The 112,101-nt window shown below is 36.5% G+C and overlaps 5 protein-coding genes and 1 pseudogene across 13 annotated transcripts; 2 read left to right on the plus strand and 4 right to left on the minus strand.

The window, feature by feature from the left end:
- Window positions 1-4,285: 4,285 nt before the first annotated feature.
- LOC140886996 (trifunctional UDP-glucose 4,6-dehydratase/UDP-4-keto-6-deoxy-D-glucose 3,5-epimerase/UDP-4-keto-L-rhamnose-reductase RHM1-like) lies at window positions 4,286-7,782 on the plus strand. 3 transcript variants are annotated; one of them, XM_073293972.1, is made up of 3 exons: window positions 4,286-4,506; window positions 5,298-6,885; window positions 7,028-7,782. In XM_073293972.1, exons 1-3 carry the CDS (start codon window positions 4,301-4,303, stop codon window positions 7,478-7,480), a joined length of 2,247 nt encoding a protein of 748 aa, XP_073150073.1. In that variant the 5' UTR covers window positions 4,286-4,300; the 3' UTR covers window positions 7,481-7,782. The 3 variants fall into 3 exon arrangements, with proteins under 3 accessions (XP_073150073.1, XP_073150075.1, XP_073150076.1); XM_073293974.1 differs by having other exon boundaries at window positions 4,368-4,506; window positions 5,279-6,885; window positions 7,028-7,780; XM_073293975.1 differs by lacking the exon at window positions 4,286-4,506 and adding an exon at window positions 4,654-4,999 and having other exon boundaries at window positions 5,279-6,885; window positions 7,028-7,780.
- Window positions 7,783-8,202: 420 nt separating this feature from the next.
- On the minus strand, window positions 8,203-12,034 carry LOC140892744 (E3 ubiquitin-protein ligase CCNB1IP1 homolog). 5 transcript variants are annotated; one of them, XM_073301719.1, is made up of 9 exons: window positions 11,800-12,034; window positions 10,797-10,923; window positions 10,621-10,693; window positions 10,321-10,366; window positions 10,147-10,177; window positions 9,737-9,992; window positions 9,502-9,665; window positions 8,888-9,134; window positions 8,203-8,410 (listed from the first exon to the last, which is right to left on the minus strand). In XM_073301719.1, exons 2-9 carry the CDS (start codon window positions 10,891-10,893, stop codon window positions 8,404-8,406), a joined length of 921 nt encoding a protein of 306 aa, XP_073157820.1. In that variant the 5' UTR covers window positions 10,894-10,923; window positions 11,800-12,034; the 3' UTR covers window positions 8,203-8,403. The 5 variants fall into 5 exon arrangements, with proteins under 5 accessions (XP_073157820.1, XP_073157816.1, XP_073157817.1 ...); XM_073301715.1 differs by having other exon boundaries at window positions 8,888-9,164; XM_073301716.1 differs by lacking the exon at window positions 11,800-12,034 and adding an exon at window positions 11,500-11,579 and having other exon boundaries at window positions 8,888-9,164.
- Window positions 12,035-25,817: 13,783 nt separating this feature from the next.
- On the plus strand, window positions 25,818-29,085 carry LOC140892624 (B-box zinc finger protein 22-like). Of its 2 annotated transcripts, none has more exons than XM_073301568.1 (4): window positions 25,818-25,956; window positions 26,040-26,334; window positions 27,264-27,653; window positions 28,535-29,085. In XM_073301568.1, exons 2-4 carry the CDS (start codon window positions 26,152-26,154, stop codon window positions 28,811-28,813), a joined length of 852 nt encoding a protein of 283 aa, XP_073157669.1. In that variant the 5' UTR covers window positions 25,818-25,956; window positions 26,040-26,151; the 3' UTR covers window positions 28,814-29,085. The 2 variants fall into 2 exon arrangements, with proteins under 2 accessions (XP_073157669.1, XP_073157670.1); XM_073301569.1 differs by having other exon boundaries at window positions 25,836-25,956; window positions 26,044-26,334.
- A 3,453-nt stretch (window positions 29,086-32,538) lies between these two features.
- On the minus strand, window positions 32,539-41,181 carry LOC140891234 (probable leucine-rich repeat receptor-like serine/threonine-protein kinase At3g14840). The gene is made up of 24 exons (XM_073299617.1): window positions 40,764-41,181; window positions 40,408-40,582; window positions 39,950-40,021; window positions 39,793-39,861; window positions 39,593-39,664; window positions 39,411-39,482; window positions 39,194-39,265; window positions 39,035-39,106; window positions 38,885-38,956; window positions 38,722-38,793; window positions 38,571-38,642; window positions 38,380-38,448; window positions 37,944-38,009; window positions 37,415-37,480; window positions 37,303-37,335; window positions 36,745-36,785; window positions 36,288-36,664; window positions 36,010-36,205; window positions 34,911-35,057; window positions 34,639-34,757; window positions 34,336-34,546; window positions 33,998-34,235; window positions 33,719-33,869; window positions 32,539-33,234 (listed from the first exon to the last, which is right to left on the minus strand). The coding sequence occupies exons 1-24, from the start codon at window positions 40,843-40,845 to the stop codon at window positions 32,851-32,853; spliced, it is 3,000 nt and encodes a 999-aa protein (XP_073155718.1). The 5' UTR covers window positions 40,846-41,181; the 3' UTR covers window positions 32,539-32,850.
- A 7,844-nt stretch (window positions 41,182-49,025) lies between these two features.
- Window positions 49,026-107,194, minus strand: LOC140890018 (probable leucine-rich repeat receptor-like serine/threonine-protein kinase At3g14840; annotated as a pseudogene).
- Window positions 96,051-100,399, minus strand: LOC140890461 (phytyl ester synthase 1, chloroplastic-like). Of its 2 annotated transcripts, none has more exons than XM_073298257.1 (7): window positions 99,980-100,399; window positions 99,169-99,327; window positions 98,983-99,087; window positions 98,851-98,910; window positions 97,749-97,929; window positions 96,568-97,658; window positions 96,051-96,261 (listed from the first exon to the last, which is right to left on the minus strand). In XM_073298257.1, the coding sequence occupies exons 1-4, from the start codon at window positions 99,999-100,001 to the stop codon at window positions 98,882-98,884; spliced, it is 315 nt and encodes a 104-aa protein (XP_073154358.1). In that variant the 5' UTR covers window positions 100,002-100,399; the 3' UTR covers window positions 96,051-96,261; window positions 96,568-97,658; window positions 97,749-97,929; window positions 98,851-98,881. The 2 variants fall into 2 exon arrangements, with proteins under 2 accessions (XP_073154358.1, XP_073154357.1); XM_073298256.1 differs by having other exon boundaries at window positions 97,749-97,995.
- Window positions 107,195-112,101: the final 4,907 nt, after the last annotated feature.

Raw genomic sequence — 112,101 nt, forward strand, 5'->3', positions numbered from 1 at the left:
CCGATAGGGATGTTGTATGAACAATATAAGGCTGAATACTTTGCAGCTTATATTGATTCGGGAGCAGGAATTTGTACAGCAAAAAGAGGGGTCTTCCCTGAAAAATGTGAAGAAGATTTGCCAAAAATTGCTGGACGAGATTTCTCTCGAAGAATTTTAATTCTTTGCAAAGGAATAAAACAAGCAGAGATCCTTATAGGAGGAGCAGGTTAGACACCTTGGTACAAGGTAAAGACACCACCAATCTATTTCCATGATACAGGAGCTGATACCTGTTAGGAAATAACTTCTTACAAATATTTAAGAAGTACACACAAGACAATGAGTCAAGAAGACTTATGTTCACTACAATTTGTGATCATAAAATTATCGTTCAAAGACTCAAAGTTGCTTTTTATCGACAATTGCCGATAATATTTCGCAGCCAGCGTGGTAATAAGGGACAACTTTTTCACCCAAAAATGAAAGATCCAAGAAGGTTTGGAGAAACCATGTTGAAAATAACAACAGAACAAGAACTCCAAACAGAGGATATGGAGCTTCTCAAGGTAACTCTAAATCATAGAGATATAGAGTTAGAAAATAAGATATCCCTTGAAGATGTCAAAAAGAGGCTCAAAGAAAGTTATAATGAGCATCCTTTGGCATAGTGGGATAGAAATCAACTCAAAACCAGTCTTACTCTAAAGGAAGGCAAAGAGTATGAATTCGTCAGATATAAGCCTATCCCGATGAACATAACAGATCAAAGGGATATGAGAATGATTATCAAGGAACATTTGGACCTTGGTCTAATCAAAGAAGGAGTTTCACCATATAGTAGCCCAGGTTTTCTGGTCAGAAATCATGGTGAAATAAAAAGAGGGAAACCCAGGTTAGTTATTAACTACCAAGGTATTAATAAAATCCTGGAGTTTGACGGGTACTTCATACCTAGTAGAGAACATCTAATTAGTTGTGTACGAAATGCTAGAGTGTTCTCAAAATTTGATTGTAAATCTGGATTCTACCAGATAAGAATGGAAGAAGGCAGTAAAAAATTCACAGCCTTCTCTACTCCACAAGGACACTATATTTGGGAAGTTATGCCTATGGGATTGGCTAATGCACCCCAGATATTTCAAAGAAAGATGGATAACCTTTTTAAAGATTATTTCAACTTTATGTTTGTTTATATTGATGATATTTTTATAGCATCAAAAAATATAGACGAACACGTTAAACACTTAGAGATTTTCTCTAAAATTTGTAAACAAGAAGGACTTGTGTTATCTGAAAAGAAAGCAGTCATAGCAACAAGGAAAATTGAATTTCTCGGTATTGAGATTGATGAAACTGGAATAATTCTACAACCCCATATTGTGGAAAAGGTAAAGAATTTTCCAGATAAACTCAAAGATGTAAAACAACTCCAGAGTTTTCTTGGAGTAGTTAATTTTGCAGTGATGTTCATTAACAATCTAGCAATGTACAGAAAGGTGTTCAGTCCTTTGTTAAAAAAGGATGCTAGGTTTATATGGACCGATGACCATACTAAAAGGGTAAACCAATTAAAAGAGATATGTAAGAATCTCCCAAAAATGGCTATACTCGTAGATGAAGATGATCTGGTATTATTTACGGATGCCAGCGACGATTGGTGGGCGGCAGTCCTTACCAAAATCACTCCAGATGGGGAAATACCATGCAGTTACTGTAGCGGTCTTTTTTCAGAATCTGAGGCCATTAGATGACATATCAACGAGAAGGAATTTTATGCGGTTAAAAGGGCTTTTGAAAAATGGCCATTATTTTTACTTGCTAAAAAATTCACTCTGAAGGTTGATAACACTCAAGTAAAAGCTTTCCTAAAGAATAAGATTGAATCTAAACCTGAGAAAGCTAGGTTATTAAGATGGCAAGCATTATGTCAAAATTATATTTTTGATATTGTTATTATTAAATCTCATGAAAATATTCTTGCAGATTTTTTAACAAGAGATGGAAGGCAGTGACGTGGATTCCATCCTGAAAATGCAGAGGTATCTCAGGGAACACCTTGGGTTGCTTCAAAACGAGTTCAACCAGTTAGCCATTAATGCTGAAATGGCCGGCAGGTTACAACAAGCTGATCGGATCAAAGTTTCTAATCGAATTACAGGATGTATGCAAGCTCAAACACAACTATGGGCTGCTATTCAAGGGCCAATTGTGAAGGCTATAGAGAAATCATTGGTTTCTCATAAACAAGATATACTAAAACCATTGGTTTTACAAGAACAAGAAATACAACCACCTGTTGTGAAACAAGATGTTGAGGAATCTAAAACTCATGAAACAAGAGCTAATCTATCATCAGCCTTTGATGATCTGGATGAAGCAACAATTGATGAGGATAACTCATCAAGTCAACCCTCCGCCTCTGGGGTAAAAGAGGAAGAGATCAATCTTAGGCCCAACACTGACAAGGGCAAATCTAAGATTGATACTAATCCATCTATTATTTCTCCATTCCAGGTTTATCAACAGAAGTGGGAGAAATTGAATACAAGGAATGAAATCAACCCGAACACTTGCAGGGTTGATGTTGCAGGAATATATCCAAGGGTTTGGCTAAAAAACAATGTCAATCCTAAAGATGTAAAACTCTGGTATGAATTTGGGGCTTTGGCCTCAGTTTATACAACGTCACCAAGCTTTCTGGAGATATCACAGTTACCAAAATGGATTCAGGAAGCAGTCCAAGAAACATGGGCAAATAATGATCATTTGACCAGAGGAGATGTGCTTGAGTTATATTTTTTCAGTGCAGCTCCAGAACCAACAGTGAAAGGATCACACGAACCCTTTCATTTTATCAAGCTGAGGAGACCTGATATAAACAGTCATAAATTTATCAAGGATCCTAAAATTGAAGAAATACCCTTGGTGTTCACTTTCGGGGAAAATGAGATCTCAACCAGAAGGGCATGAGGTATTTGGGTCTGTCTTACTGAGATGGACAAAGTCAAGTTTCCATTCAAATTTTATCAGAATTCTGTGAACGGATCGTTCCTGTTGAACACAATGACAGGAAAAACTACAGCATTTGCGGAAGAACTCTTCGAAAAGAAGAGAAATCTTTTGTGGAACAACAAGCTGCCTGGGAATAAAGAAACGCGACGAAAATTTTGTAACATGGCTCATATTGGACGATGGTCAGAGAATATCTGCCCAGAATGCCCAAATCAGAAGGAGCCAGAATTTGGAAAAACCTTTAGACCCCGAACGGATCGAAAGGATTTTTTCGAGACAAGCAAAGGTGGACAAGGACCACCAAAAATGCGTTTTCACAGGGGTCTACTTCAAAAGCAAAAGATGCCCCGACAACAATAAAGCAGGCATGTGAGAAGAATAAAGTTAAAAGAAAGTGGCAGCCATGTGATTCCTCCACTAGTAAAAGATGCCATCAATAATGGCATAAAAAATTCAAGACAACTGCCTCCTCCACTAGTAAAAGATGTCATCAATAATGGCATAAAGAAATACAAGACAACTGTAAGATTCCCTGAAATTTCTCGGTGAAACGAGTGGAACTACAGCTATAAATACAGGTATTTGAGGAAGCTGAAGACATCGATCATTCCCTTCAGTTTTCTTACGAATAAAATTGTTGTAATATTTCTCTTTCTATTGTAATAAGTTTTCGTTTATGTATTTCAAGAACGAGGCTACTATGAGTAGCTAAACAAGTTGTCTTCTCCTCTTCAAAGGAGTTGATTTATGTAATAATATTATGTCTGAATAATTTTTCTAAAGTCTCTTGTTCTTTCATGTTCATATTTTATAATTAAATTTATATACCATACGCCTTAAGGTAGAAAACGAATTAAGGCTGTGCTGGGTGTCGTTGAAGGAGCTTGTGCAGAAACCATCTATTGCGACTGCGTGGTTGGAGTGTGAGGAGCACTTCGTAAAACTCGGCAGGTATGACCCGACGACATTATGGTCAAAGAGGTATTTAAATTTGATTTACTTTACGGAAGCATGTTGGACCCTAATCTAAAGTATATAGACTGGAAACCTTGCGCAACCAATAGTTCTTCACGACATGAACTGGTTCGATAGGTAAAACAATGCCAAAGTACAAAAGATTAGTTAAATACTTGTTTAATCAAAATTGGGGACCACTAGGGAGTGCAAACTAAAAAATTTGAATGTAGGGAGTTAGGAGAAATTTATGTTTTGGTTTAGGGATTTTAAAATAATTACCACTTACAAAAATGTCAAAAAAAAAAAAGAAAAAAAGAAAAAATTGTACTAAAATTTTCATTTAAATGAAATGGAGGACATGTGTGTGTGCAGTATAAATAGAGAAGCGCGATGCATAGTCGCCTCACTCACCTCTCTTTCTCTCTTGTTTCATCACAATTATCCGCCCTCTCTCCAGATTCCTTCCTCTTCTTGCATCCAATTATTCTCGATTTTCATCAACATATTTGGAGCTGCATTGGTGGATCCTGATCCTGATAATCGAGGGAAAAAAATGTGAGTTAATTCGAGGATCTCGTTGTATTTATGCTAGATCTGTGTGATTTTTTTTTTTGATATGTGATTACTGATGGTAAAATGTCACTGCTGCGGTCCATCGAGATCTGTATGTGCGCGTACATGTGTGTGTGACAACTGTGTGAATCTCTGTCACTTTTTGCCGCTTGGTTTGTGTACGCGCGACGTAGTGTTTGTAAGTGTAGGTTCGTGGAAGCAGAATAATGGGATCGATGGCAAAGTTTTGAATTGGTTTTTGGCTTGTTAGATTTTTTTGCTGGACCTATGCCGATCCATGAAAAAGTTGCCCATTTGATGCATGATTGTTTTTCTCTTTGTTTCACCCCTAATAATGCGGATTGGCCTAAAGACTAAATTCCGGGTCCAGCCTTTTTTTTTATTTATTTACTGGAAATGATTTCCTTGCTTGGTGTACATGTTTAATCATGATTCTTTTTGTTTGATAATTTGAATCTGGAGATTCTGGACCAAGGTATTAGCTTTATACTACAGTTACCGTCTGATTTGGGATTATCAGGAGCTGATATTATTAAAATAAATTTGAAGGGAGCGATGTTGTTTAAGTACTGAAGTACTGGTTCTTTCTTAAATTCTTACCGTCCTTATTTAGGATGTAGTATATATTGATTCACTGGTAAAATCAACCATAAAAAAGGAAAAGACTTTTGCTGTATTTCACTGTTTCTTTACTTGTGTTGTGGAAATTAAGCTGAAACTTTCGCTTTTTGGTTGATTATTGTTTCTTAAACAGAGCATCTGCTTCCTAGCAGATATCAAGTTACAATGTCGAATTTCACACCCAAGAACATCCTAATTACTGGGGCCGCAGGATTCATTGCATCTCATGTCGCCAATAGGCTCATCCGAAACTACCCCGACTACAAGATCGTTGTCCTCGACAAACTTGACTACTGTTCCAATCTCAAAAATCTTCTTCCTTCCAAATCATCTCCCAACTTCAAGTTTGTCAAGGGTGACATTGGGAGTGCCGACCTTGTTAACTACCTTCTCGTTGCCGAAAACATTGATACTATAATGCACTTTGCAGCCCAGACCCATGTTGATAATTCTTTCGGCAACAGTTTCGAGTTCACCAAAAACAACATTTATGGTACACATGTTCTATTGGAGGCATGCAAAGTTACTAAACAGATCAGGAGGTTTATCCATGTTAGCACAGATGAGGTGTATGGGGAAACTGATGAAGATGCCGTTGTTGGAAATCACGAGGCCTCACAACTCCTGCCGACAAACCCATACTCAGCAACAAAAGCTGGGGCTGAAATGCTTGTTATGGCTTACGGTAGGTCTTACGGCTTGCCCGTGATTACCACTCGCGGGAACAACGTTTATGGTCCGAATCAGTTTCCTGAAAAGTTGATCCCCAAGTTTATACTTCTAGCCATGAAGGGTAAAACTCTCCCAATTCATGGTGATGGTTCGAATGTGCGAAGCTATCTTTACTGTGAGGATGTTGCTGAGGCATTTGAAGTCATTCTTCACAAGGGTGAAGTCGGTCATGTTTACAACATAGGAACTAAAAAGGAGAGAAGAGTCATTGATGTTGCCAGAGATGTATGCAATCTATTCAACATGGATCCGGACAAGAGTATTCAGTTTGTGGAAAACAGGCCATTTAACGACCAGAGATACTTCCTTGATGACCAGAAGCTGAAGAATTTGGGTTGGTTTGAAAGGACCACGTGGGAAGATGGTTTAAAAAAGACCATGGAGTGGTACACGAGCAATCCTGATTGGTGGGGTGATGTGTCTGGTGCCCTCCTTCCTCATCCTAGAATGCTGATGATGACCGGTGGAATAGACAGGAATTTCAGCGAAGCTGAGAATTACGAATCTGGAAAATCCGAGTTTGCTGAAAATTCTAGCCAGGCGAAAATGGTGGTTCCAGCTTCCAAAAGCAGCCCTTCACCACAAAAACCATCCCTCAAATTTTTGATCTATGGTAGGACTGGGTGGATTGGTGGGTTGCTTGGAAAACTCTGTGAAAAACAGAGTATTCCATATGAATATGGGAAGGGACGTCTGCAGGATCGAGCACAGGTTTTGGCTGACATCCTTGCTGTGAAGCCAACACACGTGTTTAATGCTGCGGGCGTAACTGGACGACCCAATGTCGATTGGTGTGAAACTCACAAGACCGAAACAATCCGTACCAATGTTGCTGGTACTCTGAACTTGGCAGATTTATGCAGAGAGCATTGTCTACTGATGATGAATTTTGCCACAGGGTGTATATTTGAATACAATGATTCACACCCTGAAGGTTCTGGCATTGGGTTTAAGGAGGAAGACACACCCAACTTCATCGGTTCTTTCTATTCAAAGACCAAGGCCATGGTACTTTTCTCCCTTGTCCCTTCAAATATCTTGATCGAATTATGATGTGCATGTATTTTATTAGATAAAAATTTCCGAAAAAGCAAGCAACATGCATCAGTATGTATGGCTACTAATCTTTTTCCCTATGTATGCTAATCAGGTGGAGGAGCTCTTGAAAGAATACGACAATGTCTGCACGCTCAGAGTTCGGATGCCAATATCTTCAGACCTGAACAACCCACGCAATTTCATTACTAAGATTTCCCGCTACAATAAGGTCGTCAACATTCCTAACAGCATGACAATCTTGGATGAGCTTCTTCCGATTTCAATCGAAATGGCAAAACGAAATCTTAGAGGCATATGGAACTTCACAAATCCTGGCGTGGTCAGCCACAATGAGATTTTGGAGATGTACAAGAAATACATGGATCCCGAATTTAAGTGGACCAACTTCACACTAGAAGAGCAAGCCAAGGTCATAGTTGCTCCTAGAAGTAACAACGAGATGGATGCCTCCAAGTTGAAGAAAGAGTTTCCCGAGTTGTTGTCGATTAAGGAGTCGCTCATCAAGAACGTTTTTGAGCCCAACAGGAAAACTCCAGCTCAGTGAGTTAATCTGTTAACCCCCGTGGTCTGTTCTGCTATTTCGATGTGTTGATGAGGCTGATTATTTCTGTATTAGTCAAGTTTCCAGCTTCAGCTTACTTCTTGGGCCTTTTTTAAACTTCTTAGAATCTGTAATGGTGAGGGAATCAGCCTCATGCATTAAATTTACTGTCATCAGACGTTAGTTTTTAAGGACGCGTGCCATTGTATTACTTTCTGTTTCTATAGTATATTGAATTATCTCAAGTTCAATTTAAGGATACGTTACCTATGACATTAAACGTAATCTTGGGGGCAATTGATCACTAGCTTGGTTGTAACTTTTAGATATTGTGAAATAAATATATTTTAACGTACTTCCGTGTATATATCGCAATTTTGGTCAATTTCACGGAGTGGCTATCTAACTTCTTTTCGACGGGTTAAAATTTGCATTTTCTAGGTATACATAAAAAATGAGAAACGTAATCTTGGGGTCAAATTCAATTGATCACTTGCTAAATCCTCCCCAAGCATGTGCCTAGGAGACCTAATTTTTTAAGCCTCATATACGTGACGTATATTTTATACAAGGAACCGTGGAATGTAAATCGCGAATTGATTAGTTGTTCTCAACAAAGTTTTAATGGTTATGATTTTGGTTGTCGCTGCCCAATAAAGCATAAAGCAGGCAATCGAGTCAAAAATAAACTTCGCACGATATACAAGTATGCATCATTCCTCATGTCTAGTTTACACAGCCTTCATTAAAATTATTCACACGTACAAGTCAAAGTTAACAGTAGCAGTAAGAAAGTAAAAAAGAAGAGAAAAACTTCTTTTCCACGACCAGAAAATTTTATGTGCGTTTTTCTCCGACAAGTTAAACGTAGAAGAGTATAAGGTGGGATCTTACTACCTGGGGCTGGATCGTCAGAGCTCTCCAATCTACAGCCTGGAAAACAGGGAATTTTCTGATAATCTAAGATAAAAAATCATGATACAACAAGGGTAACTATTTTCATTTTAGTTATTTGCAAGTTTTGTCCATTTTGGAATATTTTCAACTGAGAAAATTAACTCCGAATCCACAATGTGACACATTCAAATGGATTGAAACCAGTTATATCCGAATTAGACTTTCAATTTACCAATTTAAACTCTAATACTTTAGCAAAATTCCTCGGGTTACATGTGAGTAAAAATCTTTATGATGATCTAAAAAATATAAACAGATTTGGACAAAAACAACAATCAGAGAAAGAATACTTGATTGAACAATTGAGAGAAATCAGAAACCATGTACTCATTTCTCATTTCAAGTATCAAATCCAGAAGTAAAAATAGATCAAATAATGAACCAAAATGCGAGATTCCAAGCCCGCAAAATGCAATTTTGCCTTTAAAGATTAAACAATGTAGTAGGTCTTACGTGAATAATTGAGGTCGGCTGCGAGAGAGCTGTGGCCGTTTTAGTGGTGAAAGTACAAGGTTTCTTAGAGTCATCGAGGGATTGCTGGCTCCAGTTCCACTCCCAATGCCAAAAGAAGGGTGAGCACTGGACATTCTGTTTCCTGTATCGATGGGAACCCCTGTCTGTTTTGCAGGTGAGCCACCGGAGATGTCAAATGTAGAACTAGAACTGTTCTGTCTCCCTGCCCACATGTCCTCCCTTGGCCCTGGAGTGTCAGGAGTGAAAACCGACCAGTCTGCAGTAGATAAGTCAACTAGTATATTTTGAAAGAATATGACTTTCATCTATGTAGCTGTCACACCATCACCTACATGAGCTACCATCATTGTAGTGCAGTTAAAAAATTTACTTTAAAAAAACATGTGATTATATATAAACCTTTATGGATGATAAGCAACACAGGGATTGAGAAGTGAAAAGCCAATCGTCAAATTCAACTTTATTGAAACTTTAATGACGTCAAATTCAACTTATTTAGTTTCGACAAAATGCACTTCGTGAAATACAGTAATTGACAAGCTCAACTGCCTTACTTGCCAGAAATTGAGGATGATTTAAAATTAACATATCACCTTTCATGATGGGATCTCTGTTGTCCATTCTGGCAGGCGGATTTGAGAATAAATCAGGCCCTGGTCTAGAGAAGTAATGGTTTGCAGGCTGAATTGCTGATCTCTTCATGGACTCGATTTCACTTCTTGCTTGATCATACATTTCATCGAGTTTTCGCTTCTGCCTGGCAGTGTTCAAGTCAGCACAACAATGTACAGCATGAGAGAACGGAGAGAAATCAAGATAGGATTCAACCTGCATTTCTCAGAAAATTTTTCTTGAAGCTCCTGCTTATCTTTGGACAAGTTCTCTGTCTCTTGCTCCATCATTTGGCACCTTTTGGTCATTTTTTGGTATGCATTGTGTATCTGTTCCAGTTTCTCTGTGAACTTCTCTTGCATTGTCTCACATTTCTGGCGGCATTGGGCGACTACTCTGTTCATCTTAAATTGCATCTCCAAGTCCCTTTGTCCGATATAAAACATTACACTTCTATATGCACTCTTCATTACTGGGAGAGTTTAGGAAAATAATAGGAACAATATGTAGTTTGGAGAAATTAAGAATATAATGAAGGCTATTGCGTAATTTTCACATGGTGTGGAAAATAGCCAAGAAGTTATAAATTTTAAAGTTGTTTACACGAATCACATTGTTGAGGATACATATTTGAGGGGATATTCCAGCCATGACCATCTGCAGGAGAAAGAAGAATATCATTTAAAAGGATAACGATGAAACTTTAGATGTTATCGAATCTGAGAGGAGAAGCTGAGTTGAGAGGCGTGGAGAGTAAGTTACGAAGAAGATAATGAAGTTGTTTGAGAGCCATTTCTTACGTTTACCCATTCATCATTAGGATTGATATCCACAGGCTTCATAAGACTGACAAGCAAAATGAGATGTCAAAAGCATGTTAGATCTTAAATGTGAATCATACAACTACTATTTATTCTCGAGATAAATCAGTCATGTAAGACAAAGAAAACACTTGCGATTTGTCCTAGGACAACTGCAGTGTAAGCAGTTTCCTAAACAAATTGGCGTTTCAAACTTTCTTATGATTCATGAAGCCTATCTCAGCAGTTCTTTGATAATTAACGAGCAGGTGATAAACCATATAAGAATTTCCAACACACCTTTTGGAGAGCACTTGATCACATATGGGGCAGGCACCATCACTGCTGAGAATCTTATTGGCATCTTCAGGGCCTTTTGAGGTTATTAAGGAAATCTTATAAATTCACCAGTCATCAAGATTTTCCAGAAATTATATAGCAATTGATACGGAATATTTTTCAAGAATTTTGGATACATAAAAGATGACCACAGGTTGTGGTGATTGCTCGTCCTTCCAATTCCCTCCAGCAAGAATTGCACCTCATTTCAGCCTCAAGTGACAATATTAACATTCACTTGGCATTGCATTGAAATTTTGTGGTCTGACAAAAAAAAATGAAAATTTTGAATTGTCCTTGAGATGCTACCATATCATGCTTAACCTTCTTCTGCAACCAAATATCCAAAAATGCACATATGCCCCGAAAAAAGGGAAAATTTTAAAAAATAACCTTGATTAAACCAAGTTTTTGAAAAATAATACTCCCTAGGTGTACTCAAGTGTAAGAGGGTTAGTTTCTTGAAAAAAGTTTGACCAAAGTTATTTCAAACTATGCCCTAGAAAAGCAGAGTATTAATATGAACCCACAAAATCCATCCCAATGAATCACTGAGTAACTGCATTTTACAGCTCTAAGTGGCGCACACCATATAGAATGAGTAAAAAAATTAGACTGGTGATATTAAATCATCAATTCTACAGTTAGATGAAGGAACAACGTATCATCAGTAGTGCTACAATCAAACTACTTATACAGACCATATTTGCAACGAGCGCACGACAATTGAATTTTTCATTTCAGTTTTCAAACAACGATATTGAACTAAGCTTCCAGACCGCATATTCCCAATCATCGAGATCTAATTAACATATTCAGAAATCAGAGTTTAAAAAATACAAAATCAAGAGATTAAGTGGAATTGAGCTCAGTTAGGTCAAATTTCAGTCGTTCTCTTCAGACGATACAAAGCTACGGATAATCTAGCAGCTGAATAACTCTTCTTATCTTAAATTCTTAAATAATAATACGAAAATCACAACTCCAGTTACAAAATTTGTGACGCGAAGTGTTCAGCCAAAACTATAATTTCTTTTTCAAAATAAAAGGATAGAAAACAGCCGGCGACGAACTAATTCAATGATATTTCCAAAATTCCAGAAAAATCAATGATAGTAGAGTCAAAAATAAGTTTCGTACCTGAAAATCTCTTTCTATCCAGAAGAAATGAATTCCAAGCGCATCACTTGAATGATTGGAATACGAAGAACGAGTTGAAATCTAAATTTTCCAATAGATTCGGAATTTCACTCGAAATTTAGCATTGAACAATGAACGCTGTCGATTTGATTAGTTCTTCGCAAGTTAGCATCGACCGTTGAGCTTTGGGTTTTTGTAGTATATTGGCGGGAAAGTAGGAGTTCGGTTTGATAGACCCGACAGCCGGAATCTCGGAGCTCCGGCTGTCTATAAAACTCAGTCAAAATATGGTATTTTTTAAAATAAAAATAAAAAATAAAGTGTTTGCAATCAATTTTTCTGAATACAAATAAAAATAAAATTTATTGTTAAAATAAATATTCTAATATTTTATCATCTTCAGATATAAATTAGGGGCTAATTGCATCCACGCCCCCTGTGAAAAGTCTAAAAGGCATAAAATCCCCTGTGTAAAATTAATAGCATGTTAGACCCTATGTTTTAAAAAAATTAGCATAAAAACCCCTATGAGAGGGTATAAATGTGCCCGAGTTTGAATAACATAGGGGTGAAATGTGCTACATTTTAAAAAACTGAGGGATGCATTAGCCTATTAATATTTCTTAAGGGGTTTTATGTCTTTTAGACTTTTCACAGGGGGTGTGGATGTAATTAGCCCTATAAATTAGCTTTAATTAAATTTCCATCGTTTCTGAATAAAATTTATTACTATATTATGTCTTAATTCAAAAGATGCAATTTTCAAGTAGTTTTACTGAACACATGAACTCTTGTCAAACTGTCTCACGAGTTATTCTTGTGAGACCGTCTTACACTCATCTTCCTTAATCAATGACCATAATATAAATACTTAACTTTTGCACACGTTTTATATGTTGAAATTGAAATAATAGACACAAAACTTATATATATATATATATTCTAACCCGTTTTCCACTTATTATGATCTAAACTAAATTTAAAAAATTACTAAAAAAATGTATAATTTAAAAAAAATTAGTTCTAAAAATATATAATTATAATTTACTAAAAACTATTGATAAATGACATGATTTATTTTAAATAAGTTTTAGAATAATTATGAAAATTTATGTTATATTCATTTATGCTTATCGGTTTATGTCGTTAAATTTTGTAGAAATCGTTCCTAAAATAGTAGAGCTCTTGTAAGATTTTTATCCGTGAGACATTAAATTATGTATATATCTACAATAAAAATAATAATATTTTTTTGACACAAATAAAAGATACATCTCACAAAATTGACGTCCGAAAATCAATTTTATATCAATAGTGTAACCAAAATCAGGAAGATTTAAGATAGTTTTTTCAACTCTACAAATAAATGATTATGTATTTTTTCTTCCCAAACACTTAAGTGCTTGGGCTTGGTCAAATTTTGTTTTGCAAATGAAATACACTTTTTGACCGGACCCATTTAACTAAAATGGCTCACCAGAATCGTGGGACACTCATATACGCATCGTAGACACGTTAAATAGACAAGATCACAAGAAGTTACCTGAAAAAGTGAGCAGGGAAAAAAAAACTCAAATCACGAGTCATTTTCCATTAATAATAACTAGCGATCGCGCACACACGATGCGTGTGTACCAAAAAAATTGATATAAAAGAAAAAAATTTATATATATAATTTAATACATGATCTTACAAATAAAAAAAAATAGGTATGTATTAATTTTTAAAAAAAATGAATTAAAGTTGATGGTGAAATAAATTGAAGAAAAACCACAACCACATACATAATTTCTTCCACAACCATGTACAGAAAAAGAAAATCATTTTTCTCTCTCTCGCAGTTAGTGACATAGTGAAAATTAATTGGAGGGTAAAACGAAAAAAAAAGTTGGTGTCCTCACATCAAATCAAAAAAAATAGTTTTTACAGGGGTCTCAACTATTATAAAATAGTAGAGATAATAAATATCTATTACTATTAATAAAGCAAGAGCAAGATAGAATCAGTGTTTTCGGAATCGGACCGGACCGGCCGGTTCGACCAGGAACCGGTAGCCGGACCGGTTCGGTCCGACCCCAAAAACCGGAAAATCGGTCCAACCGGTCAGAACCGGTCAAAACCGGTCAAGAACCGGTTGGACCGGCCAAGAATCGGAAAACCGGTTCAACCGGTTTTTCAATTTTTTTTTTATTTTGAAAATTTATTTATTTTTATTTTTAAACCTTAGATTTAATATTTTTATATATAAATACATTATTATTTGAAATTTCTACTTCATTAAATTTTTTTTATAATTATTGGTTTTTTAAAAAATAAATAATTTATTATTTAAATAATTTATAATTATAATTGATATTTTAAATATATTTAAATATTTATTTAGCTTTTAAACTATGTTAAATATATATTTTATGTCTATTTATATAATTTTTGAGTTTTTTAAAATTTAAAAATATATTATTTATTATATTAAATTATATAAACGGTTTTTCGGTTCGACCGTCCGGTTAAAACGGTCCGACCGATTGGACCATTTTTTAAAGTAAATCGGTTCGATCACCGGTCCGGTTATGAAAATACTGGATAGAATAACTAACTTTTGGTATTTTCAAGTGAACTTTTAAAAATAACCCTATCCAATAAATAAATATATTATTTAACAATTTCAATTTATTTGGTACAAATTTCTCACCATTTCATACTTCACGTATGACATATTTTAATTTCAAAATTCAAAAATTAACTCTCACATATATTCACATATATTAAGAGAAAATTGAAAGGGCCCGTGTCCTGATTTAATATTTAATGATAAAAAAATCAGGATTAATTAATGTAAACAGCGAAAATAAGTTAAAAATTTGCGTTTTGGGCCTACAGAAAATTCGGCATTACCTATTCGTAAATAGGACATCCCAAAAAAAACTGTACAACACAACCAGCAATATATACTCGAAAATAAAGACACAACCCCAATTTACAAACCTATAGCCGCACTGGCCAGGACTAAACACATGCAGAGCCGGCAAGGCTCGATCACACAAATAACAATCCAAAACAAAGTCCAAAACCATCGATACAGATACACAGGGCATCACCCCGACAAATATAAAACTCGCCAAACTGATATATACATATATCTGGGAACTTGACTCCACGCTTGACTCACTGGGTACCACTAGATGACGCTCCACCAGATGCGTCAAATCCCCCTGGATAACCTGCTATGGAATCACAAACAACCACAGCATAAAAAAAAAACAGGGGTCGGACCCCAGTACGACGAACTAGAAAAATTACGACAAATATAACCGACATGAATAAAATCAAGTACAATGCAATGTAATGCGTGACAGGTATCAATGAAATAAGGGATACCAAATGGAGTCCAAATAATCGTATCACAATAATCTCAGTGGCCACCCGTGCTAGGAACGCAGCAGACCTCGAATTATCACTGCTAATCCATACACGTAGCATCGGAGGGTGACAGGAGCGACCCGTCCAGCCTCATGCTGTCATCAGGAGTGTCGTACGTAGCATCGGAGGGCGACAAGAGCTACCTGTCCGTGCCTCATGCTATCTCAGGAGTGCACTAAACAATGTCACTCGCTCCATGATGACTCAATACATCTCACGAGATCAATATCAATAGCAATCAAATGAGTCAAGGCTCAACGTGCTATGAAAAATTGTAAATGAGTGAATGCAATCATATAAGTCAGATAAGCACATAAAGCACGTTAACACTCATTACAAAATATTCAATATCATTACATGTCATTATAGGCGTCGTAATATAAACAGCTCATACGTACCTTAACCAACACTTAATTTACCACAGAAATATCTCAAGTAATTCCCGAATAGTCCAATCCTGTGGAAAACCATTTATTTCATATCAAAGCATCCTATCAATGTTCAAATATCGAATACACGACTCTTAAACGTCGAAATACCGAAATTATAACAATCTGAATTTTTTCGAAAATTCCTACAATTTTCGAAAATTCGCATTTATATTTTCTAGAGCATCTAAACACTCCATTAATGAATAATCAACACTAAAATTCGAAAATCCCCAATATTAAAAATCTGGAAATTCGAAATTAATCCCAAATAAATTCTGAAAAATATTCAATACCTTCAATCAACTCCGATATAATACCTACAACCAATAATAAATCAAATATCAATTATCGGATGTCAATTGAATCGAAATACCCAAAATTCGAAACCCTAGCTACTGAAAATACCTCCAAACTTCGAATTAAAGGTCCAAACAACTCAAACAATATTCCTTCTATCCTAGGCGGCGAACGGCGGCAGTAGGGGCGGCGAACGGCGGCGAAACGACGCGGCTGGTCGGAAATGCATTCGATGGAACGTGCACGAAGCTTTGAAAAATTGGTATCAAAAGAAAGCTTACGTCGTGAGGATTCCGAAACTATATTTACTTTTGAAAATCGATCACCGACGACAAAGATACGACAATTTGAAGCAACGAGAAAAGTTTGAAATGAAAAGAAGAAGACGCAGGCGTGGAAGGTGATGAATACGAGGAGAGAGGTTATCTATATATCATATATATATTTATGGATATGTATTAGTTTAATGCGTGTCTCATTTTATTCATTCGGGGTTAAATTTTGACCCGGTTCGAGTTATTTTAACTTTTGTGTGCTCGATAAATAAAATATGCATTTTAATATTGAAAAATACATACACACAAATTAATTAACATCTTAAAATCGGGTCCTTACATTTTTTCCCCTCTAAAAAGAAGATTTCGTCCTCAAAATCAAACACACATCAAACTTATATATATAGTGGTCAAGCATCTACCACTGATAGTACATTCATAATTCATCACATTGTCAAACAAATGAGGCCATTCTTGACGCATTCTAGACTCCGATTTCCACGTAGCTTCTTCTCTCCCATGTCTACTCCATTCCACCATAACTAAAGGAATCGTCTTATTCCTAAGTTACTTTTCTTTACGATCAAGAATCTGCACTGGATATTCAATATAGCTAAGAGAACTATCCAACTCCACGTCACCAGCCCTCAAGATATGAGAAGGATCTGGTTCATACTTCCGCAGCATAGATACGTGAAATACATCATGTATCGCAGAAAAACTCTGCGGCAAGTTCAAACGATACGCCAAAATACCAATCTTCTCAACAATCTCATACGGACAGGGATGGCAATTTTCCCCGCGGGGAAAATCCGAAACGGGGCGGGTTTTTTGGGGGAGTATTTTCGGGTATGGGTTCAGGTTCGAGGATTTTTAAAAATTTTCGAAATATATTGGGGCGGGTATGGGGATTTTATCCCCATCCCCGAACCCGCCCCGATAATAATAATAATAATAATAATAATAATAATAATAATAATAATAATAATAATAATAATAATAATAATAATAATATTTTAATTATAAAATTTTTTAAATCTAAAATATTATTAAAAAATTAAAATTAAAGTATTATTATTATTTCGTTAATATATTTTTTTATACATTATATATAATACATTCTTTATGATAGCTTAGTTTTTTATAACATAAAAATATTATTTGAATCTCATTCATTTTACATACACATTTAAAGTATTTATATTAGTCTAAATATATATTATTTATTTTGATAAATTTAAAAACAATATATAATCTTAATAAATTTTTGATACATAGTATTTTTCTTTAAAATATTAATTTTTATTTCTAAAAATATTTTGTATTTAAAATATTTTTATTAATTTTAAAAGTTAGTTTTATAATAAAAAATTTGACCCAAAATATTTTAGGTATTTTATTATAAAATTGTATAATAATTTTTATATTTTTATATAATAAAATTTACTAATTCATATATATATATAAATAAATAAAATTTATTTATAATATAGATAAATATATATATTTTCGGGTATGGATATGAGGATGGGGATTTGATCCCTGCGGGGATGGGTATGGGGAATCCCCGATAAGAATTAATGGGGATTGAGGCGGGTGTGGGGATCGAATTTGAATTCGGGGATGGGGATGGGGATGGGGAAGGCATCCCCGTCCCCGAACCGCCCCATTGCCATCCCTACGTACGGACCGATATAACGAGGAGCTAATTTCCATTTACGCCCAAATCTCATAGTACCACGAAATGGTGATACTTTCAAGAAAACAAAATCGCCAACCTGAAATTCTAAAGGTCTACGCCTGTTATTAGCATAGCTGGCTTGACGATCCTGGGCTGCTTTCATTCTTTTCCTGATCAGTTCAACTTTTTCTTTCATCTATTGAATAAACTCAGGTCCTGACAACTGTCGTTCTCCTACTTCTTCCCAACATATCGGAGATCTACATTTTCTGCCATACAAGGCTTCAAATGGTGTCATCCCGATAGATACTTGATAACTATTATTGTAAGAGAATTCCACCAAAGCTAATGATTCTTGCCAACCACCACTGAAATCCATCACAACAGCTCGTAATAAATCTTCCAATGTCTGAATAGTTCTTTCAGATTGACCATCTGTCTGTGGATGATAGGCAGTACTCATGGCCAATTTAGAACCCAAAGCTGATTGCAAACTAGACCAAAACTTAGAAGTAAATCTGGGATCATGGTCTGATACTATAGTAACTGGCACACCATGCAATCGCACTATCTGATCAATGTATATTTTCGCAATTTTCGTATATGTCCAAGTACGATCATATGGAATAAAATGTGCAGATTTAGACAATCTATCCACAATAACCCAAATGGCATCACAACCACGATTAGATCGAGGTAGGTGTGTCACGAAATCCATAGTAATGTGTTCCCAATTCCACTGTGGTACTTCAAGACTAAGTAACATACCACCTGGTCTCATTCTTTCAGCCTTCACTTGTTGACACGTCAGGCACTTAGCCACAAAGTCAGAAATATCTTTCTTCATACCTTCCCACCAGTAATGGGATTTCAAAATATGATACATCTTTCTAATTCCAGGATGTACACTATGTCGACTACAATGAGCTTCACGTAGTATCTCTTTTTTCAAATCGATCAAATTCGGAACCACAAGTCTACCATTATAACGCAAACATCCATCAGAAGCAACAAGGAATTTCCCTGACTGACCAGCTGGAGTTAATTCTTTCAAGTGATGAATGTATGGATCAGTCTTTTGTGCTGCTTTGATTTTTGAAATTGTTCGTGGTTCAACTTGAATAGATGAAACTATGAAATAATTACCTTTAGCTCGATAAGTCCATCCTGAAGTTCCCAAATGCTCATGAACTTTAGAAATAGTTAAAAATGCCAACATCTTAGTATGAACTTTTCTACTCAAAGCATCTGCAACTTGATTCACATTTCCTGGCTGGTATTGAATATCACAGTCAAAATCCTTAAACAGTTCCAACCATCGACGTTGTCTCATATTCAAATCAGACTGTGTGAATAAATATTTCAGACTCTTATGATCGGAATAAATCATAAACTGTTCACCGTACAGATAATTACGCCATATTTTCAATGCATGCACAATGGCAGCCAATTCTAAATCATGAACTGGATAACGAGTCTCATGTGGTTTCAATTGACGAGATGCATACGCAATCACGCGTCCATTTTGCATCAAAACACAACCCAGTCCATTCAAAGAAGCATCTGTACATACAACAAATCCACCTGAGCCTGATGGTAATGCTAGTACTGGAGCCGTAGTCAATTTTTCTTTCAATGTCTGAAAACTAGCTTCACATTCCTCAGTCCACACAAAACGTCGATCTTTTTGAGTCAATATAGTCATAGGTCTTGCTATGCCAGAAAATCCCTTAATAAAACGCCTGTAATATCCAGCCAGACCCAAAAAGCTACGAATCTCAGAGACATTGGTTGGTCTAGACCAATTAAGAACAACTTCAACTTTACTAGAATCGACAGATACCCCTTGTGCTGATATCACATGTCCTAGAAATAATACTCTATCCAACCAAAACTCACACTTAGAAAACTTAGCATATAATTGTGATGTTCTGAGTTTCTGAAGTACTAATGTCAAATGTTCTTTATGCTCCTTCCTTGACCTAGAATAAATCAAAATGTCATCAATAAACACGATAACAAATCGATCTATAAACTCCCGAAACACGCGATTCATTAAATCCATGAAAACCGCTGGAGCATTAGTCAAACCCGAAAGACACAACTAAAAATTCATAATGTCCGTAACGCGTTCGAAATGCTGTCTTGGGAACATCTTCCTCTCGAACTCTAAGTTGATGATATCCGGAACGAAGATCAATTTTTGAATACACAGATGTACCCTGCAACTGATCAAACAAGTCATCAATTCGTGGCAAAGGATACTTATTCTTCACAGTAGCCTGATTCAATTGCCGATAATCGATGCACATTCTCATTGTTCCGTCTTTATTTTTCACAAACAAAACTGGAGCACCCCAAGGCGACACACTTGGTCTAATATAACCTTTTTCCAGCAAATCTTGCAATTGTGTCTTGAGTTCTTTCAATTCTGCTGGAGCTAATCGATATGGAGCTCGAAAAATAGGACTTGTCCCTGGCATCAACTCAATACTAAGATCTATTTCCCTCTGAGGCGGAAAACCCGGAATCTTATCAGGAAATACATCAGGAAAATCCTTGACGACAGGAATATCTGAAACTTTCAATTTCTCCTCATTCGTCACATCAAGAGCATAAATCATAAATCTTTCATTTCCTATCGACAATAATCTAAAAATTTCCATTGCCGATACTAATGGAATGCGAGATTGTGAATCAGTACCGTAAAAATTCCACTTATTGCCATAATACGGTCTAAATCTCACAATTCCATGAAAACAATCAACAGTAGCTCTATAATTCATCAGCGTATCCATACCCAGAATACAATCAAAATCAGACATAGCTAGTTTGATTAGATTGGTTATCATGATCTTATCCTCAAATCTAATCACACAATTCAGAACTATCTCATTAGACATCAAGAAAACACCAGCAGGAGTAGCTACAGACACAGTATCCAATAACGGAGTAAAAGCAATCTCATGCTCATCAGCAAATGTAACAGATAAAAATGAATGAGATGCTCCTGTGTCTATCAAGATACGTGCAGGATACTCAAAAATATAACAAATACCTGCAATAACTCCCCCAGGTGCATCTTGTGCTTGATCCTGAGTCATAGCATGCACTTGAGCCTGCTGTGGACCTGAAAAACGCTGCTGACTCTGAGAAAATGGATACCTAGGCTGATGCGTTGGCTGTACCGGAACATAAGGCTGTGTAGGAGCAAATTGCGGTACAGGAGCATATGGTCTGAACGATGGTCTTCCAGGAAACTGGCCAAACTGTTGTGGTTGCACTTGCTGTCTTCCAGCATTTGGACATACTCTAGACGAATGTCCAGCTTGCCCACAAGTATAACAAGTCCAAGGAAATCCTATACATTGTGCACTCACATGATTACCACCATATCTATCACAGTACACCCTACCCGAAGATCCAGCTGAACTTCCACCACGACTACCACTGGAACTGGAGGAACTAGACTGTGGCTTCTTTTTAAATGGTTTCCCCCTAGCTTTAAACCAAGGCCTTTTCGCTTGCTGAGAAGATTGCGTAGGCTGATATGGAGGTAAACCCACCGGTGTTTGCGAAGTGCTTCCAGCTCCTTGAGGAACAGATGCTGGGATTGGTTGTGGTTCACCCCTGAGTAAACTCGCTTCAATCTTCTTTGCCTTTTCTACTACTTTCATATAAGTCGATGGAGTTCCAGTAGTCACTAAAGTATGGATCGTTCGTGTAAGCCCCTTCAGAAAATGTGAAAGCTTTGACCGATCATTCTTTGCAACATGTGGGACATAAGGCAAAAGAGCAGAAAATTGAGAAGCATATTCAGCAACAGATTTATTGTCTTGCACCAACAGATTAAATTCATCTTCTTTAGCAGAATAATAGGAACGTGGTGCATATTCTTGTGCAAAATGATTACGAAATACTTCCCATGTGATTTTTTCACCAGAAGCAGAAAGTGTTTTTGTCGTCGTTTTCCACCAAAGTTGCGCTCGGTCTTTAAGTTGAAAAGGAACTAACTTCAATCGAATTTCATCAGGATACTCTAGTCCATTAAACATATTGTTGAGACTTTTCAACCAACTAGCAGCTTTCTCACTTCCTTCATTGCCAAAGAACTTTTGAGGACGCAACTCCTGAAATTGAGAAATTATTAATCGTATTCCTCCCATTTTCTCAGTCAATTGGGCTACTGGATCAGCCTAAGCCTGAATCGATTTTCCTTTGTCAGGATTTACCCGTGGCTGTTGTTCCACCTCTAATTCCACATCTCTCGGAGGCTGAACAGCTGGTAGACCACGTCTTCCCCTGACAATATCATCAAGATTTTGAATATTCTCTGCAGCAGACTCTTCTACAGCTTTCTTTTATTTTCTACCTCTTCCTCCTGGTGCCATTCTACAAGACACAAGGATTTAAATACAGGCAGAAAGAATGTAACAAACAGAAAACTATGATAGGAACTCAAAGTTCTAAAGAGAATTCATAAACTAAGTTCTAAAGCCAAGAACTACTGGTTCTATCAGATAAGTTCAAATAATCAACACAATAAGTAAGTCACGTAAGAACAAGTAGTCACACACATACGCAACCATATTGTTAGTGTCTAAACTCGAGAGTCCTAAACTCTACTCTAATTCGAGCATATCCCAGTTTATGCTCTGATACCAAATGAAAGGGCCCGTGTCCTGATTTAATATTTAATGATAAAAAAATCAGGATTAATTAATGTAAACAGCGAAAATAAGTTAAAAATTTGCGTTTTGGGCCTACAGAAAATTCGGCATTACCTATTCGTAAATAGGACATCCCAAAAAAAACTGTACAACACAACCAGCAATATATACTCGAAAATAAAGACACAACCCCAATTTACAAACCTATAGCCGCACTGGCCAGGACTAAACACATGCAGAGCCGGCAAGGCTCGATCACACAAATAACAATCCAAAACAAAGTCCAAAACCATCGATACAGATACACAGGGCATCACCCCGACAAATATAAAACTCGCCAAACTGATATATACATATATCTGGGAACTTGACTCCACGCTTGACTCACTGGGTACCACTAGATGACGCTCCACCAGATGCGTCAAATCCCCCTGGATAACCTGCTATGGAATCACAAACAACCACAGCATAAAAAAAAAACAGGGGTCGGACCCCAGTACGACGAACTAGAAAAATTACGACAAATATAACCGACATGAATAAAATCAAGTACAATGCAATGAAATGCAATGTAATGCGTGACAGGTATCAATGAAATAAGGGATACCAAATGGAGTCCAAATAATCGTATCACAATAATCTCAGTGGCCACCCGTGCTAGGAACGCAGCAGACCTCGAATTATCACTGCTAATCCATACACGTAGCATCGGAGGGTGACAGGAGCGACCCGTCCAGCCTCATGCTGTCATCAGGAGTGTCGTACGTAGCATCGGAGGGCGACAAGAGCTACCTGTCCGTGCCTCATGCTATCTCAGGAGTGCACTAAACAATGTCACTCGCTCCATGATGACTCAATACATCTCACGAGATCAATATCAATAGCAATCAAAGGAGTCAAGGCTCAACGTGCTATGAAAAATTGTAAATGAGTGAATGCAATCATATAAGTCAGATAAGCACATAAAACACGTTAACACTCATTACAAAATATTCAATATCATTACATGTCATTATAGACGTCGTAATATAAACAGCTCATACGTACCTTAACCAACACTTAATTTACCACAGAAATATCTCAAGTAATTCCCGAATAGTCCAATCCTGTGGAAAACCATTTATTTCATATCAAAGCATCCTATCAATGTCCAAATATCGAATACACGACTCTTAAACGTCGAAATACCGAAATTATAACAATCTGAATTTTTCCGAAAATTCCTACAATTTTCGAAAATTCGCATTTATATTTTCTAGAGCATCTAAACACTCCATTAATGAATAATCAACACTAAAATTCAAAAATTCCCAATATTAAAAATCTGGAAATTCAAAATTAATCCCAAATAAATTCTGAAAAATAGTCAATACCTTCAATCGACTCCGATATAATACCTATAACCAATAATAAATCAAATATCAATTATCGGATGTCAATTGAATCAAAATACCCAAAATTCAAAACCCTAGCTACTGAAAATACCTCCAAGCTTCGAATTAAAGGTCCAAACAACTCAAACAATGTTCCTTCTATCCTAGGCGGCGAACGACGGCAGCAGGGGCGGCGAACGGCGGCGGAACGACGCGGCTGGTCGAAAACGCGTTCGACGGAACGTGCACGAAGCTTTGAAAAATTGATATCAAAAGAAAGCTTACGTCGCGAAGATTCCGAAACTATATTTACTTTTGAAAATCGATCACCGACGACAAAGATACGACAATTTGAAGCAACGAGAAAAGTTTGAAATGAAAAGAAAGAAGAAGACGCAGGCGTGGAAGGTGATGAATACGAGGAGAGAGGTTATCTATATATCATATATATATTTATGGATATGTATTAGTTTAATGTGTGTCTCATTTTATTCATTTGCGGTTAAATTTTGACCCGGTTCGAGTTATTTTAACTTTTGTGTGCTCGATAAATAAAATATGCATTTTAATATCGTCTGTAACCCGATATTTAAAAATACATACACACAAATTAATTAACATCTTAAAATCGGGTCCTTACAAAAATAGCACCAAATACCCCCGTGTACTTATTGAAGAGCTAATAACCCCCTGTGTAATGGATTGAGCAAATAAACCCCTCTATTATATATTTTTTAGCTCACTCTCCCCAAAATATATTTTTTTGTCAAAAATATATATTAAATGACAAAAAATACGTTCATTTAAAAATAATACTCTATCATTTTGTCAATTGATATATTATATATTTCAATCCATCAAATTTGTTTTGCAAATATTTATTTATTTGTTTTTTATCACTTAAAATCTTACAAATCTCAACTTATTGAATTGAATTTTTATGTTATGATTATATTATATTATCTTATATTCACTACATGAAAAAAATGTGATTAATTTTTTTTTAAAAAAAAACTAAAATGAAATATATAAAAAATTTCACATAAAAAATAATTTTGTCGAAACATAATTTTTAGAGAATTTAAAAATAATAACACAAAAAATAGATGTTTGATAATAAAATATATTTTTCACTAAAAATATATTAAATCTATTTTACCTATAAAAATGAATACAAAGATAAAGTTTTTCATTGTAAATTTTTTATCTTGCTCTCAAATTATTTGTTAAGATTAACTGCATAACATTTAAATTTGATGAAAATTGGTGCCAAAAATTAGGGAAAGCTGTATGGACTGCAATTAATCTTAACAAATAATTTGAGGATATGACAAAAAATTCACAATGAAAATTTTATATTTTTAGGTATTTTTATAGGGAAAATAGATTAAATATATTTTTAGTGAAAATGATAGAGTATTATTTAATGAAAGTATTTTTTCTTTTAATATATATTTTAGACAAAAAATATATTTTGGGGAAAGTGAACTAAAAAATATATAACATAGGGGTTCATTTGCTCAAATACAATACACAGGGGGTTATTGGCTTTTCAATAATTTCACGGGGGTATTTCGTGCTATTTTCTCATACGGATAGGGACTTTCATGCTAAAAAAATTATAACATAAGGACTTATATGTTCAAACTCGTCACACGGGTAGGTATTAGCTCATACATATACTTTCACAAGGGTTGTTGAAGCAATTTTCTCCATATATTAACTACATGACATAATTAATTTCTATTTTTTTTTAAAAAAATACAAATTTTATCCTAAATTATTTTTTAATATGATAATTTAATAAAAACTCAAATTGCAAAGCGGTGGTATAAATAGAGCGCAAGTTCAGTTCTTCATGGTGAAGATATCCAAAGCCAGGCTCAGGCGTTACCACCACCTACTCTGGACGGCTCGTTTCCCTCCACCGCCGCGTAACCGCCTTTAGAATGGCGATATTAACTATAAAATAAGACTCCCGCATTACTCAGCTGCGGCGCATTCTTTAAGGTAAACTCTCCTTGGAATTTTTCCGTCTTTCGTTACATTGCTCGTACAAGTACAACCTCCTCTGAATAGAGTTGTTCACATAGGCAGTCGGATTCTTTTCGTTCGGTGGGATTTCTTCAAGATTCGGAGTTGTGTTTGCGGGTAGGAGTGATTTTTGAGGGGGTGGCATTGGTTAAGTGAGCCGATTGAGGTAGGATGAAGATACAGTGCAGCGTGTGCGAGGCGGCGGAAGCCAACGTTCTCTGCTGCGCAGATGACGCGGCGCTGTGTTGGGCTTGCGATGAGAAAGTTCACTCAGCGAACAGGCTCGTTAGTAAGCACCAGAGGGTTCTGCTTTCTAGCTCACAAACCCAGATGCCCAAGTGCGATATTTGCCAGGTTTGTTCATGCTCAGTACTGTTTAGTCTTCAGACCAGTAGGCTGTGTAAATTAATGGTTTGTTCAAGTTCACACTCATATTTATTCCTATTCTTGTGGTCATGGATTCACTCTGTAATTCAAAGAAATTAGAAAAAGCATTTCTTCAATCTGGTTTGTTGGGTAAAACATGAAAGATTTCTTGAATTTCATGTCTGTTGAAAAATATGAATATGGTTGAGGTTTTACGTTGTGCAATTTGGTTAACTTCTTAAAAAATGGTTCGACCTTTGAAGCTGTTAGAAATATTATCCATGTAATGCTATCTTAAAAATATTATGCATGTTATGCGTGTGATGTTGGGTCATTATTTATCCCAGTTTCCCGGCCACTTGGTTTGGAAGCAATGCCTTGAGCCCAAATATCAAGGTTTAGTAAGAGTAACGAACCTCAAAATTCCAAGAGCAGTTTGCACTTTCAAGAAAATATTTATTTCCTCGAATATTTTATGATTGCATACAGGATATTGATGTATAGGTATACTCCATATAGGGTGTTGGAATGCTTGATTTGGTATTAAAAGATGAGCAGATAGGTGTTTGATTCATTTACCTTAAAGTGTTTTTATGTGATCAATATTGTTCTCTACATTACATCATGATATACTCCATATCCTGGATTTAGGATACACAAGTAAGGTTAATATATGGATTTACACTCACTCCAACAGTTTTATTTTCCCATTCATGTTATATTTTGCAACATTTGAGGAAGTTAATTTTTTTATTCCCGTCTCAAGAGTTCAAACTTAATAGTGATTTTTGACAGCATGAGAATCTGCTTTAGATTTTAGACGAAAGCTGTGTGGCTAAGTTTGAGCTCTACATATGTTAGATTTTAATTTTCGTGTATGAGTAGGTTTTGATGCCCTTGTCTTTTATATTTTGCAGGAAACAATTGGCTACTTCTTCTGCCTAGAGGACCGTGCTTTATTTTGCAGAAAATGTGATCTTGCCATACACACAGTGAATTCCTTCGTATCAAAACATCAGAGGTTTTTACTTACTGGAGTTAAAGTAGGCATTGAAGCTATTGAACATGGTCCATTGCCGTCTTTTGTCAAGACTAAATCCCAGGAGAAAGTATCGGAACCAGAATTTTCTCTTCCCAAGCGGACCATGCCGATCCAAGTTAGTGCTGGTGAGGATGCTTCATCTTCGAAGCCTCCTATTCCTGGAGGTTCTGCAACTGAAGGCATTTCACCTTGGCACTTGGATGATTTTGTTGGACTTGGTGATTTCAGTCAGATTCATAATTTCATGGACAGTGGCTCATCTAAGGTATGATTTTGAGCCATACGAACCCCTACTGGAGTGTGAAGAAGGGCCATTCCCCCTCCTTAAAAAAATGATATTCAAGATTATGCTTATGGTTTAAAAAAAAGAAGTTTATTTTCTGTTTTGTACTCCATCCTTGGTTGCCCACCGCCTTGATTTGAAACTTCTGGGAGTTATATTAATTGGCCGTCTAACCGCCGTCTCGACGCCTCAAAATCCGCCCAAGCGACCGTTTAGATTAACATGTAATATTTTTTATTTACTATTTATTTTGTTTTTGTTTTTTAAAAAAGTTGTCCATCAATTTGTATCGTATGTGATGAGAAATATGTCATGTATTTCGAGATTGAATTCGATAAAGAGGAATTATTGGAGAAATATTGAGATGATTCGGACTAGAATAATTGGATATTTAGAGTAAAAGAAAAAAAACCTATTAGGTGGTCTTAGGCGTCTAGGCGGTGGGTGACCGCTTGCCTACCACTTTTAGAACATTGGCAAATATCGTTATATAGTGAAATCAGTGATAAATTTTAATGGAGTATAGGTGTACACTGAATTATATTAGATCAGAAGCTCAATCTGTCAATCAGCTAAAAATAAATATGAAGACTTTTGCTGATACGGCCTCCGTCGAAGTTTAGAAGTTGGAAGGAATTTCACTTGTGTTTAGTTCAATATAATTTTTTGCCCTGTGGTTGATTTCTTGCCTGGCTTGTATATTGCATATGACGAGTAGTTTGAAGTATTACTCATTTGAAGATGATCTTTATTTCCATCTTCTTCGTTACACAGCTGATCAATTTCCGTGACCTTATGAAGCTAATTGATACCGTATGATTTTGCTGTGGGCTTGATCTTTCTTTTATGGAACTTTCTGTCAGGTAGATAATGGGAGACTTGGAGATTCAGATAGTTCTCCAAACTTAAAAGTTGCTGATGGAGAATTCGAGGACGACGAGTACATGAGACAAGTGCCAGAGACATTTTGGGCTGTACCCCAGATTCCTTCCCCGCCAACAGCTTCTGGACTACTGTGTCCTAAGACGTGCCAGGATCCGTCCGACTGGTCTGTCTTTGTACCTGACATTAGCTTGGAGAATAGCTACCATCATCATCATAAGTCGCGTGTTGCTAGGCCAAAGCGGAGGCGCCATCTCTGACATACAATCAGATCCATCTAATGATCTTTTTCAATAGTTGCACGCTAGCTTATAGGAATATGGACATAAAGATGGTGCTTGATGTTGAAGAAGCCTCTTGTTGTCCTTGAGCTTCCCCGCGAATGGTTTGTTTTGGTTTTGTGCTTTTGTTTGCACGGACGTTTCTTTTGCTGTTGTGTCCACAGTTTTGCAACTCGATATGATCGATAGTATGAAGGTATAATTCTTGAGTTTGTGTGAAAACCATGTAGCCCAGCATTGCCAATTTGATAGTTGTCCCATCTACAAATGTTCCACAAGAATAAAGGAACAAATTGTAAAATACAGAAAGAGCGATTATGGTTTTTCTTGCTCAAGTGAAGGGTCAAATATCTAGCTCTCCACAGAGAAATAGCAGCCGTTCAAAGGTCATTTTTTCCCCTTGCTTTTTGGAAAAAAAGTTTGGTCGCTGCCTTTTAGTGGAACAGTGCTCCACACTTGGGAGTACTTTTCTTGTGTCATATTAGTTATTCAATTTAATAAAATAGGATGTTTATGTTTAAGATTTTGAAATTGAACAATGACAAGATAAATATAGCTAATCATATCCATGAATACATTATTACAAAATCATTTTTTTAATTTTTTTTTATGAATAATGAATTACATTTTTTTTTTATTTTTCTTATTGTTATTTGTCTATTTTTCTAGGTGTTGCTGCTATTGCTAGCATATCTATATTTTTATTATCTGCAATCTCGGCATCTATGATTTGTTAATTATCAATGATCTATCCATTTATCTTATTTTTCTCGATTCTTCTATTTCATTAATTGACCTATTCATATCACTAATTCTTTGTGTTCTCTCAATGTACAATTACTTTTAAATAGTAATCTATGTTCTTTGTATGTTGTAAAATGTGGTATGAAAAGAACTCTTTCTGATTGGATTAACACTATGTATTGTATTTAAAAAATAATATGGTCAATGAACCTGTTTCTGCTGGGAAAAGAGGAAATAGGATGAAAAATAAACCTTGCGAAGGATCATCCAATTGCAACGATTTAGTGTACTAACAAAATATTGAGATTGATTTTCGACTACCACTATAAAAAATGATAGCATTATTAAAAATACAAACGCCATAAAAAGAAATAATATGAGCCATTATACAAATAAACCTATCGAAAATTGAAAAAAATCAAAGTAATGAGTAAGAGGAAAATACTTGTAAACCAAAAAGATGTTGCCCCTGCCTTTCCACCCCGCATTTCCACTACCCCAAAAGCAACATACAAAGCTAAGAAACTCCAAAGCCCAAAGGGAAATAGATGATGGAGAAATACGTTTGAAGATAAAACAAATATGAATATGTACTTTCTTTTTGTTATATTATTATTATTATTATTATTATTATTATTATTATTTATTACAATAAACACCTATTATCTATTGCGATCAATGATAGAAGGAAGAGAAGAAACCAGTAAGAGCAAGATGCATGCACCAATCAAGATCGAAACGAGTGGGTCTTTTGTGAGACAGTTTCATGAATTTTATTTTTAGACAAATTAAACACACTCATATTTACAATAAATAATTATACTTTTGACATAAAAAATAATACAATAGGAGATCTGTCTCACAAAATTACTCATCAGACCGTTTCACAAGAGTTTTTATGTTGGAATATAATTAATATTAAACATTACACCGAGATTCATGTCCTCGTTAAATAACTTATCAATTACTTCAAAATTAATAATATAATAAAGTGATGAAAGTTTGGAATGCAATTCATTAGCAGTAAAGAACACCAAAGGTAAACAAAATAAAAATAATTATTAATGACACAAAATCAACAGCAAAATTGAAAACTAAGCAATATTAAAGGTAAAAAGTAAAAAGTAAATACATAATTGAGATCATTTTTCATGTTTTTATATAGAAAATATTAGATTTTCAAATTTGACTGAATTAGTCAATGAATTCATTAAGTTAGTGTTTGAGATTGTTTTTAGAAAGCGTTTTTGAGTTTTTCCTTCACAAAATTTAACGTTTCTTAGAAACAATCTCAAACACTACTTAAATTTTTCACGAATTTCATGGTAACAAATATTTGCTCGTGTTGAATTCAAATCATGGGCTACCCTCAAGAAAGAAAAAAAAAACTCATATGAAATCGTCTCATCGATCAATTTTATGAGATGGATTCTGGGAGAATTTTGGAAAATAACCTCAGTCAAATATTTTTTTTTTAAAAAATGACCTCTCCAAACATATTTGAAATACACTACATAATGTCATTTTTTTTTTGAAAATGGTTGATTGAGGTTAAAAAAAAAATTACCCCGGATTTTAGATCTAATCTACTCATGAAAAAAATATATCTTTTATTGTAAAAATATTGTTTTCATTTTAAATATGATTCAAATTAATCTATCTCATGAATATAAATATTTGAGATTGGGAGACAAGAAATTCACTCGAAAAGAAAAGGCTGGATTGTACTCCTTTAGTCCATGTTTTGATTTCAATTTTTTAAATACATGGGCAAAGTTTATATTTAAATTTTAACAATACTTTTTCTTATTAATATATATTCATATTAACTAACAAAAGTTTTTTTTGTGAGACCACCTGATTAATTTTGTAAGACAAATGTTCTACTCATTTTGGCCATTAAAAAATATTATTTATATCAAAAATATTACTTTTTATTTTATATATGTATTGAGTCGACTTGTCTCACGGATAAATATTTTATTATTTATTAAGGGTGGACATATTAGAATAACTAATTGGTGTCTTGGTCTGTTTTTAAAAATATCTAAACTATCATCACCCCACTTCTCCACATTTTTACGTTCTTTATTTCGCACTCAAATCTCGAACACATTCATTCATCTTTCTTTTATATCACACACATTGTGTGTGTTTATTTGCTAATATTCATGATATACTGTCACAAAAGACATACCATTAACTAAAATACTGGAAAACGTGCCACAATTTATTTTACTTTTAATAAATTAAATATGAATAAAATAAAAAATCTGTGTAAACTTCGTTTTCCAAAAGTTTTCTTAATTGTAAAAACAAACCTGCCTACATATTTGAAACACTGTCATTGTAAAAACAAACCTGCCTACATATTTGAAACACTGTCAAACTAAATTATTTAATATATATATATATATATATATATATATATATATATATATATATAAATCTTTTCTACAATCAAAAACTTCCAATTGTACCAAAAAAAAAATTTATTAAGAAGTTCAAAGGTCGAATTCTATTGCTTATGGAATATTTTGAATTATTGTGATGCAGTCCAATGCTTTTAAAAAATTAACGAAGTATTCGCAAATACTTTTGCCAAAAACGAACAAATTGATAGGGGCTAAAAAATTTTCCCAAGTCAAACTTTCTTGACCAAGCCGATTTGATTTAAATGGCTCTTTTATTCTTTAACAAAACAATTAAATGACCCGTAAAAAAACGATTAAATGACGATTCAAAACAAATAATAACAACAATAGTAACAAAAGCTTCAGAACAATAGTAATAATTATAATTATTTATATTTTAATTTAAATACATAATAACAAAATGTCTGGTATTGATAATGTTTCATGAAATTAATTTAAATATTTACATGTAATTGTCTAAACTATTAGTTTGACCAAAGAAAAAAAAATTTTAAAATTCAAATATTTCATAAAATAAATATTGGATGAAAAACTTATGATATCATAACATAATTAAAATGTCTTCAACCACCACACCATCAAGATGTGAAAACTCATTACAGAAAAGAGCTGGGGACTAATTTTTTTTTCAGGTCCAACTCGATTTTACCCTAATCCTAAAACCCACAACCTTAACCCGATTTTTTTTTCTCGTGTGAAGTTGACGTGTCGGGTTCACTTTTTACACCCCTACGAATTGAGGCTTCAGCCAAGCAAAATTAATTCAATGTCAATCTTTTCACACTGTTTTCATACAATCTGGCATCTGCAAAGAATAAACACAAACCTGAAAATTTATTATCTGCTTTCCCAGTGATCAGTGTCCAAAGTGAGAGGATACAGATCAGAAGTAGATGTTGAGGAGTTAGTCCAGGGCACGTCCATCGATATACTCTGGCTATGCTCAACCTTCGTCTTTGGTACATCATCTTGCCCATTCGCTTCCCTACGACTCGCCCTGTTCATCGAGAATGTACTCGAATCCGAAACAAACTCCTGGACACCAGTTCTTCCCTCCAGTATGCTTACCACTGCTGACATGTTTGGTCTTTCTGCAGCCACTGCATTTGTGCAGTGGAAAGCTACTTTGATTGCTGTGGCAACTTCTTTTTTGTTGAAGTTCGACTCTAATCTCGGGTCAAATAGTTCCATAACATCTCCATTTTCCCTCAGGTAATGAGCCTAACAAAGAATAGGGAAGAGGAAATTCTAAGAATTATGTTAAAGAGTGTAGCATGCAGTGTTTCTTCAGCTATATTTATATATTTTTTGAGAGTGACTTGTATATGCAGCGTTGCGACAAAAAGTCGCGTGACTTATAAGACAGCATAATGCATTTTAGGGGAGTGGCCGGTTTTTGCTTTCACGTAAGTTTTAACCCACACCTCTCCAGCTCTCCTTAGTGGAAGAGGTTTTATCTCAGAAGCGGTGTGGTTCTTGTGTTAAGGTACGGAACCAAAAAATTGTAGGAAGTGTATTTGAAAAAAAGGAGGCAGGTAAACTCGTATGCTTCAGAATATTCACTTGAAATTTGATCCTACATTTAAAGAAGAGGCGATAAAGTGACGATACTATATGAACAAATAAAGATGCGCCATATCGAATTAGATATACCCAGTCAAGAAGATAGAACAAATAAAGATGCGCTATATCGAATTAGATATACCCAGTCAAGAAGATAGAAGGACTCCTCCTTTGGCCTGAGGCTGGTGTTGCTCCTTCCACTGATAATTTCTAAAAGAACGATTCCGAAGCTGTATACGTCTGCTTTGTCAGTCAAATAGCCTCGCATAGCATATTCAGGAGCCATATATCCACTGAATATTGAATCATAAAATGTGAGGAATGGTAATCTTACTACTTTTTCCCATATATTTGTAGTACAGAGAGGAGCCAAACATTACTTTCCCAAACACAAAAAACAGCAGAGTTTTACTATACTTACAAAGTTCCAGCAATGCGGGTGCTTATATGCGTGTTATCCTCTTCATCAAGCTTGGCAAGACCAAAATCAGATATTTTTGGGTTCAGATTTTTATCAAGAAGCACATTGGTAGCCTTTATGTCACGATGGACGATCTTCAGTCTCGACTCTTCATGGAGATAAGCCAAACCTCGTGCTATACCAATGCAGATCTTGTGCCTTGTTGGCCAATCTAAGTGCAGCTGATGTTCTGCTCGACCTATAAACATCATGCTCAGTATATGGATACACATTCAAGAATTTTGACACAGGTTAGGAAAAATAAAAGAAATAAAGTCAAGGAACCAATAAAAACATACCGAATAATGCACGAGCAAGACTGTTATTTTCCAAGAATTCATACACAAGCAACAATTGGTTGCCTTCGATACAACATCCATATAGCTTTACCAGATGAGGATGTTGTAGAGCAGAAATCATGCCTATTTCGTTCACAAACTCGCGATTTCCTTGCTTCGACTTGGAAGAAAGTTGCTTCACAGCTATGATAGTACCATCTGAGAGAGAACCCTTCGAAGAAACAGATACCAAACTGAAAATAAGAAGGTAATAATGGCAATTTAAGGAGAACACGCTCCGAAAAGTAATCGAATTTAAACTACCTTATATACAGGACCAAAACCACCTTCTCCAATCTTATTAGCAGGGTCAAAATTATTCGTGGCAGCTCTAATTTGCCGTAGGGTAAATGACCCAGTGTTAAGGTCTACACCCCTTAGTTCTACAAAAGAAGTTTGGAAGACACAAAAATAAATTTAGACGACTATTAGTCTGTAACACATGCATGAAATCATGCATTTGCCGTTATAGACTCGAAAACCAAAACTTAGAAAATTCGAGAAAGAAGGCAGGTATGTAACAGTAATTTCAATACCATATTCCAAAGTGTCTTTCCGCTCAAAGCAGCCCTTGCACCAAAGAATTCCAAAAATTAGCAAGGCTATAAACAGAGCTGCGATGACTATCCCAACTATAGCCCCTGCAGAGATGCTATTTCCATTTGATGATGGTGGCTCAAAATCTGAAAATATGGAGAAAGTTAACTTATATTTTAAAATATTAAAGGTGATAAAAATTCAAAATAAAACAAGAAATTGTGTACAGAAAATCGAGGGTATTTTTTTTGAACCTCGGTCGACTGTTTTTTTTTTTTAAAAAAATTACCTCCTGTACTGAAATAAACTACAGTCTACAGGAGGGAGGTTATTTCCCCAATCCCCAATTTCCCCCAGAAAACTATACTATAGATGGTTGTCATTGTGCAACTATTTAAAAAAATGGGAATCATTTAACTAAATGACCTTTGTTTGACCATAAATTTGAAATCTAACATTTTCAATTTTTACCTAGTGTTTAACCTTCGTATTTTCTACATGTTTGAAGGTCATTCAGTAAAATTTTTTGAAGAAAGGTCATAAATATGAAATGATAACATGTTAAATACGTAAAAGCTATTAGTTACAAAGAGGCGGACAAGTGATCCACGTACCACAAAAATAAAGGTAAAATCTCTAATTATATCATCTGTAAACAAAAGCCCAATCTCTTCATAAATATGAGATCGAGAGACACCCTTAAAGTCTACAGCAACCCAATCCAAACATGATGAAAAAGAACAATAATTACTCCTCGACATAGTTCTCCGCTTCTCATATCCAATAAGGAGTGATTTATCTGGAAGTGGAGGATAGTGTTTGGGATTGCTTCTAGAAGCACTTTTAAACTTTTCCTCCCCAAAAATCTAGGAATCATTTTTTAGCTTTTCCGTCAAAAAAACACAAAAGTGTTTCCTCAAAGCAATATCAAATACTATCATAGTAGTTAGTACTATGAAGTTAGAGTTACAATTATTATTGAATTTTGATTTCCACTATACAAAGTAGTCTCCATGATTTGGAAGTCATATTGACAAAGAAAACAAAGTATGTCATTTGTCCAATTTACGAGAATCCGAGAAAGAATATGCAACTAACCAGGATTAACAGAAATTGCTGAAATGAGAGGACCGTATACTCCTCTAACAGGAAGAGCAGTTGTCCCTTTTCCAGCCCAACGGAATTGGATGTCCAACGTGTTATCCGTTACGATTGCAGTGAAGCTTTTCTTGATTCCCTTGTTAGCTCCTCCTGCTGCATCTTCAATGTTGAAATCTGTGAGCACCCTATTTCCCTGAAATAATCTGACCAAAATAAGAGCCTAGCAAATAAAAGCAGTTTCAGAATATGCGAATTTGACTATATGTACTCAGTACCTGAATATAAACATCAAATATACGCCTTCCCAGGCTACTGTATGTTCTGTCATCGGTAATCCTGATTTCTGCAAAGTGAAGGTCTACTGTGTAGTTTCCATTTATCAGACAAAATCCATAATAAGTCAATGACAGGGGGGAAATTCGTGCGTCCATATACAGCTGTGAGTCCGTCCCAGAAATGCTCGAGGAATTTTGTTCGGTGTATGAGTCGGAAGAGATGCCATCATTCAAGAAATGGCCAGTCCTGCTACTTGCCCAGTTTGTGATTTGATACAAATTCGAAGGTCCACCAACACTGGGGCCATCGTCTTCGTAGGTAACACCATTAACATCTACTCGTTTTCCGCCACAGTTAATGTGCAGAGAGTGATAATCTGAGAGATAAAAACTTAAATAGTATAAAATGGATACTCACATGTTGGTAATATTAAAATAATGTTGAATTACAACTTACTTGGCTCACATTTGACGCTTCCTAAACAGAAAACAAGACCACTGGAAAGACAATGTGATGCACACCTCAATTAGGCATTATGATACAGAGAAAAATGATTCGTATAATACAGGATAAGAATATTTGTAGTTCCTGCTGGTTTTCACTGAAACAGTAATAATCCCTCATATTCGACTTTGACTCATCAAACTCGAACATCTCTTGTCCTTGCAATCACAAGCACTAAATAAACCAATGGAAAACCTAATATGTGCTTACGTGTCCACCCTACTGTCCTAAATTGAGTGTTTTATACTCAGCTCCAGACACCCTAATTCAAAATTTTGTACAAAAAGCATCCTCAACCTGGAATGGAATAGGAACTAAAATGGATTAATTTTAAGACAGAAAGGTGGACAAGTGTGTCAAGTGCTGAATTTTCGATTAGTTTTGTGTGATGGTAGGGCAGAAAGAGGTTTGATTTTGACTGGTTAAAAAACCACGCCACAGCTGGTCGGACGATCCATTTGAGTAATAAAGAATAAGGTGCAAGAATTTAACTATCCCCAGAAAACTCACGAGGTATTCCCCTTCGAGCTTGCAAACAAATTCCTGTAAATTTGGTGAAATGTCAATAAAATGTGGGAATTCAAAGATAGTGCTATGATAAGGCGAGTGATCAGAATCTCACAGGGCACCGCGTGGCTGACAATTTGAAGTTGAGCGATCAGATGTTAGATTGTTGTAAGATAGATCACTGCGTACAAATTGAACAAATGCTCAACTACCATGTTTTCATGACTTTGAGAATTCAGACAGGTTTTTTATCCCACTAAACCTACCTTTCAAAAAAGGAGGATGGGACCAATAACGAACTTGAAAATATAAAAACTCGTAGCTTTACCAAATTTAACTCAGCTAAAGTGCATGGCTGTCTAAACTAAAAAGATCACACTACTAGCGTATGTTGCTATGTCCATTGACAAAGATAATAGCAATAAGGGACAAGGATACAACATAATACATAAAAAATGGCAAGCTAACAACAGGGAAGACTAATAATTTGGGGAAGGAAGATGAGACCAGATGAAGGAGGGTGGTTCAATCAATTTAGGAGGGACCTAGCTTTCTGAAAATATAAACAAGAAAACTTAAAATTTTTCATTTAGGGGGCGAGGTCAGTCTACCCTGGTTAACAAGGAAACAAAAACAAAACTTACATGCTATCCCCACGACTCAGCATCCAAGGCGGCAATGGCCCATTTAAAGAATTCCCAGTAAGATAGCTGGCAAAACAAAAATATAAGCAAATCTCAAGATATACATGAAACACTTCAGCAACTTTTTCATGGTTAAAGTAGGATTATTTGTCATCTCATTTCCTCAAAAAAGAATTGTGAAATATGTAAGAAGTTGTGCTCTAATTTGAAATAGTGATATCACACCAATAAACCTCGTGAGGCTAAGAGAGGAACTAAGAAGAAAACTAAGCTAAGTGAAGATCCCTGGAATACTTTATAACTATCGACTCTAACACTGAAACAACAATGCAAGCCGTCTCAAAGTCAGCTATGGGAGTTAACTCTATCAACAGCAGACAACAGTTCTTTTATAAATACATTACAGAAAAGAAATTTTGGCACTAGAAACTCTTACACATAATCGGTTTTTGTCAGATCAAAGCTATCAGGAATTGGTCCACTTAATTTGTTGAAACTCAGGTCTCTGCATAAGAAGGGTAAAATGTGAAATTCAAGATGGCATGCTACAAGTTACAACTACAACGAATTTAAGAAAAGAAATCAAGCAAACAGAAACATCAAAAAGAAAGAAAGGATTCTACTGACAAAACTTTCAGCGTTTTCAATTCCCCTAGAAAATTCGGCAATTCCCCCACAATGTTGCAACTCCTCAAAATCCTGCATTATGAGAATCAATGAGTTGCACACAAGAAATTATGATATTGGCTGGAGAGAAAAGTATAAGAATCACACTAACAGCGTGTCGAGCACTATTGAGTTATTAAGAAGTGGAAAAATTGACTCATCCCCATTCAAATCGCTAATTCTCCTGCATATTCAGGACACAAAGAATCGAAGTTACTGCAATTTCACCATACTACATGCACAGGAACAATAACATGATCATATGTTATACTCACAAGTCAATTAACTTGGTAAGCGAAGAAATATTGGAAGGTATCGGTCCAGATAGACCACTAGCCTGTATCTCTCTGGCATTATCAAATTTAAAGCTAATTATTAATTTACACACAGGAAGAACACATAAACAAGAGCCAATCAAGCCTTACAATCGATCAATGTTAATCCATTTTTCTATGAAATTGGGTATGCTTCCTCTGAAGTTGTTATCATTAATACGGCTGCATTAATATGAAGTTCGGAATTGGTATCAAGGAGGAGAACACAACAAAGTGAAATTAAATAAAACAGGGAAAAAAAAAACTTACAAATCTGTCAATGTGGTCAACTTTGCCAGAGTATTTGGTAATTCACCGGTTAAATTGTTAGATGAAAGTAGCCTTCACAAAATAATAATAATAACAGCAGATTATCAAAGTAATCCAAAAAGGAGAGATAAAACATATAGTCCACGACCTGAACTGTTAAAGAATGTGAAGTGAAGAAAAATTAATAATAATAATTTTACTGATCTAAAGGTCTTACAATCTGTCTATCACACTAAGATTCCCAAACTGCGGGGGTATAGTTCCAGAAAGCTGATTGCCTTCCAAAACTCTGCAGAGATGTTCAACATAAAAAATTTAAGCAGCAGATATTTCAATCAAGAAATGACTTAGAAACTAGAAAAGCGATAAAATTCAAGAGTGGTAACAAAACAAGTTTACAAATCCGTAAGTGTGCTGATGTTGGCCAGTTCTTTTGGTATCGGACCCGTTAAACGGTTTCCAAGGAGAGAACTGCAGTAAATCAACATTCTTTGCTTAGTACAAAGAGGGCAACCTATAACTATTGTTTTTAAATTCACACGAGGCCAAAACAAAAAAATGGAAAGAAAGAAGCAGAGTTGATATAATGATACACGTACATGTGTACGAGTTTCGTGGAACCCCATTCTGGAGGAATACTGCCATTGAGGTAGTTACGACTCAGGTCACTGCAAATAACGCAATTGGAAACTTCTAAGGCATTGACGGTTAAATTATTAGTTGGGAAGTGTGCCTGAAAATGTGCTTCAAACTTACATTTCTTGGAGGAAAGGGAGTCTCACAAGCTCTGGAGGAAGCATTCCATCAAGATTTTGGGATTTCAAAACACTGCGTTTGCAAAGAGAATCCATTACATTAAAACAGGAGGAATCGATCAAACCATCTGATACACACATGCTTTTATGTACTCGTAAACATCTCCTTTCTTGTGATTAAATTCCCATATCCCTTTACATATACCATTATTCAGGTAAAAGTTATGCTTTCAAACCAGCAATTATTCAATCAACAAAGTTTCTGATGGTGATTCTTTCAGGGAAGTGCTTTTTATCCAAATTTTTAAGCCAAGGGCTTCAAAATTCCAACTCCATCAATCCCAAAACACCTTAAACCCGTTTTACATAGAATCTTCCCAGCTAAAATCGAGATATTTATATTACATATACATATATATATATGTGTCATGTGTGTGTGTGTTACAGAAGTATACTGACATGCTAACAACATGGCAAACGGTGTTATTCTCATAGGTGCAGGTGCAGTTAAGTGCATTCTCCGCCCCTCTACTCGGATTTGGAGTCCTCCACCCCGATTCACCACTGCATGGATCCACCCCAAAGTTCCAATCTGTCTTCCCCAAAGTCCCCCCTATAAGTCTCAGAGACTCCACTGCAAAAACAAACGCATACCCACCGAATATCGACAATCAAAACAAGAAAGACCCAACATAGAAAAATTTTCAAAGCTCGGATTTTCAATTTTCTTCTTTTTTTTTCTGCATAAATAATAAGCTCCTCCCAAGTTTCTAAACCCCTCCGCAGATTAAACCCATAAATTATAAAGTAAGAACCTTCATCAGTTGGCAAAACGGCAGCTGCTTCCGAGGCTAGAACAAATATACCAATGAATGCAAGAAACCGTAGAATGAGCATGCTTGATGCGAAACTAATAATAATTGACCCGAAGCTGTATCACACTGTAAACACAACAATCCAAACTCTAAAACCAAGAAAGATTGGATTATGAACCCATATATTTGTGAGATGAAAATGCAGCAAACTGAAAATGTTTTGTGTAGATTTGGTACAATCAAAGACTGTCGGTAAAGTGAAAAAAAAGCTGCACTTTGGCTTAGTATAAGCAAGCCAAGCCAACCCAGATCATTTTCATTCACCACTCGTTCAACTCGCATTGCACAGTAATCGGGATATAGTTTTTTAATATAATTTTTAAACTTCAAGCATTTGCAAGTACTAGCTTGTTTCCGATAAGTTGATATAATCAAACATATAGCTTCCTTGATTTATGAAATTTATTTAAAATATGAAACTCTTTTTTCTTTTTCATTTATTTATATATATATATATGTACGTAACATTTAACACTTGCGGCTTTTCAAATTTCAACTGGAAATGTTCATAGCAACCAAAATGGACTTTTAGAGTGGTTGGGGATGTGAAGGGAGTGGATGGAAATTAATTGCGTGCATATTTTACAATTTTCTTTATATTTTTAATTAATTAATATCAACACTCAGATGTTAAATATTAAAAATAAATACACATTAATACCACTAATTCTTGACAGACTAAACTTTATGCATTTTACATTTCGACTTGAACTTTAAAAACAACAAAATTGAGGATATAATCATATAAGCAGCCATTTGATTCTCTTACGTTAATAATTGATGTGCGTTACTTTCTTACCAAAAATAACAATTATTATTATTATTATTATTATTATTATTATTATTATTATTATTATTATTATTATTATTATTATTATTATTATTATTATTATTATTATCTCTTCCTATATATAAAAAATCTCCCCCTTAGACACCATCTTTTAAATTGCCAAAATTTCCCTTATGTAATATAAATATTACAATTTTATTTTTATTTGTTTTTGAAATTTTGATATTTCAAATTTTCATATTTTTCTCAACTAAACATTGTAGATAAGATAAATTGATAAAAAAATTTTAAATTTATTTTTATATTATTTTATAAATGTTAAAAAATAAATTTAAATATTATTGAAAAAATAATATTTATATATAACATACAACATTAAATATATTGTATGATTTTATACACACGCAACGCGTGTGCGATTATGCTAGTTTTAAATAAAGTGAGAATTTGGAGTCGCGGTTTCATGCAAATTGGTTAAAAGTTATTACCTTTTTTTTTTTTTTTTTTACCAATGCATAAAGTTCCGACATCAACAATCTTAACACAAGAATCTCGAGTACTTAATCCATTTATTTTCAAAATATTTGGGAACATATTTCTCCAATAAATAATTAAACTAATAGTATGATAATTAATATAATAATGAACAAGTCAAATGAATAATTTATGAATCCTTCTAAATTAAGGCATAATTCCCAATATGCACTATTTAATCATGAGAATAATGAGATTATAGTGTGGGCCTACTATTATCTTTCTTTAAATAAGAACAAAGAAAATATATATATATATATCCATGTTAAAACAAGTTAGCTATTTGACTTAGCTTTTACCTATCTCGATCGCCGCCATATCCATTCTAACGTCAATGTTCAATTCACAATAAAAAGGCGATCTCTCTATGATTGTACAATTATTACATCGTGCTACTTTTGTGTCATGACTCATGACGGTTGCGTTCAAACCTGAAAGAAATATTAATCTTTTATCGATCTTTTCCTAAGTTTTGCCTGCTTAAATTAGAGTTGTGTTTTTTTAGAATTTGATCTTTTTTAAGTTTAATATTTCAATAATAATTCTCGACATTAAATATTTATCTAGATTTGTTAATATCTTGATATAGACTTATAGTAGTTATTCCTATCAATATTATTTTCATTCTAGGTGTTGTCAATATCGTACACAACACGAACTCTACACGAATTTAAAATAGACTACAATTATTCCTTACAAAACTAGCGTGTCTTCGAACACGATTCAAAACTACATCGTTTGGTTTGTAGATACGATGATGCATGATATACACAGAAAAAAAAATTAATATATTTTTTATTTAATCATGTGTATATTTTCACACAAATTGGAGAAAATGTTTGATTAAGTAAAAATAATTCTCCATAATTATGTTCTTGTTTAATGAAGATTTTAATAGGACAAATAATTGTATAAGTAATTGATAATATTAATTTAATAATGATACATTTGTAAAAGAGTAGAGAAAATAATACTTCATATGAAAACCAAACTATATATTTGAGACGGATTGAAAAAATGAAATTCAATCTAAATAAGTGATATATATATTGATGGAGTTCTTGAATAAAATAATTGTGCATGACACTAATCTATATTTGTATTATCTATACTATTATAGAATAATTTCACCTCTATTATTAACCGTTTTTGTGTGTTAAATAACACCAAAATTTCTTCTCATTTTACCCCTTATATATATTTAACACACACATCTTTTTTAAGTTATATCTCAAATGAGCAAGTGCTGAGTGATCCCAATTTTTCAATGACATCCTTATTGTCTTTTCTCTTTATCTTTTTTTTTCTTAAATTTCATCATTTATAAATTTTTTAAATTATCCAAATAAATTTTTACAATTTCTATCTACTTTTTTAAAAAATCACATATGTTTTCTCTTTAAAACTTTATATATATATATATATATATTTCAAATAATTGAATTATCAAGCACATAAAAATTATGTGCTACAATTACTAGTTATATATATTAGTTGAGTTGTATATTTCATAAATCAAATAAAAATTATAAAAAAGATAAATAAATTTTAAATTTATTTATATATTAATTTAGAAGTAAAACAAGCATAATTAAACTAATTAATGAAAAATAAAAATATATTACTTATATATAACATATAACGATAAATATATTATATTATTTTATACGCACACATCGTGTGTGACTATGTCAATATTCTATAGAATTTGAGTCAAGTATTGAACAAAATAAAGATGATTGATCAATCAATGATTTATTATCTACACCAAGTGAATGCCTAAGAGTATTACACCTATGTCAGTATGAACTCAATTGTGCTAGAGATATACACCATTGGATATCGATTATAATAATACTATCTAAAGGTACTGATAAAAGAAATCAATATTTCAGAAAAATGGGTTAAATCTTATTCAGAATGATCTTGGGTAAATATATACAAGGTGCATATGTAGCTTTACATTGAAAGAAACAAAACTTAATGAGAAGAATAGGAAAGATTGAATCCGAGAATCTCTTCTGTTTAGTGAGAAATTCAGTAAATTAATCCAGAAATTATGTTTTCATAGTGCTCCCCCTTAAGTTGGAGCGTGAATGTCAAACATGCTCAACTTGCCAAGGAGACGATTGCTCATGAGCCAAGGGTTTGGTGAAAACATCTGCAATTTTTGTGTGGTTGAAACAAGCAATGTTTGAATCAGACTTTGTTGAATTTTCTCACGTATAAAAATACAATCTTTCTCGATGTGTTTCGTCCGCTCATGAAAAAAATGATTTGAGGCAATGTGAAGCGCTACTTGATTGTCACAATATAAGATCGTTGGCGTATCAACGTTGAGTCCAAAATCTGCGAGTAAGATATCAACCACTGAAGTTCACAAGTAGGTTGAGCCATTGATCTGTACTCCGCTTCAGCGGAGGGATGAGAAACCATACTTTGTTTCTTGGTTCTCCAAGTAATAGGACTAGAGCCAAGGAAAGTACAAAAACCGCTTGTAAAACGACGAGTATCAGAACAGTCTGCTCAATCCGAGTTGGCATAGGCAAGTCACAGTGGACTTGAATTTTTTAATAAAATTCGTTTGCCAAGGACTAGTGGACTACTCTTCAAATATCGCAAAACGCGCAAAGATGCTTCAAAATGTAGTTGTTGTGGTGTTTGCATAAATTAGTTGAGTATGTTCACAGCAAAAAGAATATCCGGTCATCTGATAGTCAAATAAATCAACCGGCCTACGAGACAATGATAAATGGACGAATTAATGTTCTTTTTCTTCGGCACTAAACTTGAAATTCTGCTCCATTGGTGTTTTGGAAGTACGACATCCCAACATTCTCATATTATGCAAAATACCAAGGCAACATTTCCTTTGATAAAGAAAAATTTTCTAGGTTTAACTAGCCACCTCAATGCCAAAGAAATATTTTGGTGAACCGATATTTTTAATACTGAATTTATTATGAAGTATTTCTTTCAAAACTTGAATTTCTGTAGTGTTATCACCTCCCACGAGTATGTCATCAACATATATCAAGACAAAAGTTGAGCTAATTGTGCTTCGTTTAGAGAAGAGGGTGCATTATATCTTTGATTGAGTATAGTCTTCACATATATATCAATAAATGTCTAAGTTTAGCAAACCAATTACGACTTGCTTGCTTCAGCTCATATATGGATTTGTTTAGCCGACACATATAGTTTTTGTCATCCATTTGGCGAGAATAACTTGGTGGCATTTTCATATAAACCTCTTCGGTAAGATCTCCATGAAGGAAGACATTATTGACATCTAGTTGATGCAAAGTCCTCCCTTTGAGAGCAACAATGACAAAAAAACATCGGACAATTACCATCTTAATTAGTAACAAGGGCAAATGTCTCATTGTAATCAATTCCTTCGATTTGTGTGAATCTCTTGGCAGCTAAATGTGCTTTATAGAACTCAACAGTTCCATCAGAACGGTACTTGATTTTATAGAGCTTTTTGTCAGGTGGTAAGCTAGTGATAGTCCAAGTATTATTACACTCAAGATCCTTTATTTCAGCAGCCATAGCTTCTCGCCATTCTAAGGCTTTAACAACTTGAGAAAAAATGGAGGGTTCAACATTCGAGTCAAGAGATTTCTAATGAGATAAATGACTATAGGAAAGAAATTTTGTCATAGGATGATGTGTACCTATACCAGACGAGGTTGTTGGAGGTGGGTCATGTGTTGTGGTGGTTCTATTACATATGTAGTCGTTCAAGTATCTTGGTAGACGTCTGCAGCGAGCCGAATGTCTTTGGGAGTTGGAAATCTTTGTGCTAGAATTACGTGGAGATAAATTAACAAAGGGTAATGCATCAATATCATTAAGAATATCTTGAATTGGTTGGGGTAAAACTGTATGTGAGGGTGGATGATCATGATAATTATGATAGGGAAAAAATGTTCGTAAAAAGAAACATCCCCGGAGGTGTAAATTGTTCCTGTATCGAAGTCATAAATTTTATAACCTTTTTGCCCAAAAAGCTACATTATGAATATTCTGGGCTTGGAGCGAGAATCAAATTTATGCCTTTGAGGAGACATATTATGAGCATAATAGAGGGATATATCCAAAAACCTTAAGGTGAGAATAATTAGGTGAAGTATCTAGCAGCATTTCATGAGGAGTTTTGCCATTTAGGATAGGTGATGAGATTTTGTTGATCAAGTAATAAGCAGTAAGGACGCATTCCCCGCAAAAGTTCAGTGGAAGGTTTCTTTGAAATCTTAAAGTTCGAGCAACATCAAGCAAATGTTGGTGTTTACGCTCCACTACATCGTTTTGTTGTGGAGTATAAACACATTTTCGTTGATGAATGACCCCATGGATTTGGAAGAAATCTTGTATTTTGAAATCAGCGGAGGTTACTTTAAAACTCTATGTTTTAAAAATCATAAACATTTTCATATTCACAAGGGGGTTCTACAATTGATTTTTAAAAATGCGGAGTTTTGAAATTTTAATTATTTCGAATAAATACGTTGATTTTTTGGGGTTTTTTTTTATTGGAATACTAATGATATTTACCCCAATTATTACATGTTGAGACGATTTCTCTTCATATATTATGAAAAAAATATTATTTTATCATCTTGATTCAATCGTTAAATAGGATCGACTTATTGCATATATTGCAGCAGATTTTAAACTTTTATTTAGGTAAATGTGAATCTTTTAAATTTATTAATACGAATACAATTTATTTATTTTAAAAATGGGGAACATAATATTTTTTACTTTAAAATTATTTTTCTAAAATAATTATCCTCGTACAGTTTTAATTATAAAACCATTGTTATTTGTCTAAAAAAATATTTTATAAAAATGTTTTTAAACAAATATTTTAAAACAACTTCAAAAAATTTTATAAAAATATTTGTATAATACACATCCAAACGGAGGCATATAATTCATGGCATTTACCTTCACTAGCTATTAAATTGTTTTACCCTATTTCAAAAAAAAATTGTTTTACCCTCTATAAAGCAATGAATTTGCTTTTAGTCTTGCATGTATAATTGTATGCTTACCCAAGCAGGCAAAAAAAGAAAGGATATATTTTAAAATATTCAACTCATTTTTGTAAATATCGCGTTAAATTTTAAATTTTTGTTAAAATTTTTTTAAGGAAAAACTGCAATTTTGATCATTTATGTTTGTCACTTTGCGATTTTGGTCCTCTATGTTTTCATATTTCAGTTTTAACCTTGTATGTTTCGTTTTTTGGCAATTTCAGTTCTTTTTATTCGAAAATTCTTATGTGGCACTATACAAATCAGCTCCACATCAGCATTACATTGGTACCACATAAAAAAGGACTAAAATTACCAAAAAAATAAAGACAGCGGACTAAAACTGAAATATGAAAATATATAGGACCAAAATCGCAAAGTGACAAACATCCATGACTAAAAAAATCAATTTTCCCAATTTTTAATGTGAATGTGTCGGTGAAATGACTCTATCGTGAATTTGGACAAAAAAAATGTTGACCCCCTGAATAAAAATTATATACAAATAACCAACTTTGCAATATAATTCTAAATTCAAGAAATAAATACAGTTAAATTATTTCATCGATTCAACTAATAATTGGTTTTTTAAAAAAAGGCGGAAACATATTCTATTTATTCATGGCATTTATCGTCATCAACTATTAAAATTTGTTTTCAGCTTCTCTAAGGCAATTAGTTAGTTAGTTTGGTTTTTCGTTTTCGTTTTTAACGACAATAAAACTCACATTTTTTTTGGGTGCGTACCAAGTAAAATTCCAACATTCGTGTAATACTTCGATAAACTCCAATTAGTTTGTTTTTACCTATATAGAGATATGTTTGTTAGAAGGATGTATTCCGAATTCTGAAGAACTTGAATGTCAACAACAATAACAGCAGTAAAAATGATAAACAAAGTCGAGGCGAGAGAATCTTTCTATCCGCAAGATGAAATTGCCCGTTAACAGTGCTCAACGTTGGCGGCAATCGTCCGTAAGATACAACGACTAACGATCGTGATATAACAGCACTACAAATATCACGAACTTCAGCAAACGAAAATAAGTTTCAACTTTTCTTTTGAGAAAGTGAGGGAGAGATTTTGCAGAAATCTGTATACGTTATCAGATGTTTTTCTATCGTACCTCTACGTTATAACAATCATATATATATACATATATATATATATATATGACTCCAAAAAACACATTTTATGGCGTAAGGATGCAACCCATGACAGAAAAAACCCATCGAGCGCCCTACTTTTTCTTTAACCAAATTTTATCCAAAAGAATAATTGATCATAAGACCTCGCCTCGCTGAGCCGAGTCGGCCGCGCGCGCGTGTTTGTTGCATCGATTAGCGTCTTGCCCCTTTTAAAAATATCCGGTGCCCTAAGGGCCCAATCTCATAATCCAAAGTTGGATTATATAAGGTGAACAATACATTGAACATGTTTCAATGTGGGACAACTTTCCCTCCAATTTATTTCACCAAATTCAAAATTTTTCATCAATTGGTACAAGCTTTTTGGACAAGTATGCAAGCCTTTTGGACAAGTAATTCAAGCCCATTCAAGCCCATTTCATGCCATTTTACTCCAAAAATTCATTCAACATTTTTTTCCAACAATGTTTACACAACAAAGCAAAGACATTTATCTGTTTACCAATCAAAACTTATATACTTGTTTATCAAATCAAATTACGAAAGAAAAAAGAATTCAAGCAAAAACAATTCGCTCACATTATATTATGCAGGTACTGCTCAACGAAGTTTCAAAAGTTTAAAGTTCTGCTACTGCAACAAAGCCTGAGATTACTTTACTTCAAAAAAGAACACCTGAAAAACTTACGATTTTTTCTCCCAGTAGCTGGAATCCAAAGTGAGTGGATACAAATCGGTAGCAGACGACGAAGAACTTGTCCACGGGACATCCATTGATACACTTTTTCCCCGACCACCATTGTTAAGAATTACTTGCTCTTCCCCATCCATTTGAAAGAGTGGGTGCCCGGTTAGCCAACTTGTGGCTAAGGGCTTTTATGACTCTATGTAAAACAATCTTTTGTTTAATATAATTTACACTTTTATAATGGCATTGACTTTATCTTTCTTCATATTGTTATATTATGATATACTATTGTTGTTTTGATAAAGACCTTGAATATACTATAGTGTATGTGAGATGTGGTAGCACATGGGGATGGCTATCATGAAACACATCTTATAGTCACTGTATATTCTAAACTGTTCCTAGTCAATTGAGCCGTCCGCAAATAAGGATAAGGATCGCTCGAGATTGAGACTAGCATTTGCGATGCCGAGTACCACGTTTCATTGGTATGAAACATAGAGATGTTCAAAGCATGCAAATGGATATTCATATGATGAATGATCAAACTACCCTATTCGGACTTTCCAAGTAGTTATCACTTATCGAGTGGATAAAGTCCGCGGTTTTGGTTGTACACCATTAGTCCTTATTACTTGAAACATCATTGAGACTCTATATTCTAGTACTGTACTTTGACTCGTTTACCGACTCTATTGGGGTCATCAGGTGTCGGGATTGGGTACAGTTACGACACATATAGGATTCGATGCTTTGTTGTCAAGGATTCACCTCATACTTGCGAGTGTGGATATCCTATGCGATCTGAGGAGATATTAATGTGACGAATCTCTGGCCAGAGTACATGATGTGTTTTAGGTTACTTGGTGTTCCTAGTAACACATGCGATGTCACTAATAGATCTCCAAGATGTTATGCATAGTTATCGAATCTCGAACGACTCTCGATATACCAATGGTTGTTGATTCGATCGGGATATATGGATGAAGGGACCGTACTGTACGCTAACAAAAATCTACTGGTTCTTTCAGGCACTATCAGTAATACCTAGGGAATCATGGGGCGATGTTGCTAGGCGCTCTTACCATGATTCGATGGGTAAGTCGGAAATTGTTGTTCCGAGTCACAAGGAGTTGTGAGCCCACGGCTAGCTGTATTCCTGAACCATTGAGGGTTACACAAGTAATGGATTACTAAAACCCCGTAGAGATAGTTAAATTTAAAGAGTTAAATTTAATGAAAGAGAAGTTGGACTTCTTAACTAAAGGGAGTGGGATTTCCTAAAATGACATAGGGATGAACATTTTTAGAAATCACTGAATTCGGATTCAGAAAAATTATCTTGACTCTAAAAGATGCAGAAATGGTTTCTGTGCACATTGGTGAAATCAGTTTATCAATCGGAGTCACGATGAATTTTATATTAATTTCTATAACAACAGGCTTGGCTTGTTGGGCTTAAGTTATGGATTGTGGGCTTTAAGGAGTTAGAGTCCTGATACAATTATAACTAGAAATTATCTATAAATAGAGGTGTTGGGTTCGAAAATTAGACACATTGTATATTGCAATTTTCGAAAATACACTCTAGAATTTTCAAGGGGATTTTCGAAATCCTCTATCCCTTTTGGAGAAAATTCGACTTGTGATTTTTGTGAAAAATTACAAATCGAATTAACAGATCATATCTGTTTATTCTCTACGTAAAACTTCTGATTGATTTCTAGTGCAGTCAATCAAAGGGTTTCTGTTTTTCATTCGTGGACCTAATTCCGGAGTTAGATCGTGACTGTCATCGGTTCCCGGGATTTACAAGAAGAGCAGATTAAATTCTGTTGGAGTCCACGATCAAGCCTTTGCTTGACGAGGTAAAAATTTAACTGTGTTTTATTTTTACTTGAACAAATTTAATCATAAAAGTTTTGATACCCATATATGGAATCGTTCCATATAATAAAATAAAATTTTTAAACTTTCGCTGCACCGGGTATCAATTCTTAATTGATCTGAACACGTTTTCCAACAGTGGTATCAGAGTCAGGTTGCTCAGATCAAACGATTAAATTAATCGATTGTACAAAATTTTTAAGCCTCGGTTTTTGAAACAAAACGAAAATTTAAAATTGAATTTTAATGGGCAAATCGGGCAGCGATCGTCGCTGCCCGGGGCAGCGAGCGTCGCTGCCCAAGGGCAACGATTGGATCGCTGCCCATGGGCAGCGAACGTCGCTGCCCAGGGCAGTGCTGGGCGCTGTCCAAGGGCAGCGAGTCCATCGCTGCCCAAGGGGCAGCGACGGGCTGCCCAGCCCGGGATTGTCCCGGGCAGCCCGGAAAAATTATTTTTAATTTTTAATTAAAATTTTAATTTTTTGAAATTTTAGTTTTTGATCCGATCAAAAATTGTTTTTGATTGGTTCACGAGGCATCGGATCGAATTGTTCGAGTCCGAAAATTTTAAAATTGATTTTTGGATAAATTTGAATTTTTGGAAAATTTATAAATTTTATCCGTTAAATTAAATTTTATAAAATTAATTATTTTGGTACAATTCATGATAAGATATGATCTTATGGATGGATAAGATAAAATATGATTTTATCTTTTAAATTATGATGTCTTTGCATGTTTATCCAATTATTTAATTATTGAATTAATTAATGGATAAAGGATGATCGATTGTCATGACCAATGTTTTAGGTGTATGTTAGGTGATTTACATTTGTCTTATTGTTGTTGGTGTTTATTAATGGGCTTGGTTTATAGCCCAATATGATTGTCATATGTAATAAAAGTGGGCCTGGTTTATGGCCCGTTTCCACCCCTAAAAATGTATCCCATATTTGTCATCGAAATTTATTGTAAATTTATTAGACTTAGTGGGAGACAAAGATTTGAAGAAATGGTGGGCCCAGCAGACAATGAAGACCGAAGAAATGTAAATTGGAAGCTCAATGTAATAGGATTGCATTGCATACTTGCATATTACCTAGGATTGGACTTAGACTCGTGATTGGCAACCACGGGTCGATTAGTTAATGGGATCGATCATCCTTAAATAATATATGATATTATTGATGTATGCATGTTTAGACTAAATTGTATGAATCCCGCAAGCATACATAAATTGTATGATGAGACAAATTTTCAAAATTAAAAATCCCTCATTTTAAATATGATTTAAAATTGATATCAAGATTAATAAAAAGGGAATTTAAATATTGTTTAAATATTCCTACCTTCCATCAACGATCAATGTATGAGATGCTACCCGCGGATACGGTTCGGCTCATATTATTGGGGGGGCCCGTTCGTCGAAAAGCTGTACATTGGATCGACACATGTTGTAAGTTGGGTGGAACTCCCATGAGATTGGCTCATATTATTGGGGATCCACATGGCGACCGTTCATCACAACTTAATATTGATAGGTTATCTTGACATGTCACAATAAACGACGTCATATTATTGGGCCCTTATTGGACATGAGGTAAAAACATGGGGGTTACTTTGGAAGTAATTGGGCTCTACCTTTTGAAAATTATGGTTGGCTGATATTATTCGGGATCATTATTTGTCAATTGGACTCCATGTTCTCACTAAGGAAAATAGTTTCCCGTTTTCACTAGAGGGTAGTGAAATCGTTAAAATAGTGGGAGTGTAATTCATAAAATTAAAATTCGCCATATTTTATTTCTTAGTAAATTAATTAAACAATCATTGATTATTGTCTGTTTCCTTTTCAGTATACTATTACAATGACTTCTCGCAATCCATTGTTTTCAATTCTCGAACAAAACAAATTGACTGGCGCAAACTATACGGAATGGTTCCGTAAGTTGAAAATTATTCTTACTTCGAAAAAATCTTTCTACGTGTTAGAGAATCCGCCTCCGAAGGAAGCCCCGGCTAATACAAGTCCGGAAGAGTTGACCAAACTTGATTTATGGTGGGACCATGATATCAAGGCCAAATGCTACATGCAGGCTTCGATGTCTGATGAGCTTCAAAGGAGATTCGAGGATACCGTGAATGCTGCTGACATTCACAAGAACCTCAAAGAACTCTTTGGAGCTCAGTCAAAGTCGGAGAGGTATGCCACCGTCAGAGAGCTCATGACGAGCCGCATGCGAGATGGGACTTCGGTCCGTGAGCATGGGGTGCACATGATTGGGCTCATTGAAAAGTTGGTAACACTCGACTTGACTTTGGAGCATGAACTTAGCGCGGACTTGTTGCTTCTATCACTTCCTTCATCGTTTGACGGTTTTGTGATGAACTTCAATATGAACAAGATAGAGGCCACCCTTGAAGAGATGGTCAATATGCTTGTCACATATGAAGCCACACTAAAGAAGGATAAACCGGTACTCTTGGTTGACTCCTCTTCTAACTCTAAGAAAGTACCAAGTGGAAAGGGTAAGAAACGTTCTGCCCCGCCCAAGAAGATTGTACCAAATAAGAAGGGAAAGGCCAATGCTTCAATTGGGATAAAAGATGAAAACGTTTGCCATTACTGCAAGAAACCCGGTCATTGGAAACGTAACTGCAAGGAATACCTCGAACAGTTGCGAACTGCAAAGGGTATGTTTTACATTGAAATAAATGTTTCGCTTAATACTTCTTCTTGGGTATTGGATACCGGATGTGGATCTCACATTTGTAATAATTTGCAGGTGATGACAAGAAGCCATAAGCTAAGGATGGGTGAGACCCAGCTAAGGCTCGGGAATGGTTCTAGAGTCGAAGCCAAAGCTATAGGAGACATTTATTTAGTTTTGCAGAACAATTTTAAGTTATTTTTGAGAGATGTTTTATATGTTCCGGATTTGGTCAAAAACATTATATCTATTTCTATGCTTGATAGAGATGGTTTTTCTTGCAATTTTGTGAATGAGATTTGCAATATTTACAAGAATGAATGTTTGATTGGAAATGGACAACTTGAAAACGATCTATATAGCTTAAAATTAAAAGACGTTCCAATTAATTATGTTGATAAACCGGTAACAACAATTAAAAGGAAGGACGATAGTCAAAACCCGGAAAACCTTTGGCATGCTAGGCTAGGTCATATTTCCTCAAGGAGGATGAACAAGCTAGTGGGAGAGGGCATGTTTGATATGTCTGATATTAACTCTCTACCTACTTGTGAGTCCTGCCTAAAGGGAAAAATGACTAAATCTCCTTTCAAAGGGAAACCTGAGCGTAGTCAAAATCTGTTGGATTTGATCCATACAGATGTTTGCGGTCCATTTAGGATTGATACTAAATGTGGCAACACCTACTTCATTACCTTTACCGATGATCATTCTAGGTATGGGTATTTATATTTAATGAAATATAAGTCTGAAGCATTTGAAAGGTTCAAAGAATTCAAGGCTGAAGTAGAAAACAAACTAGGTAAAAGTATTAAGGCACTTCGATCGGATCGAGGTGGAGAATACTTAAGTACCGAGTTTTTGGACTATCTAAAAGAGAATGAGATTCTCTCTCAGTGGACTCCTCCTATGACACCTCAGCTTAATGGTGTTTCGGAGCGTCGCAATCGAACTTTTTTGGACATGGTTCGATCCATGATGAGCTTCACTGAGCTCCCACCTTTGTTTTAGGGCTACGCGCTTGAAACGGCGGTATTGTTGTTAAACAACGTTCACACTAAAGCAGTAAATAAAACACCATACGAGTTATGGAATGGCAAAACTCCTAAGTATTCGTACTTGAGGATTTGGGGATGTCCTGCTTACGTGAAGCAGACAGTGGGAGATAAGTTGGATAATCGATCCACCTTATGTTATTTTGTAGGGTATCCAAAGAATTCAATCGGATATTATTTCTATCATCCTGCTAAAACAAAAGTGTTTGTTTCAAGGAATGTCACCTTCTTGGAGAAGGAGTTCTTATTGGATAAGAAAGGCAAGATGATGGAACTCGAAGAAATTCGAGAAGAACCCGAGATACAAAATAGCGATCCTACACCTCAAGAATCATCACAAGACACGCCTATTACTAGGAGATCCGAGAGGACTTCTAGGCCTCCTATTAGATATGGTCTTCTTCTTGAAGGGGATCAAAGTGAACCCGACATTGGATGTGATCCAAGAAACTTCAAGGAAGCAATTTCTGATGCGGATTCGAATTTATGGCTTGAAGCTATGCAATCGGAAATAGACTCGATGCATTCTAACCAAGTTTGGTCTTTAGTAGATCCTCCCGATGGAATTGTTCCAATTGGGTGCAAATGGATCTACAAGAGAAAGCTTGGGCCTGATGGAAATGTATTGACCTACAAGGCACGATTGGTGGCAAAAGGTTATACTCAAAGACAAGGAGTTGACTATGATGAAACCTTTTCACCAGCCGCAATGTTCAAGTCCATAAGAATCCTTATTGCCATAGCAGCATGGTATGACTATGAGATATGACAAATGGATGTAAAGACTGCATTTCTTAATGGAAACATTAAGGAATAGATCTATATGATGCAGCCTGAGGGATACACATCCATGGGAATTGAGCATAAGGTATGCAAGCTTCAGAGATCAATTTATGGTCTCAAACAAGCATCAAGAAGTTGGAACCAGAAATTTGATGAAACGATAAAGGATTTTGGTTTTATCAAGAACCCGGAGGAACCATGCGTGTACAAGAAAGTAGTTAAGAATGCGGTAACATTCTTAGTACTTTATGTTGATGACATCCTACTCATGGGGAATGATGTAGGGATGTTGCAGTCAACAAAGATATGGTTATCAGGTAGATTCTCGATGAAGGATTTAGGTGAGGCATCCTATATTCTAGGAATTCAGATCTATAGAGATAGATCTAAAAGAATGATAGGACTCACTCAATTAACCTATATCGACACCATATTGAAAAGGTTTTCAATAGATGGGTCCAAAAGAGGACATCTACCTATGTGTTATGGAGTTTCTCTATCCAAGTCTATGTGTCCCAAGACTGACGAAGAGATAGAGAAGATGACACACGTGCCATATGCGTCAGCCATAGGTAGTATCATGTATGGGATGATATCTACCAGACCGGATGTGGCCTATGCTCTGAGCGTCACGAGCAGATACCAAGCCAATCCCGGTCAAATGCATTGGAAAGCCGTGAAGTGTTGGAAAACTGGCGAGTTCCCAGACCAATTACGATTGATACCCGGTGCAGCGGAAGTTTAAAAATTTTTTCATGGAACGTTTCCATGGTATGGGTATCAACCGTTCATCGATTGAATTACGTGTGTGTAAAATTTAAATAACAATTAAATAAATTTTACCTCAAATCTCGCAACGAGATTAATGGACACCAACAGAACAATTCTGCTCTTGTTGTCTCTCCCTGGAACCGATGAACGCCTTCAATCAGGTCCACGAACAGAGGTTTAATCCCTCTGATAGATTGCACTAGAAAATCTATCAGAAGTTTTCTGCGAAGAGAATACACGAATTTGATTCGTTATTCCTTACTGCGATTCAAAATCACAGACCGAAATTTCTCTGACAGAGTGGGAGGGTGATCGGCCGAATTGAGAGAGAATAGGGGCTAGGGTTTTCGAAATTATTGCTCTCAAAATAATGACCTGTTGTGTGTAATTTCTGTACTGAAATAACTTATTTATAATGCAGGCCACTAACACCTTAGGGCCCATTAGTCATAAGCTGGGGCCCGACAAGCAAAGCCCGCTCGTTCAGAAATTAATATAAAATTCATCGTGACTCCGATTGATGAAACGATTTCACCAATGTGCACAGAAACCATTTCTGCACGTTTTAAAGTCAAAATAAATTTTCCTGAATCCGAATTCAGTGGTTTCCAAAAATGTCCATCCCTATGTCATTTTAGGAAATCCTACTCCCTTACTCTTATTTAAGAAGTCCAACTCCTTAGTTCATTAAATTTAACTCTTTAAATTTAACTATCTCAACGGGGATTAAAACTCCATTACACTGTGTGACCCTCAATGGTTCAGGGATACAGCTAGCCGTGGGCTCACAACTCCTTGTGACTCGGAACAACACTTTCCGACTTGCCCAACGAATCATGGTAAAGCGCCTAGCAACATCGCCCCATGATTCCCTAGGTATCACTGATAGTGCCTACAAGAACCAGTAGATTTTGGTTAACGTACAGTACGGTCCCTTCATCCATATATCCCGATCGAATCAACAACCATTGGTATATCGAGAGTCGCTCAAGATTCGATAACTATGCAATACATCTTGAAGATCAAATTAGTGACATCGCATGTGCTACTAAGAAACCATTTCTTAAATCACATCAAGTACTCTGGCCAGAGATTTGTCACACTAATATCTCCTCAGATCGCATAGGATATCCACACTCGCAAGTATGTGGTGAATCCTTGACAACAATGCATTGACTCCTATATGTGTCGTAACTGTACCCAATCTCGACACCTGATGACCCCCTCAGAGTCGGTAAACGAGTCAAAGCACAGTACTAGCATATAGAGTCTCCATGATGTTTCAAGTCGTAAGGACTAATGGTGTACAACCAAAACCGCGGACTTTATCCACTCGATAAGTGATAACCACTTGGAAAGTCCGGATAGGGTAGTTCGACTATTCATCCTATGAATATCCATTTGCATGCTTCGAACATCTCCATGTTCCCTACCAATGAAACGTGGTACTCCGCATCGCAAATGCTAGTCTCAAACTCGAGCGATCCTTATCCTTATTATCGGACGGCTCAATCGACTAGGAACGGTTTTAGAATATACAGTGACTATAAGATGTATTTCATGATAGACATCTCCATGTTCTACCACATCTTACATACACTATAGTATATTCAAGGTCTTTATCAAAACAACAATAGTATATCACAATATAACAATATGAAGTAATATAAAGTCATTGCCATAAAAGTGTAAATCATATTAAACAAAAGATTGTTTATACAAAGAGTCAACAAAGCCCATAGCCACACAGTTGGCTCACTGGGCACCCACTCTTACAATCTCCCACTTGCCCTATAGCCAACTAGTCATACTACGTAGACCCATTGCTTCGCGATGTTTGTCAAACAATGGTCCTGGCAAAGGCTTAGTAAGTGGATCAGCGATATTGTCTGCAGAGGCCACTCGTTCGACACTGATGTCTCCTCTTTCCACAATCTCCCGGATTATGTGGTATTTCCTCAGTACGTGTTTGGATCTTTGATGAGACCTTGGTTCTTTTGCTTGAGCAACGGCACCCGTGTTGTCGCAGTACACCGGGACTGGACCAACAAATTCAGGAATGACGCCCAACTCTTGGACGAAATTCCTCATCCAAACGGCCTCTTTAGCAGCAGCTGATGCTGCAATGTATTCAGCCTCAGTGGTGGAATCCGCTGTGGTGTCCTGCTTGGAACTCTTCCAAGAGACAGCACCGCCATTGAGCATGAACACAAATCCAGAGGTTGACTTCGAGTCATCCACATCACTTTGGAAGCTAGAGTCGGTATAGCCTTCCAGTTTGAGTTCTCGTCCTCCATAAACCATGAACATATTCTTAGTCCTTCGCAAGTACTTAAGAATGTCCTTCACGGCTTTCCAATGCATCTGACCAGGATTAGACTGATATCTGCTCGTGACACTCAGAGCAAATGCTACATCCGGTCTGGTAGATATCATCCCATACATGATACTACCTATAGCTGACGCATATGGTACATGTGTCATATTCTCTATCTCTGCATCAGTCTTGGGACACATAGACTTGGATAGAGAAACTCCATGACACATGGGTAGATGTCCTCTCTTGGACCCATCCATTGAAAACCGTTTCAATATGGTATCGATGTAGGTTGATTGAGTGAGTCCTATCATTCTCTTAGATCTATCCCTATAGATCTGTATCCCAAGAATGTAGGATGCCTCACCCAAATCCTTCATCGAAAATCTACCTGATAACCATATCTTAGTTGACTGCAACATCCCTACATCATTCCCAATGAGTAGGATGTCATCAACATAAAGTACTAAGAATGTCACCGCATCCTTAACTACTTTCTTGTACACGCAAGGTTCCTCCGGGTTCTTGATGAAACCAAAGTCTTTAATTGTTTCATCAAATTTCTGGTTCCAACTTCTTGATGCTTGTTTTAGACCATAAATTGATCTCTGAAGCTTGCATACCTTATGCTCGCTTCCCATGGATGTGTACCCCTCAGGCTGCTTCATATAGATTTCTTCCTTAATGTCTCCATTAAGAAAAGCAGTCTTCACATCCATTTGCCATATCTCATAGTCATACCATGCAGCTATGGCAATTAGGATTCTTATGGACTTGAACATTGCAACTGGTGAAAAGGTTTCGTCATAGTCAACTCCTTGCCTTTGAGTATAACCTTTAGCCACCAATCGCGCCTTGTAGGTCAATACCTTACCATCAGGCCCAAGCTTTCTTTTGTAGACCCATTTACACCCTATTGGAACAATTCCATCGGGAGGATCCACTAAAGTCCAGACTTGGTTAGTATGCATCGAATCCAATTCTGACTGCATAGCTTCAAGCCATAAATTCGAATCCGCATCAGAAATTGCTTCCTTGAAGCTTCTTGGATCACATCCAATGTCGGGTTCATCTTGACCCTCTTCAAGAAGAAGACCATATCGAACTGGAGGTCTAGAAGTCCTCTCGGATCTTCTAGGTGCAGGCGTGTCCAGCAATGGTTCCTGAGGTGTGGGATCGTTATTTTGTATTTCGGGTTCTTCTCGAACTTCTTCGAGTTCCATCGTCTCGCCTTTCTTATCCAATAAGAATTCCTTCTCCAAGAAGGTGGCATTCCGTGAAACAAACACCTTTGTTTCAGCAGGATAATAGAAATAATATCCGATTGAATTCTTCGGATACCCCACAAAATAACACAAGCTGGATCGACTATCCAACTTATCTCCCACTGTCCGCTTCACGTAAGCAGGACATCCCCAAATCCTCAAGTACGAATACTTAGGAGCTTTGCCATTCCATAACTCGTACGGTGTTTTGTCCACTGCTTTAGTGTGGACGTTATTCAACAACAATACCGCCGTTTCAAGCGCATAGCCCCAAAACGAAGGTGGAAGCTCAGTGAAGCTCATCATAGATCGAACCATGTCCAACAAAGTTCGATTACGACGCTCCGATACACCATTAAGCTGTGGTGTCATAGGAGGAGTCCACTGAGAGAGAATCCCATTCTCTTTCAGATAGTCCAAAAACTCGGTACTCAAGTATTCTCCACCTCGATCCGATCGAAGTGCTTTAATACTTTTACCTAGCTTGTTTTCTACTTCAGCCTTGAATTCTTTGAACTTTTCAAATGCTTCAGACTTATATTTCATTAAATATAAATACCCATACCTAGAATAATCATCAGTAAAGGTAATGAAGTAGGTGTGGCCATGTTGAGTCCCTACTCTAAATGGACCACAAACATCTGTATGGATCAAATCCAACAGATTTTGACTACGCTCAGGCTTCCCCTTAAAAGGAGATTTAGTCATTTTCCCTTTTAGGCAGGATTCACAAGTAGGTAGAGAGTTAATATCAGACATATCAAACATGCCCTCTCCCACTAGCTTGTTCATCCTCCTTGAGGAAATATGACCTAGTCTAGCGTGCCAAAGGTTTGCCGGGTTTTGACTATCGATTTTCCTTTTGTTTGTTGTCGCCGGTTTGTCAATACAATTCACTGGAACGTCTTTTAGTTTTAAATTATATAGATCGTTTTCAAGTTGTCCATTTCCAATTAAACATTCATTCTTGTAAATACTGCAAATCCCATTCACAAAATTACAAGAATAACCATCTCTATCAAGCATAGAAATAGAAATAATGTTTTTAATTAAATCTGGCACAAATAAAACATCTCTCAACAATAATTTAAAACCATTATGCAAAATCAAACAAACATCTCCAATGGCCGTAGCTTCAACTCTGGAACCATTCCCGAGCCTCAGCTGGGTCTCACCCATTCTAAGCCTGCGACTTCTTGTCATCACCTGCAAATCATTGCAAATGTGAGATCCACATCCGGTATCCAATACCCAAGAAGTTGTATTAAGTGACATGTTTATTTCGATATAGAACATACCCTTTGCAGTTCCCAACTGCTCAAGATACTCCTTGCAGTTGCGCTTCCAATGACCCGGCTTCTTGCAGTAATGGCAAACATCCTTGGATTTTCCATCGTTTGAAGCCTTTGTCTTTTGCTTCTTCTCGGGTTCCACTTTCTTGGGTGGGGCAGAACGTTTCTTGCCCTTCATACTTGGCCCCTTCTTAGCAGAAGATGAGGAGCCCACCAAGAAAGCTGGCTTATCCTTCTTAAGTGTGGATTCATATGTAACGAGCATATTGACCATCTCTTCAAGGGTGGCCTCTATCTTGTTCATATTAAAATTTATCACGAATCCATCAAATGAAGAAGGAAGAGATAGAAGCAGCAAGTCCACATTGAGTTCATGCTCCAACACCAAATCAAGGGTCGCTAACTTCTGTATGAGCCAAATCACTCGTACCCCATGATCACGGACCGAAGTCCCTTCACGCATGCGGCACGTCATCAACTCCTTAACAGTAGAGAACCTTTCAGCCCTCGACTGAGCCCCAAAAAGTTCCTTGAGTTGCGTGTGAATGTCAGCAGCATTCACCGTGTCCTCAAATCGCCTCTGGAGTTCATCAGACATCGAGGCTTGCATATAGCATTTGGTCTTGATGTCATGGTCGCACCATGCATCAAGTTTGGCCAATTCCTCCGGACTTATGTCAGCTGGTGCTTCCTTCGGAGGTGCTTTCTCTAACACGTAGAGCATTTTCTCCGAAGTTAAGACAATCTTCAACTTCCGGAACCATTCCGTATAGTTGGCGCCAGTCAGCTTGTTTTGTTCGAGGATCGAGAATAAAGGATTTCGCGAATTCATTGTATGAAATACTGAAAAGGAAAAACAGACATATATCAATGATTGTTTAACAATTTACTAAGACATAAAATAGGCGAATTTAATTTTATGAATCTCACTCCCACTATTTTAACGATTTCACCACCCTCTAGTGAAAACGGAAAACTTTTTCCTTAGTGAGAACATGGAGTCCAATTGACAAACTTATGGTCCCGAATAATATCAGCCAACCATAATTCTCAAAAGGTAGAGCCCAATTGCTTCCAAAGCAACCCCCATGTATTTACCTCATGTCCAATAAGGGCCCAATAATATGACGCCGTTTAAAGTGACATGTCAAGATGACCCATCAATATTAAGTTGTGATGGACGGTCGCCATGTGGATCCCCCAATAATATGAGCCGATCCCATGGGAGTTCCACCCAACTTACAACATTTGTCGATCCAATGTACAGCTTTCCGACGGATGGGCCCCCCCAATAATATGAGCCGGACCGTATCCGCGGGTAGCATCACATACATTGACCGTTGATGGAAGGTAGGAACATTTAAACAATATTTAAATTTCCTTTATTTATCTTGATATAAATTTTAAATCATATTTAAAATGAGGGATTTTATTTATAAAAATATTTGTCTCATCATATTTAATTTATTGCATGCATTGCCGGATTCACGCAATTTATGTCTAAACATGCATACAATCATAATATCACATATTATATAGGATGATCGATTCCATTTCTAATTGACCCGTGGTTGCCAATCACGGGTCTTAGTCCAATCCTAGGTAATATGCAGTATGCAAATGCAATCCTATTACATATGCTTCCAATTTACATTTCTTCAGTCTTCATTGTCTGCTGGGCCCACCATCTTCAAATCTTGATCTCCCACTAAATCTAATGTATTTACAATTAAATAACAATGACAAGTAGGGGATACATTTTTAGGGGGTGGGAACGGGCTATAAACCAAGCCCACTTTTATTACATATGACATTCATATCGGGCCATAAACCAGGCCCATTAATAAAACCAACAACAATAAAGACAAAATGTAAATTCCTAACATACACCTACAAAATTGGTCATGGCAATCGATCATCCTTATCCAATAACATTTAATTCAAAATTAATTTATTGGATAACATGCTGTGGCAATTCAAATTTAAACAAGATAAAATCATATTTTATATATAAAATCACATTTCACATATAAAATCATATTTTATCTCCATATCAAATAAAATCATATTTTATCTATAAAATCCAATTTTACAAATAAAATCATATTTTATCTAATATATCATAAGATCATATCTTATCATCAATTGTACCAAAATAATTGATTTCAAAATTCAATTTCCGGATAAAATATTAAAATTTTCCAAAAATTCAAATTTATCCAAAATCAATTTTAAAATTTACGGACTCGAACAATTCGATCCGAAATCTCGTGAACCAATCAAAAACAATTTTTGACCGGACCAAAAATAAAATTTTAAATATTAAAAATTAAAATATAATTTTTTCGGCGGGCCGCCCGGGACACTCCCGGGCCGGCCCGCACCCGGGGCGCGGGCCGGGGGCAGCCCGGCTGCCCCCTTAGGGCAGCGCCTGGCGCCGCCCCTGGGCGGCGCCGTGCGCTGCCCTGGGCGGCGCCGAGCGCCGCCCTGCGCAGCGCCGTTTCCATGGTATGGGTATCAACCGTTCATCGATTGAATTACGTGTGTGTAAAATTTAAATAACAATTAAATAAATTTTATCTCAAATCTCGCAACGAGATTAATGGACACCAACAGAACAATTCTGCTCTTGTTGTCTCTCCCTGGAACCGATGAACGCCTTCAATCAGGTCCACGAACAGAGGTTTAATCCCTCTGATAGATTGCACTAGAAAATCTATCAGAAGTTTTCTGCGAAGAGAATACACGAATTTGATTCGTTATTCCTTACTGCGATTCAAAATCACAGACCGGAATTTCTCTGACAGAGTGGGAGGGTGATCGGCCGAATTGAGAGAGAATAGGGGCTAGGGTTTTCGAAATTATTGCTCTCAAAATAATGACCTGTTGTGTGTAATTTCTGTACTGAAATAACTTATTTATAATGCAGGCCACTAACACCTTAGGGCCCATTAGTCATAAGCTGGGGCCCGACAAGCAAAGCCCGCTCGTTCAGAAATTAATATAAAATTCATCGTGACTCCGATTGATGAAACGATTTCACCAATGTGCACAGAAACCATTTCTGCACGTTTTAAAGTCAAAATAAATTTTCCTGAATCCGAATTCAGTGGTTTCCAAAAATGTCCATCCCTATGTCATTTTAGGAAATCCTACTCCCTTACTCTTATTTAAGAAGTCCAACTCCTTAGTTCATTAAATTTAACTCTTTAAATTTAACTATCTCAACGGGGATTAAAACTCCATTACACTGTGTGACCCTCAATGGTTCAGGGATACAGCTAGCCGTGGGCTCACAACTCCTTGTGACTCGGAACAACACTTTCCGACTTGCCCAACGAATCATGGTAAAGCGCCTAGCAACATCGCCCCATGATTCCCTAGGTATCACTGATAGTGCCTACAAGAACCAGTAGATTTTGGTTAACGTACAGTACGGTCCCTTCATCCATATATCCCGATCGAATCAACAACCATTGGTATATCGAGAGTCGCTCAAGATTCGATAACTATGCAATACATCTTGAAGATCAAATTAGTGACATCGCATGTGCTACTAAGAAACCATTTCTTAAATCACATCAAGTACTCTGGCCAGAGATTTGTCACACTAATATCTCCTCAGATCGCATAGGATATCCACACTCGCAAGTATGTGGTGAATCCTTGACAACAATGCATTGACTCCTATATGTGTCGTAACTGTACCCAATCTCGACACCTGATGACCCCCTCAGAGTCGGTAAACGAGTCAAAGCACAGTACTAGCATATAGAGTCTCCATGATGTTTCAAGTCGTAAGGACTAATGGTGTACAACCAAAACCGCGGACTTTATCCACTCGATAAGTGATAACCACTTGGAAAGTCCGGATAGGGTAGTTCGACTATTCATCCTATGAATATCCATTTGCATGCTTCGAACATCTCCATGTTCCCTACCAATGAAACGTGGTACTCCGCATCGCAAATGCTAGTCTCAAACTCGAGCGATCCTTATCCTTATTATCGGACGGCTCAATCGACTAGGAACGGTTTTAGAATATACAGTGACTATAAGATGTATTTCATGATAGACATCTCCATGTTCTACCACATCTTACATACACTATAGTATATTCAAGGTCTTTATCAAAACAACAATAGTATATCACAATATAACAATATGAAGTAATATAAAGTCATTGCCATAAAAGTGTAAATCATATTAAACAAAAGATTGTTTATACAAAGAGTCAACAAAGCCCATAGCCACACAGTTGGCTCACTGGGCACCCACTCTTACATGAAGGATATTCTTAAGTTCTTGCGAAGGACTAAGAATTTATTCATGGTTTATGGAGGGAGAGAATTGAAGTTGGAAGGCTATACCGACTCTAGCTTCCAATGTGACGTGGATGACTCGAAATCAACCTCTGGATTTGTATTCGTGCTCAATGGCGGTGCTGTCTCTTGGAAGAGTTCCAAGCAGGACACCACAGCGGATTCCACCACTGAGGCAGAATACATCGCAGCATCAGCTGCTGCTAAAGAGGCGGTTTGGATAAGGAAATTCATCCAAGAGTTGGGTGTAATTCCTGAAGCTGTTGGTCAAGTCCCGGTGTACTGTGACAACACGGGTGTCGTTGCTCAGGCAAAGGAACCAAGGTCTCATCAGAATTCCAAACACGTACTGAGGAAATACCACATCATCCGGGAGATCGTGGAAAGAGGAGACATCAGTGTCGAGAGAGTGACCTCTACAGACAATATCGCTGATCCGCTTACTAAGCCCTTGCCAGGACCATTGTTTGACAAACATCGCGAAGCAATGTGATTACGTAGTATGACTAGTTGGCTTTAGGGCAAGTGGGAGATTGAAAAAGTGGGTGCCCGGTTAGCCAACTTGTGGCTAAGGGCTTTTATGACTCTATGTAAAACAATCTTTTGTTTAATATAATTTACACTTTTATAATGGCATTGACTTTATCTTTCTTCATATTGTTATATTATGATATACTATTGTTGTTTTGATAAAGACCTTGAATATACTATAGTGTATGTGAGATGTGGTAGCACATGGGGATGGCTATCATGAAACACATCTTATAGTCACTGTATATTCTAAACTGTTCCTAGTCAATTGAGCCGTCCGCAAATAAGGATAAGGATCGCTCGAGATTGAGACTAGCATTTGCGATGCCGAGTACCACGTTTCATTGGTATGGAACATAGAGATGTTCAAAGCATGCAAATGGATATTCATATGATGAATGATCGAACTACCCTATTCGAACTTTCCAAGTGGTTATCACTTATCGAGTGGATAAAGTCCGCGGTTTTGGTTGTACACCATTAGTCTTTATTACTTGAAACATCATTGAGACTCTATATTCTAGTATTGTACTTTGACTCGTTTACCGACTCTATTGGGGTCATCAGGTGTCGGGATTGGGTACAGTTACGACACATATAGGAGTCGATGCTTTGTTGTCAAGGATTCACCACATACTTGTGAGTGTGGATATCCTATGCGATCTGAGGAGATATTAATGTGACGAATCTCTGGCCAGAGTACATGATGTATTTTAGGTTACTTGGTGTTCCTAGTAACACATGCGATGTCACTAATAGATCTCCAAGATGTTATGCATAGTTATCGAATCTCGAACGACTCTCGATATACCAATGGTTGTTGATTCGATCGGGATATATGGATGAAGGGACCGTACTGTACGCTAACCAAAATCTACTGGTTATTGCAGGCACTATCAGTAATACCTAGGGAATCATGGGGCGATGTTGCTAGGCGCTCTTACCATGATTCGATGGGTAAGTCGGAAATTGTTGTTCCGAGTCACAAGGAGTTGTGAGCCCACGGCTAGCTGTATTCCTGAACCATTGAGGGTTACACAAGTAATGGATTACTAAAACCCCGTAGAGATAGTTAAATTTAAAGAGTTAAATTTAATGAAAGAGAAGTTGGACTTCTTAACTAAAGGGAGTGGGATTTTCTAAAATGACATAGGGATGGGCATTTTTGGAAATCACTGAATTCGGATTCAGAAAAATTATCTTGACTCTAAAAGATGCAGAAATGGTTTCTGTGCATATTGGTGAAATCAGTTTATCAATCGGAGTCACGATGAATTTTATATTAATTTCTATAACAACAGGCTTGGCTTGTTGGGCTTAAGTTATGGATTGTGGGCTTTAAGGAGTTAGAATCCTGATACAATTATAACTAGAAATTATCTATAAATAGAGGTGTTGGGTTCAAAAATTAGACACATTGTATATTACAATTTTCGAAAATACACTCTAGAATTTTCAAGGGGATTTTCGAAATCCTCTATCCCTTTTGGAGAAAATTCGACTTGTGATTTTTGTGAAAAATTACAAATCGAATTAACAGATCATATCTGTTTATTCTCTACGTAAAACTTCTGATTGATTTCTAGTGCAGTCAATCAGAGGGTTTCTGTTTTTCATTCGTGGACCTAATTCCGGAGTTAGATCGTGACTGTCATTGGTTCTCGGGATTTACAAGAAGAGCAGATTAAATTCTGTTGGAGTCCACGATCAAGCCTTTGCTTGACGAGGTAAAAATTTAACTGTGTTTTATTTTTACTTGAACAAATTTAATCGTAAAAGTTTTGATACCCATATATGGAATCGTTCCATATAATAAAATAAAATTTTTAAACTTCCGCTGCACCGGGTATCAATTCTTAATTGATCTGAATACGTTTTCCAACACATTTCATAAGAATCAATCTGCTCAAACGAGAAACTCGAGTCTAAGACAAACTCCTGAATGTCAGCTCTTCCCTCGAGTATGCTTACCACGGCTGACATGGATGGTCTTTCTGAGGCGACAACATTCACACAATGCAGTGCTATATTGATTGTTATCATAACTTCTTTTTTGTTGAATTTTAATTTGAATAGTCTTGGATCCACTAGTTCCATTAAATCTCCTTTCTCCTTCAAGAAATGAGCCTGAGAGAATTATGTGTGTGATAAGAAGGTAAAAGAGCAATGAGAATGCCTTCAAGGTTGTCATAGAATCAGGGTGGAACTAAAAGGAAAATAAAAACAGAATGATTAAATTTGCATTAAACTGTTTTGCAAATGACTTCATATTATATAGTTATCCAAATAAATCTATTTTTTAGGGGGAAAAAAAACTACCAAAAGAATTTTTTTATTTTAAGTTGAGGGGGCGGAACAACTGTCTTCCTTCAGTCTGCCCCCACAGTTTTATATAAACCTGAATAATGGAAGGGCGTAAAAAAAGATGAATAAAATGACATCAACTATAAGTTACCCAGTCAAGAAGATAGAAGGTATCTTCCTTTGACTTGAGGCTAGTGTTGCTCCTGTTGGACTATTCATTCATTAATGTGAATCGAAATGGGCTATTATTTTACCCTACCCTCCATTTGCATTTATTAACGTCACGCAGTGGGATGTCAACAAAATTGGCTTGTTCCCTCCACATTTATTTGGCCAGTTTTTGTGAAGGCTCTTTGTCCGGCTGCTGTTTGAACTTTCATTTTCAAATTGCATGCAAAATGCTTGCATGATTGAGTTGTTGCTATAAACTCTCGGTCTTGGCTTCTACTGAGGATAATTCAATTACCTCTCACTTCCAAGATTCTTCATCTTCGCATACAGAGCTCTTCTTTCATGTCCTGAGCTCCAACTGATGTGCGCTTCTGTTCGCGAAGTCCCTGTGTTCATACATGCTTATTTAGTGCATTTGTATAGCTTCATCTACTACGTGATTCAGCTCATGTGTCCCTCACAACTCGTTCACCATCTCGTGATTTTCAGTTTATACGTGATACCGTGAAGGTATATATTCAGTTCGCCAAAGTAGTACCTTGGTGCCAGGTGACTACGGGGTTCTACCGTTGTATCCTGGGAAACAGACGTCATTCGTGATCCTCCGAGCACATCCGGGAGGGTACGAATCTGTTTTAAGGAAACTGTAATTTTACAGGCATCGGTTATGTTATTCTTGATCTGAAGGAAAGTTCACGTAATAGTTTATGACTACAAACTTAAAACAGATTCTTAGACGTTTCGTTACGTGAATCAACTTCAGTTATGGAAGCTTATTCTACTCACTCAAATTCTACAAAGATGACTCTTCCTGCTGCTGCTACGGTGCCTCTAAGCCATACTGACAGACCGGAGAAATTCGAAGGCTTGAATTTCAAGAGGTGGCAACAAAAGATGTTGTTCTACCTAACGAATTTTAATCTAGCAAAGTTCCTCTCTGAGGATGCTCCCAAATCTGTTGAGGGAGATGTGCAGACTACTAGTGCAGTTGATGCATGACACCATTTAGATTTCTTGTGTAGAAATTATATAATGAATGGTTTGGCTGATTCACTGCACGACGTGTATAGTGAGAAAAAAACGGCTCGGGAATTATGGGAATCTTTGGATCAAAAATATAAAATCGAATATGCCGGGGCTAAAAAGTTTATTGTTGGTAAATTCTTGGATTACAAGATGATTGACTCTAAATCAGTGATCAGTCAAGTTCAAGAACTACAAGTGCTCTTGCATGAGATACATGCGGAGGGCATGGTACTTAATGAAACTTTCCAAGTGACAGCTATTATTGAGAAGTTGCCTCCGGCTTGGAATGATTTCAAGAATTATTTGAAGCACAAACAAAAGGAGATGAATGTTGAAGAGCTTATTGTTCAACTTCGTATCGAGGAAGACAACAAGAGTTCTGAAAAACGATAGTATTCTTCAAGTGCTGCTAAAGCTAATATTGTTGAGCAGAAGAAAAATTCAAAGGCAAAGCGATTTGCTGGTGGAGGCTCCAAGTTGGGTCCAAATAAAGACACGTACAAAAATAAGTTTCTTGGTAAGTGCTATAATTGTGGCGGTCCGGGCCACAAGTCTTCTGAATGCAAGAAACCGAAAAGAAACCGTGAGACAAATCTCTTGGAGGACATATCTAAAGAGGTTTCAAACATGGACCTATGAAACGACCCTACTCTCTAAATATAAATAAATAAATATGCGAAATTTTTTTTTTTATACTTACTAAGTAAAAATATGTACATACATGCCCATACATATATGCACAGAAATAAATAGATTTAAAAATAAATAACTTAAATAAAAATGCAACCTTTAATTAATTAAATATCTGAGTCTAACATTTAATAAAATACTGACCAATAAAATACTGACATAAGCGGAATAAATAAAATTTGCATGCACTGAAAATATTTAAATAAAATGTATAACATGATAAAAGTATTCATAACATGACATAGACTCAGACAACGGTCACGGGGTTACTGCATGTCCGCTCATAAGTCCTTGCCACCGGTGGGTACTACGTCCTCCTCTACGTACTCACCTGCACCATATCAGTGTAGTGAGTCTAGAGGCCCAACATGCTAACATAACAAGGGTTTAAAATAATTTAAATCACTTTAATACTAATACATAACATATACATGAATGAGCATGCTTAAAAATATCATGAACATAACATAAACTTAAATATCATAATAATACATAAACATTGTTGAACAAAGTATTTTCTAACATCGAAAGGTCGTCTCCATAGTGTAACCATACATACATTAAATACTGATCAGCGTGGTAAACCAACATACGTGGCGGTGACGAATCACCTCTTAAATTGGCAGTAAACTGTCCTTCAATAGTTCACATATGGGGACGAATCCCCCTTAAATTGTCACACTACTTCAACTTCCAACATAAAATTATTTTCTTTTGCTCAACCTTAAACATTAAATCATGCATAAAAATTATTTCATGAATGCATGTACTTAAATAAAATGTGTGTCCTTCATATATATTTAATTTAATTTTTATACTAACATATAAATACTAAAATAACATTCATGCATAAAATAATTAAATATATATTTAGGACACATGAAATTTCTCATTGTTTGTGCTGGACTGCTGGCCCTAACACTCAAGCCCAATTTCTTAATTTCTGGCCCATTAACACTGAGACTGGCCCATTAACATACTTAAGCCCATTAACACATTTCTAAGCCCAATAAAAATTTCCTGGCCCAATAACACTCTATTCTGGCCCAATGGGCCCAAAAGCCCAAAGACTGGCCCAATAACTTCCATGGGCCCCCAAGCCCATAAAAATCATTGGACTAACTTAATTAAATTTAAATAAGCCCAATAACAAATAAATTCAACCCAAAAGAATTTAAATGGAGCCCAATTAAATTTTGGGATTTAATTAGGCCCATTAAACACTTAAACTCAATAATTAACTTAAAAATAAAATACCCGAGCCCGACTAACTTAACCCGGACCCGAACCCAACTAACTTAACCCACTTACTTCCAGACCCAACCCGGACCCATAATTCGACCCGGACCCGCCCTGAAAACCCTAAACCCGTCGCCCCCCTCCCCCCCTTGTTCCTGCTGCGGCCATGAGCAGCAGCCACTCCTTGGCTGCTGCCGGCCTGCTCCGATCGCCCTTGTCCGGAGCGCCGCCGCCCAGACGTAGCCCACGTCTGGGCGGTTCGAACCTGCCCTAGCTCGGCCTCAACCCTTTACCCTAGCCCAAGGCCGAACCCTCCTTCCAGAAACCCTAACCTGCGCATCCCATGGCTACTTCTTGCACCAGCTCGCCCAAGCCTCTATCTAGCCCATGACCGACCGAGCCAAGCTAGCCTAAGGACCCCGACGAACCCCTTGACAGCCCTGACCAGCAGCCATGCACGCCCCTTAACCAAAAACGTGAACATGATTCCCAAAAACGTGAACAAGAGCATACATTCAACCCTACTCGATATTTTCTGAAATTTCTTGAATAAAAAAAATGATGCATACACACACACACGCATAAGCACTGATATGACACAAAAATTAGAGAAAGAATCATGCCTTGCACCGTAGGTTGAAGAGAAGAAGGCGCGTGGAACGATTCCGGGACGACGGGGCGACGACAACTTGGCTTGGAGCTTCAAAAACGTGGCTATGGAGTCCTAGGGCCTGCTGATCGATGAAGAAGATGAAGGAGAGGTGGAGGTGTCGGCTGAGAGCTTGTAGGCGTGAGGGTTGGGTAGGTTTAGGGTAAGGTTTTAATTAAAAATAGGTTTTTAGGATAATAAAATATTAATATGGATTTTTAATTATGAAATATATAACTTAAAAGCTCTAACTAATAATTAAAATGTGATAACTAATTTAAAAATCCCGAAATAAATAATTAAGGGAATTTTAAAAAAAATAAAAAGTCATTATTTTGGCTTATTTTGAATAAAAATGGACTCCTAAAATCATATAAAATTAAATATTAATAATTTTGAGGAAATAAAACTCAAAATAATATTTTTGGGCTCAAAATAATATTTTTGGGCTCTAAAAATGCTCATGAAATAAATTGGATAGAAAGTTGTCATCTCGTCCGTCCACGGTCCCGTCTACGCGATAAAATAATTAAATTTCCATAAATCATGAAAAAAATCACTAATTATGGGTTAAATGCTTAAAAATAACTTAAAACATGCACAAATAATTTCACATAATTATTTAACCCATAAATCTAAAATTCTAAATAAATAAAATCCCTAATTATGCACGCGAATTTACGTATTAAAAATATCGGGTGTTACAACCTATGTGCTGTCATTTCTGAAGTAAATATGGTTGGATCAAATCCAAGGGAATGGTGGATCGACACTGGTGCCACCCGTCATATTTGTTATGACAAGGACATATTTGCTACTCTTGATGAATCAGAGAATGGTGAAAAATTGTTTATGGGCAATTCTGCTACCTATGATATCAAAGGACAAGGGAAAGTGATCTTGAAAATGACATCCGGAAAAGAGCTGACTCTTAACAATGTATTATATGTGCCAAAGATTCGAAAAAATCTAGTATTCGGTTCGTTTTTAAGCAAGCATGGTTTTCGCATTGTCTTCGAGTCAGACAAAATTGTTTTATCTAAAAATGAAATGTTTGTCGGAAAGGGTTATGTTTGTAATGACTTGTTTAAGCTCAATGTAATGGCTATTAAGCCAAAAATAAATAAATTGAATGCTTTTATTTATTTGCTCGAGTCTTCCAATTTGTGGCATGGTAGACTAGGACATGTTAATTATGATACAATTCATAGATTAATTAACTTGAAAAACATACCCACATTTCATATTGATAAAAACCACAAATGTGAAATTTGTGTTGAGACAAAACTAACAAGATCATCTTTTAAATCCATTGAACGAAATAATGGACCCCTTGATTTAATTCACACTGATTTATGTGATTTAAAAGGAGTGCAAACACGTGGTGAAAATAAATACTTCACTATTTTATTGATGATGACACAAAATATTGTTATGTGTATCTTTTTAAAAGTAAAGATGAAGCTATTGAAAAATTTGTCCACTATAAAAGTGAAGTTGAAAACCAACTTGATAAGAAAATTAAGGTGCTAAGAAGTGATCGTGGAGGTAAGTATGAATCACCTTTTGCTGAGTTTTGTTCTCAACATGGTATTAGACACGAAAGAACTGCACCTTATTCTCCTCAGCAAAATGGTGTTGCAGAGAGGAAAAATCGCACTTTGAAAGAAATGATGAATGCACTGTTATTGAGTTCTGGTTTATCACAGAACATGTAGGGGGAAGCTGTAAAAACAGCTAATTATCTTTTAAATAAGGTACCCCGAAAGAAGCAAGATAAAAGTTCATATGAGTTATGGAAATGAAGAACACCTTCATATCAATATTTGCGAGTGTCGGGGTGTCTTACTAAAGTAGTTGTACCTACTCCGAAAAAGGTCAAGATTGGACCTAAAACTGTTGATTGCATTTTCATTGGATATGCACACAACAGTAGCGCTTATCGATTTATTGTATATGAATCTCAATTACCTGACATTCATAAGAATACAATAATGGAATCAAGAAATGCTTCATTTTTTTTGAAAATGTGTTCCCTTGCAAATCTAAGAAAGAACCAGGTTCATCCAAAAGTTCTCACGAGACAATGGAACAAGAGGTTAACCATGAGGTTGAACCTAGACGTAGCAAGAGAGCTAGAATTGAGAAATCCTTTGGTCCGGATTTCATCACTTTCATGATGGAAAGTGAACCTCAAAGCTTCAATGAAGCTGTGAATTCATCTGAAGGACCTCAATGAAAAGAGGCTATAAATTCTGAAATAGAATCTATTTTGCAAAATCATACATGGAAACTAGTGGACCTTCCTCCAGGAAGTAAACAACTAGGTTCAAAATGGATTTTCAAAAGGAAGATGAAATCAGATGGAACAATAGATAAGTATAAAGCCAGATTGGTAATCAAGGGTTACCGTCAACGTGAAGAGCTTGATTACTTTGACACATATTCTCCAGTGACGAGAATAACTTCAATCCGAGTGATACTTGCAATTGCCGCTTTGCGGAATCTTGAAGTACACCAAATGGATGTAAAGACTGCTTTTATAAATTGAGATTTAGAATAAGAAATTTACATGGAACAACCTGAGGTATTTTCTGCACGTGGGCAAGAAAATAAGGTTTGTAAATTGGTGAAGTCTTTGTATGGCTTAAAGCAAGCACCAAAACAATGGCATGAAAAATTTGATAAAGTCATGCTAGGAAGTGGATTTAAAATCAATGAATGTGATAAATGTGTATACGTTAAGGACACTGAAAATGGATATGTTTTTATGTCTTTACGTAGATGACATGCTTATCATCGGAAGTAATGATAAGATGATTCAATCCACTAAGAAATTGTTGAACTCAAAATTCGACATGAAAGATTTGGGATTAGACGAAGTCATCCTTGGAATTAAAATCCATAGAACTGACAAATTTAAGCGAGAGTTTTCTGGAAAAACTATCTACTTTATTGACAAAAAAAATTACAATATATAGACATCTAGAATAATCAAATCTCTTGATCCTAGCATAATCAAATCCCCTATTTTAGAAAAAAAATATAACATAATTACAGTAAGAATATATACAACAATATAATAAGGAAATAATATATTGACAGAATATATTGACACCCCCCCTCAAATTGATGCGGGAAAATTTGTCAGCATCAATTTGCCACTGAGAAACTTGTGTCGTTGGCATATCAAAGCTTTGGTAAATACATCAGCTATCTGAAGATCGGTAGTGATATGAGTAAGAGTGATAACACCGTTTGTGAAGGCCTCCCTGATGTAATGACAGTCCACCTCTATGTGCTTGGTGCGTTCGTGCTAGACTGGATTTGCAGCTATCTGAATAGCACTGGTATTATCACCATGAAGTGGAGTAGGAGCTGTTTGAGGAAATCCAACTTCGGAAAGAAGACCACGTAACCACACAATTTCATAACAAGCTGCAGATATGGCTCTATATTCAGCCTCTGTGAAAGATTTAGAAACACTATCTTGCTTCTTGCACTTCCAAGAAATCAAGGCATCGCCAAGGAAAATTCACCAGCCTGTGGTAGATTTCCTGGTATCCGGGCATCCAGCCCAATCAGCATCACTGTATGCAGTCAAATGAACAACTGATCCAGTAGGAAAACTCAACCCACGAGTAAGTGACCCAATTAAGTATCGAATAATGCGACGAACAACAACCATATGAAGATGTCGAGGCGACTGCATAAATTTGCTAACAATATGGACAACATAAGAGATGTCAGGCCTTGTAATATTTAGGTAGATGAGACTACCAACAAGTTGCCTGTATAAAAAAAGATCAGATAAAAGCTCGCCTTCGTCTTTCCGATATTTAACATTCACCTCCATTGGTGTATCAACAGCAGTAGCATCCTTTAAACCAGCTAACTCAATGAGATCTTGGATATATTTATGCTGATTTAAGAACAAACCATGAGCCCGAGAGTGAACTTCTAGGCCTAGAAAATATGTGATGTCCAAGATCTTTCATTTGAAAAGTACTATGTGTGAGGCCTCGGTTCTAATATTCTATTCTTAAGATAATATAAACAATTATCATGCACTATCTATAAGATAAGGCAACAAGAAGAAATAAAAAAAAATTCTTTTTTTTTTGAATGAACAGTACTGCGCTCGATCCTATAAAAGTCTAGGATCGAGCGCACCACAATTTAAAACTCTCTGCCGATAAAATGCAGTGTGCCGCGCTCGATTCGGCAAAAAGCCAAGATCAAGCGCACCATTTTCTGAAACTCTCTGTCTCGGAAATCACAGGGGCCGCGTGTAAGGCCCGAAAATATTAAATTATTAATTATGGAATTTGAGAATTAAATTCCATATTAAGGGCTAATATTGATTTGAGAAGTTATAAAAATTATAGATTTAATTTCCGAGCCGAAAATATTTAATTTGGAATTTTCCGGATTTTGAGAATTAAATTCCGAGAATTCTTAAATTAAAAGAATAAATATTTGATTTGAATATTTATGGGATTTAAGATTAAATTCCATGTTTTGGGAATTAAAGAAGATTAATTTTGGAGATGAAACCCGACCAGGGACTGATTGCAAATATCGAAGTTTGAAGGGCTAAAGTGCAAAAGGCCAGGATTATTTAATTAATCTGAATTTATTTAATTTTAATCCGAGTATATTTAATTTGAGAATATTAGAGTTTCGATTTAAATTCTAATATTTTTAAATTATTTTGGATTGGAATTGAATTAAAACGAAGGCCGAGGACTGAATTGCAATTAATGAAGACTTGAGGGACTAAATTGCAATTAAGCAATATATATCCGATTATTACAGATAATAATCAGAATTCATACGTGTATTCTTCAGAATGAATTCAGAATTGAAGAACAGAGTTCGAACCCTCTTCCATTTCTTTTGATTTTTTATTTTCAAACGTCGATAACTTTTGTTCCGCTCGTCCGATTTCGATTCCGAAAGATGTTCTGGAATCCTTGCGATGAGGCCTTTGATTTTATGTAAGTATTTTGTTATCTTGGCATGTTTTTAAGAACGAAATTTGGCAGAGATCAGATTATGACTTGATGTTTGTGTTTTTGAGTCGTATGCCGTTCGATATCGCAGTCGGATTGAAAATGAATTAAGAAACGAACTTGTCATGGTTTCAGCATGTCTTTGACTTGTTAACATGTGATTATAGCTGCTGGTATGAGGATTAGAATGATGTGTTAATGATTTTAAGCTACGTAGGAATTGAAATGAAGTTAGAAATGAATTCGATATTTCGTCGGTTACCGATTTTCAATCGTTACTCCGTCGAACTTGAGATTTGAAGCTGTTTTGCTAGCTGATTATTGACATGACATATTCTTGAAGATGTTAGGATGTTATATCCATTTGATTCTTCAATTTCGTAATTGTATTGACGATAAACAACTCAAGAACTTTGCATTCAAACCGACGAAAAAATGAGAAGGGTTGAATCATTATTATTGAGGATGGAATGATGTTCTTGAGCTGATTTTGAGTTGATTAATATTTAATAGATGGTAATGTGTATTCATGATTAAATTCTCAGATTGAAGAATTCAAGAATACAGATTCGACTTGAGAATGATTTGATAACGATTTGAAAGTCTCCTACCATGAAGTGTTCATGATGAATTGAAGTTGGAAGTTGAATTTGTGTGAGGATGGTTCAGATATGGAACATCGTCAACTCGAGAATGACAGGTATAAGATGACATCGAGAGTCAGGGATTCGATACTCGAGAATGATGATTCTTGAGTTATCCTGAACAAATCACATACTTGTTTAAGTACTTGTTCTTAAGGTAGAACTTATGTTATTGTTGATCCATCACAGGTAGTGGATCTTTATTGCTTTTTTTATGATTGTATATTGAATTGATTCTATGCCAAGGTTGCGGCTAACCTTATTTTCTAGCCCGGAATGGCTACGATAGATGGATATCCATGTCAAGATCGGTTACAAATCTTGATGGCAATGAAGTGATAAGAATCAATTCTTGAGATAAGTGCGCTATATAAATTGAGTCTTGATTTGAAGTTGGAGTCGATATATGCGTTATTTTTACTCTATTCTTGAGTTGACATGTTTAGAGTTGATATGAATTTATTTAACGCATTTATATGTCGATTATACTGAGAATGATTTTTCACCGGAGTTTATCCGGCTGTTGTTTTGTTTTGTATGTGTGCATTGCAACAAATGGGGCAGGAGCTGGTCTGTGATGACATTGACAGCTTGGGAGCGAGACTTAGCACGTGAGGACTCGGGTTTTAAGTTGAAAGAATGATACTTAGATAGCATAGAATTTGATATGAACTTGTGCTTAGAAGCTCACCTTTGAAGATGTTGTGTAGCTTTTTGTTCCATATCCTTATGCTATTTATTTGATGTAATAAGCTTTTGTTATAATGCCTGAAACTTGTTATATGTAGATATGCATGTTGTAGAAGATTTAAACCATGTTTGAGTTGGCTATGAAAGCTGGTTTTTGATTATACAAAAGTTGACAACAAGAATGGAAAGCTGAAATCTTCTGCTGCATGGTGCCCGCTCGATCGGTAGCTTTTGCCAGATCGAGCGCGGCAAGTTAATGGGCACACCCGAGAGTTTTGATTCATGGCTCGCTCGATCGGCTAACTTTGCCGGATCGAGCGAGGCTCTGAAATTTAAAAAAAAAAAAAAAATTCTGCTCTTGATTTATTATTATTTAATTGTTTGATTAATTGTTTAATTAATCATTAGCTGCCCTAAAATGAGAATAGAAACCTGAGGTCCCCACACCGCGCTCGATCCTGCAATAACCTAGGATCGAGCGCACCCCCTTGCCCAGAAAATTTCAGAACATGGAATGCATTTCCTTACAAACTCATCCAACAATAATCATAACAACATGCATCAATCCAAATTCAAACATAATCTCGACTACTCGATACAACATGATACAACCAAGGTTCGAGTCTAGTAATTACTTCAAACATAACTAGGTTCGCATGCATTACAAAACAACAAAAGTTCGAATACATTCGACTCCTAAAAACCAAGCCTCACTTCTAACTTCAAATCCCAATCTATCCTCGCTGTCTCTGACTGGTTCCAGCCCCACCTGTTGCCAAGAACACATACAAAACAAAGCAACAGCCGGATAAAGCGGTGAGAACGATATTCCCAGTAAAAACAACATAACAAGTAATACAACAATACACATGCTTTCAAGACATCAACGAGATCAATAACAATGTAATGAAATGCATGTCTTTAAAACGGGATATCAAATCTGATAAACGAGGGATTACTGCTGTGCTTTTGGGATCCCGAGGATGAGATCATGTGACGACTCACCGACTCTCCCAATCGAGGTGGTGCCACATATCTCACTCCTCTAGACTTTGAGCAACCAAAATGAGTATGCTAGCACTAGGAGATACGACTACGACCTAGGCCACTCAATCATAGTTCTCAAACGTCTAAACAAAAAGGGCGGTTCTGCCCGCTGAAATCAACGTAGGCTCAAGATGAATGCATAACAGAAACATAAACATAAGCCACATAATCAAAAGCAAAATCAATCAACAAGACACAAATTTCTCATGCTAGAACAAGTGTAGATGCAATATGTGATTTGAAAGGGAAACTCGAGAACCAACTGTCCCGAGTATGCTATCCCGCTACGATGACTGCTTTTACCTTTCGATGCAGTAGATCCAACTCCGGATAAGCTACAATAAAAGATTGTATCAAAGACTATACCAACTAAACCACAACTACGGTTCAAGGTAATTCTCTTTACCGTTCTTCGTCCAACTCTCGACGAACAATGCTGCTAACACAGGGCTCGACAAACTCCAACGAATCTGTACGAAGACAAGAGTTTATCAACAACAATGATCACTCACAAGCCAAAGCTTCAATCAATACAAAAATGGTTCGAAATCTCCAAAACTCAAACCGACGGCATAACGGCTATAAACTGAACAAACCGGAAACGCAGACAGCAGTTCAATACCGATATCTACTCATATCAATGCCCAAAACAACAATAACAAAGCAAACCCATCAATCTAAAAATCCACATTTTCGAAAATAGCTTCCAAAAATCATAACAAATCCGAACGTCGCTCTAATTCAAAACCGACAGATAATAAACGATCAGAACTCTTTCAAGAACAACATACTCAAATCTAGAACGATTCTAACAACCTCCAAAAACTATTATGTAACCGATCGTATAAAAACTTACGATATAACGGAGCTCTTGCCGCAGTGATCGATAATCTGCCTTTCGAAATAAATTTCAACGGCCGGATCGAGCTTGGACTGAAATCCCAAAGCTTGGAAGCAAAATAAATCGGCTTCAATGTAAGGGATGCAGCTAAGGGAAGGAGATGAGTGAATAAAATAAGCCATTCCCTTATAAATATCTAATAAAACCGATATTTCCATTTTAGTCCCTGAAATTTCCAAAATTTGCAAAAAGGACCCTGATCAAAAATAAGTCGGCTTGTGAACTCTGTAATTTCCGATTAACTCAAATAAACTCATTTAAGATAAAAATGGGGCGTTACAATTCTCCCTCACTAAGAAGAGATTTCGTCCTCGAAATCAACGAGAATCACAACTCATAGGATAGAATAAAGAACTAAAGACAGTAAGAAGAACTCACGTCATCCGAATAACTCCGGAAATTGCTGTATCATGTCAGATTCTATCTCCCAAGTCCCTTCCTCGACTCCGTGATGTCTCCACTGCAATTTCACTAACGGATTCAACTTGGTTCTGAGTTGTTTCTCCTTCCGATCAAGGATCTGAATCGGTCGCTCAAAGTAGCTCAGAGTCTCGTCTAAATCGGCTTCGTCAGGCTGAAGGATATGAGAAGGATCTGGATGATACTTTTGCAGCATAGAGACGTGAAAAACGTCGTGAATATCAGATAAAGACGGAGGAAGTGTAAGTGTGTAGGCAAGATCACCTATCTTCTCAAGAATCTCGTACGGCCCGATGAATCTCGGAGATAACTTTCCTCTCTTACCGAATCTGACAGTGCCTCTGAAAGGAGAAATCTTAAGGAAAACACGGTCTCCCTGCTCGAAACTCAGAGGTCTACGTCTGACATTCGCATACTTCGCCTGTCTATCTTGAGCTGACTTCATTCTGGTCTGAATGATCTTAACCTGCTCTGCCATATCTCTAAGCATCTCCAGTCCCAAATCTGGTGACTCGGACAAGTCATCCCAAGACAGCGGAGATCAGCATTTCTGACCGTACAATGCCTCAAAAGGCGCCATACCGATACTCGCTTGGAAGCTGTTGTTGTAAGAAAACTCAACAAGAGGCAAAGAATCCTGCCAACTAGTGCCAAAGTCTAGCACTACCGCTCGCAGCATATCCTCTAACGTCTGGATAGTCCGCTCTGACTGTCCATATGTCTAAGGATGATAAGCTGTACTCAGATTCAATCGAGTACCCAGTGCCTCCTGAAGACTATGCCAAAAGTGCGAAGTGAATCTAGGGTCTCTATCTGAAACGATCGACTTCGGCACCCCATGCAATCTCACAACATTGCTAACATATAACTCAGCCATCTGGTCGTGACGATACATCATCCTGTACGGAATGAAACAAGCAGACTTCGTCAATCGGTCGATCACTACCCAAATAGCATCGCATCCTCTAACGGATCGTGGTAGCTTCGTGACGAAATCCATAGAAATGTGATCCCATTTCCATTCAGGAACAGATAGACTGTGCAATAGACCACCTGGTCGCTTCCGTTCTGCTTTCACTTGCTGACAATTCAAACACCGAGATACAAAACTCGCTACGTCGCTCTTCATTCTCTTCCACCAGAACTGGTTCTTCAGAACGTTGTACATCTTACGACCTCTAGGATGAATACTAAACCGACTGCAATGAGCCTCTCGGAGAATACGCTATCTCAACTCCGAAATATCAGGCACAACAATACGGTTATTCACAAACAAAACATCATCTCTAACCTGGAATTCAGACTGATGCCCCGATCTGACTTTCTCTACTTAAATCTGAATGCTCGGCTCAGACTTCTGTGCTTCTCTTATCGCAACAAACAACTCCGGCTCGGCTTGAATAGCAAACACTCTGATAGTCTCCCTATCTGTTTCAAACTCTAAACCAGAAGTGCAAAAATCATCGATCAACTGAGAAACACCAATAGTAGAAAGAGATAAAGAACATAGCTTTCGGCTCAAGGCATCTGTAACTGCATTAGACTTCCCCGGATAGTACTTGATTTCGCAGTCGAAATCCTTCAACAGATCTAACCATCTTCTCTGTCTCATATTCAGCTCTGCCTGAGAAACAAGTACTTAAAACTCTTATGATAAAAAAAGATCTCGAAAGACTCACCATAAAGATAGTGACGCCAGATCTTCAGAGCAAATACAATCACAGCTAGTTCCAGATCATGAACCGGATAACGAGTCTCGTGCGGTTTCAGCTGCCTCGATGCATACGCTATCACATTCTTATGCTGCATAAGAACGCAACCCAAGCCTCGGTTAGAAGCATCACAATAGACTGTGAAACCTCCAGTACCGCGGAATAGAAAGAATTAGAGCACTGGTCAGTCTCCTCTTCAGATCAACAAAGCTAGCCTCACAATCTGAAGTCCAGACAAAAGGTGCATTCTTCTGAGTCAGCTGGGTAATTGGCTTGGCAATAGACGAGAAACCCTCGATGAATCTGCGATAATAACCAGCTAAACCCATGAAGCTTCGGATCTCAGGTACTGATGTCGGTCTAGGCCAATTCATAACCACTTCGATCTTGCTGGGATCGACAGAAATCCCATCTCCTAAAATAACATGACCGAGAAAGACAACTCGATCCAACCAGAATTCACACTTAGACAACTTGGCAAACAACTGCTCATCTCGCAAAATCTGCAATACGGTCCTCAAGTGCTCTGCATGGTCAGTGCGGTTCTTCGAGTAGATAAGAATATCATCGATAAAGATAATGACAAACTCATCTAAATAACGCTGAAAGATACGGTTCATCAAACCCATAAAAACCGCGGGAGCATTAGTCAAACCGAACGGTATGACTATAAACTCAAAATGACCATACCTTGTTCTGAATGCGGTCTTAGGAACATCTTCCTCTCGCACTCTCAGCTGGTGATAACCTGACCTCAGATAAATCATAGAATAGACAGAAGAACCCTGCAGCTGATCAAAAAGGTCATCTATTCTGGGTAAAGGATACCTGTTCTTAACTGTAGCCTGATTCAGTTGACGGTAGTCAATACAGAGCCGCATAGAACCATCCTTCTTCCGCACAAATAAAACAGGAGCACCCCAAGGCGATACACTAGGTCTGATGTATCCCTTGGCAATCAAATCCTCAAGCTGTTCCTTCAACTCTCTTAGTTCAATAAGTGTCATACGATAAGGAGCTTTTGAAATAGGTTGAGTTCCTGGCACTAAGTCAATACTGAATTCGACTTCTCGAATAGGTGGCAATCCAGGAACATCTTTCTTGAACATATCAGCAAATTCTCTAACCACTGGTAAATCTACCAAAGCTGGGCTAGATTTCAGTACATCAACTGCATACACCAAAAATCCTTCTGCACCTCTCTGTAACAAACGAGTCATAGATAACACTGAAATCAAAGGAATTCTAGATCGAGAACCCTTACCAAAGAATTTCCACTCGTCTGCCATTTCAGATCTGAACCTGACAACTTTCAGAAAACAATCGACGGTTGCTCTGTACTTGGTTAAAGCATCTATACCGACAATGCAATCAAAATCTGACAGTCCAAGCACAATACAGTCGAATTCTAACAGATTCCCCTCAAAACAGAGTTCACAGTTCCTGACTAATCTGACAGAAACAATTCCTCCACCCAAAGGTGAAGTAACAGCTACTACAGTAGGTAACAACTCAGTAGGAAAAGCATGCAATAACACAAATTTCTCAGAGATAAAGGAATGGGAAGCACCTGTATCTATCAAGACATGAGCAAAATAACCAAAAATCAAACAGTTACCTGCTATAACATCATCTGGTGCTGCCTGAGCCTGATCCTCTGTCAATGCAAAGACTCGTGCCTGCCGTCTCGGAGGCTGGTTCGCACTAGAGTTACCTTGTCTGTTCTGCTGTTGAGGCTGGAAAGAGTGAACTGCAGAAGACTGCCTCTCAGGCTGAGCTGCAGGTCGAGATGAACTCCCACTCTGAGCTTGATCTCTGTTACGCTGAGGGAACACCTTAGAGAAGTGTCCCGGTTGCTGACAGGTGTTACAGTTCCCAAAGACTCCAACACACTGATCTGGTGAGTGTCTACCTCCACACTTGCTGCAATACAAGGATGATGATCCAGAACTCTGTCCTGAACCGAACTGTTTGGAACCACTGGAACTAGAAGAACTATTCCTCTGCCTCTTGAAATGTTTACCTCTTGCTTTATACTGATCCTTTCTGTTTCCCCCACTTCTTCCACCTTCATATTTCTGCTGCTGGTTCTGATGCTGAGGTGGCGGATTCTGATACTGAGATGGTTGATTCTGATACTGTCTCTGCTGCTGAGGTGCTACCTGATTACCTCTTTGCCTCCACAAGCCTGCTTCTGCTCCCTTTGCGTGATTCATGGCATCCGCAAAGTTGTTAGGCCTGTTGGTGTTTACCAATGTGAAGACATCGGGGTTCAAACCATTGATGAACTGATCGGCCTTTGCTTCCTCATCTCCGGCAATTAGCGGTGCAAAACGCAACAGACTATCAGACTTAGCCACGTATTCTTCAATGTTCAGATTCCCTTGCCTCAGATTGGCAAACTCTGCTCCCTTATCTTTGCGATACGAGATAGGGAAAAACTGCTTATAAAACTCAGATTTAAAAAGAGTCCAAGTAACTTCCGTACCTCTACTCTCCATTGCTTTCTTCGTCATGATCCACCAGCTCTTAGCAACCCCACGAAGCTGATGAATGACTAACCTGATTCGGCGGTCATCAGTGTAGTCAATGGAATCGAACAACTGATCAATATAATCCAACCAACTCTCGCAGTCAACTGGATTTTCTGAACCCATCAACAACGGCGGATTGAACGACTGAAACCTCTTCAGCAAGGTTTCCATAGGCGTCGTTGTAGCATCCATCTCAACCGTTTCAGTACTAGCTTGCTCAGTTGTAGGAATAACTGGCGGTGTGTTTCTGTTTATCACTCGACGAGGTCCCATCTGATAATCAAAGGTTAGGACACGAGATATCTCAATCGCTACAATCAATGTCCTTACAACCGCTTGGAATACCGGATACCAGTCGATAACAGAAACAGTTATATCTCAAGTAGATCATGTTTTATAAATTAAATCACAAAACCATGTAATTCAATAACTCTCACAATAAAGCATGCTCGCATGGAATTAAGTATACAGTTAAATAATTCAAACACATGCAAGGAGCCAATACACGCAGACTCGATCTACCCCGCTCACTCTAGTTCAACCAAAAATCTTATCGCTCTGATACCACTTAATGTGAGGCCTCGGTTCTAATCTTCTATTCTTAAGATAATATAAACAATTATCATGCACCATCTATAAGATAAGGCAACAAGAAGAAATAAAATTTTTTTTTTTTTTTTGAATGAACAGTACTGCGCTCGATCCTATAAAAGTTTAGGATCGAGTGCACCACAATTTAAAACTCTCTGCCGAGAAAATGCAGTGTGCCGCGCTCGATCCGGCAAAAAGCCAGGATCGAGCGCACCATTTTTTGAAACTCTCTGTCTCGGAAATCACAAGGGCCGCGCTCGATCCTGCAATAACCTAGGATCGAGCGCACCCCCTTGCCCAAAAAATTTCAGAACATGGAATGTCTTTCCTTACAAACTCATCCAACAATAATCATAACAACATGCATCAATCCAAATTCAAATATAATCTCGACTACTCGATACAACACGATACAACCAAGGTTCGAGTCTAGTAATTACTTCAAACATAACTAGGTTCGCATGCATTACAAAACAACAAAAGTTCGAATACATTCGACTCCTAAAAACCAAGCCTCACTTATAACTTCAAATCCCAGTCTATCCTCGCTGTCTCTGACTGGTTCCAGCCCCACCTGTTGCCAAGAACACATACAAAACAAAGCAACAACCGGATAAACCGGTGAGAACGATATTCCCAGTAAAAACAACATAACAAGTAATACAACAATACACATGCTTTCAAGACATCAACGAGATCAATAACAACGTAATGAAATGCATGTCTTTAAAACGTGATATCAAATCTGATAAACGAGGGATTATTGCTGTGCTTTTGGGATCCCGAGAATGAGATCATGTGACGACTCACCGACTCTCCCAATCGAGGTGGTGCCACATATCTCACTCTTCTAGACTTTGAGCAACCAAAATGAGTATGCTAGCACTAGGCGATACGACTACGACCTAGGCCACTCAATCATAGTTCTCAAACATCTAAACAAAAAGGGCGGTTCTGCCCGCTGAAATCAACGTAGGCTCAAGATGAATGCATAACAGAAACATAAACATAAGCCACATAATCAAAATCAAAATCAATCAACAAGACACAAGTTCCTCATGCTAGAACAAGTGTAGATGCAATATGTGATTTGAAAGAGAAACTCGAGAACCAACTGTCCCCGAGTATTCTATCCCGCTACGATGAATGCTTTTACCTTTCGATGCAGTAGATCCAACTCCGGATAAGCTACAACAAAAGATTGTATCAAAGACTATACCAACTAAACCACAACTACGGTTCAAGGTAATTCTCTTTACTGTTCTTTGTCCAACTCTCGACGAACAATGCTGCTAACACAGGGCTCGACAAACTCCAACGAATCTGTACGAAGACAAGAGTTGATCAACAACAATGATCACTCATAAGCCAAAGCTTCAATCAATACAAAAACGGTTCGAAATCTCCAAAACTCAAACCGACGGCATAACGGCTATAAACTGAACAAACCGGAAACGCAGACAACAGTTCAATACAGATATCAACTCATATCAATGCCCAAAACAACAATAACAAAGCAAACCCATCAATCTAAAAATCCACATTTTCGAAAATGGCTTCCAAAAATCATAACAAATCCGAACGTCGCTCTAATTCAAAACCGACAGATAATAAACGATCAGAACTCTGTCAAGAACAACATATTCGAATCTAGAACGATTTTAACAACCTCCAAAAACTAGAATGTAACCGATCGTATAAAAACTTACGATATAACGGAGCTCTCGCTGCAGTGATCGATAATCTGCCTTCCGAAATAAATTCCAACGGCCGGATCGAGCTCGGACTGAAATCCCAAAGCTTGGAAGCAAAATAAATCGGCTTCAATGGAGGGGAGGCGGCTAAGAGAAGGAGATGAGTGAATAAAATAAGTCATTCCCCTTATAAATATCTAATAAAACCGATATTTGCATTTTAGTCCCTGAAATTTCCAAAATTTGCAAAAAGGACCCTGATAAAAAACAAGTCGGCTTGTGAACTCTGTAATCTCCGATTAACTCAAATAAACTCATTTAAGATTAAAACGGGGCGTTACACTATGCAACATATTTTGGAGCTTAGTAATCAGCCCATTGTCATTATCAGTGATGATAATATCATCGACATAGACCAAGAGAAAGACCATACTGTTTGATGTCTGATGAAAGAAGAGAGACGTATCATATTGACTCTGTGTGAAAGAGAAGTGGAGAAGAGTGCTGCGAAACTTCTCAAACCGGGCTCGAGGGGCCTGCTTCAACCCGTACAAAGAACGTCGTAGCTTGCAAACTTCATGAGGAGCTGTGATTGACATACCGGTTGGAAGTTTCATGTAAATCTCTTCTTTAAGGTCCCCATGCAAGAAGGCATTTTTTACATCTAGCTGATGTAAAGGCCAAGATTTAGAAGAGGCAAGAGCAAGAATGGTTCTCACAGTGGTCATCTTAGCAACTGGTGTAAATGTTTCGTCATAGTTGAGACCATATTCCTATTTGTTGTCAAGAGCAACCAATCGAGCTTTATATCTATCTAAGGAGACATCAGAATTGAGTTTCACAGTATATATCCACTTACCACCAATGGCCTTAACATTTGGAGGACAAGAAACAATATCCCAAGTATGATTTTCCTCAAGTGCTTTAAGCTCTGCTTCCATTGCTTGCTTTCAACACTCATGTTCTATAGCCTGTCTATAACAAGTGGGAATATAAATAGATGACAAAGTAGTAGTCATATCAATAAGGATTGAAAAACCATACCAATCAGGAGGTTTGTGAGGTCTAGAGCTTCTTCGAAGGGGCGCTGGATCATTGGAAATGGGTGGAACAGGATCAGATGTCGCATGAAGATTGTGAGGAACTTCAGTGGGACCTGCAAGATGATTAGATGCAGCAGAATTGCACCGACGATAAACATAACCAGGTTGAAATCGTTGTACTGTTGTTGGCGACTCAAGAAATTGAGGCAAAACAGATAGAGAGGGAGACTCTAAAGCCTGTGGTGTGCTAAAAAAAGGCTGATTTTAAAAAAAAATTTACATTCCTAGACACACGAATTCGTCGGGCAAGAGGATCATAGCAAATGAACCCTTTTTGAGTTCTAGCATATCCTAAGAAAGCACACTTGACAGATTGGGCAGCAAGTTATTTCTCTCATATGCAGGAAGATGAACAAAGCAAACACATCCAAAACTACGAAGATTGGAATAATCGGGTGCATGCCTATACAAGAAAAAGTAGGAAGAATCATTATTCAAATTTGGAGATGGTAATCTATTGATCAAATAAACAGAAGTAAACAGAGCTTCACACCAAAAACGAGAAGGATCACAAGACTCAATTAGAAGAGTTCGAACAACATCAAGAAGATGACGATTCTTCCGGCAAGAATGTTGTGAAATGATCCCACGACTTTGAACAACACCAAAAATGAGAAGGAACACCATTTTGTTGTGGCGTGAAGGGACAAGAATGTTGTGAAATGATCCCACGACTTTGAATAAAATGTTGAAATTCATTTGACATGTACTCACCACCTGAATCAGATTGCAAGACTTTGATTTTTGCAGAAAATTGTGCTTAAATTAAAGCAACGAAGACTTTGAACACGGAGAAAACCTCACTTTTAGATCGAAGTAAATATATCCAAGTAAAGAGAGTGAAATCATCGATAAATGTAACAAAGTATTTGTAATGTTCATGAGAGATCACTGGTGCAATACCCCATACATCAGTGTGTACAAGTTCAAAAGGTTTGATAGTGCGAGTTGTATGTAATGGAAAAGGAAGAGTTTTGCTTTTACCAAGTTTGCAAGATGCACAGTTGACAATGTCATTATTAAAGCTTGAATTTTTATTCCCAAGTAAACCAGATTTGAGCAAGACATGAAGTACATGAGAATTAGGGTGTCCTAAACGCCTATGTCTCACCTCATTATCACATTGAACGGCATTACACGAAACATAATTTGACACTGCAGAGGAAGAATGAAGTAAAGGAAAGAGACGTCCCATTTTAGGCCCATTCGCGATCATCTTCCCGGACACTTGATCCTGCACAAGACAACCGGAATTTGAAAATTGAACAGTACAATGGTTGTCAAATAATTTCCCAAATGATATAAGATTAGTGGACAGGTTAGGAGACACAAAAACATTATTCAAAGATTCTGAAATATCACCAACAACTGTTATAGGTAAAGTGTTACCATTGGCAGTATGAATATGAAGGTCTCTTTTATATTTTTGAACATTATTGAGAGGTAAGGCAGTGTTGGTCATGTGATTGGAAGCACCAAGATCAAAATACCAAGGTTTAGGAGTGGTCTGTTTGTTACCTGAAATGCCTAAAACAGTCAAGGCAGAAACTATCATCTGCTGGACCATTTCAGGAGTAAGAGAAGGCTGACTAGGACTAGAAGCATTTAAGGAACCAACTGAGGCATTGTAGGCAGTTTTAGCTTTCTTTGGAGGCCGAATGGGACAATCTTTGATGATATGCCCTGGTTTCTTACAGTAATTGCAGAATTTCGCAGTACAATGGGTGGCAATGTGCCCAAATCCTTTGCAACTATAGCATTGAACATTAGTCATATTTCTGCTTCCTTTAGACTTCCCTTGAGCAGCGTATGCAACTGGTATCGGAATAAAATTTTGAGCTTTCTGCTCCATGACAGCTTGTGTAATGAGCCGTTGTTCTTCCCTGAGAAGCTCTCCAATACAAATATCCAATAAAGGAACAGGATCTCTGTTCATCAGGTTTGATCTGATTGATTCAAACTCTCCCTTTAACTTCATTAAAAACTGGTCACGCTTGCTAGTATCGTGTACTTTTTGGACAGCAATGAGTCCTTCAGGAGGTACATTTGAGTACACAATATCAGTGTACTCAGCCCAAAGATTCTCAAAGGAAGAATAAAAATCCTGGATTGACATGCTCCCTTGACTGAGTTGTCCCAACTCGAGTTCCAAATGAAACCTTCTTGCTGCTTTGCTTTGGTTATAAATTGTCTTCAAGTAACCCCACATTTCTTTAGAAGTCTTATAAGGCTTGAGATTGAGAAGTATGGAGGGGTCCATACTTCCAAGGATCCAAGACATAATCTGAGCATCCATCACCTCCCATTTTACATATTTTTTCTCCTTCTCGCTGCTAGGTGCAGGATTTGTGTCATCAATATAACCCCATAATTCCTTTCCCTTAACAAATATCTAGAATTGAAATGCCCAAATAGAATAATTCTTGCCATTAAATCGAACAAGAAAATGTTCTGATCGTTCAAAAAGACATGATTCAACTAGAAAAACACGAATTTAGATATCAAGTCCAAGAAAACACCAAGATCTCGGAGCGAGAAACGAAGGCAGACAAGATTGAAATGATCTCAGAATTTTGGCTTTGATACCATGAAAAATTTAAGCGAGAGTTTTCCGGAAAAAGTATCTACTTTATTGACAAAAGGAATTACAATATATAGGCATCTAGAATAATCAAATCCCTTGATCCTAGCATAATCAAATCCCCTATTTTAGAAAGAAATATAAAATAATTACAGTAAGAATATATACAACACTATAATAAGGAAATAATATATTGACATAATATATTGACAAGAACATCTGAAAGGATGGTTCTAAGTCAGTCACATTATGTTCACAAAATACTTGAAAAATTCAGTAAGGATGACACTGCATTGGCTAAAACCCCGATAGATACAAGTCAACATCTATCAAAAAATTGGGGTGAGAGTATCTCTCAATTAAAATACTCTCGAGTGATTGGAAGTCTAATGTACTTAATGAGTTGTACACGACCAGACATGGCTTATGCAGTAAGCAAATTGAGCAGATTCACGAGTAATCCAGGAGCTGACCACTGGAAAGCAATTATCAGATTGCTAAGGTATTTAAGATACATTCGTGACCATGGGCTGCACTATACCAGATATCCTGCTCTAATTGAAGGATACTGTGATGCAAACTGGATATCTGATATGAAAGATTCAAAATCTACAAGTGGATTTATATTCACTTTAGGAGGTGCAGCAATTGCGTGAAAATCTTCTAAACAAACTGTAATAGCCAGATACACGATGGAATCTGAGTTTATAGCACTTGATAAATGTGCTGAAGAGGCTGAATGGTTGCGTCTATTCTTAGAAGATGTTCCAGGATGGGTAAAACATGTACCGGATATTTGCATTCATTGTGAAAGTCAATCTGCAATAGGAAGGGCGCAAAGCAATATGTATAATGGTAAATCTAGACATATACGCCGTAGACATAACACCATTAGACATCTACTCTCAACTGGAGTTATATCTATTGATTATGTAAAATCAAAGGATAATATAGCGGATCCATTAACCAAAGGGTTAAACAGAGAGTTAGTTCAAAAATCGTCAAAATGAATGGGACTGAAGCCTAAAGAATAAATTGGTGCGAAGGAAAACCCAACCTACGATGAGTGGAGATCCCAAGAACTAGGTTCAATAGGACAACCTAACCGCACTAGTTTGGTAGATCACTGTGGAGGTAATCCCTAGTCTATTCCTACTATAAAACGGTGAGTATTGAGGATAAGCATATGACTTTTAATGATTCTGATGGAGTAAACATAAAATCACATATGTGAGAGAGAAGTGGGGCCGCTTCGAATGAATTGCAAGGCACAATTCTAGACCCTCTCAGAGAACCAGGCAAGTGTTCATGGCCAAAACGAACACGATCATGAGAACTGAATTGTATCAGGGAGAGTCTTGTGTGAAGTATAAATTAATTTACTAAAACGGTTGTACAGTTCAAAGATATCGCGTCTACTGTCAACCAGTGAATTACTATGCTTTCACAAGGGAAGGTTCAATGGGTAATACCTACCTATCCTATACAGGATTCAACTGTTGAACTTTATCACATATATCTTCGTTTATCTTTAAATTTTCATTCATGTGGAGGATTGTTGGACTATTCATTCATTAATGTGAATGGAAATGAGCTATTATTTTACCCTACCCTCCATTTGCATTTATTAACGTTGGGCAGTAGGATGTCAACAAAATTGGCTTGTTCCCTCCACATTTATTTGGCCAGCTGTTGTGAAGGCTCTTTGTCCGGCTGCTGTTTGACCTTTCATTTTCAAATTGCATGCAAAATGCTTGCATGATTGAGTTGTTGCTATAAACTCTCGGTCTTGGCTTCTACTGAGGATAATTCAATTACCTCTCACTTCCAAGCTTCTTCATCTTCGCATACAGAGCTCTTCTTTCATGTCCTGAGCTCCAACTGATGTGTGCTCCTGTTCGTGAAGTCCCTGTGTTCATGCATGCTTATTTAGTGCGTTTGTAGAGCTTCATCTACTACGTGCTTCAACTCCTGTGTCCCTCACAACTCGTTCATCATCTCGTGATTTTCAGTTTATACGTGATACCGTGAAGGTATATATTCAGTTCGCCAAAGTAGTACCTAGCTTGATGTCATGTGACTACAGGGTTCTACCGTTGTATCCTGGGAAACAGACGTCCTTAGTGATCCTCCGAGCACATCCGGGAGGGGACGAATCTGTTTTAAGAAAACTGTAATTTTACAAGCCTCGGTTATGTTATTCTTGATCTGAAGGAAAGTTCACGTAATAGTTTATGACTACAGCTCCTTCCACTGACAATTTCCAAAAGTACGACTCCGAAGCTGCATACATATGCTTTGTCTGTCAAATAGCCTCGCATGTCATATTCTGGCGCCATATACCCACTGGAAAATCAAATATAATGTTATTTTCCACAGTATATCTCTCCATTTCTAAGCAAAAGTTCTCTGCCATTCATCTAATGCATCGTCCATAGTCAACTCATGCATATACGACTATGCTTATATATAGATTAACATGTGATATATGTTTCTTGTTCATTTATAAATATATTCAGGAAATTGTAGGTGCAACTAATACAATTTAAAGAACTAATGATAGTCCACACACTTGAGAGTGAATAGTCATGATATTTCAGTATTTCCCAAAGATATTTAACGGCAGTATTAAACATATTGGAGCATCTTATCCTACATGTAAATTAATCATAAGTAGATTTATTTGTGATGTTCCCAATTATTTTTGATCCAGTAAGAAATCTTTTTACCTTGAGAAAAAAAAAGGAGATTAGGAATTGAGCAGCTATCTAATATCATAAACGGTACATATCTGAGGACCCAATGGTTGATTTTCCTTCACAATTGAGAAGATAGAGTTTTCTCAATCTGCTGAAAACCCGTTAACCATAGCAAGATTTATAGCCCTCTTCAATACATGCACACAAACACACTTAAGGACGAACCACTGAGAGCAAATTTCCCTGTTGGTCACATTATTCTGAAGTACTTCATGGATTTCAAACCAAATTTGTATATCAGAGAGTATACAGTGTGAAAATGAAGTAAAAAACAAAAATAACACAATATTAATGTTTTTTTATTTTAAAAAAATATGTATACATACGAACTACTGTAATACCACAAAACATTTCTTCAACTTGCAATTCCATATCTTCAGTGGTGCATATTTATGTGTTTCAATATATATGAAAGCAAGAGAGAAACCTGCATATTTTATTATCTTATCGATATTTTAATTCTAATTCTAATATACCATAAAAATTAAGGTGAGTAATAATAACTTGCCATGCGTAGTTCAAACCTACAGAGCTAGCCACAAACGTCTCTTTGAATCCAATTATATATCATCGAGAGAGACACTCGAAGTGCATCTAGCTCAAACTTCGGTATGCTCCAACCATATTTAATCGGTATATACTGTGATCTACGCATTTGTTGTTAACCATGGTAAGTACCATTCACATAAAAAGGAAATGGAAACACTTGAAAATAATGCAGAACAGGAAGGAGAAAAATAAAACATTAAGAAGAAAATAAAATCTATTTGTGAGCTAGAAGGAAACACTGATATGTCTCATCACTTACTAAGTTCCGGCAATACGGGTGCTTATATGCGTATTATCCTCATCTTCAAGTTTGGCAAGGCCAAAATCAAATATTTTCGGGTTAAGATCTTTATCGAGAAGCACATTGGTAGCCTTAATGTCCCGATGGACAATTATCAATCTTGATTCTTCATGGAGATAAGCTAAGCCTCTTGCTAAACCGATGTAGATTTTGTGCCTCGTTGGCCAATCCAAGTTCAATTGTTGTTCTTTGAGACCTGTGAGCATCAAGCCTGACTCATAAACAAATTAAAATATCACGCAAAAAGTAATTGCACCAGAAGTTTAGCCCGTCATGAAACTAACCGAATAATGCATGAGCAAGGCTGTTATTTTCCATTTATTCATAAATAAGCAGTAACTGATTGCCTTCAATACAGCAACCATGCAGCTTTACAAGATGAGGGTGTTGTAGAGCTGAAATCATACCAATTTCATATACAAACTCACGATTTCCTTGCTTCGACTTGGAAGAAAGCTGTTTCACAGCTATGATAGTACCAATTGGCAGAAGACCCTTTAAAGAACATTTGGAAAGTTTAATACAAAGGCTTATGATGGCAATATATCAAGGATAGTATGTTTTCCAAACGTTTTTCTGGCTACCTTGTATACTGGACCAAAACCACCTTCTCCAATCTTGTTAGAAGGATCAAAGTTATTTGTGGCAGCTTTAATTTGCCTCAGGGTGAATAATCCAGTATTAAGGTCCAGACCCTTAAGATCTGAAAAGGAATTAATTTGGAAAATAGCAATTGTCCGGACAACTGTAAACTCAATCAGTAAGAAATACAAATCTAAATAATTAACACATGAGGTCAACTACATAGATTTTATTTTGATAAAAAAATTAAATAATTGAAGACATATAGGAGAGGATAAAATTATTAATTGGTGATCGAAAAGAGAGCATCTGCTATAAGTTCAAAATTTGCTCAAATTGTGACACCAACTTCTAATTTCCCAAGAAGTTGAGTACCAGGTTTGAATGAGGACACCTGAATCTTTGGTTTGGGAAACAATATCGTTCTTAGCTTCTTCAATGATAAAAGCAGCAATTTAATATACTCTCAATCTGTTAAGGACTCCAATTTTCTGATGGACCCATATGGAGAGTGGTAGCTTCTTAGAAGCCACTACAAGAAAAACTCCTAAAGACAACATTTTTTATAAGTTGTCGTAGAGGATTTAAAAATGTTGTAAAAAGCCATGTTGTAAAAAATCGCGCTCAAAGACAACAGTTTTTACTTCTTGTCTTTTCTATTAAAGACAACAGTTTTACAACGTTTAAAAATTGTTGTCTTTTTTCTCAAAAACAACAATTTTTAGCTGTTGTCTTTGAACGTGTAAAGACTTTTTACAACAATTTTAAACTCCTACGACAACAACTAAAAAATGTTGTCGTTTTTCAAATAAATAACAAAAAAAATTAAAATTTAATATCCAATTTTTCAATATTATAAGTAATTTAAAATACAAAATTCAAAAATAAAATTTAATATACAATTTTTGAACATTCGAAAATAATATTTACAACAGTTTGAATACATATTCGAACACGTATAAAGAGTTCAATTAATAACTCGGGCGTATTCTAATGGTTGTTGGAATTGATCTACCCACCATTCTCTTCTCCAACAGATTTCTTTCGCCTTTTCTTGAACTTATTTAATTCAATCATGCAAAGACTCTTTTTCAACCTGAAAATATCAAATTCCACGTAGTTACTCAATTTCATCTCTTTTCTAACATGGGATTTTACAAAACATGCTAATTGCAAAGTCTAGTATTGAAAACCAAATGAGACTTAAGAAACAAATCCAATCCTAACTAAATATGAAACAAAATAAAGCCAACATATCTAGGAGAATAGAATTTAAAGATAAGACGAAACATCGATCTCTCATTGCATTGAATTACCAGGTTAAAATCTAAGGTTCATCACCATGATGATCCATCATTAAAGTACCGACCACAAGATCTAATTAACAACCATCACGGCTCACCTCATGACGAGAAATTCTAGTCTTGATGTCATCAAAGTATTTTAAACCTATCATCTGGGAATTTGTCATTGAATCCTCTTTCCTCAAGTCATCCAGGGTCCTGTGTCCTTACTCGTAAAGTTTACTTGCCGTAGCAGGTCCGATGCCCCATACTTCTCCGAATAAGCTGATTGTACGAACCTTAGAAAATTAACAAAATATGGTAATTCTCTTTGTTTATGGATTGAACCACAAACTTCCAACTTGTGATGATTATATCCTATATAACACTCCGTTACAATCCTTCATGACAAATTTGGAGGAAGAAATAAATACCTGCAACCATCATCTAGTTTCATCAAGAAGATCAAGAATCCAAGGATCGGTAGCCAAAATTAAATTAAAATAATTAGTGAAATTCTTCTTGTTATAGTTTCATGAACTTCACCTAGATATACCAAGTCAGGTGCTTTTAATTAGCAGTCCTTATTGGATAACCTCAAGGACAGTGCTAGGAGGCCCTTACCTTAGAAGCACAGACTCAGGAACATTTATAGACAACAAATCACAAACTTGGACAAATCATCACTTCTGCCTAATTATAGATCCGCCTCTGCCTAAATATATAACACTCGTAATAATAAATCCATACAAGCATCAAATGGTAAAACAAAACTAACATACGTTCAACATTCAATTCGGATGCAACAAAACGTCACATTGTACCGATAAACTAGTACTTTCATAAAAAAAAATTTGGCCTCAAGAACAATACTACACCTTTTCATCCTTCTCGAAGTGCTCCAACTTGGATAGCTTCCCAGTGTTTACTATCTCCTCAATCTGTAACCTCCATCACCAAGCAGGGTAAAGACCAAATATAATGCGAATAGTGTTCCATAAAATGAAGATAAAAGATGGCTGGAGAAATAATAGTGAAATAAAAGCATCCAAAGCCTGATGCTGTAGCTACTTTCTTACATGATCCTGCAATGACTTTCCAATCCCAGGTTGGTGCTTGACCTGGTCTGCACTTTCAATTCTAAAAGGTAGCTTTTCAATGACTGGGATAGCTTTGTAATAGCTAAAAGACCTCCTATCATCACCTAAGGCTTAATTAAAATAAAGCAACAAAATTCAGCCTTTAAAATCACTATATCCAAAAAATAATATTACATATTATATGCAGAACAAGTTTTCACCTCTGTAAATGTCAATGAGCTTCTAAAATATATCAGTTATATTCCTGTTCAAATCTGAAGAATCGTAAATCAATGATGCTTCGTATCCCCAGAACCAGCAGATAGAATGTACGAATCTTCTGGAACTTTTTCTCTTATTCTCAAGCTGTCCTCTAGCTAGCCACTGATAGTTGACTACTTTCTGTCAAAGTTTCAGTCATAAATAACACGACACATTAGAATCTTCTACTCCGCATCCAAATAAATCCTGAAAGCACACGATCAAAAATCATCATGAAATTCTTGGATCATAAAGGTTTTGTTATGGGTTTGAAATTCTTGGTTTTCAATTTTCATTCATCACTTGAAAATAAAAAAAGCTTCCAAAGTAATAAAAACCATGGGTTAAACTAGTACAGCTCAGTTTTTTTTTGTTCTTACCATGCCATAACCACATCAACTGTGTAGTTTTTACGTGATGCAATAATCATGTATCACACATGTATGGGAAAAGGTATTGCACATGTATGGAAAAAGAATGGAGATAACTACCAAATAGATCATGTATGGAAAAAGAATGGAAATAACTACCAAATAGATCCTCCCATGTTAAACGTTCTGTTAGGCCACATAGCTAAAAAGAAACTCGACATTTATAGCGATATTATTATGCTTTTTTTATTTACATACCCAACTGAAAAGAAAAACGGCAGAAAATATCAAGAATCTGTAAACTAAAAATTGCAATTATTTCCAACTTTTGTCGGTTGCTAATCCAAAGTGGAAACAAGAATAGTGTCACAGATGGCAGCAATAATTAAACTAAAAAATGCCTAAGATGTCAGACTAAGAACAAACAAGATTACAGGCTGGAATTCGATCCCATAATCAAAGTCCAATCATATTAAGAAAAGACTGAAAAAAGGGACTCCATTAAGAGAATATGGCCCCAAAAAAACAGAGAATTTTCTCCGAAGCTTCACAGAGTAAATAAAGAAAAATATGGACTACTTGACATCCTATATTTCAAATTATCTGCTGGTTTAGTCATTAAAAAAGCTAATATTATACAGATTTTGTATTTGAATAAACGCCAAAAAAATCAAGAATTGTTTTTTTGTACCTCAATAGGAAAGAGGTGAGCAGCAAAGAAATCAGCAACAGAAACATACTCTTCTGGGTTCTGTGAAAAATCATCACATTTTTTTTTAGTACAAAGCAAGGTTTGAAATCAGACTAACAAACGAATGCATACCCAAAGCCAAGCCCAGAAGACAGGGAACTGTGGCGTGAAGTTCATCAGACAATATCTCCAATGAATCGAGCAAAAGCGGCAGCCCCGACCTGCCAAATGAAGTAGCTGAAAGAAATATCATAGAATACATCAGTTAAATGTGCCCCACTGTTAGCCACAAATCAAGCTTAAAGGCAGAAGGCAGACCCGGATTCGCTAGTATTAGAACAAGGTTTATCTGAGAACTACGAGCCGCCACAACAAGAGCGAAGCACCCACCGGAATAATCTACGACTATATAAATGGGTTTGTTTGGAGATAAAGAATGCTCGGACTTTAATGCTTCTTCCACCCATTCTACCAACTCTGACATTTAATCAAACATCTTGTTCTTGATATGGAACCATGATGAAAAACGGGTTAAAAAATTTGATGGGAACGAAATTTTTTGGTTTTTTCAAAAAATAATAGTAAACAAGTGAAATTATTTAACATGCACTTGGTTCGGTGAGCTAATAGAGAATTGAGACCTGGAAACGGTGTTCGATCACCATAAGTTTTGGATAGTGTTATAAATATATTGCTGGCCTGCCCAGCAAGTGAACACAAAACATGGTCCAAATGCAAAAACCAAATATTCGGTGAACTTAAAAGCTTTCCCGCAGAAGGGAACTACCTCATAACAATTAACATTATCCAACGGAGTCTGGAGTGGAATGGCATGAGCCTCTCCCTTAGTATGGACTATGGAGAGGAAGCAGGATCAAGACCACTGCCCCCAATGTTTCATACAATAATAGAGATTCTACAAACATTAATGCTATAAACAACCATCAGAGGGATTCTTCATCAAAATCAAATTAATCACTATAAAAATGCCCCTACTCTCAAGATTGTCTAATGCCATAAAATCATAACAACATCATATCATCACGAACAGCTGACATAAGCTAATTGAAACAGCTACTTGCGAAAAAACCCATCAATTTAAATCAGGAAAAAATCAGACAAAAAGTACCATATGTCTTCGATAAAACCATATTTAATGAGCTCCTCGTTCGCGTTCTTGTCGAGACCCATGAAAATGGTGTAATCTCCCGATTCGGGCCGGACCCTGAAGTAGAACACTGTCTTCTTCTCTCCCTCTCTTAGGGTTTCACTTCCTCCCTACGCAATTCCGCTTTCCTCTCATATCCTCCGCTATATTATCCAGAAATCGAAGCTGAAATTAAATCGCGGGAGAAGATGCGCACAACAGCAGATCTGGATAGGGATCGGTTCTAGCAAAAATGAGCATAAAATGGTGACTCACGGTTCAAATCGAAGCTACTGATCTTAGGAACAAAACCCCTCAAACCGTTCGAGATTTCGGTGGTAGACGGAGGAGACAACATTCAAAGGTTGAGGGTTTGAGAAAGGCGAGAATGAAAGTTAGCGGTTTGGGGTAAGTGTTTCCCCTCTATTTCTTTTTCTCACACGTTTATATACTAATTTTTTTTAAAAAAACAAACAATAAAGATTAAAAGACAAAAAAAGTTGTCAAAACTGTTGTCGTATCTATTCAAAACCCGCTAACAGACAACATTTTTTGAAATTGTTGTCTTATACCGCCAAAAAACAACATTTTTTTAAATATTGTTGTTTTTTTATTAAAAAAACGACCAAAGACAACAGTTTTAATTAAAATTGTTGTTATAACGTAAAAGACAACAGCTTTTGGATAAAACTGTTGTTGTTTGAGTGTTGTTAATAAGAGTTTTTCTTGTAGTGAGCATTCAGTTATTTTGTACGGAGTACCTTCACTAGCCAAATCTAGTGAATTTTGAGTATCTAGTTTGAGTCAGACAGTATGACTTCGGTTGCTTATTTTCAATCAAATACATTACGTTTTCATTTCTCGTTCATCCTTAATCTCTATCATATTATGTTCTTCATTTCTTGCGAGAATTGAGGGTGTAACACAATCCCAATTATCCCACAACTTATCCCCCTTAAACTATTGAAATACAACATCAATACTTATCGGCTGTTAAATAAGTTTATTTAATTCATTCTTAAGTTATTAGAATAAATGGTAATTAATTTATTTGTTACCTAGTCAAATGTTAGTGGGTCAAAGTCTGTAGCTATTTCTTAGCTAGTATTTGATTATTTCTTAGTTTGTTAGGAATCTGTTGAGAGAATTAAGCTACGTGGCTGTTCATTGTATGCCTACAAAAGGCAGAACATTTTCCACCGATTGAGTTATCTAAAATAAATTATATTCTCTCCACTTACATTGTATTTTTGCTGCTGTTTTTCTTTCTACATTGTGGTATCAGAGCGCCAGGCTGTTGCTGACAACAAAATATTTCTTTTTTTCTTTTCCAATTGAGAAGATGAGTGATCTTCAAATTATTGGTGGAATCAAGAAGCTTAACAATCAAAATTACAATACTTGGTCTACATGTATGATGTCTTACATGCAAGGCCAAGACTTGTGGGAGGTTGTCCATGGAAGCGAAGTTGTGCAACCAGAGGCAGAGGATGTACATGGTACATTAAGAAAGTGGAAGATAAAAGCAGGCAAGGCAATGTTTGTGTTAAAGACTACGGTCGAAGAAGATGTGCTAGAGCATATAAAGGATGCCAAAACTCCCAAAGACGCTTGGGATACATTCGCCACACTATTCTCAAAGAAAAATGACACGAGGCTTCAACTTCTGGAGAGTGAACTTTTGTCGATAGCTCAACGCGGCATGACGATCTCTCAATACTTCCACAAGGTGAAAACTTTATGCCGTGAAATTACCGAGTTGGATCCAAGTGATTCAATTGGAGAAACCAGGATGAAGAGAATAATTATCCATGGTTTAAGACCTGAATATAGGGGCTTTGTTGCTGCTGTACAAGGATGGCAAAATCAGCCATCACTGGTAGAGTTTGAAAATTTGCTTGCTGGACAAGAAGCACTAGCTAAGCAAATGGGAGGAGTTTCGCTTAAGGGTGAAGAGGAAGCACTCTACGCCGGTAAAAACAAAGGAAACTCTAGGCAAAACAAAGCTGGTTGGTCTAAAAAGAGTAATGATAAGGTAAAAGATCATCAAGGCAGTGGACGTACCTGTTCATGGGGTGATTCAAAAAATCACAGCTATGGCAAGAAGTTTGAAGGGAAGTGTTACAATTGCGGTGAGAAAGGTCATATGGCGAAAGCTTGTCCTTCGAAGAAAAAATTGATGGAGAGTGTTGCTGTTGCTGCTTCGAAAAGTGAAGATGAATGGGATGATGAGGCATTATATGCTGCAGAACAAGACGAGCTAGCTCTCACAGCAACAACTTTGGAGCATATTGATTATGACAATGACTGGATTGTTGACTCGGGATGTTCAAATCACATGACCGGTGATAAAGAAAAGTTGCAAGACTTGGCAGAATATAAGGGAAGCCGAGTGGTGGTGATAGCAAACAATTCAAAATTACCGATAGCTCATATCGGTAATACGATAGTCGCTCCTCAAAATAATGCCACAGAAGTGCCACTTCACAATGTTTATCACGTCCCAGGTATGAAAAAAAATCTCATTTCGGTATCACAATTAACATCTTCAGGTCATTGTGTGTTGTTTGGTCCGCAAGATGTAAAGGTTTATCGTAATCTTGAGATTATGGAAGAGCCCATGATGAAGGGACGACGACTGGAGTCCGTTTATGTAATGTCTGCAGAAACTGCTTTTGTTGATAAAACTAAAAGAAATGAAACAGCAGATTTATGGCATATGCGGCTAAGTCATGTTAGTTACTTCAAGCTAAATGAGATGATGAAAAAAGCATTGGTGAAGGGGCTGCCCGAACATGAAGTTAAGACAGACACCATATGTGCCGGGTGTCAATATGGAAAAGCACATCAATTGCCATATGAAGAATCCAAATTTAAAGCAAATGAGCCATTGGAATTAATCCACTCGGATGTGTTTGGACCTATCACGCAAGCTTCCATCGGTGGGATGAAATACATGGTAACTTTTATCGATGATTTCTCCAGATACTTGTGGGTGTATTTCATGAAAGAAAAGTCTGAAACTCTTTCAAAGTTTCAAGAGTTCAAAAAAGATGCAGAAGCAGAAATAGGTAAAAGAATTCATTGTCTTCGCACTGACAATGGAGGTGAATTTACCTCAAACGAGTTTTGCAATTTCCTTCGAGAATGTCGAATATATCATCAATTCACATGTCCAAACACTCCACAGCAAAACGGAGTAGCGGAGAGGAAGAATCGACATCTAGCTGAAATATGTCGAAGTATGCTTCATGCCAGAAATGTTGCTAAACGGTTTTGGGCAGAAGCAATGCGAACTGCAGCCTTTGTAATCAATCGGCTTCCTCAACAAAGGTTATGTTTTCATTCACCCTTTGAATTATTATGGAATAAGAAGCCTTCGGTCAGCTATTTTCGAGTTTTCGGTTGTGTTTGCTATGTGTTTATACCTGATCATTTACGTAGCAAAATGGACAAGAAGGCTGTTAAGTGTATTTTTGTAGGATATGACAATCAAAGAAAGGGATGGAGGTGTTGTGATCCTACATCTGAAAAGTGCTATACATCTCGAAATGTGGTGTTTGATGAAGCATCTTCTTGGTGGTTGTTAGAAAATGAAAATCCCATTAAAGATGTACTGTCGTCTTCTCAAATCCAGCTGGGCCTTGATAAAAATGATGGTACAGATTTTGGGGATGATATCCAAGAAAGCACAAGACAAAATTCTTGGAGGACAGGTGTGTATGAGCAACCAAACATGGAAGATGAATCTAGTGGAGTAGAAGACTCAGCTTCTCTTAGGATATCGACAAGAGTTCGAAAACCAAATGCTAAATATGCCAATGCTGCAATAATAGAAGAACCAAATGAAAAAGAACCGGCGACTTTTGACGAAGCGTTACAAAATCCAGAATGGCAACAAGCAATGGACGAGGAGATTGTTGCATTACGACAAAATCAAACTTGGGAGCTTGTACCAAAGCCAAAAGATGTGAAGCCTATTTCTTGCAAATGGGTGTATAAAATAAAACGTCGCTCAGATGGTTCAATTGAAAGGAACAAGGCTCGACTTGTTGCTCGAGGGTTCTCTCAACAATATGGACTAGACTATGACGAAACATTTAGCCCAGTTGCAAAGCTTACAACTGTTCGAGTTTTACTTGCACTTGCAGCCAGTCAAGTTTGGAACTTGTGGCAAATGGATGTAAAGAATGCGTTCTTACATGGTGAGTTGGATCGAGAGATCTACATGAATCAACCTTTGGGTTTTCAGAGTCAAGTTCATCCCGAATATGTGTGTAAGCTACGAAAGGCACTTTATGGGTTAAAGCAAGCACCAAGGGCTTGGTACGGTAAGATTGGAGAATTCCTAATTCATAATGGTTATTCAATGACATCTGCAGATTCCAGTTTGTTTGTCAAATATGATAGAGGGCAGCTAGCTATTGTGCTAGTGTATGTGGATGATTTAATCATAACCGGAAATTGTGAAGCAGAAATTCTTCAAACAAAGAAGAATTTATCCGTTCGTTTTCAAATGAAAGAACTTGGACAGCTCAAACACTTCCTTGGTCTAGAAATTGATCATACTCAAGAGGGAATATTTCTCTGTCAGCAAAAATATGCAAGAGACTTGCTGAAAAAATTTGGGATGCTCGAGTGCAAGTCAATTTCGTCTCCGATGGATCCAAATACAAAAATGTGTGCTCATGAAGGAAGAGATTTGGACGATGCATCGATGTATCAAAAATTGGTTGGTAGTTTGATTTATTTAACTATAACCAGACCTGATATTTCTTATGCAGTTGGAGTGATGAGCCGATACATGCAAGTTCCAAAGAAGCCTCACTTGGATGCCGTTCGGCGAATTTTGAGATATGTGAAGAATACACTTGATTATGGTGTACTGTACAAAAAGGATGGAAGTCAAAAATTAGTTGGCTACTGTGATGCCGACTACGGCGGTGACCATGACACTCGACGCTCAACTACGGGGTATGTTTTTATGCTTGGAGAAGGATCAATTTCTTGGTGTAGCAAAAGGCAACCTACTGTATCTTTGTCAACAACGGAAGCAGAGTATCGAGCCGCAGCTATGGCAGCTCAAGAGAGTTCTTGGCTACTGCAATTATTGAAGGATTTACATCAACCAACAGATTATTCAATCCCATTGTATTGCGACAACCAGTCGGCAATACGGTTGGCAGAAAATCCAATCTTTCATGCAAGAACTAAACATGTGGAGGTGCATTATCATTTTATCAGAGAAAAAGTTCTGCAAGAAGAAATTGTTTTGAATCACATCAGCACAGAAAGTCAAGTTGCAGATTTGCTCACCAAAGGCTTGAGTGGAAACAAGTTCGAAAGACTTCGCCAGCAGCTTGGAATAAGAGAAAGGAAGAAAGCTGATGTTGAGGGAGAGTATTGAAATACAACATCAATACTTATCGGCTGTTAAATAAGTTTATTTAATTCATTCTTAAGTTATTAGAATAAATGGTAATTAATTTATTTGTTACCTAGTCAAATGTTAGTGGGTCAAAGTCTGTAGCTATTTCTTAGCTAGTATTTGATTATTTCTTAGTTTGTTAGGAATCTGTTGAGAGAATTAAGCTACGTGGCTGTTCATTGTATGCCTACAAAAGGCAGAACATTTTCCACCGATTGAGTTATCTAAAATAAATTATATTCTCTCCACTTACATTGTATTTTTGCTGCTGTTTTTCTTTCTACATAAACTGCACCAGTTTTGTCACTTACATGAAAGAATGAATGCACATATAATACACCCACACATTTGGAAGGATATGGACAGTAATTCACAAGTAAAAATGAGTAAGTGAATTTAATCAATCTATTACCGTAGTCCAAAGTGTCTCTCTGTCCCAAACAGCCCTTCCACCAAAGAATTCCCAAAATCAGTAACGTGACTGCTAAAAGAACAGCAAGCACAATGCCGACTATGGCTCCTGTAGGGATGCCGTCTGAAGGTAGCTTAAAATCTGAATAAATTTGACAGGAAAGAAAAAAAAATTTCACTGTCCTACGTCGCATTTAACAATTTAAATTTGCAATATTTTTTGAGTAAACACAATATGCATTGTTTTCCGCAATCCTGTGATTTTATGGAATCAGGGTCTTGTCTATGCTACCCATTAGGGTAGTGCCAGTGCCCGAATGAGATCCAACGATCCATTATTTTTAGCATTTGATATGATATTATTTTAAATGAGATCATCTCAAATGAAAAAAAATATGGGTGCAGCACATGGGCAGTGCTCATATGCTAGAATAGACAAAACCTGGAATCAGAACATTTTCATTTCATTTCCTCAATGCAATATTTTTTCAGTAAACACAATATGCATTGTTTCAACTACATACCCAATGTTTTTTTTCTTTCCAATAATGGCCGAGAGAATCCATATCTTACCACGACTCACAGATATGGCAGAAATGAGAGGACCGTAGACTCCTCTAACAGGGATGCCATTTGTCCCTTTCCCAGCCCAATAGAAGCGAATATCCAAGGAATTGTCAATTATATTGGCAGGGAAGTTTCTTGTGATTCCATTTTTAATTCCACCTGCTTCATCTTCAATGTTAAAATCCTTCAACACACGTTGCCCCTGATGTCTTTCATTACAAATAACATCAAACTAGTTGATCATAGAAACAAGAAGTATTTCAGACAGAAAATTGCAAATAAAATAAGAATCCCAAAATTTATTTTCATCTGCATCAAATGTTTGTAAAACATAAATAACATATTTGTAACATAATCCCACAGTATTCACAGAATGCACCTGGATGTAAACATCAAATATACGCCTTCCAAGGCTAGGATATGTTTGGTCATCAGTAAACATGATCTCCGCAAAGTGAAGCCATTACATTGTACTTTCCATTTCTCATACAAAATCCGTAATAAGTCAGTGGCATGGGGGAAACTCGTGCGTCCATGTAGAGCTGGGAATTCTGCCCAGTTATGGTTGAAATATTTGAATGGATGAATGAGTCCTCATTATCATCATCCAAGAAGTTCCCTGTGCTGCTAAAAGCCCAGTTTGCCTAACCAGGATAGAACTTAGAAGGCCCACCGGAATCTACATCCTCCTCATAGGTAGTGGTACCTTTATCATCAACTACATCTACTTGACGTCCAGCACAATTTATGTGGAGCGAGCACTGAGACACAATTAAGAAATGGATTTTCATACATTTATAACTAAAACACAAAAACATGGGAAAAAACTACTAGACATAGTCACCCTCTTATAAGGGAGCAAATATTTTTCTTTGACCTGTGAAATTTTTTATCACAGTTCAAATATCCTCTCATTATGGCAAGTTACGGTCTGCACCAAGTTGAGTATGCATATACAATGAGTGTAGGCTGGCATGATAGATGCGTGTATGTTTAAATGTTCCTCGTTATATCAATAAAATAAAGACAAACAGAAACGACAAGCAAAAAAGAACTAGCCTCGTCTGTGAGCAAAAGATGAGGCATTAATTGAGGTGATAAGATGATAAAAAGAAATTAAATCTATTTTAAAGCTAGTAGGTGACAAATCTATGTATGTCGACTCAAACTACTCCTAGTTTATTTGTATTCATTTCTACTATATCCTCTATTCACATTGAAGGTTCATGAAACGACGACAAACTACACGTGAGAGATGAAAATGCGGTACTTTTGAAGTATAATAGTTTTGTCCCACAAATGCAACAAGCGAGTGAGTGTTCCCAACAATAAAATCGTTATCATAAGAAAGGACTGTCATTAGAGAAAAAAAACTTAAAAATAAATGGGATCACCCAACATGTGAAATAAACGTGATCTTGTCATCCTCATCACAACTATTCATTTGAAATCATTAGATTATGAAATCATAAAGTTAGTGAGTATTATGAAACAACGGTAGCACTATACGGCAAGCCCTAGACGGAGAATCCAACTTGTAACACAACTTATTGCAGGAAATAAAATTGGTTTCTTCTTTTGGCATGGTTTTTCATCTTTTTTATTTTTGAGGAATGATTTTTCCTCTTTTAGTTGACAAAGTTTTCCACATAAATTTGTTCTCGTCTATTAAGTCCTTTAAATATTTCACATGTTCATAAAAATAAACATGGTAGATCAGATAAAGAAAAAAGATCAAAACAATCATCAGTAGACAATTGAGCTGTAACTTACTTTGTTGAACTGCTTTTTAGACACTGGACAACACCACTGATATGACAGTCCAAATTTCACCACAAGTCAGCTTTATATTACATAGAAAATTTATGTTTAGAATGGAAAATGTAAAGATGGAAACAAAAGAAACTCACGAGGCATTTACCTTTGAGCTCGCAAACAAAATCCTGGTAAAATTTTGGTGAAATGCTATTCAAATGCAAACTTAAGGAAATTGCTACTATGAGACAAGAGAGAGAATCTCACGTTTTACGTGGCTGACAATTTTTGATCTCAGATGTGAAGTTGTTGTAAGATAGATCACTGCATAAAAATTGAAAAGAGTCCAACTACATTATCATATTGATTTTGTGTCTGCCACTAACTGTATTTAAATTTTATAAAATCGATTTGGATGGCAAGTATAATCTCTGCCTTCATCTTAGTCTAAAGAATACCCCTTCTTGTATTCTAAAATGATCAGCTCTCTCTATACATGGTTTGTATGCACTATCATACTCCCATTAGATCTCCAGTTTAAAAGTTTAGTCAAAGAGAAAACCAAATATGGCCACAATCAAGAATAGCGCTGTCATTGGCTACAATAACAGAACAAATAACAAATACATATTATGCTACCGTAGACAATGATAACAACAATAAATAATGAATATCTTTACATCTTTACGGGAAATTCTAGGCCACCCCAGGGCAGTGCCCGGGGGTGGCATGTAAAACCCATGATTGGTTAAAAATAGTGGGCCTCATTTTAACCAATCATGCTCTGCCACGCCACCCCAGGGCAGTGCCCTTTGGGGTGGCATAGAACTTCCCCATCTTTACATCTTTACAATATTATTAAGTTTGAGACACCTACAATAACTAACTTTGGTGTCATGGTCTATTTTTTGATAATTCGAAAATACCCTTTTTTTTCAAATTACAAAATATTCTATTTTTCTGTAATGAAAAATGTCATAAACCCATTTTAGTAAATTTGCATCTTATCTATCTCCATATTCTAACAAAATCTTTTATATCTTTATCTATATTTTGAATTTTAAGTTAAATAATCATATAATTCATAACATAAATATTAATATAAAAAAGTTTTTGTTGAAGAAAATAAAAGATTTGAACTCCAATATTTCTGAATATTTGGAGATATATTAACTGTATATATTATATATAATTGAATCAGTCAATATTGTAAAATAGGAAAATAGTTTAGATTGATTTCTTTCCTTCTATTAGAGATTTGTGCGTGTATAAATAAGAACCATTGTAAAGAATTAAATATGATATGAAATAATTTCTTCTCTGCAATAATCTTCATGGTATCAAAGCCATCCTAAACGAGAACACAGCCCCACCCATAGTCTCTGTTTTTTTTCCACTAATTAACCATGTCTGAAGAATCCTCCGTGTCTACTCCTTCTAGATTGACCCAGTCAAATACTCAGCCTCTGACATCCAATACCGACTCCAATTTTATTCAGATCACTAACATTCGCCTTAATGGTGACAATTTTCTAAGGTGGTCTCAATCTGTGAGAATGTATATCAGAGGTAGGGGAAATTGGGTGTCTTACAGGAGATAAAAAAAATGCCAACTTTGGAGGATCCTTCGTATGCGATCTGGGATGCAGAGAATTCGATGGTGATGACCTGGCTTGTGAACTCCATGGACGAAGATATTAGCTCCAACTACATGTGTTATTCTACATCGCAAAAACTCTGGGAAAATGTGAGTCACATGTACTCTGACTTAGGAAATCAATCTCAAGTTTATGAGTTGACGATAAAACTTGGTCAGATCCGACAAGGACAAGACTCGGTCCCCAAGTATTTCAATTCATTAAAGCGAATTTGGAAAGACTTGGATTTGTTCAATGATTATTAATGGAAGTCCACCGGTGATGCTAAACATTACAAAACGATTGTTGAGGCTCATCGGATCTACAAATTCCTTGCTGGCCTCAACGAGGAATTTGATGAAGTGCGAGGGAGGATCATTGGTAGAAGTCCGTTTGTGTTGGGTATATTTGATGAATGAAAAATCAGATGTTGAAAACCTTTTTAAGAATTTTTACAGCATGGTTGAGACTCAATTTCAAGCCAAAATAAATATTTTGCATTTTGATAATGGAACTGAGTATTTTAATGAGAAATTGGGGAGTTTTTTGAAGGAAAAAAGCATCCATCATCAGTCCACTTGTGTGGAAACTCCCCAACAAAATGGAATTGCCGAACGAAAAAATAAACATTTACTTGAAGTGGCTCGTTCTATAATGATTTCCATGCATATCCCTAAGTATCTTTGGGGTGAAGAAATTTTAACAGCAAACTATTTGATTAATAGAATGCCCACGAGTTCTGGCCTATAGAACACCATTAGAATGTTTTAAAAAATTAATTCCATTCTCAAGATTATACTCTGATTTACCTCTAAAAGTTTTTGGTTGCATTGTCTTTGTTCGTATACCTAACAATAACTACTCTAAAATTGATCCCAGAGCAGAAAAATGTGTTTTTATTGGGTATGCATCTAATAAAAAGGGATATAAGTGCTATAACCCCCAAACAAGAAAAACTTACGTTAGCATGGATGTCTCATTCTTTGAACATAAACCTTATTTTGCACAAAATTTTCTTCAGGGGGAGATTAACAAAGTAGTAGAAGGAAATTTCTGGGATTTATCCTATTCTTCTGATCCTTTACCAAATGTGATTCAAGTCACCTTATACTCATCCATCCAAATTCATGAAAATTAGAGTCAAGAAAAATGTCAAGAAAATGAAAATGAAAGTACTGAAGGAAATCCTAAGCATACTGTGCCAAACATTATTGTATCTAATATAGGGGGAATCGCTACAACATGGCACAAACAAGCCTGAACCTCGATATTACTACCGAAGAAAACTTTATAAAATGGGTACAAGTCAGCCTGTTCATCTTGGTAATGATCAGTCTATACTCTATACCTCAGGGAGCTGGACCTCCAAATTCCACAAGTAACTCTATTATTGATTCTCTTGTACCTCCTAATATTCCCCCCTGTCCAAGAACCATCAGATCTTGATATTATATAGCCCTTAGGAAAGGAACCCGAACTCAAAAAAACAATCTCAAATATCCTATTGTTGAATACCTTTCATATAAAAAAACTGTCTCATACTCATAGGGCATTTACCTCAAAGATTGCACACTTGTTTATCCCAAGAAATATTCAAAAAGTCCTTGATAATCCAATTGGAAATTGGCAGTGATGGAGGAGATGCATGCTCTTAATACCGAAAATATTATTTTTTGTGTAAATATGAACAAGATTGATTTGTCTCACGAGACACCTACTGTAACACCCGGTATTTTAAGTACGTAAATCCGCATGCATAATTAGGGTATTTAATTATTTAAATTTGTGATTTATGGGTTAAATAATTATGTGAATTATTTGTGCATGATTTAATTTATTTTTAAGCATTTACCCATAATTAATGATTTTTTTTTTATTTTTAGTATTTTAATTATTTTATCGCGTAGACGGGACCGTAGACGGACGAGATGACAACTTTCTAGCCAATTAATTTCATAAGCCTTTTTAGAGCCCTAAAATATTATTTTGAGTTTTATTGCCTCAAAATTTTTAGTATTTAATTTTATATAATTTTAGGAGTCCATTTTTATCCAAATTTAGCCATTTTAATGACTTTTAATTATTTTTAAAATTCCCTAAATCTGTAATTTCGGGATTTTTATATTTTTAGCTTAAATTATCAGATTTTAACTTTTAATGGGAGTTTTTAAATTTTATATTTTATATTTAAAACTTTTAATTATCCTAAAACCTATTTTGATTAAATTAAAAACCTAAAACCTAATCTACCCAAAACCCTCCCTTCACCCGATCACTCACCTCCATCAGCCGCCACCCCCACTGTT

Source organism: Henckelia pumila, chromosome 3 (genome assembly GCF_033568475.1).
Source record: "Henckelia pumila isolate YLH828 chromosome 3, ASM3356847v2, whole genome shotgun sequence".
NCBI lineage: Eukaryota > Viridiplantae > Streptophyta > Magnoliopsida > Lamiales > Gesneriaceae > Henckelia > Henckelia pumila.

Coding starts and splice junctions, on each gene's coding strand:
- LOC140892744 (XM_073301715.1), bottom strand. CDS start 10,893: ATGTTAATATTGTCACTTGAGGCTGAAATGAGGTGCAATTCTTGCTGG. Junction 10,694..10,796: donor AACCTGTGGTCATCTTTTAT/GTATCCAAAATT, acceptor TAACCTCAAAAG/GCCCTGAAGATGCCAATAAG. Junction 9,165..9,501: donor CAGAGATCCCATCATGAAAG/GTGATATGTTAA, acceptor TATCTACTGCAG/ACTGGTCGGTTTTCACTCCT.
- LOC140891234 (XM_073299617.1), bottom strand. CDS start 40,845: ATGCTCATTCTACGGTTTCTTGCATTCATTGGTATATTTGTTCTAGCC. Junction 39,483..39,592: donor ATCAGCACACTTACGGATTT/GTAAACTTGTTT, acceptor ACATCTCTGCAG/AGTTTTGGAAGGCAATCAGC. Junction 36,665..36,744: donor AAGCGTCAAATGTGAGCCAA/GTAAGTTGTAAT, acceptor TTTATCTCTCAG/ATTATCACTCTCTGCACATT.
- LOC140890461 (XM_073298257.1), bottom strand. CDS start 100,001: ATGGTTTTATCGAAGACATATG. Junction 99,328..99,979: donor GGTTTTATCGAAGACATATG/GTACTTTTTGTC, acceptor ATTAAATGTCAG/AGTTGGTAGAATGGGTGGAA. Junction 98,911..98,982: donor TCTTCTGGGCTTGGCTTTGG/GTATGCATTCGT, acceptor GATTTTTCACAG/AACCCAGAAGAGTATGTTTC.
- LOC140892624 (XM_073301568.1), top strand. CDS start 26,152: ATGAAGATACAGTGCAGCGTGTGCGAGGCGGCGGAAGCCAACGTTCTC. Junction 26,335..27,263: donor CCAAGTGCGATATTTGCCAG/GTTTGTTCATGC, acceptor TATATTTTGCAG/GAAACAATTGGCTACTTCTT. Junction 27,654..28,534: donor TGGACAGTGGCTCATCTAAG/GTATGATTTTGA, acceptor ACTTTCTGTCAG/GTAGATAATGGGAGACTTGG.
- LOC140886996 (XM_073293972.1), top strand. CDS start 4,301: ATGGAGGACATGTGTGTGTGCAGTATAAATAGAGAAGCGCGATGCATA. Junction 4,507..5,297: donor GATAATCGAGGGAAAAAAAT/GTGAGTTAATTC, acceptor GCTTCCTAGCAG/ATATCAAGTTACAATGTCGA. Junction 6,886..7,027: donor ATTCAAAGACCAAGGCCATG/GTACTTTTCTCC, acceptor TATGCTAATCAG/GTGGAGGAGCTCTTGAAAGA.